Below are 115,171 nucleotides of genomic sequence, written 5' to 3'. Positions count from 1 at the left end.
AACAGGTTTTACATGGGAGTGGCTATCCTGTGTACATTTCCATTATTGTAGTGAAGTTGAACTAGAGCAATTGCTAAAGTAACCACACTGCCCTAATTAAGTAAATAAGATCAGGTACTACTCAAGCTAATTGATTTTATAGAATACACAGGAAAAGTAAAGTTTAATTTTCCTGGTGTCAGAGATGCATCCAGCTATACAACTTTTGAATTGTGCTTTTTAAAGTTTTGAATAAAGAAAATAAGATGATCTACAGGGTGTTCCTAAGGTCTGTAGTGCTCAAGGATGATTTCAATGAGGAAAATGTCTCAGAGAAAAGGTAAATTTATTTTAAGTAATAGATTAAATCTGAGTTTTGCTGAATGTTTTTATGGAACATTATGTGTTTTCAAAAGCAAGTTTTCTCACCCTTCTTCTAAAAACATGGACAAAAGTTTGAGCCAAAAGGTCAGAATATTTCTGCATGGTCTGTGGTTATAACATTTGTCAGTATGTTTCAGGAGTCTTTTTCTCTCTATCCATCTCTCCTTATATTTTCAGATACTCTTAACCAAATCAGTATTATTGAAGTTCAGTGAGTATTCATTGCTTGAGGGTGAGAACCTCTCTGTCAGCCTTCCTAAAACAGGAGAGATTTCTGGAAATTACAGATAACATGGTTCCCTAAACTCTTTTTATGTGTCTTCCATAGATGGAATTCATATCCAGCTGTCTGCACATTTATATGGAATCTGGTTTATCCAAATAAGAAAAAGAAACCTTTGATTTGATGGGATTTCCAGTCCCATCAAATCAAAGGTTTCTTTTTCTTATCATGCCCAAATATCTTACCTTGATCTTTTAGTTACAAAATCCAGATGTGTTTATTTAAGGATGCGGATCTGGCCGGCACGGTAGCTCACGCCTGTAATCCCAGCACTTTGGAAGGCCAAGGCAGGCGAATCACAAGGTCAGGAATTCGAGAGCAGCCTGGCCAGCGTGGTGAAACCCCGTCTCTATTAAAAATACAAAAATTAGCCCGGTGTGGTGGTGTGCTCCTATAGTCCCAGCTACTCGGGAGGCTGAGGCAGGAGAATCGCTAGATCCCGGGAGGCAGAGGTTGCAGTGAGTCAAGATTGTGCCATTGCACTCCAGCCTAGGTGACAGCAAGACTCTGTCTCAAAAAAAAGAGGCCAGGCACGGTGGCTCGTGCCTGTAATTCCAGTACTTTGGGAGGCCAAGGCGGGTGGATCACAAGGTTAGGAGTTCCAGACCAGCCTGACCAATATAGTGAAACCCTGTCTCTACTAAAAATACAAAAAATTAGCCAGGCACGGTGGCACATGCCTGTAATCTTAACTACTATGGAAGCTGAGGCAGCAGAATCACTTGAACCTGGGAGGCAGAGGTTGCAGTGAGCCAAGATCACGCCACTGCACTCCAGCCCAAACAACAGTGAGAGACTGTCTCAAAAAAAAAAAAAAGGATGTAGCTCTAACATGCTTTTAAAAATCTTTCTTTAGCCAGGCATGGAGGGTGAAGCAGGAGGATATCTTGAGCCAGAGAGTTGTTCAAGGTTGCAGTGAGCTATGATCATGCCACTGCACTCTAGCCTGGGCAACAGAGCAAGACCCTGTCTCTAAAAAATAAATAAATAAACTTTCTTTGTTTTCTGTCTCTGACCACCTCCATCTTTTTTTGTTCATATATATTTTTTCCTCCCTGTTTATGAATGTTATATTATTCAATTTTTTTCGGATTCTCACACAAATTTTCTTGTCAGTACTAAGTTCACTTGCATCTTTCAAAAATATTTTTTATTTAAAAAAATATATGCCACAGGCATGATTGCATAACTCTGAATATACTAAAAACCACTGAATCTGTAAATACACAAAAGTCCTCTCTAAATTGGTGAATTGTATGACGTGAGTTATGTCCCAATAAAATTGTTAAAAATTAAAATGCATGCTCAATATATCAAAATTCAAATAATATCAAAGATACTAAATTAAAAAATAAAAAGCCCTCACCTGCCCCAGTCTTCTCACTCCTCAGAGATATTTCCACAATTCAGTTTTGAAATACTCTTCCAGATACTGTAATATGCACAAGCACAAATATGCATTTACATTTTTTTAAAATTTTATGCCAACGCTGGGCATGGTGGCTCATGCCTATAATCCCAACACTTTGGGAGGCCGAGGTGGGCAGATCACTTGAGGTCAAGAGTTCAAGACCAGCCTGGCCAACATGATGAAACCCCATTTCTACTAAAAATACAAACCTTAGCCACAAGTGGTGGTGTGTGCCTGTACCCAGCTACTTTACTTGGGAGGCTGAGGTAGGAGAATCTTTTGGACCCAGGAGGTGTAGGTTGCAGTGAGCTGAGATTGCGCCACTGCACTCCAGCCTGAGCAACAGCAAGACTGTGTCTCAAAAAAAAAAAAAGTGTTATATTCACTGTTCTACAACTTGCTTTTTGAATTAAACCGTAAATTGTAATCATAGGTATAGAGTTATCTTAATAGTTGCAAGTATTCTACTATATGGATATAGCACAATTAATAAGTTCCTTATTGAATGTCCTTCTACATATGTCTTCCCACCCTTATGCAAGCATATCTCTAAGAAAAATACTAGAATTGTTGGGTTCAGAAGTATGTGCTTTAAAATTTTAATAGATATTGCCAAATTGCCCTCCAAAAAGTTGGTGCCAGTTTGTATGCCCATGAGCTGGATATGACCATGTCTAGCTTTCTGTCTCCTTGCCAATACTAGGAATACTAGCTTTATAACAGCCTTGCCAATATGATGGGTTTAAAGAATCATTTTGATTTATATTTTTAAAATTATGAGTGTGGTTGAGTTTTTTATGGCCCAGTTTTAATTTCTTATGTAACATTTTTCTGTAATTGAAAAAGAAACCCATACAATTATTATAGAAATTTGAATGATACAGCAGATAATTAAGATCACCCAGAGATTATTACAATTTATAATTTTCCTTTAGGCTTCTTTCTATGAAATTCATCTTGTGATTATTTTTAACAAATAATAAAGATTGGTAAAGGAGTTTTTTTTTAATATGCAATTTATAAAATAAAGTTATAATTTAGCTACTTAGAGTATTACTTTGAGCTCTTTTAATCAAGGTGCTATATAAATATTCAGTGGATTGAGCTCCACTCTGCCAAGCTTTTGGGATCAGCTAGTGGAAAAATCATTAACATTCTTTCCTTGACACTGTCCTGTCACTACCAAGTCTCAAACTGGTTGAGATTTCCTTGGAGCCAATAGGTCTGTTAGTGGCGGAGGTGCAGCTCTATGATCCCTTAATGGCAGGGAAGATAGAGGAATCTGATACCTTTAAAAAGGAACATACACATTTCCTTAAATATATATTTGTGTGTTTACATACACATGTATGTTTATGGTTCTGTGTATATATATTATAATTACACATATACATAATATGTAAACAAGACGAGGTCAGTAAGCCAGGACAAGAACATACGGAAGGTGTGGTGAACCCTGGGAAACAGTAAATGATTAGCATGTAGAGTCAGCCTTTCAAAGACACACACCCTGGATGCTTCCATACCTGGTTCTCCTTTTGGACTGTAGGAGCATGGAATTCAGGACTGGTTTCCGTTTCTAGTTGTATTCCCTGTGCCTCCTTAGGCAGATAGGCAGGGTTGATGAATAAATATTAGTTACATGAAGAATTAATGATAGGGAAAGAGTATGCCTTGAGCAAATCACTTAATTGCTCTGGACCTCGATTTCTTTCCCTACAACTTCCAAGAATTATTGAAAGGATCAATTCAGGTAATGTATGAAAATGGTACGTGAGACTGGGAACCCTCTTCAAGGAAACTCTCCTCATTTTTTTCACAGAGCTCAATATGGTTCCCATTCAGGCCCCAGTCAAGGAGGTCCTAGTATATAACAACTGCCCAAGCATTCAATTGTTTTGGCTAAACAGATAGAGAATAAACAATATCACTTTATAATTACAAATAACCCTCCCCAGTGTCTCTAGTATACCCTACGTGGAAAGACTTTTGTCCTCTTATACAAAAAGAGGCAGCCAATGATATAGTCACAAAATTTACTAGAGAACAATTTAAGCGATCTGATTCTAATGAGAAAATTTGGTATTTGTAGTATGTCCTGGGGACTTTGACATCTCAGTCACTGCTGCTTTCTCAGTAGTTCTAGGTACATAAATTTAATAATAGAGCACCCACCAGGCTTAGGATAAAGTTCATAGCAAATGGATGCTATTGTGACTATAAGACACTTAGAAATGCATCTGTGTAATTATTGTTTAAAGGCGGAGATGCTAACTCAGGAAATCACATGATGCACGTATGGAATAGTAGCTATTCTGGGAGCTGGCCTTTTGGTGATTGTAATGAACATCTGTCCTTTTTAGCATATCTTGTATCAAATTGTCAAAAACAGAAGCAGTAGTTACATTTTGAAGTTGTGATGAAATTTTCAAAAGCTATGCAACATTTTCTGTATTACTCAAGATAGATTCTATAACCTTTTAAGTTTGTTGAAAGAGGAAGCTAGTGTATTATAAATCAGTTACAATAAGAATGAATTTAGAATATAAAATAGCATCAGCTCATAGACCTTAGAGAAGATATAAGTTTTTATTAAAACTTTATATAAATAGAAACATTTATCAGTCTTTTTAAATGTAATACCATAAATATAATAGACTAGCACATAAACTTTCCCTTTTCTGTTTGTAACCAAAAGAATTGCATAATCAGGCAGGAACCAAAAGTGAAAATAATTAAAATTAAACCAAGTGGTCAGTTTTCACTGCTCTAGGAAGAGTAAAAAAACAAAGGTAAACACAGCCAGCAAGTTTCTTTATCAAATTTGAAATTCTTTCCATGTCAGTTATATCTTAATAGAATTATAAAAATGAATTTTTTTTTTTTTGAGACAGAGTCTCCTCTGTCTCCAGGCGCCAGGCTGCAGTGGTGCGATTTCGGCTCACTGCAACCTCCGCCTCCCAGGTTCAAGCAATTCTTCTGCCTCAGCCTCCTGAGTAGCTGGGACTACAGGCACGCACCACCACACCCAGCTAATTTTTGTATTTTAGTGGAGACGGGGTTTCACTATGTTGGCCAGGATAGTCTCGATCTCTTGACCTCGTGATCCACCCACCTCGGCCTCCCAAAGTGCTGGGATTACATGCGTGAGCCACCGCGACAGGCAAAAATGAATTTTTATTAAGGTTTTTTACTCAACACCATGCTTTTAAAAAAAAAAAAAAAAAAAAAAAAACTTTATGGTTTAAAAAATCCAGAACATGAAATTTACCATTTAACCATTTTTATATGTGATATGCAGTAAACTATGCACATTGTTGTACAGCAGACCTCCAGAACTCTTGTCATCTTGCAAAACTGAAACTCTAAACCCATGAAATAACAACTCCCCATTTTTCCTTCCTTCCAGCCTCTGGCACCTGCCATTCTACTTTCTATCTCTATGAATTTGACTATAGGTATTTCCTATAAGTGGAATTATGTGGTATTTGTCTTTTTGTGACTGGCTTATTTCACTTAGCAGAATGTCCTCAAGAACATTGCTATCCATGTCATCTGTGTGTAGGAAGTGTCAGAATTTCCTTTCTACTTCATTCCTTTTTACGATTGAATAACATTCCATTGTAGAGATATACTGCATTTCGTTTATTCATTCATCTGTAGACATTTGGGTGGTTTCTACTTTTTGGCTCTTATGGATGATGCTGCTGTGAACATTCAGGTACAAGTTTTTGTGTGGACATGTTTTCAGTTCTTGGAGTAATTCCACATGTAGGAGTGGAATTAATGGGTCATATGGTATCTCCATATAGTAACTTTTTAAGGAACTGCAAAAACTTTTTCAAAGCAATTATATCATTTTCTATTCCCAACAGCAAAGTATGAAGTTTCCAGTTTCTCCACATCCATCACCAACACTTGTTATTGTCTGTCTATCCGTCAGTCTATTTATTTATTTGTTTGTTTTTGGTTTTCTTGTTTGTTTTTGTTTGAGATGGAGTCTTGCTCTGTCACCCAGGCTGGAGTGCAATGGTGCCATCCTGTCTCACTGCAACCTCCGCCTCCTGGGTTTGTTTTCTCGTTTCGTTTTTTTAGTTGTTGTTTATTTTTGGTTTTTTTTTTTTGAGACAGAGTTTCGCACTTCTTGCTCAGGCTGGTATGTAATGGTGCTATCTCAACTCATTGCAACCTCCGCCTCCTGGGTTCAAGTGATTCTCCTGCCTTAGCCTCCCGAGTAGCTGGGATTACAGGCATATGCCACCATGCCCAGCTAATTTTGTATTTTTAGTAGAGACAGGGTTTCTCCATGTTGGTCAGGCTGGTCTCAAATTCCCGAGCTCAGGTGATACGCCTCCCAAAGTGGTGGAATTACCGGCATGAGCTACTGCGCCCAGCCAGCCTCCTGGGTTTAAACGATTCTACTGCCTTAGCCTCCTGATTTTCGGAAATTTTTGTTTTTCGTTTTTTGTTTTGAGATGGAGTCTCGCTCTGTCACCCAGGCTGGAGTGCAGTGGCGCAATATCAGCTCACTGCCACCTCTACCTCCCAGGTTCAAGGAATTCTCCTGTCTCAGCCTCTCAAGTAGCTGGGACCACAGGCGCACGCCACCACGCCCAACTAATTTTTGTATTTTTAGTAGAGATGGGATTTCACCATATTAGCCAGGCTGGTCTCAAACTCCTGACCTCAAGTGATCCACCCACCTCAGCTTCCCAAAGTGTTGGGATTACAGGAATGAGCCACTGTGCCGGACTGTTTGTTTCTGAGACAAAGTCTTGCTCTGTCACCCAGGCTGGAGCGTAGTGACACAAACAGGGCTCATGGCAGCCTCGACCTCCTGGGCTCAAGCAATCCTCCTCCCTTAGTGTTCCATGTAGGTGAGACCACAGGCACGTGCCACCACGCTTATCTAATTTTTTTTATCTTTTGTAGAAACAGAGTTTGCAATGTTGCCCAGGCTGGTCTTGAACTCCTGGGCTCAAGCAGTCCTTCTGCATCAGCCTCCCAAAGTGCTGGGATTACAGGCATGAGCCATCACACCCAGCCTCCATTTTTTCTATTACAGCCAACCTAACAGATGTGAAGTAGTATTTCACTGTGGTTTTGATTTGCATTTCCCTAATGGCTGATTTTCATGTGTTTATTGGCCATTTACATATCTTCTTTGGCAAAATGTCTATTCAAGTCCTTTGCCTACTTTTGTGGTTTTTTTTGTTTTTTTTGAGACAGAGTCTTGCTCCGAAGCCCAGGCTGGAGGGCAGTGGTGCACTCTTGGCTCACTGCAACCTCTGCCTCCTGGGTTCAAGCAATTCTTGTGCTTCAGCCACACACAGCTAATTTTGTGTATTTTTAGTAGAGATGGAGTTTCACCATGTTTGCCAGGCTGGTCTCGAACTTGTGGCCTCACATGATCCCACCCGCCTTGGCCTCCCAAAGTGCTGGAATTACAGGTGTGAGCCACTATGCCCGGCCTACTTTGCCTACTTTTTTTTTTTTTTGAGACATAGTCTCACTCTGTCTCCAGGCTGGAGTGCTATGGTGCAATCTCGGCTCACTGCAACCTCCGCCTCCCGAGTTTAAGCAATTCTCCTGCCTCAGCCTCCCAAGTAGCTGGGACTACAGGTGCACGCCATCACGCCCAGCTAATTTTTGTATTTCTAGTAGAGACGGAGTTTCACCATGTTGGCCAGGATGGTCTCGATCTCTTAACCTCATGATCCGCCCGCCTCGGCCTCCCAAAGTGCTGGGATTACAGGCTTGAGCCACCGCGCCCGGCCGAAAATATTTTCTATAGTAATACTATTTCTATGTGCAAGATTATGCCATCTACAGATAGAGATAGTTTTACTTTTTCCTTTCCAATCTAGATGACTTTGGTTTCTTTTTTGCCTAATTGCCGTGGCTAGAACTTCCAATGCAATGTTGAATAGAAGTAATGAGAGTGGACATCCTTGTCTTGTTCCTGATCTTCAGGAGGCAGTAATTGGTCTTTCACTATTAAGTATTATTTTAGCTGTGGGTTTTAAGTAGATGCCTTTTTCAGATTGAGGAAGTTCCCTTCTAACCTTAGTTTGTTGAGTGTCTTTATCATAAAAGGATGTCAGGTTTTGTTCAGTGTTTTTTCTGCATCTATTGAGAAGATCATAGATGGGTCTTGTCCTTTATTCTATTATTATGTTGTCTATATTAATTGGTTTTCAATGTTAAAGCAAGCTTTCATTCCTGGGATAAATCCCACTTGGTTATGGTGTATTATCACTTTTATATGTGCTGGATTCAGTTTGCTACTTTTGATTTTTTGTTGTTGTTGTTTGTTTGTTTGTTTTTTGAGACAGAGTCTCACTCTGTCACCCAGGCTTGAGTGCAGTGGTACAATCTCGGCCCACCACAACCTCCGCCTCCCGGATTCAGGCGATACTCCTGCCTCAGCCTCCCAAGTATCTGGGATTACAGGTGCACACCACTACGTCCAGCTAATTGTTGTATTTTTTAGTAGAGAAAGGGTTTCGCCATGTTGGCCAGGCTGGTCTCAAACTCCTGACCTCAAGTGATCCTCCCACCTTGGCCTTCCTAAGTGCTGAAGCTACACCATGCCCAGCCTCAGTTTGCTAGTATTTTCTTGAGGATTTTTTTGCTTTAATTTATAAAATATATTGGTCTGTAGTTTTCTTATGTCTTTGTCTAATTTCCTACCTTACTTTTGATCTTTGCTTTGTTCCTTTTGATCATTTATTACATAGAATGATTATTTTTTTTACTTATTCATCCAACTTTTTTTATGGAACACCTGTTCTATACCAGACACTATTTTAGGCACTGGGGATCCCTTATAGAAAAGACAAAGTCCTCCTCTTATGCAGTTTATATTCTATAGGATAAGACACAAAAACTTAAATGAGCCTGAAAATATCACAAAATAGTAGATTAACATCTTGTCCACTTTAGATGAGATGCACAGGGTGAGTTTCTCTGAAGATGTGTCATTTTAGCTGAGATATGATAAGAAGGAGCCATCCATGGACAGATATGTGAGAGGAGCATTCCAGACAGAATTACTAACTCATGGCTGGGGGCGGTGGCTCACACTTGTAATCCCAGCACTTTGGGAGCCGAGGCAGGCGGATCACCTGAGGTCAGGAGTTCAAGACCAACCTGGTCAACATGGAGAAACCCCTTCTCTACTGAAAATAAAAAAATTAGCCAGGCATGGTAGCATGCACCTGTAATCCCAGCTACCCAGGAGGCTGAAGCAGGAGAATCACTAGAACCCGGAGGCAGAGGCTGCAGTGAGCCAAGATTGCACCACTGCATTCCAGCCTGGGCAACAGAGCAAGACTCTGTCTCAAAAAAAAAAGAATTAGTAGCTCATACAGAGGCCACAAAGTAGGAAGAAGTTCTTTGTGTTTGAGAACCAGCAAGATGGCCAATGTGGCCATGGCAGAGTCAGGGAAGAATGATATAAAGTGAGGTAGGAAGCCGGGCTCAGTGACTCACGCCTGTAATCCTAACACTTTGGGAGGCCAGGGAGGATGGATCACCTGAGAGGTCAGGAGTTCAAGACTATCCTAGACAACACGGTGAAACCCCATCTCTACTAAAAATACAAAAAATTAGCTGGGTGGGGTGGCAGGTACCTATAATCCCAGCTACTCAGGAGGCTGAGGCAGGAGAATCACTTGAACCTGGGAGGTAGAGTTTGCAGTGAGCTGAGATCACGCTACCGCACTCCAGCTTGGGTGACAGAGTGAGACTCCATCTCAAAAAAAAAAAAGTTTTGTACTATCTAGGATGGTGGTTACACAACAGTGTGAATGTAATTAATGCCACTGGACTTACATTTTAAATGGTAATTATGTATTATGCTTTTTTTTTTTTTTTTTGAGACAGAGTCTCACTCTTGTTGCCCAGGCTGGAGTGCAATGGCGCGATCTTGGCTCACCACAACCTCTGCCTCCCGGGTTCAATCGATTCTCCTGCCTTAGCCTCCTAAGTAGCTGGGATTACAGGCATGCGCCACCACGCATGGCTAATTTCATATTTTTAGGAGAGATGGGGTTTCTCCATGTTGGTCAGGCTGGTCTTGAACTCCCTACCTCAGGTGATTTGCCCTCCCTGGCCTCCCAAAGTGCTGGGATTACAGGTGTGAGCCACCATACCCGGCCTCATATTTTTGCAATAAAAAAAAAATTTCAAGATCCGGGAACTGGATCCTAGGACTTAGAATATTTCTGTGGCCCAAACTACCTCTTTTTCTGCTATCAAGGGATCCAGGATGCCCAGATGCTAATCAGGAGCTCTTATGGGAGCCTGGAAAGCAGCTGCAGAAGAGTATCTTGACTTCTACCTGTGTAACTACAGTTCTATGTGGCCAGCTAACTGGCCAGGAGACCGTGTCTCTGTTCTTGTCTGTGTAATGCTACGTAAGTACTGCCAAATTCTTGGGCAGGGGGGGTCTCCTCGTGTAAGTATCTTGCAGACCATTTCCCCATTGTTAGAGAACAGTTGAGTGTGCTGTTTTCTTGGATTGCCTGTGGTGGGGGAGGTGCGCTGGCTGTGGTGATGCAGGAGTTACCATGTAGAACGGGCTGAAGGTCCCCAGTGATTGAAAGTTCACAGTTGCCTCAGCTACACACTTTTCTTTTTTGAGACGGGGTCTCACACTGTCACCCAGGCTGGAGTGCAGTGGTGCGATCATGGCTCTCTGCAGCCTCCAACTCCTGGGCTTGAGTGATCCTTCCACCACAGCCTCCTGAGTAGCTGGGACGACAGATGCACGCCACCATGCCTAACTCATTTTTAATATTTTTTATAGAGATGGGGCCCCACTATGTTGCCCAGGCTTGTTACACTTTTAAAATTCTTAAGACCTGACAATATCATTTGAAACCACATCACTCCATTTCCCTCTCTTTATACCTTAAGGAAAACAGAGGCATCCTTTCATAGTCTTTGAGAGACAAAATTTGGGTGTCAATAAATGAGGGTTGGCTGGACGTGGTAGCTCACATCTCTAATCCCAGCACTTTGGGAGGCCGAGGAGGGTGGATAACTTGAGGTCAGTAGTTAAAGACCAGCCTGGCCAACATGGTGAAACCTCATCTGACCAGGCGCAGTGATTCACACCTATAATCCCAGCACTTTGGGAGGCCGAGGCAGGTGGATTGCCTGAGGTTAGGAGTTCGAAACCAGCCTGGCCAACATGGCAAAACTCCATCTCTACTAAAAATACAAAAATTAGCCAGGTGTGGTTGTACACACCTGTAATCCCAGCTACTTGAGAGGCTGAGGCAGGAGAATCACTTGAATCTGGGAGGCAAAGTTTGCAGTGAGCCAAGATCATGCCACTGCACTGCAACCTGGGCGACAGAGTGAGACTCCATCTCAAAAAAAAAAAAAAAAAGAAACCCCATCTCTACTAAAAATACAAAAATTAGCCAGGCATGGTGGCACATGCCTATAGTCCCAGCTACTACTTGGGAGGCTGAGATACAAGAATCACTAGAACCTGAGAGGCAGAGGTTGCAATGAGCCACAATCACACCTCTGCACTCTGGCCTGGGCAAGAGAGCAAAACCCTGTCTCAAGAAAAAAAAGAAAAATAAAAAAGAAAGAAATGAGGGTGGCTCTGCAGAAGCCCCTCTGCGTGAAAGGGCAGTGGAGATGGCCGCCAGCATGCAGAGCTGCTGGGCCCTGATAGAGCTGGTCCTGGAGGCTCAGCAGCTGTTCGGCATAAGCCACTCCAATCCCCTGGCAGTGAGTTTGGAGAATCTTTTAGCTTTGCTCCTAAAGGTAGATTCCAGGCGCTCTCAGAAGAATGTTAAGGGGAGGGAGAAACAGGGCAGACGAATGAGAAAAGCTAGAAAAAGATTTGTACTGATGCTAGAAAAAAGCGAAGGCTTTTCGTGGGTTTATTTATGCAAAGTAGAGTGCAAATACCTTGACTTGGCGGTTGTTTAGCACCTTCCCTCCTCCCCTGATTCCTTCCAAACTGACACACACACACACACCCCAAAGCAATTCAGAGCTCTGGTCTGGAAAACCTTCCCACTGGGACGTCAGTAGCTTGCCCTGTGATGACAGGTTTAATGGCTTTCTATCTCTGCATTCCCCTGGGGCCACCTACCCAGAGACCGCGCCCTATGACCAGGTTAGCCAGAGCCTGAGAGTAAGCGTGAGCAGACAGAGGGTAGCGCCAGCACGGGAGCTGGGAGAGCTGCGTTTTGCTTCGAGTGAATCACCCTGGTTGGCTGTGTGACCATGCCCATGTTGCCTGCCCTCTCTGTAATTCAGGGTCCCAAATTATAAAATGAGACTGATGGTTCTCGTCTCCTAGAAATGTCATGAGGACAAAGTAAATTATTGGTCTTCAACTTTTTTTTTTTTTTTGAGGTAGGATTTCCTAGGCTTTGTTATATCAGAGAAGAAAATGTCCTTAGAAGACATTTAATCAGAGAATAGACACCTGCTCACAACCTGCCTTGAAGTCTCTCTTACACGTCTCCTTCCAGAGAAGTCCAAGAGAATTTTCAGTAATTTCTGGCCAGCAACCTTCAGTAGGGGATGGAGGTGATGTATATGTCTTTCTTCAAGTCCCCTTTTCAGTCCGATCTCTCTTTGAGTGACACTGGTTGGGGTGGACCATGGGTCATGGATGAAAACAATCTCCCCACTGCTCAGGTCTGCCTAACTGGGTGATTCACCCATCAGCTTGTCCTCTCTGTGGGCAAAACCCTAGCCTTTGTATTGATGTGTTTGATTGTTTAAAGGCAGCCCCGCTGGCTCAGTGCCCCCTACTGGCCTCCATTTGCAGCAAAGAGCACACAACCAGAGGGCAGCAGTCACTCAGGGCCAGGGCCAGGGCTGCACCGGGCTTCCCGGTCACCTGCCTGGGAACTCACTGTCGACTTCTTGTCCTTATGAAAGTTCCTTGGGTTCTCCTTTTCATGACTGTATTTATCTCCTGTTGTAACAAATCACCACAAATCCGGTGGCTTAAAACAACATGAATGCATGATCTTCCATTTCTGGAGCCCAGAAGTGCAAAGTGGGTCTCACAAGGCTAACAAGGTGCCAGCTCGGCCGTGTTCCTTCTGGAGGCTCTAGAGGAGGAGCCATTTCCTTTCCTTTCTCAGCTTCTAGGGGCTGCCCACATTCCTTGGCTTGTGGCCCCTTCCTCGTCGTCAAAGCCTGTCGCTCCAGCCTATTTCCATCCTCTCGTGTCCTCCCCAAATCTAACCCTCCTGCCTTCTTCCTGTAAGAACCTTATGATTAAGTTGGGCCCCAGCCCTGTCTGTTCTTAGGTTTCTAAGGATTTCTCAGAAACAGGAGTGCCATTCATTGTCAGCTGGGAGCCAGTGGGATAAGTGCATTGATTAGGAAGGTTTCTGAGGACAGGAGGCACCCGAGCTTACAGGCCTTTGACACCCCCCCAAAAGCGGTTGGTGACCAGTGAGAGGACTGAGAGTCAAGAAATAAAAAGAAGCAGGACCCCATATGTCTGTATTATAAGAAACGTGATTCATAAGGGTGAGAGCAGGCAAACAGGGACTGATGTCACATGTGAGCAACCTGATCGACAACCTTCTCCCTTGCCCCAATTCTGGAATCACTTCACCATAGCGCCACCATGCTTTCCATCTCTTAATGCCTTTATTTTTAGTTTGGGGTATTTTCTATTGTTTGAAGGTTGCCTTGCAACCCATACGCCTGGAGGGTTTAAACAATATAGAGTTTCTTTGCCGAGCAGCAACAGTAGCCAAGAGAGACTGAATATAAACTTTTAAGTCTATTTTCTCAGGGTTCGTCCATCAGGAATGGCTTTAAACAGAAGAGCACACGCCCCCGGGCTGCCTCTCCCTGGGGGAGGGGAAAAGGGTGGCTGATGGAGAACATTTTGTGTTCTCTTATCTTTCATCCTAGTGGAAGGGGATAAGCACCAGAATAGGAAAACAAAATATCTGGCTATTAATATACCCTAAGTCCTCCAGCACATGGATTGGGTTTGTTTATTTGCGAAAGAGAAGGATGCTTTTCTCTGACCTTCGTAAGCGCTCCTGCCAGCTGGGGAGGGACCTGGCGGAGGTGGTGCCCTCCATAATAAGGTGAAGGGGCTGGGGCAGAGGATTGGGGGGCCAGGGGCTAGCTTCCTAGGGAAAGAGAAAACCTTCAGACTTTTCTCAAGAAAAGTTGCTTTTCAGGCTCAACCTGCTTCAAGCCCCAGCAGTGTCAACCAGGAAAAGAAAGAAAGGAGAAAAAAAATTAAAAAGCAGGAGGATTTCCCATGGAAGAGCCAGAGTGTCCCCACCTCCCCACCAGACGTGTCTCTTTCACCCTGTTTGTACCTAACCTAGGGAACCAGAGAACTGGGCAGCCTTGCCAGAAGAAAGAACACACAGGTTCCTCAAGACACCCACTTATATGGCAGTGAGCAAGGCTAAAAAAGGAGTGCTCCCCTGCCCCAGAGGACAAAGGCTGGCAAGAGGAAGGCACGCAAGCCGCCCGGCTCAGGCTCCGCACCGTTCTGTGTTTCCCTCGGACCCTGTAGTGGTTTGAACGAAGGAGTGCCCCGGGGTAGGTCATCATTTTCTGGGCGGCTAGTTAATGATAAGCTTTCTGCTGGGAAGGAGCCAGAAGGAAAGGACTTCCTCGGGGGCAGGAACACACAGGCCTCCAAGCCCCACACCTGCTGTGTCATGTCAGAGGTGCCAGAGCACCCTCTGACTGCCTGAAGAGGTCTCAACTTGCCACCCACCAGGTCAGGTTGCCTCAGGTCCCCCGGGAGGTCTGACTAGCCAAGAGCCCCAGGCAGAGGCACCGAGAGAGGAGGGCAGCATTGGCAGGGCCTGCCCTCTCCCAGAGCAAACAGGGACAAAGGTTGGTGTACTCACGACCGCCTCTCCCATCCTGCCTGTGCCTGCCCGCCGCGCCAGATACTCCAGGTTGTCCCGGTGTTGCTACATTAGGCAGGAATCTGTCATCTCTGCCTGCTGGGTCACTTATTACCCTAGATCCAATTCCCAGGCAGGGAAGGTTGGGGCATCAGAGCAGCGGAGAAGGCTTTGGCATTTGGGAGCTTTGAAACAGAAAAGCTGTCGTGTCTGTACCTGTTCGGTGGGGAGCCAAACGTGTTTATTGCGCGTGTTATGATGCTGTCATGAAAGTATGCATGAGAGGAAATAAGTTTTAAGCTCTCTCCTCGGACTGTCTGGAAAAGTGGGCCCTCTGTGTAAACCCCAGCTCTGCAGGCATTCTGAGAGCTTAAACATTCCTTGTGACTATTTCTCATACTACATTTCACTGCCACCCCAGTGTTTGAATTTGTCTCTGTGCCAGCAGGTCTGAGTACCCATTGGGATTCTCTGTGAGAATTCAAACAAGTTGGAGGCCGCTGAGGTTGCCAAGTGCGACCAGGTCTGGCACAGACTTGGCATGAGAGAGAGCAGGAGCAAGAAGGCTTGGACATCATGAATCACTGAAGCCCTGGCCCATAGCCTTCTTGTTTGGAATCCCAACACATCTATATTAATCATATAGATGTGTTGTTTTTCCTTCTTTATACCTGAGAATGACCTTCAGCTGCTGAAATGATATTTATTGAGGTAGTACTATACTAATTACTCCGAATGAATTATCTCATTTACCTCCCACTTCGAACCCATGAGATAGATACAACTTTATACCCATTTACAGATGAAGACTGATGCTCAGAGAAGTTCAGTAACAGCTTAAGGGGACCTGCTACATTCATCTGCAGTTATTTTGTTTGTTTGTTTGTTCATTTGAGATGAAGTCTCACTCTGTTGCCCAGGCTGGAGTGCAGTGGCGCAATCTCAGCTCACTGCAAACTCCGCCTCCCGGGTTCAAGCAATTCTCCTGCCTCAGCCTCCTGAGGAGCTGGGATTACAGGCACCCACCACGCCTGGCTAGTTTTTGTATTTTTAGTGGAGACGGGGTTTCACCATGTTGACCATGCTAGTCTCGAACTCCTGGCCTCAAGTGATCCACCCCCCTCTGCCTCCCAAAGTGCTGGGACTACAAACATGAGCCACCTTGCCCGGTCTCATCTGCAGATGTGACTCACTAGCACCCTGTTCTGAAAGGAGAGGAAAAAAGAAGATGAGGATAAGTATTTCTGAGGGCTGTAGTTGTGTACCGGTTTCTTGGAAGCTAGGGCGCTCCTGATTTATATTCCATGGGGCCATCTGAAGAAGTTGTTTAGCTTCTGAGGTGATAGATGAGGGCTGGGTCACTTCTGTTTGCAGAGCGTGGGCTGAAGGGTAAGTCAGGACATTTCTCCTCTGGTCCCCATCAGGGACTCTCAGGCTGACTCCTGTGGCTGTGTTTATATCATCATTTTTAAGGCATCAGTACCAGCATAGCAGCTCTAAGCTCCCTCTTCCTTTCGCCGTCCTCCACGTGGAAAGAAGCCAAAGAGGAGAACTTCCCCAACCATTTCCCCTCAGTGCAGCTGGTACCAGCTTGAAACTGAAGACACGTAGCACTGCAGCCCATCCGAAGCGTGGCTAATCCGTGTTTCTTTAGACACAGCAGGAAGCCGCTCTGTGGCCTGGTGTCAGGAACCATCTCAGGGCCCACGGGTTTTCTGCTTCCTTGGTTTGACCCCGAGGGGTCAGCAGGCAGATGAAGCCCTTCAACACTGACTCTGTAGATGGGGACTGTCATCAGCAGCTTACTGAATAGAGGGAAGAGGATGCCTGGGATTTGAGTCTTTTACTCAGGGCCTTTTCTGGAAAAGCAGCCTCTTTGGAAAAGGAGGATGGTAGAGGAGTTTCTACAGAGTGGAAACAGCTCCCTCCATGTGTGGCCGTGAGAGGGGAGTGGCAGTCCAGTGCCATGCCCCACCCGACAGGCGGCCTCCAGCTGCCATCAGCGCCCTTTGCCATGCCTTCATCCTGGGGGTGGCCTACAGTGTTGGTAGGGGACCCTGCCTCTCCTGGCCATCCCCATAGGTCACAGGCCCCCCCCCAGTCTGCTGCTCCGGCATAGTGCCCAGAGCCTGGTTTCACCCTGCCAGGCACCTCTGTCCGGCACAGCAGCTGCACACATCAGCTCTGCCCCACTCTGTGTTTCTGAATTATTCCCACTGGCAACCAGTGTCAGCTCTGCCCTCCCAGTGTCCTGATACCCTCTGGTTAATAAGCAGCTCACATAAAGACACCAAAAGCTGTTGCAAGTGGTAGAGAAAAGCTGCAGCTCTCTGAATACAGTCCAGGAAGCCCTGGACTTGGCCCAGGAACTTGGTGGCTGTTTCTGTTTTCTGCCCCTTGGTAACCTTCCTCATGGGGTATAGAAGGGAGAGAAGCTTGAATCCTCACCCTGAGGTGTAGGAGACCACAAGGCAGTGAGGGGTTTATTAGTCAACAAAAGAGAAGAACTCTTGCTGAAGCCGGAAGACCCTTCCTGGAAGAGTCCTCTTTTCTTAAAGAAAGAAAATCCCTGCCCTTTATTCTTTCAAATCTATTTCTAGAAAAGTCTTAGGGTTCCTGCTAATTCAAACACCAATCTCCCACCTTCCCTCTCTCCTGTCTCTATGAGCTGCCTGGGTGGCACACTTCCTCCCACCCACCCCCCATCTCCTATACTATTTTATCCCCTGGGGTTTGGAGATGTCCCTGTGGAAGGGGACAGTGGGGAGTGTGTGCCAGATCACCCTGCCCATTGTCACCTTGGTCTGAATCCAACCCCACAAGGGGAGCTGGAGCTGTCTCCCTGCGTCTCCCTGGGCCTGCCCATTGTCAAGGTCCTGGTCACCTTTGAAGCCTCCAGCAGGGATCCCCAGTGCCAACGGAGCCTTTTCTGAAGCCCAGTAGCATGATGTTTTAGACTTGGAAATCCCTAGACAAATAAATCTCACTTAATCCTCACCAAGTTGGCCCCCAGTGGAGACAATTGCGTAGCCAAATTTATCAGGTACCACTAGTTCTTGCAGCAAACATTCCTTCTGTTCCAGGCATTGTGTTCGGGCTGGGAATACAGGATAAACAAGACAAGTCTCTGTCCTTGCGGAGCAACCAGACCCTCAGAAGAGACACACATAAAGCAGGGGGGCCTGCTCATTTTGCATGCCTCATATCCAGCACTTCTCCACTCTCCCAGGCTCTCCCAGTCCCTATCACTTGCCATTTCCCAGCTCTGTAATGTGAATTGCTTACTCTATGCCTCAGGCTCCTCATCTGTAAAATGGGGTTATTAATAGTGTCTACCTCATAGAGGCGCTGTGAGGATTTAATGAGATACGTATTTTAGGGCACATAGCAGTGCCTGGCAAGTAGGGCTAAGTCAGCATTGGCTGTTATTTTCTCCTGAGGATAATATTTGCCAGGGAGAGCACTGGACTCAGGCAGAACGGGACTGTAACCCTGGTTTCCCCACACATTAACAACTGTATTCTTTTGGGCGAAACAATCTCTCAGTGTCAGCTTCATGGGTAAAGACAAATTACTTCATAAGAATAAATTCAGGCCAGCTGGTCACAGTGGCTCACTCCTGTAATCCCAGCACTTTGGGAGGCTGAGGCAATTGGATCACTTGAGGTTAGGAGTTTGAGACCAGCCTGGCCAACATGGTGAAACCCCGTCTCTATAAAAAATACAAAAATTAGCCGGGTATGGTGGCACATGCCTGTAATCCTAGCTACTCGGGAGGCTGAGGCAGGAGGATTGCTTGAACCCAGGAGGCAGAGGTTGTAGTGAGCCGAGAGTGCATCACTGCACTCCAGCCTCAGCAGCGGAGCAAGACTGTGTCTCAAAAAAATGAAATAAAATAAATTCAGGCCAAGTGTGGTGGCCTACACCTATCATCTCAGCACTTTGGGAGCCCAAGGTGGGCTTGAGTCTAGGAGTTCAAGATCAACCTGGGCAACATAAAAAGACCTCATCTCTACTAAAAATAATAATAATAAAATAATACACTGAGTATGATGGCATGTACCTATGGTCCCAGCTACTCAGGAGGCTGAGGTGGGAGGATCACTTGAGTCCAGGAGGTTGAGGCTGCAGCCGTGATTGTGCTACTACAGCCTGGGCAGCAGAGCAAGACCCTGTCTCAAAAAAAAAATGCATTCGCTGATGTATGTGAATATGTGGAAGTACCGAACAGGTAGCAAGAGCTCAACGCCTGCAGCCTCCTGGGACTTCCTGAGACTCTACAGACGCAAGGCGCCAGGAAAGCAGAGGAGACTCAGAAGCCAGGGCCTCCCGTAGGAAGTAGCCCCCAATTCCACCAGTTAGTCCCACAAGCTGGACCCTCCCTGATTCGGTCCTGATTCTCACAGAGAAGCACGTTTCGTGATCGACTGTGTCCCCTCCCTCTGTCCTCTGTGCCTCCGTACTAAGTACCGGGAGGCCCTCGTCCTGTCCACACTCAGCCATCGCTTGGCCGGAGATAGACATGCAGCTCCTCTAATCTCTCCCCGCAGCTCAGCCACCTCACTCCCCTCACCCCTAACTCCATCCCTTGTTCCCCTAGCTCCTTAATCAAATTAAGGGAAAGAAGAGGATTTAGATAGGGTTGCTAAATATATTTCTGTTCAGGGGAGGGAGAAAAAGAGAAGAGTTTGGAGGAGGAGATAGAGTGTGAAATTCCTTAATGGAATGTGCTTTGAGAGCCTACTTTCTCCAGAATAAGGCCTGCAATCACCTATCTGGATAGAGTTTTCTCTTTGGCAAAGTGCTTTCACATACATTATCTCATTAAGATATGAGCCGGGGTGGCAGAGTGCCCACTCCCCGGAAAGGTCTGCCGAGGCCACTGGGCCTCGTGAGCTGGCCTGACCCTGGTCTATATATTTCACAGGACACCCTGGCCCCAAAGGGGTGACTCGGCTTTCTGTGGAGCATGACACCAGCAGCCAGGCCACTCACGTCTGGAGGTCACAGTTTCCCTCTGTGTTCTCCTGGCAGCGGATTCCAGATCTTTTTTACAGTTTTACTTTTGAAAAACCAGAAGAGTACTTATTTTAGAAATCTTTGAAAATTCACTAAAGAATAAAGGAGAATCATTCATAATCGACAATTTAACTACTGGTAAAATTTGGGGCAAAACAATCTCTTTAAGTGTTTTTGAAATGCATCCATATCTTTATGCATGTGTGTACAGGTTGGAAAATGGGGTTACGTGCACACACATTGTATCTGCTTTTCTATTTAACTTATTATTTTTGTGTTCCAGGTCATCAAAAATTCTTCTGAAATGTTATTTTTAAATAGCATGAATTACAAGGGCCAGGCATGGTAGCTCACCCCTGTAATCCCAGCACTTTGAGAGTCCAAGATGGGCAGTTTTGAGCCCAGGAGTTTGAGACCAACTGGCCAACATGGTGAAACCCCATCTCTACTGAAAATACAAAAATTAGTCAGCCAGGCCAGTGACTCATGCCTGTAATCCCAGTACCTTGGGAGGCTGAGGCGGGTGGATCACCTGAGGTCAGGAGTTCAAGACCAGCCTGGACAACATGGCGAAACCCCGTCTCTACTAAAAATACAAAAATTCATCCAGGTGTGATGGCATGTGCCTGTAATCCCAGTCACTCAGGAGGCTGAGGCAGGAGAATTGCTTGAATCCAGGAGGCAGAGGTTGCAGTGAGCCGAGATCATGCCACTGCACTCCAGCCTGGACAACAGAATGAGACTCTGTCTCAAAAAAAAAAAAGAAGAAAGAATAATTAGCTGGGTGTGGTGGCACACACCTTTAATTTCACCTACTTGGGAGACTGAGGCACAAGAATCACTTGAACCAGGGAGGTGGAGGTTGCAGTCAGCTGAAATCATGCCACTGCACTCCAGCCTGGGTGACGGAGTAAGACTCCATCTCAAAAAAAAAGAAGAAAAGAAAAAGCATGGACTGAGATTTTTTTCATGATTAAAAATTATACATGTTCATTATTAAATAATTATTGCTCACATTTATCGTCTTTTTTTTTTGTTTTGAGTCAGGGTCAAGTGTAGCAGTATGATCATAGCTCATTGGAACCTCAACCTCCTGGGTTCAAGTAATCCTCCTGCCTCAGCCTCTCAAGTAGCTGAGACCACAGATACACACCACCACACCCAGATAAGTTTTGTATTTTTTTTGCAGAGACAGGGTTTTGCCATGTTGCCCAGGCTGGTATTGAACTCCTGGCCTCAAGCAATCTGCCCACCTTGGCTTCCCAAAGTGCTAGGATTAGAGGCATGAACTTCCACACCTGGCCTTATCTAGTGGTATAATAAACCAGGAACTCTCGCATGTGATTCTCACAGCAACCCTCCAAGATAGATCTCCTGGCTTCAAGTGACCTCCTGCCTCAGCCTCTCAAGTGCTGAGATTACAGGCATGAGCCAGCACATTTGGCCCAATTACCCTTTTTTTTTTTTTTTTTTTTTTTAAGACAATGTCTTGCTCTGTTGCCCAGGCTAAAGTGCAGTGGTGCAGTCACAGCTCACTGCAGCCTCAAGCTCCTGGACTCAAGCAGTCTTCTCACCCTTAACCTCCTGAGTTGCTGGGACTACAGATGTGTACCACCATGCCCAGAAATTTGATGTTTTGTCGAGTCTCACCATGTTGCCTAGGCTGGTCTTAAAATCCTGGGTTCAAGCAATCCTTCCACCTTGGCCTCCCAAAATGTTAGGATTACAGGCGTGAACCACTGTGCCTGGCCCCAGTGACCATTTTTAATGACTGCATAATATTCTCCAGTATTTACTGTGATGAACAGTTAAGGTTGTTGGACATTAAAGGTTTTATTCTTTTGCTATGATCAGGAAGTAATGAGCATCTTTGCATAAACCATCTTTGTTCACATCTCTTATCTCTTGTCATTTCTTTAGAATCTTTCCTAGAAGTGAAACTACTGAGTCATCCTTTTTAAAGTCTCATCACGTGTCATCAAGTGACTTTCCAGAAAGCCAGCATGAATTCCTAACAGCATGCGGAACAGGTGCTCACCACCATGCCCAGCTAATTTTTTTTGTTATAGAGACGGGGTTTCACCATGTTGGCCTGGCTGGTCTCGAACTTCTGACCTCAGGTGATCCACCCACCTTGGCCTCCCAAAGTGTTGGGATTACAGGCATGAGCCACCACGCCTGGCCTAATTTTTGTATTTTTAGTAGAGACCAGAGTTTCACCACATTGGCCAGGCTGATCTCGAACTCCTGACCTCAGGTGATCTGCCCGCCTTGGCCTCCCAAAGTGCTGGGATTACAGGCACGAGCCACCATTCCCAGCCTTGAGTTTCAGTCTGGATGCAGTTACTTTAGGGGTGCGTCATGGAGGGGAAGAATGTTTTCAGATTCAACATCTCCCACAGAACCTCAGTCTTCATGAGGACTGTGTCCCTGTGTCCCTGTTTTGGCCCCTCCTTCCTCCCTCTCAACCTCACTGTGTGGCCCCTGTAGAACTGCCCCACCTCAGAGGAAAGGTCAGAGATCGAGATTTCCCTTAAACGGAAGTTCCAGTGTGCACTGTCAGGCTGTCCTGGAGATAGTACAGTTTTATTCAGGAAGTACCAAGCCAAGCCAGCCGGCCCATGCCCTCTGCTTTCTCTTCTCAGGACACTTACATTCCTTTTTTTCTCATGGGAGGTGAGAGTGGGACCAGGGCCAGAAGAAGAAACTCGCTTTCCCATGAGCCCGTGGTGATGGCAGCGTGGCCTTCCCTGCTGAACTTCCGACTGGGTTCCCCTGACTCGGAGGAGCCCTAAGGTCCTTGGAGACAGTGAGAAATGCACTTTCATCTCCAGGAGGTTACACAATCGCCTTCATGTGCCTAGAGCATCAGGAGGGCAGAATGCACAGCCCCGCGCTGAGGAGAAGCAGGTGCTGGCTGGTTAGTCACTGCGCACTCACTGCTGGCCCGGCTGCCAACCAGATGGATGGTGCGCACTCCTTTGGGGTGGGGCTCCTGCCCCACTGCAGTTACCTGTCCTGCCAGCTGTTCCAGGAACACCTAACAGCTCCTTCCCAGGCTTTCCATCATCTGGCACCTCTCCTTGTCACTGGAGAACTTGGGACTCTCCCTTCTAGGGACACTCTCTGAGGCCACACTCGCCCCCGTTTCCCTGCTTCCTCCACTTAGGATCTTTCTTTCTCTTGGATCTTTGGCCCACATCTGGACATTCAGTTCTGTCACCCAGGCTGGTGTGCAGGGGTGTGATCTCAGCTCACTGCAGCCTCCGCCTCTTGGGTTCAAGCTATTCTTGAGCCTCAGCCTCCCAAGCAGCTGGTATTACAGGTGTGCCCCACCACATCCGGCTAATTTTTGTATTTTTAATAGAGACAGGGTTTCACATTGTTGGCCAGGCTGGTCTTGAACTCCTGGCCGCAGGTGATCCACCCACCTCCACCTCCTGCAGCACTGGGATTACAGGCATGAGCCACTTCGCCCGGCCTGGACACTTGGTTCTATCAGCATCAGGTCTTCCCTGAATAGAGGTAAAGGGGACTTCAAATCCCTGCAGGCTGGGAAAATGGAGAAGGTGGAAACCCAGCCTCAGGAATGGACGGGAGAGCCTTTCCTCAGCCCTTGGATGTGACTCCTGAGTGTCTTACAGCAGGATCATGTCTTCAACTCTGTCTTCTACTGAGTCCTCATTCAGAATGCTCCCTTCTTTTCTTGTGGAGTGTCCCAGCCCAGGATGGGGCGGGTGTTCCATTCCATGAGCAGGTTGGCCTTGCGAAGGGACAGGAATGATGTGGGGCCACAGGAAGCTAAAAGTGGCCCTCCACTTCTGCTAACAGTGCTTCGGGGGCATCATCGACAAGTGTCCAAGGACATTTGCCAGGTAGAGAAGCAGCTAGGGTTAGAGACACAGAGATGTAGAAGCCCTTTTAGGGTCAGAGTGAGATAAAGGTGGGCTGCAGGCCATGTGAGTGAGCACCCACAGTGCTGTTGAATTCAGAGGCGGGGCTCCAACAGATCCGAGGCCCCCAGGAAGGCTTCACAGAGACAACTACTCAAGGTGGGCCTTGAAGGCAAGATGTAAGACATGAACAGTGTTCTCGCAGAAGCGGACCTTCCCTCGGGGTGAGAAGCAGGCAATGCCACAGAGGTGGGAAGGCAGCTGGTGCATTTAGGAATTGCCAGATCATTCTTGCTGCTATGGAACACGTGTGTAGGGTATGCACCAGGCAGGGTTCCACCAGAGAAACAGAACCAGTAGGAGACAGAGCTATGTGGCAAGAGATTTACTGCAAAGAGTTGACTTAATGTGATTGTGGGGGCTGGCTAGGAAAATTTGAAATCCTTGGGGCAGGCTGTGAGGAAGGGCAGACTTGAAACTCAACCAGGACCTGAAGCTGCCATCCATAGGTGGGATTTCTTCTCTGGAAAAGCCTCAGCTCTGCTCTTAAAGTCACTCAACTGATCGGATCAGACCACCCCCCAACCCAGGACATCTCAAATAAACTCATTAACTTAAAGTCAACTTTTTATTATTATTTTTGTTGATAAGGTCTTGCTCTGTCACCTAGGCTAGAGTGCAGTGGCACAATCATGTCTCACTGCAGCTTCAATCTCCTGACCTCAAATGATCCTCCCACCTCAGCCTCCTAAGTAGCTAGGATTACAGATGCACAGCACCACACCTGGCTAACTTGTATTTTTTGTAGAAATGGGGTTTCACCAGGTTGCTCAGGTTGGTCTCCAACTCCTGGACTCAAGCGATCTTCCTGCCTCGGCCTCCCAAAGAGCTGGGATTACAGGTGTGAGCCACTGTGCCCAGCCTACAGTCAACTGATTATGAATGTTAATCACATCTACAAAATACCTACACAGCAACAACCAAATTAGCATTTGATTGAATAACTGGAGACTATAGCCTAGCCAAGCTGACACACAAAACTCACCATCACAGGTAGCATCACAATACCAATCAGAAATGTAAGTGGAAAGAGAAAATGGGATCAGCAGTGTTTTCCAAAATGTGAAATCATGTGAAAAGATGGCACAGTGAGTGACTGTTGGAGATACGGGAGCTCAGTGTTTAGATAAAACTGAGTTGAGAAAGGAAAGGACAACTTCTGTTTAAACTCCTCTCAACCTTCTGATTAACTAAGAGAAAGTCCCAGTTTGGTGCTGGGTTGATTTTTTAACATCTGTAATCTTGTTGATAAACCCCTTTTTTGGCAAAATGAGCAGAAGCTGCTAGTCACCAGTATTGGACAGTATTTATTAATAATATTTCATCATATTTATGCATTTATTTATTTACTTTCACAATTATTTTCTACACATGGCAGGTAATCCTGGTGTTCTTTTTTTCATAATTAAATATTTCCTTTTAAAATGTATTTATGGCTGAGCATGGTGGCTCACACCTATAATCCCAGTGCTTTGGGAGGCTGAGGCTGGTGGATCACCTGAAGTCATATGAGTTCAAGACCAACCTCATCAACATGGCAAAACCCCATCTCCACTAAAAATACAAAAATTAGCTAGACGTGGTGGTGGTCACCTGTAATTCCAGCTACTCGGGAGGCTGAGGCAGGAGAATTGCTTGAACCTGGGAGGTGGAGGCTGCAGTGAGCCGAGATTGCACCATTGCCCTCCAGCCTGGGGACAGAGAGAGACTCTGTCTCAAAAATATATATATAAATAAAATAAAAGATATTTACTTAGGTCAGGGCAGGGTGGCTCATGCCTGTGATCCCAGCACTTTGGGAGGCCAAGGCAGGAGAATCACTTGAGGCCAGGAGTTCAAGACCAGCCTAGGCAACATGGCAAGACCCTGTCTCTATGAAAAATTAGCAAAAATTAGCCAGATGTGGTGATGTGCATCTGTAGTCCCAGCTACTTGGGAGGCTGAGGTGGGAGGATGGCTTGAGCTCTGGAGGTGGAGGCTACAGTGAGCCGTGATCACACTGCTGCACTCCAGCCTGAGCAACAGAGCAAGATCTGGTCTCTCTCTCTCTCTCTCTCTCTCTCTCTATATATATATATATATATGTGTGTGTGTGTGTGTGTGTGTGTGTGTGTGTGTGTAAGATACATGTGTGTATATATGTATGTATATATTTATATATATTTACTTAAACTTAAAATAGGTACTAATGGACAGAAAAATCCTATATAAATAACAGAAAAATAACACTTGGATATAGCCAAAATCATATGGCAAGGACACACAGAGAAACTGAAGCTTAGAAAGCCCAGTTACAGCCATGAAGAATGGCATGGGGTGACTGCAGAAATGCTCATATTAACTGCTGAAGCCAGGTAATGGTAAATAAGGGTTTATTATACTATTTTTCTCCACTTTTGTTATGTTTGAGGATTTCTATAATAAAGCTATTTTAAAAAATTAAGTTGGCAGGATAGGTACAGGATAAACCAAAATGGGGAGAAACGAAGGGCAAAAACCACCCGATGAATTTGTCGTGACCTTCCCGTGGAGTCAGATGCTATTACTTGTTCCTATTCCCAAATTATCCAACTGGGTTCTTTGTGGTAGAGCCTTAGGCTCCAGAGAGGGAAATTAGGTTCATCATGAGCCCCCTTTAGGGATGACACTTCATTTTTCCAAGGCTAATTCAAGATAGGTCAGTTAATTGGTACAATTGATAGAGGTTCCAGCCCGCCCGTGTTTATTTTTTTCTTTTTGTGAGGCAGGCTCTCATTCTGTTGCCCAGGCTAGAGTGCAGTGGTTCAGTGATGACTCACTGCAACCTCGACCTCCTGGGCTCAAGCCATCCTCTCATCTCACCCTCCCAAGTAACTGGGACCACAGGCATGCACCACCACACTGACTAGGTGCTTGTATTTTTTGTATACTTGGGAGGCTGAGGTGGAGGATCTCTTGAGCCTGGGAGGCAGAGGTTGCAATAAGCTAGATCATACCACGAAACTCCAGTCTGAGTGACAGAGCAAGGCCTTGTCTCGAAAAAGAAGAAAAAAGAAAAAGACTGAAACTTTCTGGTCTTAGGGGGCATAGAGAGGAAATCTAAGCAAGCATTCATCCTTCTGTGACTTGGGAATTGAATTCTGCGTGACTCGGGGCCTTTCCCTTTTAAAGCTCAGTGAGATCAAACCCTTAGAGCAGGTAACCCTGAGGAGCAACAGCACTGAGAAGCTTCCACCAAAGGTTTAGATTCCATGCATTTGGGCCTCTGAGAGCCAGTTTTATCCCCTTCAGTGGCCTCAAGAACAGAATGACAGAATGAGGTTGATAGACTCCTTCTGACAGTTACATCTCCCTCCTGAGAAGAAACAGTAGGAAAATAACAAACGAGTAGCAATGCCTCCCAATTTTAGGAAGAGAAGACTAAAGGCCTGGCGCTGGTGGCTCACATCTGTGATCCCAGCATCTTGGGAAATTGAGGAAGGAGGATCGCTTGAGCCCAGGAATTCAAGACCTGCCTGGGTAACATAGTTTGACCCTGTCTCTACACAAAATTTTTTAAAATTAGCTGGGCATGGTGGCACATGCCTTTAGTCCCAGCTACTTGGGAGGCTGAGGTAGGAAGATCGCTTGAGCCCAGGAGGTCAAGGCTGCGGTGAGCTATAATTGCACCACTGCACTCCAGCCTGGGTGACAGAGCAAGAGCCTGTCTGAAAAAAAAGAAAAGAAAGTGAAAAATAGCTGGGTATGCAGTCTGAGATGCTTCCGCCCTGGGAACTTAGGTCCTGCGCCTGAGCCCTACTTCATCTGGAGTCACCCTGCGAGGCCTGGCCAAGGGAGATGAACAGGGTGGAGCTGCCAGAGCCCGGAGCACCTAGTGTAGCTGGAGTTAAATTGCAGAATAGACAGCAACAGTGAAAGGTGGGCTTGCCAAACTGGCAGAGGGGCAGGGAGATCAAACTGATGGCCAAGGCAGGACAGTGCAGCAAAAGCAGTAGGTACTACTGTTGGTGGAAATGTAAAACAGTGCAGTCGCTGTGGGAAACGGTATGGAGCTTCCTCAACAGATGAAAACTAGAATTATCATATGACCTCCAAGCCCACTACTGGGTATATATCTAAAGGAAATGAAATCAGTATGTTGAAGAGATGTCTGTACTCTCATGTTCATTGCAGAACTATTCAAGAGGTGCCGGGCGCTGTGGCTCACACTATAATCCCAATATTTTGGGAGACTGAAGTGGGAGGACCACTTGAGCCCAGGAGTTTGAGACCAGCCTGGGCAATACGGTGAAATCCTGTCTCTACTAAATATGTTTTTTAAAAATGGCCAGGCACAGAGGCTCACACCTGTAATCCCAGCATTTTGGGAGGCCGAGGCGGGCAGATCACCTGAGGTCAGGAGTTCCAGACCAGCCTGGCCAACATGGCGAAACCCCATCTCTACTAAAAATACAAAAATTAGCTGGGCGTGGTGGCACATGTCTGTAGTCCCAGCTACTCAGGAGGCTGAGACAGGAGAATCGCTTTAACCTGGGAGGCAGAGGTTGCGGTGAGCTGAGATCAAGCCACTGCACTCAAGCCTGGACGACAGAGTAAGACTCCATCTCAAAAAAAAAAAAAAATATTTTTCAGCCTTAAAGAAAGAAATCCTGTCATCTGCAAAAACATGGATAAACCTTAAGGACATTTGGCTAAGTGAAGTAAGATAATCACAAAGGACAAATACAGATACTGCATGATTTCACTTAGGCAAGGCATGTAAAGTAGTCAGACTCTTAGAAACAAAGTAGAATGGTGGTTGCCAGGGACCCAAGGGAGGGGGCAAAGGGGAGTGGTTCAGTGGAGATACAGTTTCAATTTTGCAAGATGGGGAAGTTCCGGAGATCAGTTGCACAACGTGCATATGGTTAACACTACTGTACTACTGTATACTTAAACATGGTTAAGATAGTACATTCTATGCTGTGTTTTTGACTACAAAAAAAAAAGGAGGTGAATCCAATTACACATGTGCCAAGGGCTGGCTCAGTAATGAATCTTTGGGGTGGAAGCCTGTTTGTCGTGCAGGTGTACCCCGCATGCGTGGCTTGGCAGGCTCCCCTGCCAAACCTCACCAGGCCACCTGGTCCGCCTGGAACACATTCTCTGGAAATCCCAAAGCACCATCTTCACACATATTGGCCATTTTCCATGATACCCCAAACTGAGTTTGTTCTTTAATACTTTTGCAAATCATAAGTTATGCACTTCAACTCTCCAATAATAATGACAAAATTAATAACTAGTATTTACTGAAAACTTACTTCAAAGGAATTATATATGATGAGTAAGGCGAAAATTAACTATAGTCAAAACAACCCTTGAAAGTACCTTAAATTGCCAACAAAATACAATATACATGATTTAGTGCAAACAGCAGCCCCATACAGTAATTCCCAAGCAGCCTGGCCAACATGGCGAAAGCCATGTCTCTACTAAAAATGCAAAAATTAGCCCTGTGTGGTGGTGCACACCTATAATCTCAGCTACTCAGGAGGCTGAGGCAGGAGAATCACTTGAACCGGGGAGATGGAGATTGCATTGAGCAGAGATCTTGCTACTGCACTCCAGCCTGGGTGACAGAGTAAGACTCTGTCTCAAAAAAAAAAAAAAAAAAAAAAAAATTTGACTGTTGAGGCTAGGCATGGTGACTCACACCTATAATTCCAGTACTTTGAGAGGTCAAGGTGGGAGGATCACTTGAGCCCAAGAGTTCAAGACTAGCCTGGGCAACATAGAGAGACACCCCGCCCCACTCTACAAAAAAATTTTAAAATTTAGCTGGGCATGGTGGTGTGCACCTGTGATCCCAGCTACTCAGGAGGCTGAGGTAAGACAATCGTTTGAGCCCCCGAGGTCGAGCCTGCAGTGAGCCATGATCACACCACTGCAGTCCAGACTGGGCGGCAGAGCGAGACCCTGTTTCAAAACAAAACAAAACAAAAAACTGACAATTGAGAAATGGTCATCAGCCAGTATCCCCGCGGTGCCAGACTCCATGGCAGTGCCAGCCTTCACCATTTCCTACATTTTCACAGTAGGAAAGAGGGCCTGGGACCTGATTATCATTCAAAAATAAATTCTCCACAGTGCAGAGCAGACAGGCAATTTACAGGTACTTGTAGGGTAAAATTTAGCAGCCGTAAAAGAAGCCTTATCCATTTTGGAAGCAGGGGAACAAAACAGAGCTGAGTCTTTTGGAGAAGAAAGAAAAAGTGAAATTTCACCTTTGATTTTATCTGGGAAACATTGTAAAATAGTTATAAGAGAATGCAGAGAGAAAGAATGAGAATTTCAGCTTTTTCTCTATCCTTTTACTTGTTTATTTTAAATATATATGTAACTAGGCCGGGTGCAGTGGCTCACGCCTGTAATCCCAGCACTTTGGGAGGCCGAGGTGGGCAGATCACGAGGTCAAGAGATGGAGACCATCATGGCCAACATGATGAAATCCTGTCTCTACTAAAAATACAAAAATTAGCTGGGCATGGTGGCACACACCTGTAGTCCCAACTACTGAGGGGGCTGAGGCAGGAGAATCCCTGAACCCAGGAGGCGGAGGTTGCAGTGAGCCAAGATGGCACCACTGTACTCCAGCCTGGCAACAGAGCGAGACTCCATATCAAAAAATATATATATAGGCTGGGCGCAGTGGCTCACATCTGTAATCACAGCACTTTGGGAGGCTGAGGCTGGTGAATCGCCTGAGGTCAGGAGTTCGAGACTAGCCTGACCAACAATGAAACCCTGTCTCCACTAAAAATACAAATAATTAGCCGGCCATGGTGGCAGGCACCTGTAATCCCAACTACTCGGGAGGCTGAGGCAGGAGAATCACTTGAACCCGGGAGGCAGAGATTGCAGTGAGCCAAGATCACACCATTGCACTCCAGCCTGGGCAACAAGAGCAAAACTCCATCTAAATAATAATAATTTATGTTACTATAAAGCAACAAAAAAGAAGTCACTAGAATTACATGTATCTACACTTGTATTTTTAGCTTTTATGAATAAACCCAAAAAAAAAAACACCCCAGGTCCGGCATGGTGTCTCCTGCTTGTAATCCCAGTAGTTTGGGAGGTCAAGGCAGGTAGATAACTTGAGCCCAGGGGTTCAAGACCAGCCTGAGCAACATGGAGAAACCCCATCTCTACAAAAAATACAAAAACTAGCCAGGCGTGGTGGCGCATGCCTGTAATCCCAGGTATTCAGGAGGCTGAGGCAATTGCTTGAGCCTAAGGGGCAGAGGTTGCAGTGAGCAGAGATTGCGCATGGGTGATAGAGCAAGACTCTGTCTCAAAATAAATAAATGAATAAATAAAAAATAAAATTATAAAAACGTGAGTAAAACAAAACAAGATACAGGATATGTATAATATTGGTGAGATTTGTGTAAACTATGAAAAATACCAAACAATACAGTTTGCAATTTTTTCTTTGTTTTGAGCCAGACTCTCGCCCCGTTGCCCAGGCTGGAGTGCAGTGGCACTATCTCGGCTCGCTGCAAGCTCCACCTCCCAGGTTCAAGAGATTCTCCTGCATCAGCCTCCTGCGTAGCTGGGACTACAAGCACCTGCCACCACACCCAGCAGATTTTTGGTAGAGATGGGGGTCTCACCATGTTGGCCAGGCTGGTCTCGAACTCCTGACCTCAGGTGATCCACCCACCTCAGCCTTCCAAAGTGCTAGGATTACAGGCATGAGCCACCATGCCCAGCTCATAATTGTTCATGGATCTATATATCTATAGTAAAAATACAAGAATATGCATTAGAATGATAAACCCCAATCCCAGGATAGAGGTTAACACTGGGAAAGAAGGGTCGAGAATGAGTTCAAGGAACATACAAGGAATTCCAGTTTTATCAATAATGTATTTCTAAGTGGTGCATAGCTGAGTGTTTATTTTATTATTGTACTTTCTTCTGTGCCTGAAATGGTATGTCTTAGTTTAAAAAAAAAAAAAGGCAGGGGGGCGGAATTTGAAGCCTCTGTATCTTCAATAATGTCTCTATATCTTCCATAATGTTAATGGATATGTTTGTTGCAGGATTAAACCAAAGGGTTTACGCTTTAGGAGGGCTGGGCCTTAAGATCAGCCTAAGATAAAGGTCTATGCAATGTCTCTCTACTAGTGCTACCAGGCATGTGCGAGGCACATCACGTGCATAGTCTCTCATGTAACTCACATGAAAACTACATGAGGTAGATTCTATTATCCACTCTTTATAAATGAGGGACACAGATTAAATAACTTGCCTAAGAGCATACAGTACTACCTGGTCCCTGCAATTCTCTGAATTTGTCTCTCCACATTTTCCAAAAGGTGATGTTTTGAAGACTGTGATAATATTGAATCATGTGGCTTGAAAAACAGGGCAAATCACAAGTTAAAATACACCCCCTGTTTAACATGCACAAAGTCCTCTCTGAGGAGTCTCATTAGCCTGGAGCCTGGTTCTAATGCACTAAGCCCTTTCCCTTCCCTCCCCATTGGACTCCCTTTTTAATTGACATTTAATTGCCTGTGGTCAGATTTCCTCCAATCCCTGTGCCTCTGGGCCCCTGATCTTAGGGGGCTGGGGAGCTAGACCTATATTTTCTTGGATTTCCACTGACTTCCCATTAAATTATTATCCCTGGGTACAGTGGACTCCGTGTGCATGCGTTGCTTTGTTTCACTTTAAAGCGTACAGCTTTAATTGGGCAATCATAATGCCTTTCTCCCATTATCGTCAGCGGGTAAGTAAGTAATCAAACTCCCCATCTTAAAACTTCGGTAAAATGAGGTCAGCAAGATGTGTGGTATTGACATGGCACCCAGCAAAGGAAAATGACTCTTGGTGGCTCACATTGTTGTGGGGCTTGTTTGCGTTGCCGTGCAGTTGTAATGGAAAATGAATAAAAATAAAAATCCCGGGGCCCTTTTTGGCCAGCACTTGGGAAGTTAATCCCACTATCCTGGCAGAATTCCAGCTCAGGTCACTGCATTCTGCTGGCGGAAGCCTCCTTGTGCAGCTTTCAGTGGAAGGGGAACTCTGCTCTGCCTCTTTTCTCAGCTCCATGTGCTACAAATTAAGCAGCTGTCCCTTCCCCACCCTGGCCAGGGCTGCATTTCAGTGACTCAGAATGACTCTCTCTCCCCTTGCCACTGCGGGGAGTAGGGACAGATCTGGGATCAGGAAATTAAACTGCTCCAAGGACCAGCTAAGGAGATATTTGCTATAATCAAAATCTTCGTGTGTCTCTGAGTGCTTCTGCACAGTCAGAGATCACAGATTTCTAGCATTAAAAGGTTTTTCAGAAGTCATCTAGTTTCATTCCAAAACCCCATGCATATATTCCCTCCATTTGTTTAATAACATTTTATTATGCAAATATAAAATGTTTCTATACCTGAAGTACTTAGAAATTTTATCTCCCCTCCACCTCATCTACTTTTTTTTTTTTTTTTGAGATGGAGTCTTGCCCCGTCACCCAGGCTGGAGTGCAGTGTTTCGAGCTCAGCTCCAATCTACATACTTTTGTTGCTTCTTTTCATTGTTTTACAGATTTTTTTTAACGTTTAACACTCTTTCCAATAGGAAATTTATTGCATTTCATGGTGTAAGAAATAGATCCAAGCTAATTCTTCTCCATACAAATAATCTTTTATTCCCAAAGATGTTTATCGAATAGCGATTTCTCTATTTTTTTTTTTGAGACGAAGTCTCACTCTGTCACCCAGGCTGGAGTGCAGTGATGCCATCTCAGCTCACTGCAACCTCCACCTCCTGGGTTCAAGCGAGTCTCCTGCCTCAGCCTCCTGAGTAGCTGGGATTACAGGCGCGCGCCATGATGCCAGGCCTTCAACACCTGACCTCGTGATCCACCTGCCTCGGCCTCCCAAAGTGCTGGAATGACAGGCGTGAGCCACTGCGCCTGGCCTTGAATAGTGATTTCTAATTTGTGTGACTTAACCTCTCTGAGAATCAGCTTTCAGTACCTGGAAAAATAGGAATGATAATGATACCTACCACACGGGCTTGTCCTAAAGGTGCACTAAGACAACATGTGAAAAGGTCCCAGCACGTTGCCTGCATGGCATATACATGTCTATTCATTTTCATTTTCATTTTTTATTTTTTGAGACTGAGACTCGCTTTGTCACCCAGGCTGGAGTGCAGCGGAGCGATCTCAGCTCACCGCAACTTATGCCTTTCAGGTTCAAGCGATTCTCCTACCTCAGCCACCGAGAGTAGCTGGGACTACAGGCGTGTGCCACCACACCCAGCTAATTTTTATATTTTTAGTAGAGATGGAGTTTCACCATGTTGGCCACTCTGGTCTCAAACTCCTGACCTCAAGTAATCCGCCCGCCTCAGCCTCCCAAAGTACTGGGATTATAGGTGTGAGCCACCACACCCAGCATCCTTCCTTCCTTTTTTTTTTTTTTTTTTTGAGGCAGAGTCTCTGTCATCCAGAGTTCAAGTGATTCTCCTGCCTCAGCCTCCCGAGTAGCTGGGATTACAGGCCCGCACCACCACACTCGGCTAATTTTTATATTTTTAGTAGAGACAGGGTTCACCATGTTGACCAAGCTGGTCTCGAACTCCTGACCTCAGGTGATCTGCCCGCCTCAGCTTCCCAAAGTCCTGGGATTACAGGAGTGAGCCACCCCACCCTGCCTCCTTCCTTGCTTTTTATCTGCATCAGCCTATTTTTTTTTTTCTAGAACCCTTTTATGTACCAATGAAATCAAGCCTTGCTGAAATGGTCCAATGGTTGTCTAGCCTTGGTTTTATATTGGGAGGCTACTAAGAAGAAAGGTTGTGGGAGGAGAGGAGGGTGAAGGTGCTTTCTGGAAGAGACCCATCCTAATGACACAAGCGCTGTGACTGCAGCCCTCTCTCCCCATCAGGTCAGAGAACCCTCTTAGAGGCTGTTCTGTGGTCTCAAAATGCTCCCCGCCCCCAAGTTGCCATGTCAGATGTTTGGGGGAAATCTGATTTCTGAGGACAAAGCTCTAGGTGTGGGTTGTTTTATTTTGGGGATGGGGTGGGGGTAGGAGTTGGCCATGGGTTTGCTGCATTCCAGGAAGAGGGAGGACTGCTCTCCTCTGATGAGTCATGGAAGAGAAACGTCTAATGTTTGCAAACCGCTCCAGCCAAGCCTCTGCTTTCTTGGACTCCACCCATCCCCCATCCATGCAGACTGGACCCCCATGAGAAGATGTAAATGTTAAGGTTGAAGGCCAAAGAGGCCATGGCTCTACTGACTGAGATGGGAAGCAGTACCTATAGACTCCAGCTTGTGAGACACAGAGCCTTACAATGGGTGTATCTGTCTCCCAAATCAGGACATGCTCTGGGTGGTGCAGGAGGATCAGGTGAAAGAACTAGATTTTCACAGGGGCCCTGCCATCTGCAGAGGGCTTCCAATCAACACGGCATCTGCAGAGGGCTGAGAGATCAGAGAAGCCACAGTTGGAGAAGGAGCAGAGGGGATTGCAGAAAAGAAGGCCAGGGCTAGGGAGTCAGAGGAGGTCTTGCAAAAGACAGAAGCTGTGATCTGTTTCTTTCATGGGAAGATGAAGGATGATCAGGCTTGAGAGGGATGGAGCCAGTGGGGGTGTGCTGGGAGCCCACGGCTGCCTCAGTCTCAGCCTTAGCCAGACTGCTTGAGCCAGATGGGGCTCATGATGCATCCTCCCAGATGGAACAGATCAGGCATGTCAGACAAGCTTCTCTTAGGATACATGGTGTCCCCCTCCCTCCCTCTATTTGAAATCAGGAGCGAATCACAAGGTGACTTGGGAGGGCAGCCAACCTCCTGGGATCTTTTGTGAACTATCAGGTAACTACAGCAGGATCACAATAGGAGACCTAAACATGCCTCCACCACCAGCGCCCCCCCTTTCTTTTCTATTGTGGGACATCAAGGGAGCAAGCTGGTCAGCTTGGGAACAAAGATCCTATTCTAGGAATTTGTCCACAGCAACCCTATCCGCTGCATGCACTGTCCTTGGATTTCTGCCAGACTGAAACTCAACCTGCTTGGGGCTGCTACCACTACTGCGAGAGCAACACCCTGGCACCCAGTAGGGAAGGGAGAATCAGAACTCATGCTTCAGAATTAAAATTGCATTTAATCACTCTTCATTTTTCTACCAGGCTCAGGAGGCCATGCCATCTCTGCATTTTAAGTATTTCCCTGTTTAAAGTCTAAGCACCTTGGGGGGTGAGGAAGGAGGGCAATGGAGGAGGACTTTTGAAATCTTTCCACAAAAATCAAAGAACAACCCGACTGGAGGGAAAAATAGCTGCTATATTTAAACTACATTATCCCATCAGGGAGCTATGGTTTGAGAACCATTCCACAGTACTTTGTTTGGCACTGCTATATGGGTTTCTTTTCTTCCTTTTTTATTTTTTCTAAGATGGCAACATTTTTTTTTCTTTTTTTCAGAGCCGTGATTGCAAAGGAAGTAAAGGGCTTCACTAATTAATTTGGTAGATACTCACTGAGCATCTGCTATGTGCCTGGCACTACACTAGGCGCTGGGGGTACAAAATAAATAAGGAAGGACTCAAGGTCCTCATTGCAGATAATTATCAGGCATTTATTCAGGAAGTTTTGATTGCATGCCTTCTAAGAGGATATGATTCTGCTACAGGAAAGAAGTCCAGATCCAGACCCCAAGAGAGGGTTCGTGGATCTTTCGCAAGAAAGAATTCAGGGCGAGTCCATAGAGTAAAGTGAAAGCAAGTTTATCAGGAAAGTAAAGGAATAAGGAGTGTGTGCTCCATAGACAGAGCAGTCCCAAGGGTTATGGTTATTTCTTGATGAGATGCTAAATAAACAAGGGGTGGATTATTCGTGCCTTCCCTTTTTAGACCATATAGAGTAACTTCCCGACATTGTCATGCCATTTGTGAACGGTCATGGCACTGGTGGGAGTGTAGCAGTGAGGATGACCAGAGGTCACTCTCATCGCCATCCTGGATTTGGTGGGTTTGGGTCACTTCTTTACTGCAGACTGTTTTATTAGCAAGTCTTTATGACCCATACCTTGTGCAGATCTCCTATGTCATCCCGCGACCTAGAATGTCTTAATCATCTGGAAATGCAGCCCAGTAGGTCTCAGCCTCATTTTATCCACCTCCTATTCAAGACGGAGTTGCTCTGGTTCACACGCCTCTGACAATTTCTATTCTCCTAGAGTTTACAATCTAGTGGAAGAGGAGAGACAATAAACAAGCGATTTAGGGTGATTAAGTGCCAAGAAGGAAAGAGTTTTATTCATATGTGCATTTGCTCATTTGCTATTCATTCTGCCCAAAATGCTGCTCTTCTTGGATCTAAATTTTCAAAGGGCTCTGTATTATTCCTGGCTCACTTCTCAGAGGGAGGTGACCACCCTACTGGCCCTCCTATCACTCTCACATGTGAGTCCATGACCCAGTCAAGTGGAGATGTCAAGTAAGCAGCTGAGTATATGCGTCTGGACATACAAAGGTGTACTCAATAATATGTAAGTGGGCTGGGCACAGGGCTCATGCCTGTAATCCCAACACTTTGGAAGGCCAAAGCAGATAGATCATTTGAAGTCAGGCATTCAAGACCAGCCTGGCCAACACAGTGAAACCCCGTCTCTACCAAAAAATACAAAAATTAGCCAGGCGTGGTGGTGCATGCCTGTAATCCCAGCTACTCGGGAGACTGAGGCAGGAGAATTGCTTGAACCCGGGAGGCAGAGGTTGCAGTAAGCCAAGATTGTGCCCATCACTCCAACCTGGGTGACAGAATGAGACCCTGTCTCAAACAAACAAACAAACAAACCCATTATGTAGGTGGAGTTTAAAGCAGTGGGATTGAGGGCAGGGAGCGGTGGCTCATGCCTGGAATCCCAACACTTTGGAAGGCTGAGGTGGGTGGATCACGAGGTCAAGAGATCAAGACCATCCTGGCCAATATGGTGAAACCCTGTCTCTACTAAAAATACAAAAATTAGCTGGTTGTGGTGGCTTGCCCCTGTAGTCCCAGCTACTCGGGAGGCTGAGGCAGGAGAATCATTTGATCTCAGGAGGCAGAGGTTGCAGTGAGCCAAGATTGTGCCACTGCACTCCAGCCTGGTGACAGAGTGAGACTCTGCCTCAAAAAATAAATAAATGAATAATAAAGCAGTGGGACTAAGGAAAGATTATAGATAGGAAGACTGCCCCATCCTAAGCCCTGGGACACTCCAGGTTTAAAGTTAAGTAGAAAAGTCTGGACACAGTGGCTCACATCTGTAATCCCAGCACTTTGGGAAGCCGAGGTGGGAAGACTGCTTAAGCCCAGGAGTTCAAGACCAGTCCGGGCAACATGACAAGATCCCCCATCTCTACAAAAAACAAAAAAATTACCTGGGTATGGCGGCACATACCTGTAGTCCCAGCTACTTGGGAGGCTGAAGTGGGAGGATGGCTTGAGCCTGGGAGGTTGAGGTTGCAGTGAGCCATGTAGCCTGGGCAACAGAGTGAGACCCTGTCGCGACAAAGAATAAAGTTAAGTAAAAAAAGAAGGAAGCACATGAAAAGAAGGTCGAAAATGACCAACCAGAGAAGGGAAAGGAAAACCCAGGTTACTATATTTGAGTTGAGTGATATAAAGTGCTGTTTGAGTCCGAGCATGGGTGGCTCACGCCTGTAATCCCAGCACTTTGGGAGGCTGAAGTGGGCAAATCACTTGAGGTCAGAAGTTTGAGACCAGCTGGCCAACATGGTGAAACCCTGTCTCTACTAAAACTACAAAAATTAGCCAGTTGTGGTGGCGCACGCCTATAATCCCAGCTACTCATGAGGCTGAGATGGGAGAATTACTTGAACCCAAGAGGTAGAGGTTGCAGTGAGCCAAGATCGTGCCACTGCCCTCCAGCCTGGGTGACAGAGGAAGACCTTGTCTAAAACAAACAAACAAACAAAAGGGCTGTTTGAGACTTCTAGAGTGTTGATGATGTAAGTGTTAGAGAAGGCCGCTATCATGGAAGCAGCCTTGGCTATCCACCAAGTTGAGGTGGAATTTGAGCCTTCATCTTGAAGATTGATAGAGGTTTACTAGGCAGATCCAAGCAGAAGGAACAGCCTGAGCACAGGTCCCAAGGAAGGGATAATGAGTCACTGTGTCAGGAGCTTGGAATTGGAGGAGAGGTTGTGGTGGATATATAGCAGAAGAAATTGCAAACTGCAATGAAAGAATGTAGGGCATCTCCAAACAGGGTTTTTAGTGTTCTGTGCTAGTTATCTCTTTTTTCTTTTTCTTTTTTTTTTAAGCAGATTCTCACTCTCTGGCCCAGGCTGGAGTGCAGTGGCACGATCTTGGCTCACTGCAACCTCTGCCACCCGGGTTCAAGCAATTCTCCTGCCTCAGCCTCCCAAGCAGCTGGAATTACATGTGCCTGCCACCACACCCAGCTAATTTTTGTAGTTTTAGTAGAGACAGGGTTTCACCATGTTGGCCAGGCTCCTGACCTCATGATCCACCCACCTTGGCCTCCCATTACAGGCGTGAGCCTCCGAGCTGGGCTGAGATCTTTGACTTTCCTCATGAAGTAACATTTGTTGTTAGGCACATCTAACATTTGCAGCCCTTTCTTCTGATAACAGCACCAGGATTTTCCTTTGGGGCTTTGCTTTCTAGCATATGTGCCCTGAACTATTGGCATCAACATCACCCAGGAACTCAGAAATGCAAATTCTTGGGTCCACCCCAGACCTACTGAATGAGAATTCTGGAGGTAGGCCCCAACAAAAGGTGTTTTCAGAAGCCCTCCAGGTGAAGCTGAGGCATGTGTGCGAAAACCACTGCTGGAGGGAACTACTTCTTCCCCAATCTCAGTCCGTGCAATTCAGATGGCACTGACCGTAGTCTTTGCTTCCAGGGGTGTGCACAAATCCTGGAGAAAATCTTAGGTCTTTCTCTCCAGCTTAGTGCTCCAAAAGTACTAAACTGGAGAAACAGAAACTGGAGATGCTTGAACCATGTCTGCCACCACCTTGAGAGAGGCTTCCTGAGAGTAAAAAAGTAAAGGAAAAGCTGGGCGCGGTGGTTCACACCTAAAATCCCAGCACTTTGGGAGGCCAAGGCAGATGGATCACCTGAGGTCAGGAGTTCAAGACCAGCCTGGCCAACATGGTGAAAGCCTGTCTCTACTAAAAATACAAAAATTAGCTGGGCATGGTGGTACATGCCTATAATCCCAGCTGCTCAGGAGGCTGAGGCAGGAGAATTGCTTGAACCCGGGAGGTGGAGGTTGCAGTGAGCCAAGATAGTAGTACCACTGCACTCCAGCCTGGGCAACAGAGCAAGACTCTGTCTCAAAAAAAAAATAAAAAAAACAAAGGAAAGAGGCAAAGCTAAGAAGTGGAGAGAGATTCTCAGTGATTTTGAGCACCTGGATCAAGCTGTTCTAAATTTGGAGTCTATTCCCTATAAGTCCCTTTTTTATAAGCATAAGATAGTGAGTTGGATTTTTGACACTCAGCCATCTAAAGAATGCTTATAATCATGCAGTGTAGAAGGAAGGCAGATTCTGGAAAAGACAGTCTGTTAAGTTTGACAAATTCTCAGATATTAAAGTTATAGTTCTTGGGTATATGGAAAAAGTGGTGGTCACTAGGTGCTGGGGTGTGTTCAGTAACACAAGCCATGCCAAAGTGGATGCATTTCTGTGAAAAGAGCACTAGAGTGTGGATTTGGAGCCTATTATGGACAATGTCTCTGCATCTTCCTCTCATTTTTTTTCTTTTTTTTGAGACAGCTCTGTCGCCCAGGATAGAGTATAGTAGCACAATCTTGGCTCAGTGCAACCTCCGCCTCCTGGGTTCAAGCAATTCTCCCTGTCTCAGCCTCTTGAGTATCTGGGATTACAGGCACCCATCACGACGCCTGGCTAATTTTTATATTTTTAGTAGAGATGGGGTTTCACCATATTGGCCAGGCTGGTCGTAAATGCCTGACTTCAGGTGATCCTCCCTCCTTGGCCTCCCAAAGTGCTGGGATTACAGGCATGAACCACCATGCCCAGCCAGTCCTCTAATTAAATTCTTATACACAAAGTAGAGAAAAGCGATGGTAGACTAATGTCTGCATAATCATCTTAAGTGACTTTATATGACAAATAATTTAAATAGTGCAGGCAGTTCTGCCATCATTCTACTCAACAAGCATGTGTCCCAGAATAAGAGATGACAGATGTGACTTGGTTGAATGGCTTTAGTTCTTATCGGTGTCTCAACGTAAGCATCTGACTGTACCAGTTCAGATTTTGGTACATAAATGGGTGTTTTCATATAACATGACCCTTAGATCAAGCTGACTACATCAGGCACTCAACCAAAAAAAGAATGATCTGTTCCAGCACCGTATAATAAAGTATAGAAGAAAAGAGGCAGGGAGTGCCTTATAAGATTTTCACTTTACTCATTTTGGACACTGTAGTCAAGTTTATTTATTTATTTTTATTTTTTTGAGATGGAGTCTCGCTCTGTCACCCAGGCTGGAATACAGTGGCGTGATCTCAGCTCACTGCAACCTCTGCTTCCCGGGTTCAAGCAACTTGCCTCAGCCTCCCAAGTAGCTGCTATTACAGGTGCATGCCACCATGCCCGGCTAATTTCTGTATTTTTAGCAGAGACGGGGCTTCACCATGTTGGCCAGGCTAGTCTCGAACTCCTGACCTCAAGTGATCCACCTGCCTTGGTCTCCCAAAGTGTTGGGATTACAGGCATGAGCTACCACACCCAGCCTCATCCCCTGACTTTTATATTCAGTACTGGGTGCCTCTAGAACTGGATGACAAAGTTGCTGAGGGATTACAGACTCACGATCTAGGAAGAAGCTGGGAAGAGACTTTTGACACAATAGATAGCTTGAAATACTCAAAGGGGTCTCACACCAAAGAGGGATTAAACTCGTTCGGAATGGTTCTAGAGAGCTAAACAAGATCCAATGAATAGATGAAATTAGCCATTAGGAAGTGGATTCAACCCAGAATGAGACTGCTTTAATGATCAGAGTTGTCCAAATACAGAATGGACTACCTTTTGCAATCTCCATCACTTTACACAGGGCTGTAGAGCTTTGGGAAGTTGTCTGGGGTCTCTTTTACAAGTCACTCTTTTCCACTGGCCATTTCTGTCTAACTTGCTTTTTAAACCAGCCTGCCTTTTAGCAGCTAATGTCCTCTTTTCTTTTTTTTTTTTTTTTGAGATGGAGTTTCACTCTTGTTACCCAGGCTGGAGTGCAATGGCGCGACCTCGGCTCACCGCAACCTCCACCTCCTGGGTTCAAGCAATTCTCCTGCCTCAGCCTCCCGAGTAGCTGGGACTACAGGCGCGCACCACCATCCCCAGCTAATTTTTGTATTTTTAGTAGAGACGGGGTTTCACCTTGTTGACCAGGATGGGCTCGATCTCTTGACCTCGTGATCCACCCGCCTCGGCCTCCCAAAGTGCTGGGATTATAGGCGTGAGCCATCGCGCCCAGCCTGTCCTCCTTTCTTAATGCCTTTGAAGTTCTTTGATCAAATCATCCATCTTTCTGAATCACAGTTTCTGTTTTCTCTCCCTGTCCTCAATTGATTGAATGAGCCTGCAATCCTTGCTGAAAAATAGGGTATTTCTAAAACCTATTCTTACTTTTTAAAACCGTTAACAAGAAGCAAGTATAACACGATGCATAAAATAAATTAAGCACAAGTTTATTTCTACATCAGAGAAACTAGATATTTCTGCCTTTGGGAAGCTGCGTTTCTGATAAATTTTGGCAACCCATCAACAACAGCTTTCAGAGACACCAGCAGGTTGAGGAACCAAGAGCATAATTGTTATGATGATGTCTAAGGGGGCCAGTTCTGGGCTTAAAATCACACTGTTTCAGCTTAAGGGAGTATTCCAGCCTCCAGTAAATAGAAAGCTTGCAGAGAACAGTGTAGGAGGGCAATGGCAATGTGGTAACAGTGCCAATGTGAACTTGAACCTTCCTCCTTTCTGAGAAACCTATAATGCTGTCTAGCTTTATTTTTGTCTGTTTTAAACTGACTACACTTCACAGCCATTCTCATGAGGTAAGTAGTTCAGAGAGGCCTTCTAGTTTATTTCACAAATTGGAAATCAATAAACTTGAGTTCACTGAAAATTTGCTGAGGCCCTCCTATGGGGGACGCCCTTTGCAAGTCGCTTATGGGCTAGGGATGTTGGGACTCATTCATTCATTCAAACAGCAGGCATTTAATAAATGAGGAGCATAGACGAGGGATTGTTCTTTGTACTGAGGATGGACAAGATGGACAAGGCTCTGTTCTTAGAGAGCTTCTGTCTTAGAGCTCCATGAGACCCTAGGAGACAGGCAGTTAACAGCTAAACCAGAATACAATGCCACAAATAAGCACTGTGAAGAAAATAAAATTGGCTGGGCATGGTGGCTCATGCCTGTAATTCCAGCACTTTGGGAGGCTGAGGTGGGTGGATCACTTGAGGTCAGGAGTTTGAGACCAGCCTGACCAACATGGTGAAATCCTGTCTCTACTAAAAATACAAAAATTACCCGGGCATCGCGGTGCACATCCGTAATCCCAACTACTCGGGAGGCTGAGGCATAAGAACTGCTTGAATCCAGGAGTCCAAGGTTGCAGTGAGCCGGGATTGCACTGCTGTTCTCCAGCACGGGTGACAGAGCGAGACTCTGTCTCAAAGAAAAAAAAAAAGAAGAAAACTGAAAAAATGTGATGAAAAGTGAACTGTGGAGAGTAGCCACTTTATTTTTTTAATTTCTTTTTTTCGAGACAGGGTCTCACTCTGTTGCCCAGGCTGGAGTGCAGTGGCGTGATCACAGCTCACTGCAGCCTTGACCTCCCATGTCCAAGCAATCCTCCCTCCTTAGCCTCCTGAGTAGCTGAGACTAAAGGTGCAGGCTGCCATGCACACCTAATTTTTTTTTTAATTTTAGTAGAGATGGAGTCTCGATATATTGGCCAGGCCAGCCTCAAACTCCTGGGCTCAAGGAATCCTCCCGCCTCAGCCTCCCAAAGTGCTGTGATTACAGACATGAGCCACTGTGCCTGGGTAGAGTCAGCAAAGACATCTCTGAGGAGCGGACACGGAAGCTGCGATATGAATGGAAAGAGAACAACACAGGTGAAGGTCTGTGAGAAGAGCATTCCATACAAAGGCTGAGGTCAGGAACTCCTCCAGAAGCTCATAATTGCACCGGAGGCGCTTACAACCCCAAGCAGTGACAGTGGCACAGAATATTCAACATCAAATGCCTAAGATAATTTCCAGGCTGAGAAAGGCAAACCACCCTTCTGCCTGCCTGCAGTGCTTCCATCGGTCCTGAAAGAGAGAGATGAGGTAAGGGAGAAGAATTGGTAGGAAATGGTGCAGAGCTGGTCTCAGAGGCAAGAACAACAGCCAGCCCTCCATGACCACACCCCCACCGTGCAGTCACGTGTCCCTCCTGAAGAGGCTCTGATCCTGTGACCTAACCAGTTTCCTTCCACCTTGCTTCTCTCAGTGCGTTGCCATACAGTAGAATTTTTTTTGTTTGTGTAGGGTTTTGTTGGTTCTTTTCCAAGTATCAATCAAAACTATATGCCAACCTCCACTCCTTGGAAATAATTAAATGACATGACCTGCCTGATTTTTTTCAGCTGGGTGATGCACTGTGATTTGCATCTGTTGAAGGAATTTATCTTAAGTCCTGAAGCCCAGCCACTTGAGACAACTGAGATGATTTTTCTGCTCTGCTTTTGCTCATCTGGTTGGTGCATTATTGCTAAATACAAGAGTGGACCAAATGCTTCATTCTGCAACCTACTCCCTGAAGAAAGCTGCTCTTCTTTGTGAAGCGAATATGTTCATGTTTTGTTCATGAATTCCATGCAATTTCCCATCCCCTTGTTAAGTAATGTCGCTCTTTGTTGGCAAAATTATCTTTATCTTGCTGTGACCTGCGCTTTGTGCAACCCACCCGAGCAGAGCAAATCATCTGTGGCTTAAGAGCAGACTTTGGATTCAAGTCCCCTTTTCTCCTCTCGGGGAAGTGAGTCTACGAAATGGCCTTCATCTGAAAGCCACAGCGAAGCACCTCCTAGCCCAAGTCTAGCTGCTGTGTGGCAGCTCCAGCGGCGTGACCTGTGACTTCCATGCAGACACCTATCAAGCGCTGCATGAGCTATTAATAATAAAATCAACTCTCCTCCCTCCCCTGCGAGGGGGGTTTCCTCGTCAGGGCCCAGAATCCGCTGGGGAAGAATCGGGGTTGGCGTGCGAAGGAGCCGGCGGCGTGGGTGTGGGATGCGGTGTTCCCGAGGCGACAGATGAAGGATTTGGGCTGTGTAGGAAGGGAACTGCGGAATTACTCCCCTTGGTTCCTGAGGGGAGCTCTGAAGGAGCCAGATTAGGATGCAGAGCGCAACCCGGGCGACCGAGGGTGAGGAGGCGAGCCAAGGACACCAGCCAGAGCGCGCTTCGAGGACGCCCCCCCTGGACCGCGCTCCCAGCTCCTCCGAGTCGCCTTCCATCCTCCCACTGGCCACGGGGCAGCGAGTGCAGGGAGCCCACTGTGAGCGTCCCACCCTGCGTCTGCAGGTGGACGAGCCCGAGAACCGCACACGCCGAGGAGGGTCCTCCGTTTCCGCTCCGCCAGCCCCGGGGCCGCGGCGGGCGCGGCCTCGATCCGGGTTCCTAGAGGCGGCGCGCAGGAGGGGGCGGGGCCTGCGCGGCGGCGTGGGCGCTAGGCGCGCGGGAGGAGGGAGCCGGGGGAAGGGGGCGGGGCCGCGCCGCCCGCGCCGCGCTGGGCTCTCTCGGCCAATGAGCGGCGTCCACATGCCGCGGCGGCGGCGAGAGGGGAGGCAGCGGCCGATAAATGCTATTAGAGCAGCCGCCACGGAGCCGTCCCCGACGCCACCTCCTTCTTCTCCGCCGCAGTTTCCTCCGCCGCTGTCGGGTGTGCGGGGCTGAGAGACCCGGGCGATCTTGCCGCGCACCGCCCGCCTGCTCGCCTCCTTCGCCGCGTTCTGCCCTCAAGGGTCGGCCGGGCGCCCACTCCTCCGGCCCGGGCGGGGCCTCTGAACGCCTTTAGAGAGCGGGGAGGGGGCTCGAGGCCGCGGCCTGCGGTCCGGGCAGGCGGCTGAAGGCGAGGGAGGCCCTCCCTTCTGGCGAGAGGAGGGAGGGTCAGGAGCCCCCCACCCGCGGCGGAGCCCCGGGTCGCGCGAGGGGCGGTTCTGGGGGAGGGGGCGCGAGGTGATTCAGCGCCCGGCGAGGCGGAAGCGGCCGCAGGAGGAGGAGGGGAGCGCCCGTCCGCGCCTGGGCTCCCGGGGTGACACGAGCCCGCGGCCCGAGTGCGAGGCGGAGGCGAGGAGGCCGCGGGGACGGGAGGCGAGGCCGGCCGGGCCCCCGAAGCCATGGAGAACGCTCACACAAAGACAGTGGAGGAGGTGCTGGGCCACTTCGGTGTCAACGAGAGCACGGGGCTGAGCCTGGAGCAAGTCAAGAAGCTCAAGGAGAGATGGGGCTCCAACGGTAGGTGTCCGGTGCCCGGCGCTCGGCTGCAGGGGCCCGGCGCGGGCTGGAGAGCCAGGGAAGATGGCTGACCGGGCTCCACCTCGTGGGCTTCGGCTCCGCGCCCGCCGACGGCTGCGGACGGAGGGTCGGGCCCGCGCGCCTGCCCCGCGGCGGGGAGAGGGGCTGCGGGCCTCGCCTCGCCTCCCCTCCCCTCGACCTCCTCGCGTCTCGGGCCCTTGACCTTCTCGGCGCGTTTGGCTCGGCGGCTTCTCTCCAGCAGCATCCTGGCCGGGTGGAGGGAGGAACGAGGCTCTTGCAGCTGGGTTGAGCCCGGCGAGACGTTTTCTCGTCCCCTGCCGATTTATGAGGCGTCGAGGTCGTTGGGAAAGCCTCTGACCGTTCTTGTCTTACTCAAAGTTACACATCTGGCAGAAGTGATGACATCGCTGAAACCACTCCGGTTCAGGAGCCCTAAGTGATTTCACGTTTCGGGGTAGACCTCAGGCCATTGATTACAAGGAATGCCTGCTTCCTTGAGATACTTTTATTGTATGCTTTCTGCAAAAAAAAAAAAAAAAAAAAAAAAAAAAAGTCGGTTATTCCTATAGCTAGGTCTATATTTTTTAAAATATTGATGCTTAGAATTACAGCAGTTCTTTTTAGAAAGACTGAGTACTAAAATGTCTCTCTCTTTTTTTAACCTCCCTCTTGACACATTGCCTGGCGAATTTCTACATTCTGCAGAGTTACCGGCTGAAGAAGGTAATCTTAACATTTTTTTTTCTCTGTTGGTGTGCTGATGGTAAGATGACAATTACAACACATGTGTTTTTTCTAACAGGAAAAACCTTGCTGGAACTTGTGATTGAGCAGTTTGAAGACTTGCTAGTTAGGATTTTATTACTGGCAGCATGTATATCTTTTGTAAGTATAAAAAATGTATATTTTATTTCCCCCAAAAAGCTGAAAGTATTCCATAGATAAATCAGAAAACAAATGATGTTCATTGAGTGAAAACATATTAGGAGATACAATCTGTGTCTCCATGTTTAAAAACAATCTGGGTATTTTAAAATTACAATACTTGAAGCCATTGGTATTCAGATAATAAATACTTGACATTTACAGTGCAGTTAGGAATTGCCCCAGAGTGTGGCATGGTCTTATAAATTCTTGTGGTTTATCAGCTTTTAGTATCAAGAAGTTCTTCATTGGGAAGCCTTTTCCGTTTGGGGTTCTTCCATTGTTATCGTGTTGTAAGATCATACTAAGATGATGTTGGACTCTTTGTAGTCTGTAAATAGAACTTACAGAAGGAATATTCCAGTTGCTTTCCCTTCCTGGTAATGGCAAGGTGACAGTTGTTCCTGACGATGACGGCTGTGATGGCACCATTGTTGACCAAATTTGGTCACTGACCTTTAGGGTGGTATATTTATCTAAATTGGACCCCTGTCTTAAGTGATTCTTAGGTTGAGAGAACAAGGTTTAGTATAGTTGGTTCTAGATCTTAAAGGAAAAAAAACCAGCATGGTGTTTTTTCTTGTGTGTGCTTACCCACTTGAGTTCTATATAGTTGCTAAGAAACTAGTGAAATGCGAAGAACTACAGCAGGAAAAAGGTGTTGGGTTGTCAAGTATATTTCTAGGTTATTAACTTTTTTTTAATGTTCGGTATTAATTTTTTGTTGCATTTTTTTTTCTTGGGCTGTAGACTGGTAGTTTTCCTAAAAATGATCATGAATAGGACACAGATGTTCCTAATCCTAACAGCATGAGATGCCTTTTATTATTAAATTACAGTAATCTTACAAACACCATGATGAGAAGTGAAATTCGCCCAGTGCAATACTTCTTTCTAGTTAAGACAAAATGGACAAAACTTCACGGTTTCATTTTTGTACATATATATATGCATGTCCCAGGGGTCAGCCTCAGTCTTTATAACAACCATACCATAGGGAGCTATTTTGAGAATGAAATAAAGCAGTGGGCGTTTATTTAGTTCCAATGAGGGAAAGATAAATTTTATACCCAGTCTTTTAAGTAGATAGTGGTGGCAGGAAATAAATTTTTGAAATAATTTTTACATAAATCCTGCCATGAAACTTTATTATGCCATGTTAGCCAAGTGGTGTGTAGCCATTAAGAATTCAGTCCCCAAGAACCTTTTTTGTGGTTTTCATTGATTAAAATGGGCACTTACATAGCAACCATTCAGCATTGAGTCGATCACTGACGATGTATCTCTGACATAATCTGTTTTTCCTTGATGGATTAAAAAATTTTTCCCCAGAAAATGGATGCAGTTTTACCGATTAAGGGAAATGAGTAGAGCTGTCTGATTAACTATAGTTTGTCAATACATTGTCATGGGGCAAAATAAATGACATATTTTGAAGTAGTGTAAGATTTGTATTTAACTGGGTACATAATTCTGAAATAGTCTTAGCGTTGGCAGTTAAATACTGGGGTCTGATAAGGTCATTGGGAACTTCTTAGAAGTTAATTAGCTGATGTATATAAGCCAGAAGTAAAATACATTTTTACTGAATTCTGTGCGTTACAAGTTGAAGCATTGTGGGAAACCATGGCACTGGTGTTAACTACTGGGGTTGTATAGGGTCTCTTTTTTGAGTAGCCAGTTTGAGTGACTTTATATTAGCATTTTAAATTAATAATGTGTGTGAGTTTTGTTTTTGTTAACTTTGAAGTAATTCGAGGCTTATAGCTTGTAGGCATTTCAAACAGGTTTTTAAATAAATGCTTTAATTTTTTTTATACGGTAGGACCTTGGCTTTTGGGAGCATTATAGAGCTATATTTTGGAGTTGAAATTTGAGTTCCTTTTTGGTAACTACGTGGAGTTATTACTGAGGAAATGAACTATGTTACATTTTTATTTTATGAGTTGGTAAATAGTAAGAGAAAAGTGTTTAGGGAGTACTTCTAAAGAATTAATTTGCTTTGGTTTGTTTGATCAAGGAATTGCAGTTGTAAGACCTGTTGTGTTGATTTTCTTCATGTGGTGTTGGTACTGTCACTCCATGTCATTCCTCCTGTCTTTATCTTTTAAAAGAAAGAGCGCTGATTCTTTTTTGTGTGTTAGTCAGTTTATTCCTGTTGACTTAACAGAAAAAACATGGTAGAATATTCTGCTTTTTTTGGAGAAGTGACTAGGCAATTCTTTTATACATCATGCATCATTAAGTCATGCTCAAATTAAAAAGAATATTAGTGATTTATTTCAAATATGTAAGTAGTAAACTTAATTATAGTTAATATTTTGCTGTGGATAGAATAAGAAGCTGCATTAATGTTTTACGCTTGTGACCTGTAGGGATCGAGTTTAATTTGTAGTATCGGCCAAAGTGTTTTTTTTTTGAAAAGATCACTTGGATTGAAAGAAGCAAGCTTCATCTTGCAGTGCACATGAACATTAGAAATTGTTTAATTTGACATTCAAGACCCCCCTCTATCAATCACTTTATCTTTCTATTCTCTTCTGGGTTACCAACTTTGCTGTAAGTGTGACAGACACATCATATGGTTGCATAACTGGAATGCCTGCCCTTCCTCTCTTTCACTGCTTCGTTAAGATATTTATTGAGTACCTGTCACAGATACTGGGGATACAGTAGTGAACAAAACAGACAAAGACCCCTACCTGGAGAATAATACTGTTGAGAAAAATAAAGCAAGGGGACTCAGATAAAAGAGTATGTGAAAGGGGGTATAGTTTTCAAATTGGGTGATCAGGAAAGTCCTCGAGGAAGGTGACCTTTGAGAAAAAGACCTGAAGGAGGTGGGCATTAGGGCCATGTTGGTCTCATTCCCATCTGTTTAAATCATAAAGTCATAATTAGTATGGAAATAATTTGCATAGGTTTCTCTGCCTTCCTTCCACCCTTGTTTCCCATGTCAGCCACTTAGATTGACCTTAAAATGCTAGTAAAACTTTCCAGACTATGGCAGTTCTCAACCTTTTGGTTACATTTGACCATTTGCATGTGTCTCTCTTCTTACTAGACCCCCTTGAAAAACATTCCTTATTCCTTAGAGTTAGTGTGCCTTTTTTTTTTTTCCCTCTGTAGATGGAGTCTCGCTCTGGTCGCCCAGGCTGGAGTGCAGTGCTACAATCTCGGCCCACTGCAACCTCCACCTCCTGGGTTCAAGTGATTCTCCTGCCTTAGCCTCCTGAGTAGCTGGGATTACAGGTGCCTGCCATCATGCCCAGCTAATTTTTGTACTTTTAGTAGAGACAGGGTTTTGTCATGTTGGCCAGGCTGGTCTCAAACTTCTAACCTCAGGTGATCTGCCGCCTTGGCCTTCAGAAGTGCTGAGATTACAGGCATGAGCCACCATGCCCGGCCTGAGTTAGTGCTTTTGATGTCACAAATATTTGGGTGAGTTTGTTTCAGTAGAATTTTCTGAAAATATATGAGATCTTTTTACTGTGATCTCTCAGAAGAGAAACAAAGTATTTGATATTGCATTTGTCATTTTAATTTTCTTCTGTAACTATTTTAATTTTTGATTTAAAAAATGCAATAAAGGCAAATTGCTGATTGGTTCAGAGCTTTTCTTAAAATAGTGGTACGAAAGGTAAATTTAATAGAGTACTTTTTTTTTTTTTGAGACAGAGTCTCTCTTCATCACCAGGCGCCAGGCTGGAGTGCAGTGGTGCCATCTTGGCTCACTGCAGCCTCCACCTCTCGGGTTCAAGGAATTCGCCTGCCTCAGCCTCTTGAGTAGCTGGGACTACAGGCGCATGCCACCACACCCAGTTAATTTTTTTTTTATATTTTTAGTGGAGACAGAGTTTCACCTGTCTCCAGGTGAAACCATTGACCAGGATGGTCTCAATCTCTTGACCTGATGATCCACCCGCCTCGGCCTCCCAAAGTGCTGGGATTACAGGCATGAGCCACCGGGCCTGGCGTAGAGTACTTTTTAAAAAGAAGATTGTTTTCTCACACCTGAAAAAATTGAATGTTTTTACATAGATTTATATCTGGATCAGAAGAGAATGAGTTCTAATTCATGCTCTTTTTTTTCCATTTTACTAATCGTTGAAAGAATTGTTTCCTCCCCCAAAATTATTGTAACATTTATTGGTAATGCTTTGTATCATTCTGGAAAAGTGTTTAATTTCCATTTCCTCTTTAAAAAAAAAATCTAGGTGTAAGTTTCTTCATTTATTGAGCAATTGTTTGAGGGCCCAAAGACACAGTGTGAGTTTCTGATAGTACAAGGAGCAAAATGTGCTTGTGATCTTTTTAAGTACTTTGTTTTTCTTTTATTGAGTCTCAACATCATGACTGTCTCCCAGTTTACAGCAGGACTTGCTTTTTACCTTGGATTAAAATTTGCTTTATTTGGCCAGACACAGTGGTTCACACATGTAATCCCAGCCCTTTGGGAGGCCGAGGTGGGTGGATCATTTGAGGCCAAGAGTTCAAGACCAGCCTGGCCAACATGGTAAACCCTGCCTCTACTAAAAATACAAAAATTAGCCGGGCGTGGTGGTGGGTGCCTGTAGTCCCAGCTACTTGGGAGGCTGAGGCAGGAGAATCACTTGAACCTGGGAGGTGGAGGTTGCAGTAAACCGAGATTGTGCCACTCACTGCACTCCAGCCTGAGTGACAAAGTGAGACTCTGTCTCAAAAACAACAACAACAACAGATTTGCTTGCTTTATTATACTTATCAGAAGTGTAATGCAGTACAGTGTTGTATAGCATTTCAGTGCTGTACAGAGATTAATCTTGTGGATAAAAATTGGAAGATACCCTATTCTGCTCTATTTTAAGCAGTTTAATGTAGGTGAGTGTTCATTAGCAAGTGGTTACCTTCAATAATATTGGCATATTTGAAGCATTGAACTTGTTTGATAATGTAAGTCCCAGAAGACAGGTATTACTGTGTACATAGGGCAAAGCAAAGGGAAGAAGAAACACTGTTTATGTCTAGAACTATGGGGCAGTGGTCTTTTCTTCCACTTTTCTTCCCTGCTGTTCATTAAGTTCGTTACCTTCTTGCTCTTTTTTTGTTTTGAAACTGACTCCTGCTCTGTCGCCCAAGTGCAGTGATGTGATCTCAGCTCACTACAACCTTTGCCTCCCAGCTTCAAGTGATTCTTGTGCCTCAGCCTCCTGAGTAGCTGGGATTGCTGGTGTGTGTCTCCACGCTTGGCTAATCTTTGTATTTTTAGTAAAGATGGGGTTTTGCCATGTTCACCAGGCTGGTCTGCGACTCCTGGCCTTAGGTGATCTGCCTGCCTTGGCGGCTTCTTTTTTTTTCTTTTTATTTTTTTCTTTTCTGCCTTGACTTCTTAAAGTGCTGGGATTACAGGCATGAGCCACCGTACCCAACCCAGATAATCCTTTTTACACATTGTTTAAAATTTTATATTTTCCTGAAGATAGGGTCTGCTATCTCCCAGGGGGGAATGCAGTGGTGTGATCATAGCTCACTGCAGCCTCAGACACCTGGGCTAAAGCCTGATTCTCCCACCTGAGCCTCCCAAATAGCTGTATAGGTGTGAGCCACCACACTTGGCCTTTTTTTTTTTCTTCTAGACAGAGTCTCAGTCTGTCACCTAGGCTGGCATGTAGTAGTGGCATGATCATAGCTCACTATAACCTCAACCTCCTGGTTTCAAGCAATCTTCCCGAGTAGTCAGACTATACAGGTATGCCCTGCCGTGCCCAACTAATTAAAAGAAATTTTTTTTATATACAGATAGGGTCTCGCTATGTTACTCAGGCTGGTCTCTAATTCCTGGCCTCAAGAGATTTTCCCAAAGTGTTGGGATTATAGGCTTGAGCCACCTCACCCAGCTGAAACAGATAATTCTTATTCTTTTTTTTTTTTCTTTTCTTTTTTTTTTTTTTTGAGACGGAGTTTCGCTCTTGATACCCAGGCTGGAGTGCAAGTGGCACGATCTTGGCTCACTATACCCTCTGCCTCCCGGGTTCAAGCGATTCTCCTGCCTCAGCTTCCCAGGTGGCTGGGATTATAGGTGTCCGCCACCATACCCAGCTAATTTTTTTGTATTGTAGTACAGACAGAGTTTCGCCATGTTGGTCAGACTGGTCTTGAACTCTGACCTCAGGTGATCTGCCTACTTCAGTCTCCCAAAGTGCTGAGATTACAGGAGTGAACCACCACGTCCGGCCTGAAACAGATCATTCTTTATATTCGACCTATTGTCAAGATTGTTAGAAACGTTTTCCCAGTTTCTTGTATAAATATACTTTGTATAACTTCTGATAAACCATTAATTATGAACTCACATTACTACAGTAATATAATTGCAGTAAGTCATCTTGCATTTCATCAGTGTCACTCATCCAGTTTTCCTCCCCTTTCTCTTACCCCATCTGCCTCCCCATCTCCTGGATTCTTTTGTCAGCAGTCTTCTTTCTCCTTATACAAGGCAGGAGGTTTTCTTATCAATAGAACAGAACTGTGAAGGACTGCCCGACATGATCTGATATTGTTGTTCTTCATTTTGGGCTGTAGTATTTTAAAGTAGAGGTTTGCTCTGATAGTCCCACAGCTGCTTGCCATTGTCTTTCCCTTTGCTCTAGCTGTCAAGGGATGTTGCTTTAAGTTTGTTCCCCAGGCATTACTGCCAAGAGGAAAATTCTTACCCACTTTAACAAGGTGTGAAGCTTATCTTACAGTTGCTAATGCCTCACTGACCTTTTGGAAAGGTCATAGTTTCTCTTCAAGTTGAGCAATTTTTCTCCCCCAAGAGCTAATTAAAGTTTCTTATTTCTGATATGCTCTCCTTGGCCAATATTTGAAAGTCTAGTATCAGAGCAGCTGTGATCCAGCATTTATCACAATTTACAACTTCCTGGAGAAGTTTTCATTCTGGCATTACTCCTGGCCTTGACACTAGAATGCCCTGTTGAAAGCTTACAGTAACATTTGTCATATTCATTCTGGTTTTCTGTTTGCCCTAGCTCACCGCTAGGTGATTGGCATCTGGTGGTGATTGGCATCTGTCAGGACCTGGTGGTCCTGGTGCCTCCTGTTTTTGTTTTCTTTGTACTGCTCAAACTGATATTTCTTATTCATGGTTACCTTCTTGCAGTATTCGTATTGGTCATTGCCTCAGTCTTCGTGGTTGTTTGCTATTTGTGTGATTTGTGTAAAAGCTCACTGTATAATATTCCACTAAATACAGATGTAGTCGTTTGGATTCATTATTGCCGTAAATCATTTGGAAGAGTGCTTTCATGGTTTACCAAGTAGATCTTTTTTTTTTTTTTTTTTTTTTTTGAGACGGAGTCTCGTTCTTTCGCCCGGGCTGGAGTGCAGTGGCATGATCTTGGCTCACTGCAACCTCCACCTCCCAGTTCAGGTGATTCTTCTGCCTCAGCTTCCTGAGTAGCTGGGACTGTAGGCATGTGCCACCATGCCCAGCTTATTTTTGTATTTTTAGTAGAGATGGGGTTTCACCATGTTGGCCAGGCTGGTCTCAGTCTCCTGACCTCATGATTCACCTGCCTTGGCCTCCCGAAGTGCTGGGATTACAGATGTGAGACACCGTGCTTAGCCACTAAGTAGATCTTTTAAAGAAGATTTTATTGTGAAATATGCAAACATTTTAATTTTAAGCAGGTTCGCCCCCACCCCCATGAAATCTTGCTCCGTTGCCAGGCTGGAGTGCAGTGGCGCAATCTCAGCTCACTGCACCCTTGACCTCCCAGGTTCAAGCGATTCTCCTGCCTCAGCCTCCCAAGTAGGTGGGATTATACGTGTGCGCCACTACACCCAGCTAATTTTTGTATTTCTAAGTAGAGACAGGGTTTCACCACGTTGGTCAGGCTGGTCTCGAACTCCTGACCTCATGATCCAACCGCCTCAGCCTAGGCTGAAAAAATTCAGCCTCCAAGACTGAATCATTAGATCTGGTTAACACTGTTTCTGGATTGGTAAGTTTCCACAAAAATAGGTTTTTAAATTTTTAACCATATAGATCACTGTTTGCCATATTTATTAGTATATATTCATTGTGGTGGGTTCTGTTTTTTTACCATGTTTATAATTGTTAGATTGAGAAGTGCAATGTGACTCTTAATTTGTAGTTTTTTGTTTTTGTTTTTTTTTTGGAAATCAGTAGTTTTTAATCTTAACAAAGTTATAGTTGTATGAGCTAAAAGTTTTAATCCTGTGCTCCTTTTTTGGGGAACAGTGTTCTGTATCCAGTTATATTTTTGGACTCATGTTATCTCTGAAGTGCTGTGTTGCTGTATAGACACTATATGGAAGATAACCTTCAAAATACACTTTGGATTTCCCAACAGCTTTAGGGTTCTGAAACAGCCTTCAGTAGTACCATTGAAAAGAAATGGGAAATTAACTGGTTTTTTTGTTCCTTTTATAGAGATAAGGGTCTCACTGTGTTGCCCAGACTGGTCTCAAGCTCCTGGCATGAAGCGTTACTCCTGCCTTGGCCTCCCAAAGTGCAGGGATTACAGGCCTGAGCCACCATTCCCAGCCTAGAATTAATAATTTATATATACTCTAAAATTTGAGTCAATGATCAAGTTGTTTATACTGTGAATTTATGTCACATGGATATTATTTGATATGCATATTAACCAAATGAACATGGCTGTTAGATGATCACCTTTTACTTTAATGAAATTATTCCGAGCCAGGCGCGGTGGCTCACAGCTGTAATCCCAACACTTTGGGAGGCTGAGGCGGGTGGATCACCTGAGGTCAGGAGTTCAAGACCAGCCTGGCAAACATGGTGAAACCCCGTCTCTACTAAAAATACAAAAAAATGTGCTAGATGTAGTGGCGGGCACCTATAATCCCAGCTACTAGGGAGGCTAAGGCAGGAGAATCACTTAAACCCTGGAGGTGGAGGTTGCGGTGAGCCGAGATCACGCCATTGCACTCCAGCCTGGGCAACAGAGCAAAACTCCCATCTCAAAAAATAAATAAAATAAAATAAAATAAAATAATTCTAAGAATTGAAGATTTATTTTTTTCTAAATAGACACATATAAAATGAATGGAATTTATTCTCCCTCCCCAGATTTTATTTGGATTCTAAAATGGAATTATTACATCAAAAGGTAAGGTGTAAGAAGTATAGTTTTTTTTGTTTTTTTTTGTTTTTTTTGTTTTTTTTGTTTTTTTGAGACTGAGTCTTGCTCTGTCGCCCAGGCTGGAGTGTAGTAGTGCAATCTCAGCTCACTGCAGCCTTAGCATTCCAGGATCAAGCAATTCTCCTGCCTCAGCCTCCCAAGTAGCTGGGACTGCACCTGGCTAATTTTTTGTGTTTCTAGTAGAGATGGTTTTACCATGTTGGCCAGGCTGGTCTCAAACTCCTGACCTCTAAGTGCTAGGCTTACAGGCGTGATCCACCATGCCCAGCTTTTCTTTTCTTTCTTTCTTTTTTTTTTTTTTTTTTGAGACCGAGTCCCACTCTGTCACCCAGGCTGGAGTGTGGTGGCATGATCTTGGCTCATTGCAACCTCTGCCTCCTATGTTCAAGTGATTCTCTTGCCTCAGCCTCCCAAGTAGCTGGGATTACAGGCATGTCACCATGCCTGGCTAATTTTTTTGTATTTTTAGTAGAGATGGGGTTTTCCCATGTTGCCGGGGCTGGTCTGGAACTCCTGACTTCAGGTAATCTGCCCACCTCAGTCTCCCAAAGTGCTGGGATTACAGGTGTGAGCCACCTTGCCCAGCTGAAGTACAGTTTTGACTTCTAATAATTCTTACAAATGAGACATAGCTGGTGGTTTATATAATTGTATTTTGCCACTATTTGTTTCTGGAGAAAGAAAATAGATTTTGTCTATCATAATTCTTTTAGTGCCAGCCACTTTTTTTGTTTTTTTGAGTTAGAGTTTTGCTTTTGTTGCCCAGGCTGGAATGCAATGGCGTGACCTCAGCTGACTGCAACCTCGGCCTCCTTAGGTTTAAGTGATTCTTCTGCCTCAGCTTCCCAAATAGCTGGGATTACAGGCACCTGTAATCCCAGGCCTGTAATCACACCCAACTTATTTTTTGTATTTTTAGTAGAGATAGGGTTTCACCATGTTGGGCACGCTGGTCTGGAACTCCTGACCTCAAGTCATCTGCCTGCTTCAGCCTCTCAAGTGCTGGGATTACAGGCAGGAGCCACCTCGCCCAGCCAGTGCTAGCCACTTTTTTAAAAAGCGACATAAAACCTAAAACAATATACATTCTAACATGTGCCATTTCTTTTCTAGGTTTTGGCTTGGTTTGAAGAAGGTGAAGAAACAATTACAGCCTTTGTAGAACCTTTTGTAATTTTACTCATATTAGTAGCCAATGCAATTGTGGGTGTGTGGCAGGTAAGCAAAAATTCCTGTAGTGCAAAATTTCAGTAAGTTATTTAATTGACTAGGGCTGTATTAATCTTTCTGTTATCTGTTTTTCCTGATGAGTTGAGTAAAAATATGTCTGTGGGAAGTTTATATATATTTTCCCTTTATTCCATTGTTTTTTTTTTTTTTTTTTTTTGAGACGGAGTTTCGCTCGTTACCCATGCTGGAGTGCAATGGCGCGATCTCGGCTCACTGCAACCTCCGCCTCCTGGGTTCAGGCAATTCTCCTGCCTCAGCCTCCTGAGTAGCTGGGATTACAGGCACGCGCCACCATGCCCAGCTAGTTTTTTGTATTAGTAGAGACGGGGTTTCACCATGTTGACCAGGATGGTCTCGATCTCTTGACCTCGTGATCCACCCGCCTCGGCCTCCCAAAGTGCTGGGATTACAGGCTTGAGCCACCGCGCCCGGCCTCCATTGTTTTTTTTGACATGGTCTCACTCTGTTGCCCAGGCTGGAGTGCAGTGGCACGATCTCGGCTCACTGCAACCTCTGCCTCCCAGGTTCAGGTGGTTCTCGTGCCTCAGCCTCCCAAGTAGCTGGGACTACAGGTATGCACCACCACACCCAGCTCATTTTTGTATTTTTTTGGTAGAGAAAGTGTTTCACCATGTTGGCCAGGCTGGTCTTAAGCTCCTGACCTCAAGTGATCCGTCCTCCTCACCTCCCAAAGTGCTGGGATTACAGGCGTGAGCCACAATGTGTGGCCCATTAATTTAATTAATTGCAGTTTTTTGAGCTTATACATATAAACTTTGCAGTTAAGATTGCTAATTCTTCACCAAGCGTGGTGGCACGGGTCTGTAGTCTCAGCTACTCAGGAGGCTTTGGCGCGAGGGTTGCTTGAGCCCAGGACATCAAGGCTGCAGTGAGCCATGATCATACCACTGCACTCCAATCCGGGCAACAGAGCAACACCCTGTCTCAAAAAAAAAAAAGTATTCATCCTTTATTATAGGAAGAAGTTAAAATGGATGAGAGAAGCTGCTTAAGGAAATGAGAATGTGAGAGCAGCTGCTTAAGGACAGCTGCTTAAAGACAGACAGCATCTGTCTTTATGTCTCTTAGTTGCTTCCTGTGACATACTTTATAAAAGCTTCATGTCATTTTTGTTCTCCTTAGACTTTTTGGTAGGTTTAGCTATAAAATTTGTTTCCCCTTCAGTGCATATTATAGACTCTGAGACTTAAAATTCATGTTAAGTATTGATCTTTGAGGCATTTAGACTGAAGTAGACACATCTTTTTAAAATTTTGTTTTTTTGTTTTTTCATCTCTGTTAACCAGGCTGGTATGCAGTGGCACAATCTCGGCTCATTGCAACCTCTGCCACCTGGGTTCAAGTGATTCTCCTGCCTCAGCCTCCCAAGTAGCTGGGATTATAGGCACCTGCTTCTATGCCTGGATAATTTTTGTATTTTTAGTAAAGATGGGGTCTCACCATCTTGGTCAGGCTGGTCTTGAGTTCCTGACCTCATGATCCACCCGCCTCAGCATCCCAGAGTGCTAGGGGTACAGGCATGGGCCACTGCACCCAGCCTTTTTTTTAGGAGACAGAGTTTTGCTCTTGTTGGCCAGATTGAAGTGCAATGGTGCAACCTTGGCTCACCGCAACCCCCTCCTTCTGAGTTCAAGCGATTCTCCTGTCTCAGCCTCCCGAGTAGCTGGGATTACTGGTGAGCACCACCATGCTCAGCTAACTTTTTGTATTTTTAGTAGAGACAGAGTTTCACCATGTTGGTCAGGCTGGTCTCAAACCCCAACCTCAGGTAATTCATCCACCTCGGCCTCCCACAGTGCTAGGATTACAGGTGTGAGCCACTGCATCTGGCCTGACACATCTTATAAACATACTTAGTCCTGCTGAAATTGTAAACTTCTAATCTTTATCAGTAAATGTTATGAGAAAAATGGCCTACTTAGAAATTTGTAATTGTGCTATATTCTTCTTCTCGTGTTTTTCTAAAAACGGTTGTATTTAGGCTGAGTGCCATGGTTCATGCCTGTGATCCCAGCACTTTGGGAGGCCGAGGCAGGGTGGATCACTTCAGGTCAGGAGTTTGAGACCAGCATGGCCAACATGGTGAAACCCTGTCTCTACTAAAAATACAGAAAATTAGCCAGGTGTGGTAACATGCACTCCCAGCCACTTGGGAGACTGAGGCAGGCGAATAACTTGAACCCAGGAGGCCGAGGTTGCACTGAGCCAAGATCATGCCACTGCACTCCAGCTTGGGCAACAGAGCTAGACTTTGTCTCAGAAAAAAAAGAAATGATTTGTCTGAATTTTAAAAAAAAGAACATTCTTTTTTTTTCCCCCCCAAGACGGAGTTTCGCTCTTGTTACCCAGGCTGGAGTGCAATGGCGCGATCTCGGCTCACCGCAACCTCTGCCTCCTGGGTTCAGGCAATTCTCCTGCCTCAGCCTCCTGAGTAGCTGGGATTACAGGCACGCGCCACCATACCCAGCTAATTTTTTGTATTTTTAGTAGAGATGAGGTTTCACCATGTTGACCAGGATGGTCTCGATCTCTTGACCTTGTGATCCACCTGCCTCGGCCTCCCAAAGTGCTGGGATTACAGGCATGAGCCACCGCACCCGGCCCCAAAAAGAACATTGTTAAGTCTTTAGTATACTAAATGATATGAGCATCAATAGAGGGTTCTGGCCTTCTGAAAGTAAGGAAAATTATAATGACATTATAAGGTAGTATCGGGGGCATATTATTTCTGACCAGCGTCATCCAGGATGGCTTGTTTTTTGTTTTTAATTTAAGACAGAGTCTTGCTCTGTCACACAGGCTGGAGTGCAGTGGCGCAATCTTGGCTCACTGCAACCTCTGCCTCGTGGGTTCAAGCAATTCTGCCTCTTCCTCCCGAGTAGCTGGGATTACAGGCGCACACCACCATGCCCAGCTAATTTTTGTATTTTTAGTAGAGACGGGATTTCACTTGGCTGGTCTCCAACTCCTGACCTAATGATCCACCTGCCTCAGCCTCCCAAAGTGTTGGTAGTACAGGTGTGAGCCACCGTGTCCAGGTTTTGTTTTGTTTTGTTTTGTTTTGTTTTTTGAGTCTTGCTCTGTCATCTAGGCTGGAGTGCAGTGCGCGATCTCTGCTCACTGCAACCTCCACCTCTGAACTCAAGCGATTCTCCCGCCTCAGTCTCCCAAGTAGCTGGGATTATAGGTGTGCACCACCACACCCCAGTTAATTTTTTGTATTTTTAGTAGAGACAGGGTTTCACTGTGTTGGCCAGGCTGGTCTCTCAAACTCCCAACCTCAAGAGATCCGCCCACCTCAGCCTCCCAAAGTGCTGGGATTAGAGGCGGTGACAAGCAATTGGTAACTCTTCAGAAACGGAGTTTTGTGAGTGAAGGAGGCTGTGGGAGATTTTTCCAGAGAGGAAGTGGCAGGAGCCAAAAGGTACCAAATGTGTTTGAGGAACGATAAGCCACTTTGCATTTGAGTAGGAGATGTAACTGGAAGGGTATGGAGGTTGTAAACTTTTAGAAATAGAGGAAACCTTAGAAGTTTTGTAATTTATATTTTTGTTCCAGTAAGTTAGGTATATTTGTATTTTCTTGTTGACATTTTTTGGTGTATACTATGTAAATTTATGAGTATTCAGTTCCTTTCCCCACTCCCTACATTAAATATTACATTTGGTAGTATGAATATAGGGGGGACAGGGGAATATATTTTCAGTCATTTTATTATTTGATAATTTTTTTTATTGAGACAGAGTCTCAATCTGTAGCCCAGGCTGGAGTGCAGTGGGATGATCTTGGCTCACTGCACCCTCCGCCTCCCAGGTCCCAGTTAAGCAATTCTCCTGCCTCAGCCTCCCGAGTAGCTGGGATTACAGGCGCACACCACCATGCCCAGCTAATTTTTGTATTTTTAGTAGAGACGGGATTTCACCATGTTGGCCAGGTTGGTCTTGAACTCCTGACTTCATGATCCGCCTACCTCCACCTCCCAAAGTTCTGGGACTACAGGCATGAGCAACTGCACCTGGCCTTTTGAGTGCTTTTAATTGTCATCTTTGTCCTCAGGGTCAGAGATAATTTATCTTTTCTTTTCCCCACCAAGACGGCTTCACTCTGTTGCCCTGGCTGGAGTACAGTGTCACAATCAGAAGTCACTGCAACATCTGCCTCTCGGGCTTAGTCATCCTCCCACCTCAGCCTCCTGAGCAGCTGGGACTATAGGTGCCGTGCACCTATAGTGGTCTGGAAGTCTTGGACTCAAGCGATCCTCTTACCTTGGCCTTTCAAAAGTGCTGGGACTACAGGCATGAGCTACTGTGCTCAGCTGATAATTTAAGTGAATGCAAAATACAGTGCTCATGGTATATTTGTTTAACCTTGAGCATTACAGTTAAGTTCCACCCAACATGATCTTGAAAAGTAAGAATATCTGATACGAGTTTGAAAATAACTTTATCATGTATTTCTCAAATTTAAGGTTTTTTATACTTTTTCAGGGGTATATACATCAAAAGTGAGGCACACATGTTACCAGCTTTCAGCTTTGTGTCATTTAATTCTCTTTAGACTGGTTTGGTTGTACATCTTCCATTTTGAAATCTGGAAGAAAATTGCTGTGACTAATGGTTGACAGTTCATATATGATGTCATGAGAAATACATAGCTTGCGACTGGCAGTGCTATGATGAAAATCCAGCCATTCATTGGTCTTTACCACTGGAGGGATAATTCTTAGGAGTTGTGAGACATATTAATCACTCATAGCATTTACTCTGTGCCCAAAAACAATCTAAGCATGTTACATATGACTTCTTATCCTCACAAGCCTTGAGGTAGGAACTGTTAGTGTTGTCATTTTAGAGACGGTAAACTTGTATGTTATGTAACCTTTTTACAGTCACATAGCTGTTAAGAGCCTATATTGAACCTGGGCAGCTTAGCCCAGACTATTAAACTGTACTGCCTCTCATGAGACAGAACTGATTTTAAATGGTAGGGGGATTTGGCCAGAGGTGAAGGCTGTATTTTGCAGTCTTAGGGTCTGCAGAGTCTATAATTGCTTTTCCTCATTGTTTTATCACCTTACCTTAATTGAGGGTGCTTACTTTTCATTTTTAATATAAAATCACAAGTACCCTTATAAGGTAAGGTGTCTATTGCCTTAAGATATGAAGTGTTTAATACAAATGTTACTAGTGGACTTCTCTCTGTTTTTGTTTGTTTGTTTTTGAGATGGAGTCTCGGTCTGTCGCCCAGGCTAGAGTGCAATGGTGCAATCTCAGCTCACTACAACCTCCGCCTCCCAAGCTGTTCTCCTGCCTCAGCCTCCCAGGTAGCTGGGATTATAGGTGCTTGCTACTGCACCGGGCTAATTTTTGCATTTTTAGTAGAGATGCAGTTTCACCATTTTGGTCAGGCTGGTGTCAAATTCCTGACCTCGTGAGCCACTGTGCCTGGCCTTTTTTGTTTTTTTTTTTTAAGATTTTAACTCGAACTTTTTTTTTTTTTTAACTCGAACATTTTATTCCTTGGGTTAGAAATAATTGCAGTGGCAGAAAGGTCTTTACTACTCTTCTGTTTTCTTTTATATAGGAACGAAATGCTGAAAATGCCATTGAAGCCCTTAAGGAATATGAGCCTGAAATGGGCAAAGTGTATCGACAGGACAGGAAGAGTGTACAGCGGATTAAAGCTAAAGACATAGTTCCTGGTGATATCGTAGAAATTGCTGGTGAGTTGAGTTTGTCATTTTTCTTTCATTCTAGATTGTATTTCTGAATGTAGTCCTTTTCTCAAGGCTCATAATTATATTTAAAATAATTGTTTTCATGTAGCAGTTAACACATTTTAGTACCATTCATACAAATCCTGCATTTTCTAGAATTATTTTGAAGTGTTTTGGCAGTTCTCTTCCTGTCGTTGATAAGGTTAAACAAGGTATTTTGAATTCTGCTTGTTTAAATACATTATAGAACACTAGTGCTAGAGAGGTAAAACTTAGTATTGATTTGACAATTAATTGTAGTGAGCAGTTTGTTAGAATACTGGCTAGTGATGGCACAGTTTTTTCTATTTTGGTTCTTGGCACAAATGTTAAGTCATACCTACAACTATCTAATTGAATCTATGGTCAAGGGAAATTTTATGACTCTAAAAGCTATGCTTAAAAATACTTCTGTGTGGCCGGGCGCAGAGGCTCGCTCCTATAATCCCAGCACTTTGGGAGGCTGAGGCGGGCAGATCAGGAGGCCAAGAAATCGAGACCATCCTGACCAACATGGTGAAACCCCATCTCTACTAAAAATATAAAAAAAATAGCTGGGCGTGATGGTGTGCACCTGTAGTCCCAGCTACTCGGGAGGCTGAGACAGGAGAATTGCTTGAAACTGGAAAATGTAAGTTGCAGTGAGCCAGGATTTCGCCACTGCACTCCAGCCTGGCAATAGAGTGAGACTCTGTCTCAAAAAAAAAAAAAATACTTCTGTGTTACACTGAGCCAGGGGTTTCTGCCTGAATTCCAGAGATCAGCTTCAAAGAGTCGGTGAATCCACTGTGAGTCCAGAACTCTCCACAGACCTCCAAAGGGTCAGTCAGTATCCTCCCTGCTCTAGATTAGTGCTGTATGTATTTTCTTTTTCTTTCTTTCTTTCTTTTTTTTTTTTTGATATGGGAATCTCACTCTCTTGCCCAGGCTGGAGTGCAGTGTCATGATCTCAGCTCACTGCAACCTCCACCTCCCAAGCTCAAATGATCCTCCTACTCTAGCCCTCTAAATAGCTGGGATCACAGGTACATGCCACCACACTCAGCTAATTTTTATATTTTTTTGTGGAGGTGGGGTTTTGCTATGTTGCTCAGGCTAGTCTCAAACTCCTGAGACCAAGTGATTCTGCCTTGTCCTCCCAAAGTGCTGGGATTACAGGCGTGAGCCACCATGCCAAGCAGCCATATTTCTGACAGTCCAAAATCACAACACCCCTGGGACCAACCAGGATAGTCTAGGTGGATTGTTTGTTTTGGCTGTTTGACTTAGAGAGTCATTACATATTGTTATTTAGATTATCTGGATTTTCATACCCTTCTGAATTAAGTATACTGTTTACTTTGTTGTTATTTGTGAATTATCTCATAGTAATGCTTTTATACTGACTTAGAAAGGGTGTGCTTTGTCTTTATTGTCTTACTCATTTTAATGAAAAGAATTCAAAGAGCTGCATCCCTTAACCCATGCTCTACAACTTTGACCTGTGAAAGGAAATTGCCTTGTCATATTCTGTAAGCCAGAAATTTTTGTCGTTCATCCAGAAAAGAAAGGATAGAATTATATATATGCCAGTAAGTTGATTATTTAGATCTGTAAAGTATTTATGTGTAAATGGTGTGTGTAAATGATTTAACAGCTTACATATATTGTTAAGAAAAGTACAATTCAGAATGAAATGTTTTGACTATTGGATTTTTAAAAACTTTGTTTTGATGCAAATGTTAACATTTTATCACAGGTGTATTATTCTGTCAGTCTATATGTACACATTTTTGTGTGAACTGTTGGAGCGTATATTGCAGACATGATGCCCCTTTACTCCTAAATAATGTTTGTTTTATAAAATCAAGGATGTTCTGTTATATAACCCCATTATGATTATCAGCATTTGGAAATTGATACATTAGTATATAAGATCTTATTCAGAATTTATCAATTACCACTTTTTTTGGTGAGGGGAGGACAAGGTCACGCTCTGTCACCCAGGCTGGAGTGCAATGGCTCACTGTAGCATCGACCTCCTGGGCTCAAGTGATTTTCCCACTTCAGCCTCCTGAGTAACTGGGATCACAGGCACAAGCCACTGCGCACCTGGCTCATTTTTGTATTTTTTGTAGAAATGGGTCTTGCCATGTTGCCCAGGTTGGTCTTTCAAACCCCTGGGCTCAGGCAGTCCTCCTGCCTCAGCCTCCCAAAGTGCTGAGATTACAGGTGTGAGCCCACTGCGCCTGGCCCACATTTTTTTTTAATAGCAAAAGATATTTGAGTTAGGGAATTCTGATGGTGATGAAGAAAATAGGTCAGAATGGGGAAGGCTGTAGATACAGGGAAGCTATTTTAGTAGTCTAGGCAAGAGAAAATGAGGACAGTAACATTAAGAATAATGAAGGAAAGATTTTTGAGTTTATGAATAGTGGCACTTAAGCAGGTGTTCACATCAGAATCATCTGGGGGCACTTTTTAAAAAAAAGTTTTTGTCAGATCTCAACTTAGAATATTAACTCTGAATCTCCATTGGGTACAGAATTCTGGTCATGAGTAGTTTAAAAAGTGAGCCTCTGACTTAGATACAAAGCAGTAGATTTTTTTTTTTTTGAGATGGAGTTTCGCTCTTGTTGCCCAGGCTGGAGTGCAGTGGTGCTATCTTGGCTCACCTTGCAACGTCTGCCTCCTGGGTTCAAGCAATTCTCCTGCCTCAGCCTCCTGAGTAGGTGGGATTACAGGCATACACAACCATGCCCAGCTAATTTTGTAATTTTAGTAAAGACGGGATTTCTCCATGTTGGTCAGGCTGGTCTCAAACTCCCGACCTCAGATAATCTGCCTGCCTTGGCCTCTGAAAGTGCTGGGATTACAGGTGTGAGCCACCGTGCCCAGCCTAAAGCAGCAGATTTCTTTCTTTTTTTTTTTTTTCTTTTCTCTCTCCCTCCCTCTCTTCTTTCTCTGTTTTTTTTTTTTTTTTTTTTTTTTTTTAAACTTAGAGACAAGGTCTTGCTCTCTTGTTCAGGCTAAAGTGGAGTTGTGTGATCATGGCTCACTGCAACCTCGAACTCCTTGGCTTAAGGGATCCTCCTGCCTCAGCCTCCTGAGTAGCTGGTGATACAGGCATGTAACACCCTGCCTTGCTTTTTTTTTTTTTTTTTTTTTTTAAGTAAAGATGGCATTTTGCTTTGTTGCCCAGGCTGGTGTTGAACTCTGGGCTCAAGCAATCCTTCTGCCTTGGCCTTCTAAAATGTTGGAATTACAGGTGTCAGCCACTGTGCCTGGCCCAAAGCAATAGATAGGAGAGTGTGTATGGGTAGGATATAGAATCAAAGATACTGGCAAGATTTCTAGTTTACATTACTGGGTGTAATGGTTCTGTACTACCTGTAGAAGGAAACACTGGAGGGAGATTGTTTTTCCACAAATAAATGTGGTAGGTGCAGTTGTAGATGACATCACCTAAATATGTGTACGAGATTCTGTTTGATTTTATTTAAGTTTTTAAAAAATAGAGACAGGGTCTTGCTATGTTGCCTAGGCTAGTCTCAAAATCCTGGCCTCAAATGATCCTCCTGCCTTGGCCTCCCAAAGTTCTGGGATTTACAGGTGTGAGCCACTGTACTCAGCCTTATTGGGCTAGTTTAGTGTGTTGAGTCTACTTGAAGACTTAGAGAAATTACCCCCAAAGCATTTATCCTTAGTTTGCATCAGTAGATGGCAATGGTAGACTGTTTCAGAGGAAACCATAATCCTAATACCGCAAAGCACCATCCTTTTTGAATAAATAAACAAAAGCCAACGTCTCTTCAACGTTGGTGATTTTGGTTTCTCTTTTTCTCTGAATCCTGGTTTTTGCCAGTCCTTCCCGTCTCCCTAAGGCACTCTAACCTAGTTCACTGTGAGAAACTTGGAATTCATCTTGATTTGTTTCCCTCTCTTATTCTTTGATTTGTCTCTAAGACCATTGATTCTGTCTCCAGAACACACCCAAGTTCGTGAACTCTGTTTCCTCAGTCAGCACACTAGTCCAGCCATCATCTCACACCGCAGCTGTCATCGTCTCCTAGCTAGGCTCTGGCTTCCTTTGTTGTCTTCCTCCAGTCCATTCTCCACACGAGTTTCTTAAAGATTATGTTATTTATTAATCGGCTACAAACCCTTAAGGGACTTCCCCATTGCACTTACAAGACAAAATTCTCTGATCTGATAAACTTGTATGTAGCTTGCTCCTGCTTTCTTCCATGATTTCATCTTTGCTGCTCCCTCATGCTGCAGACATCCAGGCCTCTTTTTCAGCTTTCAGTACCACCAAAGTCACCTTTTTATGGAAGGTTAGGCAAATTTTATAGAGTTTATTAATTTACTCATTGCACAGATCTCATAGTGGTGAAGCTTTGGTTATTACCGTGACCTGTCTGGCTTTCTCACACTGAAATTTCATTCTCCATATTGTAGCATAGTTTCGTTGTTGCATTTGATAGTTTAGAAAGGACAAATAGGCCGGGCGCGGTGGCTCACGCCTATAATCCCAGCACTTTGGGAGGCCGAGGCGGGTGGATCATGAGGTCAAGAGATCGAGACCATCCTGGTCAACGTGGTAAAACCCTGTCTCTACTAAAAATACAAAAATTAGCTGGGCATGATGGCGCACGCCTGTAGTCCCAGCTACTCGGGAGGCTGAGGCAGGAGAATTACTTGAACCCAGGAGACTGAGGCTGCGGTGAGCCGAGATCACGCCATTGCACTCCAGCCTGGGTAACAGGAGCGAAACTCCGTCTCAAAAAAAAAAAAAAAAGAAAGAAGGACAAATAATGTTTGATCTATAGTGTATGTAACTAAAGATTTTCAGTCTAATGGAATTTTCCTTATTTATGTTGTAGTAAAATGTACATATTATAAAATTAGCCATTTTAACCATTTTTAAGTGTGCAGTTTGTGGCATTTAGTACATTCACATTGTTTTGGGACTGTCACTATCCAGAACTTTATCTTCCCCAACTGAAATGTACCCCTTAAACACTTAACTTCTTGTTCCCCTCTTCCCTGGCTCCTGGCAACCATTCCCTTTATTTGAATATTCAAAAGGCAATGAATTTAATATTCAAAACACCCTGAGTTTAAATCCCTTAGGTGAATATACCACTACTACCAAGCGGTGTACACATTTAAATCCGTTTTCCTTTCACCTGTTTCTGAATCCTTCATGGATAGTGCCGATTCTGGTAGCTATTTACCACTTTTTTGTCCCACCTCTTCCCCCAAGGTATGGTAATTGCTAAAAGGCATATACATTAGCTGAACTTAACTTCTGATTTCAAATTTCATTCATAGAACACTTATGATAATGTTACAACAGTCAATATGACAGTTCTGTCCTTAAGATGCTCACTGGCTAGTAGTATGACAACAGTTGTTAGTTGTTGTTGTTGTTGTTGTTTTTGACATGGAGTTTTGCTTTTGTTGCCCAGGCTGAGGTACAGTGGCATGATCTTGACTCACTGCAATCTCTGCCTCCCGGGTTCAAGTGATTCCTGCCTAAGTCTCCTGAGTAGCTGGGATTATAGGCACACGCCCCCATGCCCAGCTAATTTTTGTATTTTTGGTAGAGACAGGGTTCTACCATGTTGGCCAGGATGGTCTCAATCTCCTGACGACGTGAGCCACTCTGCCTGGCCACGCCTGGCTAATTTTTTTGCATTTTTAGTAGAGACGAGGTTTTGCCATGTTGGACAGGCTAGTCTTGAACTCCTGGCCTCAAGGGAGCCACCTGCCTCAGCCTCCCAATACAATTATTGAATGCCAAACTTCAATACAATTATTGAATGCCAAACTATTAGTATATTCAAGGTCTGTGTGATCCTCATTATCTAATTCCAGAATATTTTCATCACCCTCAAAAAAACCTATACCCATTAGCAGTTGTTGCCTATGTTTTCCTCCCACCAGTTCCTGACAACCACAGTTTATTATCTGTTTTTCTGGATATAGCATATAAATGAAATCAATCTATGGCCCTTTGTGACTGGTTCTCTTAGCATAGCATGTTATATTTCGTTCATGAATATAGCAGGTATTTCATTCCTTATTATTGCTGAATAATGTTTATCCATTAGTTGATGGACATTTGGGTTGTTTCTAGTTTTGTTCTATTATGAGTAATGAATAATGTCTCACAGAACCTATTTCCTTCTCTGAAGAATTAGAAAAAAAAAAGGATAATGCTATAATTTGTACATACATGCTTGTACCAATTTTTGTGTGAACATACATAGATTTTCTCTCTGTTAGGTGTATACCTAAGCATGGAATAAATGCTATAGTGATTCTGTACATTAACATTCTGAGCAGCTACCGAACTGTTTTTCAAAATGGTGATGTTGTTTTACATTCCCACCAACAATGTATACAGGTTCCAGTTTTTCCATATCCTTGTCATTACATGTCATTGTCTGTTTAAAATTTTACCCATGAGGTAAGTATCTCATTGTGGTTTTGATGTGCATTTCCCTAATTTCCTAATGATGTTGGGTTTGTTTCCATGTGGCTGTTGTCCATCAGTATGTTTTCTTTGGAGAAATGTCTATTTAAATCCTTTGCCCGTTTTAATTTGTCTTTAATATTGAGGTGTAAGAATTCTTTACATATCCTGCCTTATGAGGTATGATGAGTAAAATTTTTTCTCCCATTTTGTAGGTTTTTTTTCTTCACTTTCTTGACAGCATATTTTGTAACACAGAAGTTTTTAATTTGATAAAGTCCACTTACACATTGTTGTTGCTTGTGCTTCTGGTATGATATCTAAGAAACTGTTGCCTAATTGAAGGTCACAAAGATATTATATATGGGCCGGGCATGGTGGCTCCTACCTGTATGATTCCAGCACTTCGAGAGGCTGAGGCAGAAAAATCACTTTTTTTTTTTTTTTTTGAGACAGACTTTTGCTCTGTTGCCTAGGCAGGAGTCTGGAGTACGGTGACACAATCTCGGCTCCATGAAACCTCCGCCTCCTGGGTGCAGATTCTCCTGCCTCAGCCTCCCAAGTAACTGGGATTACAGGCGCTTGCCACCACACTCGGCTAATACTTATATTTTTAGTAGAGACGGGGTTTTACCATATTGGCCAGGCTGGTCTTGAACTCCTGACTTCAAGTGATCCGCCTGCCTTGGCCTCCCAAAGTTCTGGGATTGTAGGCATGAGCCACCATGCCCAGCCTGGGAAAAGGACACTTTTAAATTAGCCAGGCAAGGTGATACAGACCTGTAGTCCCAGCTACTCAGGAGGCAGAGGCCTGAAGGTTACTTGAGCCCAAGAGTTGGAAGCTGCAGTGAGCTACTATGATCCTGCCACTGAAAACCCTAGGCAACTAAGCAAGACCTTGTCTCAAAATAGCAGCAGCAACACAAACTGTGGTGTGAGGTTGGAAGTCCAGCTTCTTTCTTTTTGCATGTGGATATCCAGTTGTCTCAGCACCATTTGTTAAAAAGACTTCTTCATTGATTTGTCCTGCAACCCTTGTGAAAAAAAAATTTACAAATGCAAGGATGTATTTCTAGACTCTTATTTATTTTTAACTCCACTGATCTCTCTCCTTAGGTTGGTACCAAACTGTCTTGAGAGCTAGCTGTAGTTTTGTATGAAGTTTAGAAATTGGGAACTTGGGAGTGTAACTTTGTTCTTTCAAGATAATTTTAGGTATTCTGGGTTCCTTACATTTACGTGTAAATTTTTAAGATTTGCTTGTCAATTTCTGCAAAAAAGCATGCTGATATTTTCAGTAAGAATTGTGTTATATCTATAGATGAGTTTGGGGAATCATATTAACTCTTTTGATCCATGAGCATAGGTTGTCTTTTCTTTTTAAGGTCTGTCATTTCTTTCAACACTAGTTGTCAGTGTACAGGTCTTGTGCTTCTTAAGTATTACATTGGTTTTTGGGGGGGGGAAATATTTGTAATTTTTTTTTTTTTTGAGACGGAGTTACCGTGCCCAGCTGGTATTTGTAATTGAAATAATTTGTAATTTGAAATTGGTCTATTGGTGGTATTTATTTTTAATTAAAATTTTTAGATTTGGCCAAGGGTGGTGGCTCACTCATGCCAGTAATCCCAGTGCCTTGGGAGGCCGAGGCGGGCAGATCACGAGATCAGGAGTTCGAGACCAGCCTGACCAACATGGTGAAACCCTGTCTCTACTAAAAATAAAAAATTAGCTGGGCATGGTGGCATGCGCCTATAGTCCCAGCTACTCAGGAGGCTGAGGCAGGAGAATTGCTTGATCCCAGGAGGCGGAGGTTGCAGTGAGCTGAGATTGCACCACTGCACTCCAGCCTGGGCGACAGAACGAGACTCCATCTTCAAAAAAAAAAAAAAAAAATCAGATTCAAGGTACCTGTGGTACAGGTTTGTTAGATGGTGATGCTGAAGTTTGGGCTTCTACTGATCCTGTCATCCAGATAATGAATATAGTACTCGACAGTTTTTCATTGCTTGCCCCTCTTTCTCTCCCACTTTTTGGAGTGCCCAGTGTTTACTGTTCCCATCTTTATCGCTGTGTAGTGTTTAGCTCCCACTTGTAAATGAGAACATATGGTATTTGGTCTTCTGTTTCTATGTTAATTCACTTAGGTTAATGGCCTCTGGCTGCATCCATTTCACTAGAAAGGACATGATTTCATTCTTTTGCATGGCTGTGTAGTATTCCATGGTGTATTATATACCACATTTATTTTGGGGTCTCACTCCATCGCCCAGGCTGGAGTGCAACGGTGCGATCTCGGCTTACTGCAACCTCCGCCTCCCAAGCTTAAGTCATCCTCCCACCTCAGCCTCCTTGTAGCTAGAACTGCAGGCACCCACCACACCCAACTAATTTTTGTATTTTTTGTAGAGACAAGGTCTCACCATGTTGCCCAGGCTGGTCTCGAATTCCTGGGCTCAAGTGATCCACCCTCCTTGGCCTTGGCCTCCCAAAGTGCTGAGATACAGGTGTGAGACACCATACCCAGCCACAATTTATTTTTCTTTGGATATATACCCAGTAATGGGATTGCTGGGTTGAATGGTCATTCTGTTTTCAGTTTCTTGAGAAATCTCCGAACTGCTTTCCACAGGGGCTCAACTAGTTTACATTCTCACCAGCAGTGTATAAGTGTTCCCCTTTTTTGATGCAGGGTCTCAGTCTGTTCCCCAGGCTGGAATGCAGCGGCATGATTATGGCTCATTACAGCCGTGGCTTTCCAGGCTCTAGTGACCCTCCCACCTGAGCCTTCCAAGTAGCTGGGACTGTAGGCACACACCAGTATAACAGGCTAATCTTTTAATTTTTTCATAGAGACGAGGTCTCACTATGTTGTCCGAGCTAGTCTTGAATTCCTGGGTTCAAGTGATCCTCCCACCTCAGCTTCCCAAAGTGCTGAGATTACAACGTGAGCCACCATGCCCAACACTAATAGTCACTCTGACTGGGGTGAGATAGTATCTCATTGTGGTTTTGATTTGCATCTCTCTGACTAGTGATACTGAGTGTTTTTTCAGATGTTTGTTGACCACTTGATTGTTGTCTTTTGAGAAGTGTCTCTTCATACCCTTTTCCCATTTTTCAACAGTGATATTTGGTGTTTTCTTGTGTGTGGATTTAAGTTCCTTATAGATTCTGGATATTAGTCCCTTGTTGAGTGCATAGTTTGCAAATATTTTCTCCCATTCTGTAGGCTGTCAGTTTACTCTGTTGGTACGTTTCTTCTGCTATGCAGAAACTCTTTCGTTTAACTAGGGCCCAACTGTCAAGTTTTTTGTTGCATTTGCTTTTGAGGATTAGTCATAAATTCTTTGCCTAGGGCAGTATTAAGATGAGTATTTCCTAGGTTTCTTCCAGGATATATTTACAGTTTGAGGTCTTACATTTAAGTCTTTAATCTGCCTTGAGTTAGGAATTCTTTTTTCAATTTCATTTTCAGATTGTTCTTTGCTAGCATGTAGAAATAACAATTGGTTTTTGTGTACTGATCTTGCACTTTGCAATCTTGTGAACTCATTAGTTTTAATAGTTTCTTAGGAGTTCCTTAAGATTTTCTGTATACAAGATCATGCATTTGCAAATGAAAATGTTTTTACTTCTTTCCAGTCTGGATGCCCTTTATTTCTTGCCTAATTGCGCTGGTTAGAATCTCCAATACAATGTTGAAGTACCAAGAACAGACATCCTTGTCTTACTGATCTTAGGGGGAAAGCGTCCAGTCCTTGAATGTGAAATATGACATAGGTGTGGGTCTCACAGGTGGGTGCCCTTTATCATGTTGAGGAAGCCTAGTTATAATTTTAATATTAGGTTGTCAGTATGCTCAGTATGCTCTGTTGACCTTTCATGGTAAACTTACATCCTAATTTGAAATGATAGCTAGCTGGGTTACTAGGACCAGCAGGTTATTGAATTGGGTAAGATGTAATTCTAAGGCATTTACAATTACTATATAGAACATTTTGGAAAAGCATACCATGACTATGTAATCTGTGCCAGGATAGTCTTATTTTATTAAGACTATATATGTTGAGGCTTAGGGTTAGTAATCAAATTGACTGTGCAATTTAGCATTTAGCCCAATAATTCAGTTCTGAAAATTACAGTGTGAACTTCAGTTTTGTATTTTTTCTTGTCATTTGAAGTTTTAACATAGCCTGAAAGGATAAAGGGCATGAATTGTGCTTTTTAGACACAGTGACTTTTATGCTTTCATTTACATTATGAAGTTGGATGTGAAGGGGTCTTTCATATGTATTGGAAAACTGAAGAATGTTATAAACTATTTTGAAGCTGAAAATAAAAACAGGTACTGACTTAACTATTTTGATATTTGCAGAAAGGAACAGACCTTTCTGTAGTCACTGTTTGGAATGTAAGAGTCATCTCCTGACTATAAAATTCTTTGTCAGCTTTTGGATGATATCTGGTAGGATGGTTCTGGGTGAACTTTCTGAAGACTAAACTGGAATACATGGTTTTTTGAGGGAAATATGGAGAGAGAGTTAGGGAAACTAATTTTTTTCTTTCTTTTCTTTTTTTTTTTTTTTGTTTTGAGATGGAGTTTTGCTCTCGCCCAGGCTGGAGTACAGTAGCGTGATCTCGACTCACTGAAACCTCTCTCTCCTGGGTTCAAATGATTCTCCTGCCTCAGCCTTCCGAGTAGTGGGATTATAGGCACACACCGCCACGCCTAGCTAATTTTTGTATTTTTAGTAGAGACGGACTTTCACCATGTTGGCCAGGCTGGTCTCAAACTCCTGACCTCATGATCCGCCTGCCTCGACCTCCCAGAGTGCTGGGATTACAGGCGTGAGCCACCACGCCCAGCCAGGAAACTAAATTTTAGATGTTGCTATACCAGCTAATCATTCCAAAGAGAAATTGGGCAAGCATACTTAGCAAATGCTTATGTTAATCTTAAGTATCTAGAACACAAGAGCCAAATGAAATTGATATGGCAAATAAAAACATGGAGAAAATAACCCACACTTAGGCTGGGCTCGGTGACTCACACCTGTAATCCCAGCACTTTGGAGGAGGCTAAGGCATGCAGATTGCTTGAGTCCAGGAGTTCAAAACCAGCCTGGGTAACATGGTAAAACCCCATCCCGACAAAAAATACAAAAATTAGTGGGTGTGGTGGCGTGCACCTGTGTAGTCCCAACTACTCGGAAAGCTGAGGTGGGAGGATCACTTGAGCCCGGGAGGTTGAGGCTACAGTGAGCCGAAATTATGCACCACTCTATCATGGGCAACAGAGGGAGAACCTGTCTCAAAAGGAAAATGACCCATATGTTCACAGGTTATGAAGGCACGGTAATTTTACATTATCTTAACGCCAGGAAAATATTTGGATGGATGGAAACCAAAAGTAGTAAAGTTATACACAGTCTTATAAGAAATGAACATCATTGTTTTTAAGCTTTCTGTATTATCTGCTGACATTATGAAAGTGATTTAGGCTATAATAGCCGTAAGTCATTTGTTTTGTTTTGTTTTGTTTTTTGTTTTTTTAAGTAGAGACAAGATTTTACCATGTTGGCCAGGCTGGTCCCAAACTCCTGACCTCAAGTGATCTGCCTGCCTTGGCCTCCCAAAGTTCTGGGATTACAGGCATGAGCCAGTCTGCTCAGCCATGGATTTTTGGTTTTGGTTTTGGTTTTTGGGTTTGTTTTTGGTTTTGGTTTTTGTTTGGTGGTGGTGGTGGTTGTGGTGGTGGTGGTTGTTTTTAAGACAAGGTCTCCCTATGTTACTCAGGCTAGTCTCAAACTCCTGGCTCAAGGGATTCTCTTGCCTCAGCCTCCCAAAGTGTTTGGGATTACAGGCATGAGCCACCATTCTGGGCCAGAAGTCTTAATTTCTTAGAATTTTGGGGGTTCTCATGTATGCCCCAGGGGTTATTTATTGACTTCTCAAGAGCACTGTTTTCAGGGTTGTTTTAAACAAACTTCATGTATCTTGGTAACCTACCATTGATGAATAGCACTAAGAAATAAATATCCTCACATGACTTCCGTCCTGTAGTGTACTCTGGAGCGGTTCATCTATTAAGATTATATAAGTAATGGAAGTAACATGATCTTAACATAAAATTGCATGTGCTTTAGCACTTGTACAGAAATTGATAATTTTATTTCCTAAAATGAAGACTGAATAGCCAGCAGTGGTGCCAGCAATTTCAAGATTTACTCAGGAATAAAAACAATAATTCTTAAACTTGACAGCAATTTAAAGGAAGGAAACTTTCACTTCAGACAGTCAACATGCAGTACTGAGATTTAGTAACCAGTATAAACTGCTTTCTTTCCAAGTAGTTGAGTAAAAGGCAGAGTTGTGAAATAGATGACTGGATTTATGTAAGAACCTGGATTATGATCCTAGTTCTGCATGACACTGGACAATGTACATTAACCTCTGCAGAATTAGGTAATTGGAGTACTGTTTTAAGGAGCTTTCTGGCTCTAAAAAAGTGTGATTTAGATAGAATGGCCATGAGTCCATGTGGACTTTTTTTTGGTCTTAGAAAGCTGTTGGAATTGAAACCGACTGGCTTTAAACATTTAGCAAACATTAAATGCTCTTTAACAGAAAACAGAGTAGTCAGTTCTGTGCTGTAGAGCCAAGGAGTTGGCATACTTTTTTTGTGGATTGGTTGGTTTGTTCATTTGCAGAAACGAGGTCTCACTGTGTCACTCAGGCTTGTCTTGAACTTCTGGCCTCAGGTGATCCTCCTGCCTTAGCCTCTCAAAAATGCTGGGATTGGCTGGGCACAGTGGCTCATGCCTGTAATCCCAACACTTTGGAAGACCAAGGTGGGTGGATCACAAGGTCAGGAGTTCAAGACCAGCCTGGCCAAGGTGGTGAAGCCCTGTCTCTACTAAAAATAATCCCAGCTACTCGGGAACCTGAGGCAGGAGAATTGCTTGAATCTGGGGTGGGGGTGGAGGTTGCAGTGAGTTGAGATCACGCCACTGCACTCCATCCTGGATGACAGAGTGAGACTCCATTAAAAAAAAAAAAAGCTGGGATTACAGGTGTGAGTTACAGGGTCAAGCTGGTATTTTGGGCTTTGTGGGCCACAACAATTCTGTAGCAAAGTCTTTTGTAAAATATAATTTTTTTTTTTTTTAAGTGGCTTATCCCTGTAATCCTAGCACTTCGGGAGGCCGCAGCAGGAGGATCACTTGAGCCCAGGAGTTTGAGTCCAGCCTGGGCAACATAGGAAGACCTTGTCTCTACAAAAAAGTTTTTTAAACTACCACAGTGATGCCAGGTGCTGTGGCTCATGCCAGTACTTTGAGAGGCTGAAGCAGGAGGTTCACTTGAACGCAGGAGTTTGAGATCAGCCTGGGCAACATGATGAAATCTCATCTTCACTAAAAATACAAAAATTAGCCAGGTGTGGTGGCAGGTGCCTGTAATCGGAGCTACTCGGGTGGCTGAAGCACGAGAATCACTTGAACCCAGGAGTTGGAGCCTGCAGTGAGCCAAGATTGCACAACTGCACTCCAGCCTGAGTGACGGAGTGAGACTCTTTCAAAATAAAAAATTATTGTCACTCTGTAAATCCTGGAAGGTATATCTCTGTTTTCAAAGCCAAGATACAGATTATTAGTCTAGAAAATGGATAAGCAGAAGAGCAAAATAGTCTAAAACAAAAATCAGCATTGATGGATTAGAAGCAGAGAGTTTTTGAGACCTAGAGCCCCTGAGCACTGTCAGAATAGCTAAGACATTAAGAACTGTGAGAAATGAGAGATTCCCCCCAACCTTCAGACCATGACAGGCCAGTTAATCTTGAAGCCTGACCTGATTTTCATGGGGCTGGCATTTCCTAATTTCCTGTAATCACCTCCTCTCCACTCCCCATGATTCAGTGGTAGTCATAGTACCAGGAAGTGCCAGCCTTTTCATTCTTGCTACTGAGGTGAAGATTTTCAGAAAAGGTGAAGAAACCATGTGGTTTGGGAACCACCTTTCCTAAGCGTTAACACAAAACCACCTAGATGGGCAGATTTAACTATGACCAACTTTTATATTGAAGATAATGGAACTTTTGAAAAACAAAGGGCTTGGCATTATCAGTCCCAGAAAAATGCAAAATTGAGAGTATGGGGAAATACCAGGGACATAAATTTGGTGGGAGTATATATTTGTATACAAAGGTAAAAGATATAGACAAGGCTGGGCACGGTGGCTCATGCCTATAATCCCAGCACTTTGGGAGGCTAGGGTGGGTGGATCACCTGAGGTCAGGAGTTCGAGACCTGCCTAGCCAACATGGTGAAACCCTGTCTCTACTAAAAATACAAAAATTAGCCAGGCATGGTTGCAGGAACCTGTAATGCCAGCTACTTGGGTGACTGAGGTGGAAGAATCGCTTGAATCCAGGAGGTGGAGGTTGCAGTGAGCTGAGATTGTGCCAAATCTCCAGAGATCCAGCCTGGGCAACAAGAGCGAGACTTTGTCTCAAACAAACAAACAAAAGATATAGACAAAGATGTTAACCCTGTAACATTGTTAAAGGAAATGTTAGAAAGAACTAGATAGCCATAAAACTGGAGGCTGATTCATTTAGTTGATGATATGGTTGTGAAATACTATGTCCTTGAACGAGTACCTTATAGTGCCTCATTTTCCTCATCTATAAACAGGGAGGGAGTGAAAATAGAGCCTTCCCTAGGGTTGTGAAGACTGAATTAGTAACCTGTAAAGCCCTTCCAGCAGTACCTGCTGTAGAAATAATACTCTCAAAATGTTACTGGTTATTGTTACTATGCAGCCACTTTTAAAAATGAGATAGGTGTGTGTATATACTACTATAAAAGGTCAGATTTTGTTTTAGTGAAGTTTTAGTAAATGTTACACATAAAGAGATTTCCAGAAGATATATTGTTAACAACTTGATGTATGTTTGTGTAAAGAGGGGAAGAGGAATGGGGTTTGACATTTTAAATGCACATTTTTCTTTCATGATAAATGTCTCTATTGGTAGGTATGCCGGATATTGTGTACTTAACTCTAACCTTGCTTAGTGTGTGGTTGCCTCTGCAACATCTCATGAGTTGGTTACCTTTCTGCCCCCTATAACTCTTGTAACTGGAAACTTGCCTGCTTAACGACCACCTATGCCATTTTTTTAGTTCATTATAAAATATTCCTTATGAGCTAAAATATATTTTGTCTGTTCTATATGTTAGCTTTTTAATTTGGGGCCACATTGAAATCTGATTTATCACCTGTTTAGATCTGGAGAGGGAGCTTATGAAGCCTTATTTTAGGATCAGGAGACTAAAACTCAGAGTTTGTAACTTACCCAGGAGCATGTGGCAGTTTGTGGCAGTACTAGGACTGTCAAATGTTAGCAGTATAGCATATCCTAAAATTTTTATTTTCGATTAGACGCAGTGGCTCACATCTGTAATCCCAACACTTTGGGAGGCCTGAGGCGGGCAGATCACTTGAGGTTGGGAGTTCGAAACCAGCCTGGCCAACATGGTGAAACCTTGTCTCTACTAAAAATAGAAAAATTAGCTGGGCGCAGTGGCACATGCCTGTAGTCCCAGCTACTCAGGAGGCTGAGGCAGGAGAATCTCTTGAACCTGGGAGGCAGGGGTTGCAGTGAGCCGAGATCGTGCCACTGCACTGTAACCTGGGCAACAGAGCAAGACTCCGTCTCAAAAAAAAAAAAAAAATAGCCGGGCATGGTGGTGGGTGCCTGTAATCCTAGCTACTTGGGAGGCTGAGGTAGGAAAATCGGTCAAACCTGCGAGGTGGAGGTTACAGTGAGCTGAGATCGTGCTACTGCACTCCAGCTTGGGCAACAAAGCTAGTCTCTGTCTCAAAAAGTAAAGTAAAATAAAGTAAAATTAAATTTATTTCCAAGTTAGTCTCAGCTCTTTCAGGTGTTTCAAACCCTTACCATCTTGGTAGTTCTCTTTGGTACTAAGATTGAATGCATTTATGTAAATGGAGTCTGGTTGTCATTCGAGGCGGTTTAAGGAAACTTCTTTGGCAGCCTTAATTACTCTACCAGCTAAAACCACAGTCTTTCTCATGTGTTTGTCCCATCCCCTCATTCCTAAATTTCTAGACCTTTACTAGCATAGATTATTTCGGTTTTAGTCTGAATGTAGAATTTAAGGAACTATCATTATTGAACCTCATTTAGCTCCAAGGCAGAGATCTCTTTGGACCCTGTTTTTTTATTGTTTCTAGCTTTGTGATGTTCTTCAGCTTGGTAATCAGAAGTCTTTTGATACATGTATACCACTGGAAATATGTGTGCCAAGTACTTTACTCATTGACAAATATTTTGACACCCACTGTGTGCCAGGTGTTGTGGTAGGGCTAGAAAATCAGTGATGTCTGAGTGACTGTGCCTTTATGGAGCTTTTGGTTTTAGTGGGGAAGATTCATCAAAACAATGCAAGTGTAAAGAAAGGACAGGATGCTCTGTGGGCACATAGTGAGGGATGCCAGCCTAATCTGGGAGTTACAGGAAAGCCTTACTATTTATGGGAGAACAAAGGGTATGTGAAGGCCCACAAAGAAGTTGGAGGAACTGGAGGGCATAGTATGTGACGCTTAGAGGGAGGTGAGAGGGTGAGAGGCAAAAACAGCACTTGGGTTGTGGAGGCTGTTATAAGCCCAGGTTGGGATGCCAAAGAAGCTATTGAGGAGATCACATTTGTCATTTTAAATTCAGTGCTGTCTAAGAAACAGATTGGGAGCAAACCATAGTAATATACTATGGCATTGTGTAATGTTCCTTCCCTGTTCACCATGAAGCCTGGAAGTAGAGCTTCTCAAATGAAGAATTTCATTCATTCTGTTAAAAACTACAAAATTTATGACTCAAATTGGAAACACAGTGAAAATGTTTGAGTCACAGTTAAATGTTTAAGTAGTTTAGGGTACTTCTGTTAAGGCTTGCTTTTCCTAGGAGCCATTTAGATTCAAAATAATAGTGGTATTTAGAAGGTGATTTCTAGTTTTACATAATGTTTTTCTTACAAAACTTTTAATAATTTGGAATTTGCTACAATAAATTAGGTTTTCTAAATGCATACATAACAATTGATTAATAAAAAGTTGTGGTTTATGTGTGTGTGGTTTTTGTTTTTGTTTTTGTTTTTTTGAGATGGAGTCTCACTCTGTCACCAGGCTGGAGTGAAGTGGCACAATCTCGGCTCACTGCAACCTCCATCTCCTAGGTAGCTGGGATTCCAGGCACTCGCCACTATGCCCAGCTAATTTTTTCGTATTTGAGATGGAGTCTCGCTCTGTCACCAGGCTAGAGTGCAGTGGCATGATCTCGGCTCACTGCAACCTCCACTTCCTGCATTCAAACAAATTCTCCTGTCTCAGCCTCCCGAGTAGCTGAGACTACAGGCACACGCCACTGAACTCCAAACTCAAGGCATGGCACCACACTCAGCTAATTTTTGTATTTTTAGTAGAGACAGGGTTTCTCTATGTTGGCCAGGATGATCTTGATCTCTTGACCTTGTGATCCACCCACCTCAGCCTCCCAAAATGCTGGGATTACAGGTATGAGCCACTGCGTACGGCCTAATTTACTTATTTATTTATTTTTTATGCTCCCACCTATCCGCCTAATTTTTATATTTTTAGTAGAGACAGAGGTTCATCCTGTTGGCCAGGCTGGTCTCGAACTCCTGACCTCAAGTGCTTTGCCCGCCTCAGCCTCCCTAAGTGCTGGGATTACAGGCATGAGCCACCATGCCCGACCTGAATAATGCTAGTTTTAACCATCAGTATTTATAAGTAACATAAGTAGTGTAAATAATGTTTAAGTATCATGGCTTATAAACACTTCCTGTAAGGTAAAGAACGCTTACATTGAGTTCTAAAATGTGGCACACTAATAATTTAATGAACTCTTACTTGCACTCTTGGTAACCTAACTTCAAGTGTACTCTGAGGATTTTGTTCAGATTGGAAGTCTTTATTGTAATAGCAAATTAAAGAGCTGTGGATTTTCAAGAGCTGAATTTGAAAGGTGTTAGATGTAAAACAAATGGAAGGTAGTTTAGAGTTTATTATTTTATTATACCTGCCTCCACCCAAAGAGTCAGAGAAAAACATTTGGAAGACAAAAATTGCACAGCATCCCCTTGGCAAGAGTAAGAATTTTCCACTACCACTTGCCCTAAGGGCATTGACATGCCTCACCGGGGAAATGTTACTGGATGTGATCATCGGAACAGTCTTGCCTGCTCTTCATGCACAAAATCCTGTGTCTGAAATTCACAGAAGCCTCTCCAGACAAAGGGAAATTGTTTTGTCTTCACTTGAAAAGTATTCGGTGGACCTTTACTTTCATGAATGTTTTTTGTTTTTTTTTTTTGTTTTTTTTTTTTGAGACGGAGTCTCGCTCTTGTTACCCAGGCTGGAGTGCAATGGCGCGATCTCGGCTCACCGCAACCTCCGCCTCCTGGGTTCAGGCAATTCTCCTGCCTCAGCCTCCTGAGTAGCTGGGATTACAGGCACGCACCACCGTGCCCAGCTAATTTTTTTGTATTAATAGAGACGGGGTTTCACCATGTTGACCAGGATGGTCTCGATCTCTCGACCTCGTGATCCACCCGTCTCGGCCTCCCAACGTGCTGGGATTACAGGCTTGAGCCACCGCGCCCGGCCTCATGAATGTTTTAACTCTTAAGAGAACCTGTTTTCCTAATAGAGTCAACCCTAAATTGACTCTAATTTAGGGTTGACTAATTAACCCTAATACCAACAAAAGAAATGTAACAGTCACACAGCAAGTTAAATAAAGGTTTTCATTAATTGAACTTCCTTAGAGAAGGCTCTTTTTACTTCCTAGCCTGAGTTCCTATGCATAAAATGAAGAGGACATTGGTTGGTCAAGATGATTTGATGGTCCTTCTAGCTAAGAGAATACTAGAATATGGCAGGTTTTTTGTTTGTTGTTTGTTTTTGAGACGGAGTCTCACTCTGTTACCCTGGCTGGAATGCAGTGGTGCACCTTCGGCTCACTCCAACCTCTGCTTCCCGGGTTCAAGTGATTCTCCTGCTTCAGCCTCCCAAGTAGCTGGGATTAACAGGCGCCCACCACCACGCCCAGCTAATTTTTATTAGAAACAGGATTTCACCACGTTGGCCAGGCTGGTCTCAAACTTCTAACCTCAGGTGATCTGCCTGCCTCGGCCTTCCAAAGTGCTGGGATTACAGGCATAAGCCACCACGCCCAACCTGTGGCAGATTTTTAAAACCAATTTGGATTTATATATCTTCAGTATCTTTCTACAAAGATCAGTTTCTAATGGAAGCCAGTTAAACGTAGAAACTCTAAAAATGCCATCTGCAAGTGGAGAATTTGCTTATTTGTTCTAATTTGTAGCTGCCCTTGCATAAGACTTACAAAACCACCTTAATTATCTTTCAGAAAGTCACAGACAGCTGTTTTGTTGTTGTTGTTGTTGTTGTTGTTTTGTTTTGAGACACAGCACTCTGTCTCTAAGGCTGGAGTGCAGTGGCATAAACTCAGCTCACTGCAACTGTCTGAGTAGCTGAGGCTACAGTCACACACCACCATGCCCAGCTAATTTTTTGTATTTTTAGTAGAGATGGGTTTTTGCCATTTTGACCAGGTTGGTCTCGAACTCCTGGCATCAAGTGATCCTCCCGCCTCACCCAGTGTTGTGATTAATGGACAGCTGTTTTAATGTCCAGCTGCTTCGTGTGATTGTGCACGCATTTGGCAATATTTTAATACCAGCAGGGGGCTGGGCAGTATTCTCAAGGTGCATGACTTTATCTGTTACTAAGGTTATGTTGTGGCATTTTTTTTAATACACATCAAGGAAAGGGGCTGAGATTTGGGCCCTTTAAGAGCTATTAAAGGAACTCGTTGGCCTAGGAAAGAAGACTCAGTTGACTTAAAGATCTTCAGGTTATGCAAGAGTTTTATTCATTTAATTGATATTTCAAAAGGTATCAAGGGTATGTGCCCCAGCTGCCCAGTGTTACTAATATGCTACACCTTCCCAGAGGTGTTTCTTTATGCCATTGGTAGCCCCATGCACATGATGTTTCACATCTTGTTTGTCCCCCACTTAATATACAGTATATTTTAGAGGAAGTTGTCATTTTATATAGTATGAATTTATTATATGTTGTACGAACATATCTGTAGAATAAATTCTTCAGTGGTGTAAAAAGATTATGCTGCGGCAAGGCTCAGTGGCTCACGTCTGTAATCCCAGCTACTTGGGAGGCTGAGGCAGGAGTATCTCTTGAACCCGGGAGGCAGAGGTTGCAGTGTGCCAAGATCACGCCATTGCTCTCCAGCCTGGGTGACAGAGCGAGACTCAGTCTCAAAGAAAAAGAAGAAAAAAAAAAAGATTATGCTGCGCAATTTTGGTATGTATTAAAATTTGTCCCCCAGAGTTTGCAGCTGTTGTTAACATAGTATGTATGCCTAGTTACATCATATACATTCAGTGTTTGTCCCTTGTCAGCAGTGCACTGACAGAATTTTCGTTAATCTTCAGTGCATGCACTGGATGAGTTGCCTCCAGTGATTTATACCTCTGATTTTTTTTAACTGATTAAAACTGCAAGACTTCCAGAACTATGGTCATGCTATCGAAGAATCCCTCTTTCTATACATCCTTGATGACCAAGTGTATTTTCTCAACTCTTGTTGTCAAATTGACAGTTTTTTTTTTCCTTTTTTTTCTTTTAGGTTCAATTCAGGTATAAAATTGACAGTTTTTAAAAATGGCATTTCTGGCTGGGTGTGGTGACTCATGCCTGTAATCCCAACACTTTGGGAGGCCAAGGTGAGGGGATCGCTTGAGCCCCTGTCTCTACCCCTCCTCCCATTCCCTTCCCCGCCCCGCAAAAAAAAATCAGCTAGGTGTGGTGGTATGTAAATATAGTCCTCACTACTTGGGAAGCTGAAGTGGGAGGTCAAGGGTGCAGTGAGCTGTGATCACCCCACTGTTCTCTACAGCCTAGGTGACAGAGCAAGACCCTCTCAAAAAAAAAAAAAAAGTGGTGTTACTGTGTAGTTTTATTTTACATTTGCCATGTGTGTTGTTAATTGAATATCTTTTTAAAGGGAGCCATTTGCTTCCTGTTCACAATAATTTAGCCTTTTTGATGGAATGAATCATGGCATATATAACTTGAATCTCTTTGCTGTGCCTTGTATGTAAGTAGTAAGTCTTAGAAAATATGTTACTTAATATTGCTAACTGGGACAGTATTCTTTAAAGTGAAAACTTGAAAGCCTGTCTGAAGATACAGAGCCAAACTTTTTAGAATAATGTATAGTTAGGTTTCCTTAAGCTTCATTCTCTTCCTTCCTAATTCAAATCTTGAATCTATCCAGTTTTTATGACCCTGAGATATGTTGGTCACTTTGCTTGCTTTAACGGAGTTTTATATATTTGTGTTATATGCAGATCATTTATTTTCTTTAAAGATTGAGTTTGATTTGGAGATATTTATTTTAAGGTAACATGGTTGTAAAAATTACTCATTTTAGCTGCCTTTTTTTTCCCCCAATTAGTTGGTGACAAAGTTCCTGCCGATATAAGATTAACTTCCATCAAATCTACCACACTAAGAGTTGACCAGTCGATTCTCACAGGTAAATATGATATATGAGAAGGTCATTGAACTTCTGAAGACCGACCCTTTCATATCTCCAATGCCAGTAGAGTTGGCTCTTGCTTCACTGTCCCTTTATGGTATCCCATCTTACTCCTCTCTAAGGTATTTATTTTGTAGTGCTTTATCAATTATGCTCTTTGCCAATATGGTGTGTTCTTTTTTCTTTTTTTTTTAATTTCTTTTTTGAGACAGAGTCTTGCTTCATCGCCCAGGCTGGAGTGCAGTGGTGCGATCTCGGATCACTGCAACCTCCACCTCCCGGTTTTAAACAGTTCTCCTGGGTCAGTCTCCCGAGTAGCTGGGACTACAGGTGCCTGCCACCACACCTGGCTAATTTTGTATTTTTAGTAGAGACAGGGTTTTACCTTATTAGTCAGGCTGGTCTTGAACTGCTGACCTCAGGTGATCCACCCGCCTTGGCCTCCCAAACTGCTGGGATTATAGACGTGAACCACTACACCCGGCTGCCTATATGGTTTTAAAGACATGATTTAAAAACAAAAAATGGCTGGGCACAGTGGCTCATGCCTGTAATTCCAGCCCTTTGGGAAACTGAGGTGGGCAGATGGCTTGAGCCCAGGAGTGAAAGACCAGCCCGGGCAAATAGCAAAACCCTGTCTCTACAAAAAATACAAAGATTAGCCAGGTGTGGTGATGCATACCTGTAATCCCAGCTACTTCAGGAGGCTGTGGTGAAAGAATCACTTGTGCCCAGGTCAAGGTTACAGTGAGCCGTGCTTGTGCCTCTGCACTCCAGCCTGGGCAACAGAGCAAGACTCTGTCCCCCCCAAAAAAAAAAAAAATTAATCATTACCATAGGTCATAATCTTAAGGTTGAATTGTCTGTTTTGTGAAAAGCAAATTACTTATTCAGTATTCTTTTTGCAGGCAAGGAAAATAGACTTTAGTGCTGTAATTTTTTTCATTGGAGGAATGCTAATCTTTCATCAATCTTTACAATATCCAAATACACAATTAACAAAAGATACCCTATAAGAGGTGAAAGTTGTACTACCTGGAGTTTGTACAATTGTTTGAAACATTTTCCCATTTTTGTGTTATAAAGGCACAATCTAGGGTAGAAGGTTCATACTAACTGGAAGTAAGTCTGTCAGAAGAATTAACTTTAAATACAATGCTAACCTGGATTAAATAGGAAATGTAAGGTCTAAAGGCTATCAAGATTTATCTGATTATCAGTTTTGAAAAGCAACTAAGTCATGGAGACAGTGATGTCACCTGGGCTCTCTTTTTTTTGGTATTGTTTCTTTATAAATAGCTTACTTATTAAAACTCCCATTAGCTACAACAAGCTGAAGGCCAATTAAGCCATAAAATCTTGGGGAAATGGTTGGGTTATATATGTGAACTCAGTAGTGTGTCCTAAAGAGATAGTTGCCATTTAAAAACTTCCTTTTCCATTTTCACACTACTAAGAAAAAAAAAAACAAAAAAAAACACTTCTTTTAGGCTGGGCATAGTGGCTCACACCTATAATCTCAACACTTAGGGAGGCTGAGGCAGTAGGATCACTTGTGGCCAAGAGTTTGAGAACAGCAAATAGTGAGACCCAGACTATAATGAAAAACTTTTGTTTTTGTTTTTGTTTTTTTTTGGAGACAGAGTCTTACTCTGTCGCCCAGGCTGGAATGCAGTGACGTGATCCTGGCTTGGTGCCACCTCTGCTTCTGGGGTTCAAGTGATTCTCATGCCTCAGCCTCCTGAGTAGCTGGAATTACAGGCACGTATCACCACGCCTAGCTAATTGTATTTTTTTAGTAGAGATGGGGTTTCTCCATGTTGGTCAGGCTGGTCTTGACCACCTGACCTGAAGTGATCTGCCCACCTCAGCCTCCCAAAGTGCTGGGATTACAGACATAAGGCACTGCGCCTTACCTATAATAAAAAACTAAAAAATTCTTTAAATTTTTTTAAACTTCATAGAGGTTCTCAAATGTTATCTTTCATTAAGTAATCACAATGTAGTTTTAGGCTAAATTGTGGAACCAATTTTTTTGGTCAAATATTGAGAGTGAAGTTTGCTACCTGTGACTTAAAGTACCATTTGGAGGCATATTTTATTCATATTGATGCTGATTATATATCTGTGACATGATTTTTAAATTGAAATCAGCCAGGCACAGTGGCTCATGTCTATAATTCAGGCACTTTGGGAGGCTGAGGTGGGTGGATCACCTGAGGTCAGGAGTTTGAGACCAGCCTGGCCAACATAGCAAAACCTGTCTCTACTAAAAATACAAAAATTAGCCCTGCATGGTGGCATGTGCCTGTAATCCCAGCTACTCAGGAGGCTGAGGCAGGAGAATTGCTGTAACCTAGGAGGCAGAGGTTGCAGTGAGCCAAGATCATGCCACTGCACTCCAGCCTGGGCAACAGAGCATAACTCTGTCTCCCCACCCCAAAAAAAGAAAGAAAGAAATAGTTCTTTATTTATCATGTGATCTTTCCAGTACACTTGCTAATTGCTACTTCAGAGTATAGCCAGATGTGGTGGCACACACCTGTAATTCAAGCACTTTGGGGAGGCCAAGATGGGCAAATTGTTTGAGCCCATGAGTTGGAGACCAGCCTGGGCAACATGCTGAAACCCCATCTCAACCAAAAATAGAAGAAAAATTAACCCGGCATGGTACTGGGTGTCTGTAATTCCAGCTGTTCAGGAAGTCAAGTTGGGAAGATTGCGTGAGTCCAGGAAGTTGAGGCTGTAGTGAGTCATGATGTTGCCATTTGCACTCCAGCCCGGATGACAGAGCAAGATCCCTGTTTCAAAAAAAAAAAAAAAAAAAAAAAAAAAGGATCAGTATATATGTTAAAGTATTTGTTAAAGTACTTTACAACAAATATATGTAAATATATAGTCACAGTATCAGAGTATAAAATGATTACTAAAAAATAAATTAACTCGAATAGTTACTCCAGAAAATAAAGGAGGTAATCAGTGGGGATTGTACTTGAAAATTCACTTGTTTCACAATTGTGTTCATTTTCATCCTGACACCCTTTGCTCTGGTATGAATTTCCATTGCTAAATATTTCCAGCTTACCTCCTTTGGATGAATTGGGCCGTTAGCCCTTTTCTCACACTGACAGTATCCCAAGAGTGGTAATGGGTGGGCATGAATCAGAGGTTCCAGTTTCTTGGTGTGGATTGCAGAGATCTGTTTTTTCTGTCTTACAACCTGCTTAGGTGAATCTGTCTCTGTCATCAAGCACACTGATCCCGTCCCTGACCCACGAGCTGTCAACCAAGATAAAAAGAACATGCTGTTTTCTGTAAGTACTTCATGAAATGTTTTTATTTTATTTAGAGACATTTCCAAAGCCAAATGGTCCACAAATGTTATGTTTTTCATTGGCTGTCACTCTAAAGGATAAGCACACTTTTCATAATCAGTCTTAGCTGTCAGAATATGGCAGTAACATAGTATTGTAGAACGAGTGACTTCGATGTCTTTTAATCGGCAGGTTTGGGGGGACCAAAAAAAAAAAAAAAAACCAGCTCAAACATCTTCAGACTCTTAGCTGCAAACATAGTTGAAGAGTAGATTTGTTTGGAAAAGCCTTAGCCTATAAAGGGTGTTTTCAAAATGATGTAAATGACAGTTGCTATTTGTATGTGGTTCACAATAAAAAGGTGTGTGTTAACAGAGAGAAAGCAAATGTGGCAAGCTGTTAATAATGGTGAGTTTAGGTGCAAAGTATATGAATTTCATGTTCATTTTACTATTTCACTTTTTCCGTTGATGTGAAAAATTTTTTTGAATAGTGAGGAAATGCAAGGATTTTTGGTTTGGAATCTGTAATGATTGTCAAGTTGGGGACATTTGTGGGTTTGTATCAGAGCCTAACTACTACCCATAGTAAGTAAATAGAGGTACTGAAATTAATGAAGCCGTGTACTTCTGTTATAACACTAGGAGTTAAAGTGGCATGGGAGAGAATGCTCACACTTGATTTCATTGGTTTTTGGACCCTGGCCCTTGAGTAGGGGTTCTCAAGATAGCCGGTGGGGCTGGTTGCCTTTCCTATTACAATGAGAAAAGTAGGGGTTGAGTTGTTGGAGCCAGAGGTGGAGAATGCTTAGAGTTGAACTATACAAGTTTGAAAAATGGAGAACACAGAGGGGTTAGAGCACTGCTTGAAGATCCTCTGCAAGCCAGGCTCAAATAGAAATTGAGGTGGGCTAGTACAGAGCTGCTTAGTGTAAGTAAGTACTATGTGAAGCATTGCTGGTTGTCACAGTTGTATGGCTGGTTGCTTGAACAATAGCCAGCAGAAGGGCTAGTAGAATGTGGTGAGAATCTGGGTGCCCTAGTCAAAATCCAGCGTCAGTATTTGATTTGGGATGTGGTATTCATCTTGTGACCAGTTCTCTACTTCTATCCTAGGGTACAAACATTGCTGCTGGGAAAGCTATGGGCGTGGTGGTAGCAACTGGAGTTAACACTGAAATTGGCAAGATCCGGGATGAAATGGTGGCAACAGAACAGGAGAGAACACCCCTTCAGCAAAAACTAGATGAATTTGGGGAACAGCTTTCCAAAGTCATCTCCCTTATTTGCATTGCAGTCTGGATCATAAATATTGGGCACTTCAATGACCCAGTTCATGGAGGCTCCTGGATCAGAGGTGCTATTTACTACTTTAAAATTGCAGTGGCCCTGGCTGTAGCAGCCATTCCTGAAGGTCTGCCTGCAGTCATCACCACCTGCCTGGCTCTTGGAACTCGCAGAATGGCAAAGAAAAATGCCATTGTTCGAAGCCTCCCGTCTGTGGAAACCCTTGGTTGTACTTCTGTTATCTGCTCGGACAAGACTGGTACACTTACAACAAACCAGATGTCAGTCTGCAGGGTAAGAGGAATAATTTAGAATCTTTCCGGTGGTGGTTCTCTGTTCATCCTACCAATATGCCTTCATGCCATCAAAACTTTTGATTTGTAATTTCATACCTTTCTGTGGGCTGTGTGTGTAGCCTGAGCTTAATTTCTAATATTTGAGAGGATCTAATCATTTCATTCCTAAAACTGTTTCACAAAATATAAGATAACTGCGTGACTGATACACTTGTATTAGATGTAAGTGAACTAGAGAAATTCTATTTTCCTTTAATTTAAAAAAAAAAAAAAAAAAAAAGGCCAGGTGCAGTGGCTCACACCTGTAATCCCAGCACTTTGGGAGGCCAAGGTGGGTGGATCATCTGAGGTCAGGAGTTCGAGACCAGCCTGACCAATGTGGTGAAACCCTATCTCTACTAAAAATACAAAAATTAGCCATGCGTGATGGCATGCCCCTGTAGTCTCAGCTACTCAGGAGGCTGAGACAGGAGAAGTGCTTGAACTCGGGCAACGGAGGTTGTAATGAGCCAAGATTGTGCCTCTGCACTCCAGCCCAGGCAACAGAGCAAGACTCAGTCTCCCAAAAAAAAAAAAAAAAAAAGACAGGGTCTTACTCTGTTGCCCAAGCTGGAGTGCAGTGGCACAATATGTAGCTCACTGTAGCCTCACTTCCCAGGCTCAAGTGGTCCTCCCACCCCAGCTTCTCAAGTAGCTGAAACCACAAGTGCATACCACCATGCCCCACTAATTTTTTATTTTTTTGTAGAGACAAGTTCTTAGTATGTCTCCAGGATCTTGAATTCCTGGGCTCAAGTGATCCTCCTGCCTTGGCCTCCCAAAGAGCTGGGATTACAAGCATGAGCCACCGAACTCATCCTCCTTTCTTCTTTGCCTGATCCTCTGTTTCTAGGTGTATGTTAACAGATAAGTTCTAGAGAAAGCTGCTAGTTAATCTCCCTACCTGAAGTCCTAATTGGTTTTTCTATAACATGTTGAATGTAGCATGCTTGTTCCTACAGTCATCTCTCAGTATCCATTGGAGACTGGTTCCAGGACCTCCCTCAGATACCAAACTCTGCAAATTCTCAAGTCTCTGATGTGAAATGCTGCAGTACTTGCATATAACCTTGTTCATCCTCCTGTATACTTGAAATCATCTCCGGATTACTTAGTATAAATGATATGTAAATAGTGAAGTCTAGGGACAGGAAGATGGTTGGTGACCTGACTGGGGCCCAGGCCTATGCCTCCACTGCCAAGTGCTTGAACATCTGGGCCCTGATTTTTGGGCATCATCATGACCATTCTGCTGATCATCATCCCAATATCGATATTGCAAGTCTGTTGATAGATCAGGAGGCATCATCCAGGCCAGGAACTCTGCCCATTACCTGTTTCCCACGTACTCCACCTTCCATTCCTCTCCCTGTCCCTGAGCTGAGTCCTATATCAGCCCTTTATCCTCACACTCTTTTCTACAATGGCATTCAATAAAGTATACCTGTTCCTGGGGAAAAAAAAGAAAAGTAACAACTGAATAAATAATGCAATAATTATACAGCTGAATTATTTTTCTATGATTCACTTTCCTTAGGTTTTGCTTAAACAACTTGGTACAAGTCTATTCCAGAAGGTACACATGACTCATACAGAGTAGACATGTGTCAAAGATTTTATTCAGCTCATTGATTAGCCAGGGAATCTATTTGAGGAAGTGTTCAATATTAGAATATTAGAATAAGATTGCTAGGTTAGATTACAAAACCAGTGTCTTATAGGGAAACCTCATATATTTGAACTTTTATTTAATAGCACAGTGTAACATTTTCCTAGAATGGGCTTGTTAAATAATGCTTCTGTATGATATTGAAAGGATATAGTTACCTTGGCCTTATCGTCAGGTTTTAGATAATTATTTTTAACATCGGAAATTGTTTTATAATCAGTTAAGTACTGTGTGAATTTTTGTCTTGCCAATTTTAATTTCATGATGATTTTTTAGATACAGGTTCTCCCTCCCCCGCAAGCTCCTTATGAAGTCCAAACCCACATTTAGAATTGACAGAACTGGGGTGTTCCAGCTTTCAAAGTGGAAAGCTTCTAGGTTTGTCTTAGGTTTCTCCAGGATATTAAGGTGTTTGAGCTACTTAAGTTCTTACTCCTTGGAACCAGAAGTTTGGGTGAATTGGCTAAAAGTTAGTTTTGTCATACTGGTTGTTTCAGGAAGAGAAAGGGAATTGTCTTTACTATTCTGTTTCTCCCAGTTAACTGTTTTAACTTAGCCTGAAAGCTTTAATTCCTCAGCATAGTTTTTATGTCCATGAAAATAAGCCATATGTAAAATTGTAATTTTTAAAATTTCAGTTTCCCAGTTCATTATAAAAATTTTTTTGTTCTTCTATTCTCCCTTGAATGGCTTGACTTAAAATGTTTTCTTATAATAAAGAAAAAGCCTGCCTGTTCTGAGTGAAGCTCTGCCTCACAACAGGAAGCTGGTGCTAATTGGTATTCTGCAGGAGGCTTCTTGCAGTGGTATTGCATAACCGCCCTTGACTTAGGAGGATTTTCATCCGGCATATCCTGAATGGTTGACTTGCTTACAATCAAAAATATCTAAGTACATTTCAGTTTAATGTAGATTAATTTCAGTCTAATGTAGATTCAAATTCCGAATGTCTTTTAAAATATTTTGGGCTCTGGTATAGATTCAAAATTTCATGCATGGTGGTTCATGCCAGTAATTCCAGCACTTTGGGAGGCCGAGGCAGGTGGATCACCTGAGGCCAACATGGTGAAATGTCATCACCACTAAAATTTAAAAAATTAGCCGGGCATGGTGGCAGGCATCTATAATCCCAGCTACTCTGGAGGCTGAGGCAGGAGAATCACTTGAACCTGGGAGGCAAAGGTTGCAGGGAGCCTGAGGTCATGGTACTGCACTCCATCCAGCCTGGGTGACAGAGCAAAACTCCACCTCAAAAAAAAAAAGTTATTTTAAAATAAATATTAGCTAATTTCCTTATCGTATGTGAGATGAATTGCTCTGAAACAATATGTTTTTAAAACACAACATGGCCTTTTAAACTTGTTTTTACATTTTAAAAATTCCCCTTAGAGAATGATTTGATCAAATTATTAATTCCTCATATTGCAAGAGAGCATGAGAAAATAGCTTAGACATCACTTTCTATATTTCTTTTTCTTTTTAGAGAAGGTTTTACAAGTTTTCATTTGCAATGAAAACACAAGTCTAAATCTTACTTTTCCAAACTGGGCTTCTGAATTATAATTTGTGAATGCAAATCAAGCAGGGGGAAAGAATTATCTTTAAGAAAATAACTTATATCGCTTTAAAAAATAAAAATCCTTTCCTAAGCATGCTTCCATCTGTATTGTCTAGGGAACATCAATTCATTCAGCTCTGCGGGCTCCTTACTGTATACATATAGTTATGCAGCTTCATAGAACATGAGCTATTGCCACAATAAAAATAAGTGGGAAGGAGCAGAGAAGCAGTTTGTCTTATTTTACTCGGGAAATGTTTATGAAGCTCTGAAATGTGAGTTTATTCTTCCCAAGCTTTTGTGCTTAGCTCTAAGGCAGGACTACCTAATAGCCCCCTCACAGCCAGCCATTTGAAATTTGGAATTCTGAGCAATCTAAAGAGTAACTTGTCTCTAAAACTGACCTTTTGCGGACCGGGAGTCCTCATAACTTGGATTTTGTGTGGGTTGTGTCTTTGGTGCCACTGCTGCTCACTGATTCAGCACCTCAGTGATGCTGTTTTTCAAACTGTTCGATTGGTCGGGAGTGTGATGGGCAAGGCAGTCCAATGTAATAGCTAGAGTAAGGGACAGTACTGATGCTGAGTGAACCTCAGTGAGTTTTATTAAAATTGTGTTCATAAATGAAAAAGGTGGTTTGCCTTTGTCTTGAGCTAACTAAGGTAGTATATTTGTATTTTTTAAAATCCCCTTTAAATACTGTGATGCCCTTTCCCCCTACAGATGTTCATTCTGGATAGAGTGGAAGGTGATACTTGTTCCCTTAATGAGTTTACCATAACTGGATCAACATATGCACCTATTGGAGAAGTGTGAGTAACCCTCCTCCTCATTTAAAGGCTCTGGTGTGGCAGTCTAGTATTTGTATCGATTTGCAGCATGTGTACAAAGTTAAGACAGCTTTCTGAATGTGGCTCTCAAATCAACGCTTACTACTAAAGTAGTAAATTTTTTTTTAAAACAAAAACTTTGAAAGATGAAACACAGGTTATAATCCAGTCATCTTTTTGCATCTTCTGGGGTCCAAACTTTCAAGTGGGATTTGTGTTTGTTACTCACTGATACCAGTAGTGGAAGAATTAAATTGACTAAGAATTTCTGGTCTTGTTACTGATTGATTTCTGACATCAGAGATGCATTCTCTCTTTTGTATTTGTCTAATACTGGCTCTGGCATCAGATTTTGCGGAATGATCACTCAGATTCTTTGGAATTTTTTCCAGTCTATTGTCTCCAAAATTGTCTTTTCGTTATTAAACAATTGGGGAAAAATCAATAGAGCTGACCACACCCTGCTCTTAAGAGTGTTTTCTCTTTCTCAGCAAACTGACACAAGAATCAAACACCTCATGTTCTCTCACTCATAGGTAGGTGTTGAACAGTGAGAACACATGGACACAGGGAGGGGAGCATCACACACTGGGGTTTGTGGTGGGGAAGTAGGGGAGGGACAGCAGGGGGTGGGGAGTGATAACATGGGGAGAAATGCCAGATACAGGTGATGGGGAGGAAGGCAGCAAACCACATTGCCATGTATGTATCTATGCAACAGTCTTGCATGCTCTTCACGTGTACCCCACAACCTAAAATGCAATAAAATATGTATTTTTTATAAAAAAGAGTATGTTCTCTTTTGGCAGGCATAAAGATGATAAACCAGTGAAATGCCACCAGTATGATGGTCTGGTAGAATTAGCAACAATTTGTGCCCTTTGTAATGACTCTGCTTTGGATTACAATGAGGTAAGTCTCTTCATAAATTAGAAGAAATGACTGTTCCTAGTTCAAGGGTGGGGTAGGTGGAATGAAAGTCCAGCCTTCCTTCCTCCCTTTTGAAAATCAAGGGTTCCTGATTTTATTTCCCCTTCCATTCAGGAGCCTATGGTGGGGCCAGCAAGACCACACCAAAGAAAACTGAGAGCCTTTCACTTATTGTCTGTGACTGAGCATTGCAGTTAGTTAACTAAGAGATGTGGTGTATGTGATGTTCTTATCTGTTGATAACATACTTACTAGAAATTAATAAAACCCAGGGTAGAAAATCCTTTCCTGAAAGCAAAGGGTAGAGTTTCTGTCTCAAAGGCAAGCCAATCCCTGTCAGAGACAGAATGTTAACTTTTCTGAATGGTAAGCAATGACATGGAATTACATTATTATGTGAAGTCTCTCTTTGACTCAATAGTGTGATCAGTGGCTTCTTATGTTTCCGTGAAATAATGAATACTGTGATTGGTGTCTTATATTTAAGGGAAATGAAAAACCTACTTATTAGAATAAGATCACATGCGTACCTGTACTTTGAGTATTTTTTTAATTCTCTGGGTCACCTGTTCCAGAGGAGGATTAAAAATGGCCATAGAATAATGATGTAATAGAGGACAGATGGTCCTTATATGGAAAAAAATATTAAAGAGAAATTTATCTGTGTATTTCTCCCTTTTTTCTACTTTCTGTGCCTTTAACCAATACAGGCAAAGGGTGTGTATGAAAAAGTTGGAGAAGCTACAGAGACTGCTCTCACTTGCCTAGTAGAGAAGATGAATGTATTTGATACCGAATTGAAGGGTCTTTCTAAAATAGAACGTGCAAATGCCTGCAACTCGGTTAGTATTTGAACCTGGTTTATTGTTCATGCTGCTTATCATGCACTAAGTGTATGTACACTTAGTGTCCTCACTGTCCTCTCTTAGAAAACTAATTATACCTTGTATCCTCAAACTTAACAGTATTTCCTTCCCCATATTCACTCTCAGGTAAGATGCTCTTTCTGTGTATTTGACCATGAAAATAATAGCAATTAATAAATAATTTCCCTTAGCGACCATCTGTGCCCACAGGGGCTGCCTTCTCCTATAGTACTGTGAACAGTCTTCTTGCTCCTAGCAGAAGCCATCTCCTCCCAACATCTCTGCTGTACTACTGATTTCCATCTCTACTAGATGTTCATCAGCATAGAGGAAATAATAGTGTGTGACTGTTTTAAAACTTTCCTTTGACCTTATTTCCCCTGTTAACTACCACACTTTCTTTTCCTGTACAGTTAAACTTCTTGAAAGAGCTATTTGTATGTATTATCCCATGTTCACTCCTCTCACTTTCTTGAAATCCACTCCAGTCAAGCTCTTGCCTCTACTAGTCTGTAAGAACCCGTTGTCAGAGTCACCTATGATCTGGTGCTAAATCCAATGGCCAGATCATTTGTGAGTGTGCCAAATGGTACATTTACAAAGAGGCTGGGTGCAGTGGCTCATGCCTGTAATTCCAGCACTTTAGGAAGCCCAGGCAGGCAGGGCAGATCATTTGAGGCCAGAAGTGGAGACCAGCGTGGCCGACATGGCAGAACCCTATCTCTACTAAAAGTGCAAAAGTTAGCCGGGCATAATATCACGTGCCTTTAGCCCCAGGCTGAGGCACAAGATTTGCTTGAAAACCCAGGAGGCGGAGATTGAAGTGAATAGACATTGTGTCACTACACTCTGGCCTGGGCGACAAAATGAGACTCTGTCTAAAAAAAAAACACACGCACACAAAGCAAAAATTGACAGAAATAAAAGGAAAAGTAAACAGATTCACAGTCACAGATTTTTTTTAAAGCTCATCAGGCAGTGTTAATGTACCTTATGTGTGGCCTGAGACAATTCTCTTTCCGTTGTGGCTCAGGGAAGCCAAAAGATTGGACACTCATACAGTAAGTAGTCCAAGATGAAGAATCAGTAACCATACGAAAGATTTGAACACAGTAAATGTACTCAGCCTAACTTACATTTCTATTACGCTAATTTGTATGCTTTTCAAATGCATAAGGAGCATTCACCAAACTTTTTTTTTTTTTTTTTTTTGAGACGGAGTTTCGCTCTTGTTACCCAGGCTGGAGTGCAATGGCACGATCTCGGCTCACCGCAACCTCTGCCTCCTGGGTTCAGGCAATTCTCCTGCCTCAGCCTCTCGAGTAGCTGGGATTACAGGCACACGCCACCACACCCAGCTAATTTTTTGTATTTTAGTAGAAATGGGGTTTCATCATGTTGGGCTGGTCTCGAACTCCTGACCTCAACTGATCTGCCCTCCTTTAATCTCCTGAAATGCTGGGATTAGAGGCATGAGCCACCACACCCGGCCACCAAATATTTCTTAACTCATTTGATGATACCAGCATAACCAAATACTAAAGGTCAGTGTGGTAGTGACGGTGGCAGTGGCAGTAGGCACGGGCATTGTCCATGTATCCACTGAACAAATGAGTGGGCTCTGAGTCTTTTTCTGCCTGTCAGAGCCTTTGAGCCAGGGCTTATTCGGCCACCATCACTATGACAAGGGCCAGTAGCAAGGATTGGAGTCTCCACAGTGAGTTTGACCTGGACGAGGTTCCTATCCAGGAGCTGCTACTCCCTCCTGCCAAGACCACCATACTGGACCTGTCCTGCAGTACTACCCTTAGATTTCTGTGGCTTCACAAACCCCGGGAGCTTAGACCTGAGTAGGAACACTCTGCAATGGCTTTTTGTGGACACTGGCCACCTGTTCAGCCTCTAGCACCTGGGTCTCCTCAAAAGACTGGTCCCCCTGCCTGTCACTTGGCTCAACTTAAGAACTTGAAAGGGACTGGGAACAGTGGCTCACACCTGTCATCCCAGCACTTTGGGAAGCTGAGGCAGGAAGATCACTTGAGGCCAGGAGTTTAGGTTGCAGTGTCATCGCACTTCAGCCTGGACAACAGACTCAGACCCCATCTCAAAAAAAATGAAGGCCTGAAGTGGCTAAACCTGAAGGATAACTCCCTTTATCCTATTCTGGCTAAAGTGAGAAGTGATTTGCAGACTACATGTTACAATACACAAAGGCTGTGTGGGTCAGTCAGTAATGTGGGTGCCAAGGACAGATGGGAGAGAAGCAAGCTACAGAGGCAGCTCAGGAATGGGAACTGCGGAAGCTGGATGTATTGGCAGAAGGAGTGTGATGCCCCCAGAGGAGCCAGGGAGGAGCAGCTTGGGGATGCAAGTCAGGCCCCCAAAGTCTATGTCTGGTTCCTGCCCCCTCAAACCACCACCTGGGAAACATCATTCCTGGGCTGTGCGGTAGCAAGCAGCAGCTGCTCCTTTTATATGACAGGCTGATTGCATGTGATTGCTTGTTGGGCAAGAGCCCTCCTACACTATCTTAGAGTGAATACCCTCTATCTGCAGTCCAGGGTTCTGCACAGCCACATGGTCCTCTAATAGGTCCACCTGACCAATTGCCTACAAAGAGCCTCGTCGTCAGTGTCCACTGCCTCCTAGCTGTGGAGCTTGGATTCCCATGTAATTGGGCTCTGCCAAACATACCTCTTTTTAATGTCAGACCTGTCTGTCATCACCATGTGGCTGCTGGTCAGTACATGCGGCCTCTTTATAGGACATTGTGTAACTCAGGGTTCCTTGGTAGAATAAGGAGCGATGGGACAGGGAGAGGTCCTGCATGCCTGAAGGAACAGGACTAGGGGAAGAGAAAGGTAAAACCCAGCCTTTTCTAGTTGTCATATAAAGCTGTATAAAGGCAAGGCTTATTTAGCAAAATGGTCAATTGTCACTACTAATGCTTTTTGTATGTCATAAACCTTTTCATCCCTTTCTGCGTTAAGAGGGCAGATGAGGAAGCATTGTATCATTGAGTGGTAGTACAGCCTGGGTTGGGGGTGGGAAGAGTGTAGACACTATTTTCTTAATAACCTCAAATATCAAGCATTTTAGTGACCACACAGAATCTCAGGGTGAAGTGTTCTAGACCATCCTGTCCACCCTGCAAGTAGGGACACCGAGCCCGTCCATAACCTATGTGGCATGGTCTTCCGATTAATATGAGGCAGAACTGATCTTAAGGACACTCCAGTGCCCTTGCTTTCCTTCACAGGATTTTGTCTTCTTTATAATGTACTGAGAAAACAAAACTCACACTGGAATTGAGAATGTCTCAGCTGAAGTATAGATTCCTTTTCAGTAAACCAATGCACAATTCACAGATAGCAATCTTAGAGCCATGAAGGCTTTGGACCACTCCTTTGGCTTCCTCCCTCTACCCATGTGGCTTCCATGAACCCGAAGCAGTCCAGGCTCCTTGTCTCCATTTTAGACCATTCACTCTGCCAATAAGTAAGGAGGTGGATCCTGGTAGAGCGTCACTGTGATCTATTAGTTGGTGTAACTAAAAATCTGAGGTGGCCTGAAAACTCAGCTTCACAAATTGAGGGTTTGAGTCATTTCATTCTAGACCTCTGACTACTCCTGCCCAGTGATGGGAAACAAGGCATGACATGGGGCTGAACAGTGGCTCACTAGCCAATGACCACACAAGTACTGGCAACGCTGTCATCCTCGTGTCTCCCTGCTCCAGAGCTCCCTTGCCTCATCTTTTTCACATCCCTTGGCCAAGGGATTGGAAACAGCTGTCATGCTGTTCGTTCACTAAGGAGTTCCAAACACAAGCTCTGCCTCTCTCTCCACTTGAGACAGCAGGAACCCATTTGTAGTTTGGAGGCAGAGAGAGCAGGCCCAGCGTTTTGGCCCCATGGCTTGTTTGGCTAGGTTCGTGGTTCTTGGCTAGCCCGAACTGGATGAAAGGGATTTCCCTCCCCCACTCCCAAGCCCTAAGACCTCTTACCAGGGTAGGTCCATGGCTTCCTCAGAATCACTGCACATTCCTTTAGTCTTCCCAGTACCATTGGTGTAAATTATTAATTGAAACTAAACACGTGTGATTGAGATGATACAGAATCCAGGATTGCACTCATACCCATTCCTTTGCTGCCTGAGTGGCTGGCAGGGCCCTGAGCCCCATCTAGTCAGCTGAGCAGGCTTTGGGGCTCCTGTAGCTTCCTAGGTTAGATGCTAATGTTCTTGGGGATTTCTATGAGGATTTTTAAATGTGTGTCAGTGGGGGCAAATTGATGTAATTAACTTACCACATTAACCAAATTAAGCTGGGAAATGATAAAATCACCTCAGTAGATGCATATGATGAAACTTCTGTCACACTGAACTAAGACTAGAAAAGCATGTCTTTAACACTGACGGTGTGTTTACACAGAAACCATGCTAACATTCTACTTCAGGGCAACAGAATTCTCACCATTTCTACTCAGTATTATACTGGCATTCCTGATCTGTGTAATAGGCAAGAAGAATACCAAAACTGGCAGAGAGTGGAGTATCTTTAGCTGTAGGTAATGGTGTAAAGCCAAAGATTAATTCTCAGTCTCCATCTTACCAATTGGTTGGTGCTGTCACTCGCTCCCTCTTTAAAGTACCTCTTCACTTGGCTTTCACAATCCCACACTTGTTTTCCCTCCCTAGCCTCTCCTTCGAGGTCTTCTCAGCTAGATCTTTCACATAGCACCGGGAGGTGAAAGCTCCATGCATAGTCCTCAGCCATTTTTGTCTATAGTTACTCCTGTGTTCTCTTCTGGTCTCATGACTAAACTCTAATCAGTAGCCACTAGCTATCTAAAGCTACTTAGAATACTTAAAAACAGTTCGTTAGGTGCCCTAGCCATATTCACTTCAAGAGCTTATCTGCCACATGTGACAGCCACATGAACAGTGGCCACAGAGCATTGCCATTTTCACACAGAGTTAAGGTGGACAGCTCTGCTCCAGGCCATGTCTCCACCTCTAGCACTCCATAGCTCAAGTCAGTGTCATTATACTCAGTGGTGTTCCTTGTCTCCGTTCAGCCAATTTTTTTTTTTTTGAGACGGTTTGCTCTTTCACCCAGGCTGCAGTGAAGTAGCACGATCTCATCTCACTGCAACCTCTGCCCCTTGGCTTTAAGCAGTTCTCCTGCCTCAGTCTCCTGAGTAGCTGGGAGTATAAGCGCCCGACACCACGCCTGACTAATTCTGGTAGTTTTAGTAGAGACAGGGTTTCACGATGTTGGTCAGGCTAGTCTCAAACTGCTGGCCTCAAGTGATCCACCATGCCCAGACACCTTAACAACTAGAGCTTGAGACCCTCCATCGTCTTCCCTTTTTACTCGTTATAAAACGCAAATGCCCCATAATTATCTTTGAGGTCCTATGACCTGCTTCTGCCACCCTCTGCCATTACCTGTCTCACCTTTTTCTTATGTAAACTCTGTTCCAGCCACACTGGCACTCCCTCACCATTCCAGAAGCCGCCAGGCTGCACGTCTGTTGTCTGCCCAGTGGGTCTTCACCACCACCCACCTGGCTCACACACCTTTTCAGGGTTTTACTCAAGTGTCGCCACCTTCTGACCACTTTATGTAACAGTACAATCTGTACATACTCAAGTGTTTTATCCCCCTTCCCTTTTTCTCCGATAGCATTTGTGTTACTTTTGCATCTTAGTCTGTCTCCCAAAATAGGGGACAAGTTTCATGAGGGCAAAAACTCGTCTGTTTTGTTTATTGCTATATCCCCAGCGTCTGTCATGTAATACGTGCTTAATGAATATTTGTTAAACAAGTAAAAATGTTCAGAAATTGTCATCCAGTAGTATTCGCTATTTGTTCCCTTCGTAGGTCATTAAACAGCTGATGAAAAAGGAATTTACTCTAGAGTTTTCACGTGATAGAAAATCAATGTCAGTTTATTGTACACCAAATAAACCAAGCAGGACATCAATGAGCAAGATGTTTGTGAAGGCAAGTATGGCAGACTACAATTGAGATGTTCTTACCAGGGTGAAGATCCCAGTGAGCCAATAAAACAAAATTGTTGATCTAAATCTGTAACATTTCCAGGGTGCTCCTGAAGGTGTCATTGACAGGTGCACCCACATTCGAGTTGGAAGTACTAAGGTTCCAATGACCCCTGGAGTCAAACAGAAGATCATGTCTGTCATTCGAGAGTGGGGTAGTGGCAGCGACACACTGCGATGCCTGGCCCTGGCCACTCATGACAACCCACTGAGAAGAGAAGAAATGCACCTTGAAGACTCTGCCAACTTTATTAGATATGAGGTTAGCTAATGAAAAGTTTCTTTGTCCACACCCTGCACAATTGATTGTGTTAAACAGTACTCCTTCAAGCGAAAGGTCAAACAGTTCTCACTTTTGCCAAGAAAGAGGTGTGGTTATTTGTTTTTCTACTCACCAACTGCGTCACCCTTAAAATTTAGATTGTTGCTTCAAACATAGCTAATAATTTTGTAAAAGTTTGTTTTCAAAGAGGAATAATCAAGATGAATTTAAATAAGCTTATAAACCCCATTTTGCAGCTCATCTAAATCATGATTTTTTTTTTTAAATGGGGCTATTTCTAGAATATTCATTAGTTACTAAAGGTCAAAAGATCCAAGTTAGAGATTCCTTCCACTTTTCTACTCGAGTATAATTCTTTCATATCAAGGATGTGACATCCTACAGGTATGAACAAAAGGAACAAACTTTGGTAGTGTGTGCTCAGAATAGCACAAGAGTTAAAGAATGGTTTGATAACGGGTATAGTGGTATTTTTTTCTCATAATAAAATGCAGAAACTGGCCAGGTGTGGTGGTTCATGCCTGTAATCCCAGCACTTTGGGAGGCCGAGTTGGGTGGATCACCTGAGGTTGGGAGTTTGAGACCAGCCCAACCAACATGGAGAAACTCCATCTCTACTAAAAATATAAAGTTGGCCAGGTGTGGTGGTACATGCCTCTAATCCCAGCTACTCTGGAGGCTGAGGCCAGAGAATCGCTTGAACCCAGGAGGCAGAAGTTGCAGTGAGCCAAGATCGCGCCATTGCACTCCAGCCTGGGCAACAAAAGCTAAACTCCGTCTCAAAAAGAAAGAAAATGTGGAAACCTGTCTCAGTGTTTAACTGGGCATTTTTAAAACTAGAGGACAAAACCAAGAATTTGCCACTTTTATTTAAAGTGATGCTCTTACTTTAGACCAATCTGACCTTCGTTGGCTGCGTGGGCATGCTGGATCCTCCGAGAATCGAGGTGGCCTCCTCTGTGAAGCTGTGCCGACAAGCAGGCATCCGGGTCATCATGATCACTGGAGACAACAAGGGCACTGCTGTGGCCATCTGTCGCCGCATCGGCATCTTCGGGCAGGATGAGGATGTGTCGTCAAAAGCTTTCACAGGCCGGGAGTTTGATGAACTCAACCCCTCGGCCCAGCGAGATGCCTGCCTGAACGCCCGCTGTTTTGCTAGAGTTGAACCCTCTCACAAGTCTAAAATCGTAGAATTCCTTCAGTCTTTTGATGAGATTACAGCTATGGTGAGCATGTTTGAACATGTACAGGTGACTCGGGCTACACGAGCGTATAGTACATCCTAATTTTGACCACTGAATTTTTTGTCATAGCTTTCTAATTTGAAATTTCTGTCATGATTTGGGTCTTTTCTCTAAAATTCTAATCATCAATACTTGGCATGGTGTATGCTCTTTGCAGGGAAGATCCCAGAGTAGCTTAAGACCCAGAAAGGCCTTTTAAATCAGTCCCAGAGGAGCAATCTTGTGATCTAGTCTCTTTGTTAAAGGAGACTTGTTTTTAATCCTAAGTTTTCTGAAAATTGAGGGTGTATTCACAGTCAGTGGTCTGTCACCCTGTGTGTGGATCACCCTGCTTTAAGTTGGGTGCTCTTTAAGAGCTGGCTGTTGATGAAGCATTTCCAGTATTATTCCCCTCACCTGATTTTCACCCAGATATATTATGTTAAATTTACTTTCTTGTCTTTAAAAAAAAAATTTTACAGCTGGGCTCAGCACTTCACACCTGTAATCCCAGCACTTTGGGAGGCAGAGGTGGCTAGATCATGAGGTCAGGAGATCAAACCATCCTAACGTGGTGAAACTCCATCTCTACTAAAAATACAAAAAAAAAATTAGCCGGGTGCAGTGGCATGCACCTGTAGTCCCAGCTACTCGGGAGGCTGAGGTAGGAGAATCGCTTGAACCCAGAGGGTGGAGGTTGCAATGAGCCGAGACTGCACTCCAGCCTGGGTGACAGACTCCATCTCAAAAAATAAAATGTACATATTTTTGGAATCTGCACTTTTCTACTTGAAATTTATCCATGTAGATACAAGCACTTCCTCTTGACTGCCACATAGGTTGTGTTTTTGTTTTTAGCAAGATACACAGAAAATTTTGAAGTCCCCTTTGTCCACTTTGGTAAGCTCATTTGGTAATTTTACATTTCCTAGGTATAATGTGTTTTGTGACACCAACTTAGGAAACAGTTTTATGACTCTTTGCCAAGAGACCGAGAGCTCTGTTCGTTTTCCTCCTGCTTTCCATTCAGTGAGCCTTTGCTCAGGGTTGTGAACGTGGCATGCCAGCTGGCTGACCCAACCATTGCTTTCCTTTTCAGACTGGTGACGGTGTGAATGATGCTCCTGCTCTGAAGAAAGCTGAGATTGGCATTGCCATGGGCTCTGGCACTGCAGTGGCTAAAACTGCCTCTGAGATGGTCCTGGCGGATGACAACTTCTCCACCATCGTGGCTGCTGTCGAGGAGGGGCGGGCAATCTACAACAACATGAAGCAGTTCATCCGCTACCTCATCTCGTCCAACGTGGGGGAAGTTGTCTGGTAGGTCTCTGTGACAGCATCACTTGCTGTATGCTTTTATGTAATGGGTCATGGAGCTCAGTTCTCCTACTTTGTGCTCCAGATTGCAGCAGCTTTGGTCTTTGTGCCTGAGTTGGAAGCGGGGAGTGGGCAAGACAGAAATGCCTTGTGGAAGCCGTGCTGCTTCGTCCCTCGGGAGGGCTGTCTGCAGCTGCCCCAGCGTGCACAAAGAATCCTCTTTAACGTGAAACTGAGCCTAAATTAACCAAGGAGTTACGTGAAATTCTTGCCCTCCAAAAGTTGGCTTTATCTCAGTCAGCTTAATTATTTGTTTTTATTATTATTATTTTTTGAGACAGTCTCGCTGTCACCCAGGCTGCAGGCAGTGGCACAATCTCAGCTCACTGCAACTTCCACCTCCTGGGTTCAAGCCTCCCAAGTAGCTGGGATTATAGGCATGCGCCATCATCCTGGCTACTTTTTTGTGTTTTAGTAGAAATGAGGTTTTGCCGTGTTGTCCTGGCTGGTCTTGAACTCCTGAGCTCAGGCAGTCCACCCACCTTGGCCTCCCAAGGTGCTGAGATTATAGGCATGAGCCACTGTACCCAGCCTCAGTCAGCTGAATTTAAGTAATAAACTAGGAAAAAGCAACCTTAATTCAAAATTGGGTATAAATGTTTTTACTCATTGCCCAAAGTTAATGATTACTGTCGTTTATTTTTATGGAGGAGGAAGGGGTGATGATGCTCTTTAAATAGTAGCTAGAAATCATTTGGGCTCTCTGTGTCTTCTTTCCTTGATTGGAAACAGTATTTTCCTGACAGCAGCCCTTGGATTTCCTGAGGCTTTGATTCCTGTCCAGCTGCTCTGGGTCAATCTGGTGACAGATGGCCTGCCTGCCACTGCACTGGGGTTCAACCCTCCTGACCTGGACATCATGAATAAACCTCCCCGGAACCCAAAGGAACCATTGATCAGCGGGTGGCTCTTTTTCCGTTACTTGGCTATTGGCTGTGAGTACAGTTTTTTTGTGTTGCTGATTTTTAAACAAAATGTTTGTGAGCTGAAATTTTGTAAACTCATCTCTTAAAAGCATGTTTTTTCTTCTGTCCCCATATAGGGTAGCAAAAGACGGAGGATGCCCTCTTACAGTTTGATGAACTATACACCCAATTTACTAAAGTCCTTTCACAGTTAGTTCCAGTTTTAGCATCCTGCCCTTACTTGGGCTTTTGTGAATGAGCAATTAAACATCAGGGTTTTCAGATTTAGCCCTGTGTGCAAAGGGATAAGGATGACTCAGGCTGGGTTCTGCCTTCTAAGAGTTCATAGACGGGATTTGAATAGATAATTGTCACCAAGACGTAAAACTTAGTCCCTGTTTCCATAAGCAAAAGAAAGGTTGTGCAGTGGCTAGGCCCTGTTGTACATAAATCATCTCTGTAGCCATCATCTTCCTCCCCTATGTGCCAGTTCCCATCCAATCAAATTCAAGATTGGGAAAGTGAGGCAAAATTACTTCCCTGGGATCCCATAGGAAGGTGTTGTGTTTTCATAATGTATTCACACAACTTAAAATTCAAAAAGCACACGATGGCATAAAGTGGAAAGGTTTTGGGCCAGTCACTTCCCTATGGCGTCGAGGAGCTCATGTACCCTGTGTCCTTCTGGAGAGATTCTGGCATGCTGTGCACACTGCATGACCTTGTCTCAACCTCTTCCTGCTTGTCAGATCCTTCCATATCCGGACAGGCGTAGTGCCTCATCCTTGCAGCCAGGGGTCTTCGTGCTCCATTGTAATTATTGGGTTAGTGGGTATATGCACTTGTCATTTTTGATGCTACCACATGGGGATACACACCTCATCTGAATTCTGTGTATTCTCTGCTGCACCTAGCTGCTTCTTTGCAGTAAACTTCCTGAACTGAAAGCTAATGTTGGGGGGAATCCCAGGAGCTGCTGAGGCCAGGACCATGCTGCTCAGTGTTCCACCCTAGCTCCTGACGGCATTCCCCTAGAAAGCTGCTGCTGGGCCTTTAATGGAGCAAATAAATCCATGTACAACTAGGCAGCATTAGTTTGCCCATAAGTCATGGCATAATCTAGCCTTACATTGGAGGATACACACTTGCAGCCTTGAAGTACTGCTCCCTCAGGGGAGAAGGCACAGCCAGGGTAAAGTTTGGCACAAGATTCAGCGGTTGCTTTTTCTCACACATTCTAGAGGAAAAATTACTCAGTTCTTCTATACCAGAAGTATCCCTGTCCTTCAGAAACCAAGCTCTAGTTGCCCTGGCTCCCAGGCATGAGCAGTTTGCTGGTAGCACCACAGACTCTGGTTATTGTTATTACCATCCCATGACTTTGATCTTCGTCCTTGTGTGGATTGGCCTGCATGGTCTCGGTGGCAGTGAGCCCTGCAGTGGCAGAGGCAAGTGCCTCAGCATCATGTTTGTTCCCAGGTTACGTCGGCGCTGCTACCGTGGGTGCTGCTGCATGGTGGTTCATTGCTGCTGATGGCGGCCCAAGAGTGTCCTTCTACCAGCTGGTACTCAGCCACCTTTCTTTTTGTTCCTTACATGAGAAGTGTTGTGAGGCCTTGACCTTTCTGTGGTTTGGGTGTCTGTCAAATCATCTTAAGGCTCAAATGATAAGCAGTTACATCTAAGATGATTCTGAGGGACCAGGGCTTCTCTGGGAAATTGGGGTCAACCAACCCAAATTGGCTGGCTCTTCTCTTGGGCAGGTCTGTGCTAGTCTTGGTATGGAGTTGGTGCCTGGACTTGAAAAATATACTGGGCTGATAGGCGTTTGATTGGATTTTTGTTGCAGAGTCATTTCCTACAGTGTAAAGAGGATAACCCGGATTTTGAAGGCGTGGATTGTGCAATCTTTGAATCGCCATACCCGATGACAATGGCGCTGTCTGTTCTAGTAACCATAGAAATGTGTAACGCCCTCAACAGGTTAGTGCACCTTCACAGCAGGCTGGGGCGAGTGTGCCGACGGCCAGGGCACCAGGAAATTGTGTGTAGTCACGGTCGATTGAGGATCACAGGACAGTTCTTCCCTTCCAGAAAGAAAGAACAGGCAACACCAGTATTAAAAGCATAAGCTGTCGTCACCTCCAGGAAGTAGTGGGAGTGCTTAGCCCTGTGTTTCTTAGGAGCTCTTCCTTTTTAAAAGAAACCATGGGGTCCAAAAATAGGAACTTTGGTAGCCCTGTGTGCCAGCACCCACAGGGAAGGAACCTCACCCCTTCACACAGACAAATGGTACTATCCAATTAAGCCTGTGACAAAAATGGAAATTTGTAAGTAGCCCAAGTGTTCAGGGCAATTGGGAGCAGCTTTGAACGTACTGAGATGGGGTCTGCTGTGCCAAAACGTAGATGTCAAACTCAGTTTGTCCTACATTGGGACATTCTCTTCTTCAACTTTGCCACCATAGAAAGTTGGTGGAGTGAGTTAGGTCAGCAGACGGTGCCAGGTTAACACCTGCTTTACTGAAGTGTAGTCCAACAGTGTCTTACTGCCACTGTGACACATGCTTGCCTTGGGGGTGCATTCCCCCACCTCTCCTTGCTCTGCAGCTTGTCCGAAAACCAGTCCTTGCTGAGGATGCCCCCCTGGGAGAACATCTGGCTCGTGGGCTCCATCTGCCTGTCCATGTCACTTCACTTCCTGATCCTTTATGTCGAACCCTTGCCAGTAAGTGATTGGGGGCTTGGGCTGGGGACCGGCCACCTCCTTCCTGGGGAGGCTGGAGGCATGACATGCCTTCTCTGTGCGTCAGCTCATCTTCCAGATCACACCGCTGAACGTGACCCAGTGGCTAATGGTGCTGAAAATCTCCTTGCCTGTGATTCTTATGGATGAGACGCTCAAGTTTGTGGCCCGCAACTACCTGGAACCTGGTAAAGAGTGTGTGCAGCCTGCCACCAAATCCTGCTCGTTCTCGGCATGCACCGATGGGATTTCCTGGCCGTTTGTGCTGCTCATAATGCCCCTGGTGATCTGGGTCTATAGCACAGACACTAACTTTAGTGATATGTTCTGGTCTTGACTGACAGTTTTCCATAAAGAAGATGTTTAACTTAATCAATTAATTTTTTATTGTTTAAAGCAACTGTCTATTTCTGCTGAATTTTCACATGAACATACTGGCTGGTGATGGAGGTTTCATACTCTAGATTTTTGTTTTGCTTTTTCTGACTCCAGTGGGGCAAGATTTTCCTTTTTTATACACATAATTAAAGTGTCCATTGACATGTACAGAGAACTAACACTATTTTATGCAGATATTTTTTTGTAGATGAAAAAGCATGTACAGTGTTCTGTTTAATACTCATCCTTGTATAAAAAAAAAATAGTTGAGCCAGCAGACATTGTCAGCAAATTAATTGGCAGCAGATTTTAGGGAATGAAATGAATGTGTGTGGTTTTTTCTAAAACTAAATAGCATGTATTGTGTCTTTTGCATGATGATCTGGATTTAATTTGATATCACAGGCTAATTTTTATTCATAAGCCAATTTTTCTGCACTGAGCAGAGTCCTGCTACCTCAGTCAGTATTGCTTTGGTTTGCTACTTCCCCTCACCCACTTCGGCCTCCATTCACCACCCCCCACCTCAACCCTGCCCCGCTTGGCTTCTTCTGTAGGATTGCGATGGTTCGTTCTGTTTACATCAGTTTTAACGAGAGGTATGCCTGTACTCGCTTGTGCAGAAAACATCATTCCAGAATCAATCGACCGGGTTTATGTCCCTTCACATAGTTTTTAAGGTTATTTATTTAAATGTCTAATGTATTTTATTGTAACAGACATTGTTTTGCCAACATTGCCTATTTCAGTGGCACGTCACGATCTAGTTTAAAAAGAAAAATAAAACATTTTAAATGGACAGAGAAAAATAACTGTCTTGTTTTTAACTCTTAAGTGGCCTACCTGGGACTAACAGACATGTCCAACTTTCTCTCCAGTTCTTAGCTCAGAACTTTAGTTGTACTCTGCTTGAGGGGAAGAAGGCTCCTGCTCTGCTGCGTAGGTAGTCATAGGAATTGTATTCTTAATGTAATGTACAGGCACTAATTGTTATCTGTGATGTACATTTTATGCAAGTTTCTGCTGGCCTGGTGTAGAGAACATAAGGGCAAGTGTGCGTGTGTATGTGTGTGTTTTGTAAAATCTGTAAATAGCACATGACCAAATGAACATATTGTATAGAACTATTTTTATTTGAATGTGGCACTAACCACCACCACCGTTACTACGATCAATGTTTGCGCATGTTCAAGATGAGTCTCACCAACAGTGTGTAAGTCATTAACAGTCCTAACTGTGGTGTTTTCCTCCAATGCCTTCCAACATCCATCAACTAATGTGAGTATTTTCTTCCCTGGGATTTGGATCCTTTAGCCTAAAAGTGACTGACTGCCACCAAGTGAGATAACTATATGTCACTAATGAATAAACTGCCCCCATGTCAGACGCTGCTGTGCTCCCTGATGCCCTGTGAGCAGCAGGGTTGCCTGTGGCGCCTGCTTTGTGACTCAAGCACTGCATAAGCTGGCTGGTGTTGTGGCTTCCATAGACTGCCTAGACAGTGGCTCCACAAGATGACCGGGAGGGCCCAAGCCAGACAAAAGCCAGAGTGGGGAGAGGCGTTTTTCAGCCAGACCAACAGGCTGAAGGAGCTGTGCAGCCTCTAGTGCTAAAATGAGGGTTCACAGCTGCCAGGAATCATCCCACAACACTGCTACTTGTTCATTAAAAAGCTAAAACCAGTGAACTCGGAGTATCAATAGGTTCATCTTAAATAGGCCACCACCCCCTCTCCCCCTTGCTAGGGCTTGTCCTTTGTGGCTAAGACTTACCTCTGCAGGGGATGTTAAAGCACAGTTAGTAGGACATGGCTCTGGACAGCCCAAAAACCAGCTTACTCCTTAGCCAGTGTGTGAGGCCTCAACTATACTCAAAAATGTACTTAGGCTCTAGTTACTGGGATGGCCAGTAGATGTAATGCAGATGATGAGAGTTTGGGCAGGGTTAGGAGACATGAAGCAGGACGAGGTGCTGCCGAGTGCAGAGGTCCAAGGCACGGAGATGGGACCTGGAGACCAAGTAAAAGCACCGTCCGTGGCTGTGCAGGTGGCTCAGGCCTCAGGCCTGTAGTCCCAGCCCTTTGAAGGCCAAAGCAGAAGGATTGCTTGAGCCCAGGTATTGGAGGCCAGCCTGGGTGACAGAGTAAGGCCCTGTCTCAAAAAAAGTCAGGCTCACTGTGAGGCCTCCAGGGCTGCTGGCAGGCAGCTGTGGCTCTTGGGAAGGGAGGCTGCTTTGCCCAGCAGGGAACATTTGGAGCAGGGGATAGAGTTTGCCAGTTTGAGCATCATGAGGTATAACCAGAAATGGGTTGAATGGACCAAATGCAAGGAATGCATCTCTGGGCTGCAAACTGACTGCTGCACTATTACTGTTGAGTGCAAACAAAACTCACAGTCAGCTTTCCATGACGCAGTTCCTTGACCTAGCGGCTTTTACCAAAAATGTAGTGTGGCCTGCTGTGGGAGGCACAGGCATGGCCCCTGGCCAGCCTCATGGTTTCTCAGCTTCCAACCCCTCCAGCCCACAGAGGAGGCCATAGAGGGACCCACCTTCCCTTGTCCCAGACAGCTGGAAGCGGGTTAGGCCGACTGCTGCTTTGAGCAGGGCCACTTGGTCCATTCCACTGAAAGCTTTGCCAGGTGAAAACATCTCAGCATCTCCTCCTCCTAAGTCAACCTGTAAGGACCAGGTCCAGCACCATGGTCTTGGTACATCCCTGGCCTCAGGCCCCTACCCAGCACTGAGGCGGTAGCTGCCCAGCACCTCCCCCACCTGCAATGTGCCTGCTGTCAGGCAGCTCTTGTCTGAAACTCAACTCCACATTCTTTCTTGATGGGCAGGTGACTGAAGGCCCAGCCATCAGTATCACTTGTTGCCGCCCTATGCCTCCCTTGGCATCTTTGAGCTTTGTCCAGAAGACCAACAACCTCACACATACCCTAACTAGGACACCACTGTAGTAGCTCACTCTGCAAAATGCAGATGATCCATTCTGGAGGAAGCCATCCCTTGAGCTCGGTGAGCTCCCAGGCAAGCAGGGCATCTCGGCGACCTCCCTCACAACAGCTGCTCCCTCATCCCCTCGGGCTAGAGCCTCAGTCCTGAGTGAGGCAGGCAGACCTCAGAAGACCCGAGACCGGCCGGGCATGGTGGCTCACGCCTGTAATCCAAGCACCTTGGAGGCCAAGGCGGGCGGATCACCTGAGGTCAGGAGTTCAAGACCAGTCTGACCAACATGGTGAAACCCCGTCTTAAATATAAAATTTTAAAAAATTTAAAAAAAAAAAAAAAAGACCCGAGACCACAAGCATTAGCTTAGTGTCTATCAAGCACCTAGCCACTGCCCAGGGCCAGAGCAAACCACGTCTGCAATACCTGTGAGCAAGGAGGCAGCAGTTGCTCTGTGACTGTAACCACCGAATTGTCCAAACACCCCCTGCAGTTAGTGAGACAGTAGGCTTCAGCCTCCTTTACTGAGGACAGTGAAAGGAAGGAACTGCCTCAGGACCACAGTTGCCCCTCCAGGGCAGGGCAGGGCAGGGCAGTCTAGCGGCTGGAGGCCAAGGTGCCCCCAGACGGGGCAGGAGCGGGAAAGCTGTGCTGCTGCAAGGCTGCTCACTTCATCAGCCTCACCCTCTCACCACTGATCCAGACCTTGTCCTCTTGCCTGTCTCGCTGCTTTCACACCTGCAGTGATTGTGTCTGCCTTGTGGGGTTTTCATCCAGAACCTTTATTCTGTAGCCAGACAACACAAGGAGTCTGTGTCACTGAGCCAGTGCTTCTAGATGCTACCCTGTGTGGGCGGCGCCTCAGGGACAGTAAATCAGAAATGCTGGTCTTGAAACTGAAAAGATCAAGCTGAATGTTCCTTTTCATCTGTCGCTGTTGATCTTCATCTATTTAAATAGCTATTCTAACATTTCCTCTCTGTATTTCATGAAGCTGATTTCCTCTCTCTTTCCTTTTCAGCAATACTGGAGTAACCGCTTCCTAAACCATTTTGCAGAAATGTAAGGGTGTTCGGTTGCGTGCATGTGCGTTTTTAGCAACACATCTACCAACCCTCTGCATGATTGATGTTGGGGAAAAAGAAAAGTAAAAAAAAGTTCCCAACTCACTGTGTGTTATGTGGAGGAAACGTGTATTACCAATGGGGTTGTTGTTAGCTTTTAAATCAAAATAATAATTACAAATGTACAATTTAGCTTAATCAGAAAGGCTCTCCAGAGAAGTTTGGTTTCTTTGCTGCAAGAAGAATGAGGCTCTGAAACTTTATCCAAGAACTTAGAAGCCGTCAGCCAAGTCGCCACATTTCTCTGCAAAATGTCATAGCTTATATAAATGTACAGTATTCAATTGTAATGCATGCCTTCAGTTTTAAGTAGCCAGATTCCTCTCCAGTGACATTGCAACATGCTACTTTTTAATTGGCCCTGTACAGTTTGCTTATTTATAAATTCATTAAAAACACTACAGGTGTTGGTTAAAATGTAGGCCTCCAGTTCATTTTCAGTTATTTTCTGAGTGTGCAGACAGCTCTTTTGCACTGTATTAAATGTGACTTATTTAATGAAATCAGAAGCAGTAGACAGATGTTGGTGCAATACAAATATTGTGATGCATTTATCTTAATAAAATGCTAAATGTCAGTTTATCACAACGCATGTTTGACTTTAGACTGTAAATAGAGATCAGTTTGTTTCTTTCTGTGCTGGTAACAATGAGCGTCGCACAGACATGGTTTCAGGTAAATAAATCTATTCTATGATAAATTCTCAGTGTCGTGGTGACTGTTCTCCTGTGGGAGGGGGAGTGATGGGCACTGAGGGCATCTACCCCGCACCCAGGCCTGCTCCTCTACAGGGAGGCAGGGGAGGCTCAGGCTGGTGAGGGTGGCCGTGTGACTAGACGGGACAGGAACCTCATGGACTTGACTTCACAGTAGACAAGCTGACGGGTAGAAGGTCCACTCATGTGAAGCCCACCCTGGCTCCCTGCCCCTTAAGGATGGGGAAGCTGAGTGTGTGTCACCAGTGGGGTTAAGAAACACACACTTGACTTCACAGTAGACAAGCTGACGGATAGACGGTCCACTCGTGAAGCCCACCCTGGCTCCCTGCCCCTTAAGGATGGGGAAGCTGAGTGTGTGTCACCAGTGGGGTTAAGAAACACACACTTGACTTCACAGTAGACAAGCTGACGGGTAGAAGGTCCACTCATGTGAAGCCCACCCTGGCTCCCTGCCCCTTAAGGATGGAGCAACTGAGTGTGTGTCACCAGTGGGGTTAAGAAACACACACAAGGCCTCACTTATTGGCGTGGTGAAGAAAACCAAGGCTCCGCTCTCTCCATTGTTAGCAGCCTGGAAAGATTTGGAGAATAGCAATGGAGAGATGCTGTTTACGCTCTTCAGATTCAAAATATGAATTTCTACATCGCTTTTGTTGATAGATACAGAACAGAGAGGTGAACTGGAACTGAAGCTGTTGGAATTCATCTGTTGGTTAGTGCTTATTTGGCAGTGATGGGTTTGGGGTTGGGCTTTTTGGTTTTGTGAACTCCCTAAGATGATTCTTTTATCACTTTTTAAAATACCAGGATACAAGGATAGCTAGATGATTCTATAAGTCTAATTTTAAAATCTA

At 44.0% G+C, this 115,171-nt stretch overlaps 1 protein-coding gene across 4 annotated transcripts; it reads left to right on the top strand.

Annotated features, from left to right (window-relative positions):
- The first annotated feature begins 45,827 nt into the window (after positions 1-45,827).
- ATP2A2 (ATPase sarcoplasmic/endoplasmic reticulum Ca2+ transporting 2) lies at positions 45,828-114,298 on the top strand. Of its 4 annotated transcripts, XR_001110078.2 has the most exons (22): positions 45,828-46,479; positions 47,206-47,223; positions 47,303-47,385; positions 57,711-57,815; positions 63,432-63,570; positions 85,674-85,754; positions 88,986-89,071; positions 90,187-90,651; positions 94,643-94,731; positions 95,559-95,661; positions 96,390-96,521; positions 102,433-102,555; positions 102,655-102,873; positions 103,788-104,123; positions 105,220-105,440; positions 106,230-106,432; positions 107,882-107,967; positions 108,252-108,385; positions 109,012-109,129; positions 109,215-109,335; positions 110,404-110,803; positions 113,496-114,298. XR_001110078.2 is itself a non-coding variant. In XM_012469084.2 (21 exons), exons 1-21 carry the CDS (start codon positions 46,362-46,364, stop codon positions 113,507-113,509), a joined length of 2,994 nt encoding a protein of 997 aa, XP_012324507.1. In that variant the 5' UTR covers positions 45,828-46,361; the 3' UTR covers positions 113,510-114,298. The 4 variants fall into 4 exon arrangements, 3 of the variants coding, with proteins under 3 accessions (XP_012324507.1, XP_064235928.1, XP_064235927.1); XM_012469084.2 differs by lacking the exon at positions 110,404-110,803; XM_064379858.1 differs by lacking the exon at positions 113,496-114,298 and having other exon boundaries at positions 110,404-112,822.
- Positions 114,299-115,171: the final 873 nt, after the last annotated feature.

Source organism: Aotus nancymaae, unplaced genomic scaffold (assembly GCF_030222135.1).
Source record: "Aotus nancymaae isolate 86718 unplaced genomic scaffold, 86718_ANA_hifiasm-v0.15.2.pri h1tg000021l, whole genome shotgun sequence".
Lineage (NCBI taxonomy): Eukaryota > Metazoa > Chordata > Mammalia > Primates > Aotidae > Aotus > Aotus nancymaae.
This window is presented reverse-complemented; position numbering and strand designations above follow the sequence as displayed.

Excerpts from the sequence above, each read along its gene's own strand:
- ATP2A2 (XM_064379857.1), top strand. The coding sequence starts at position 46,362 with ATGGAGAACGCTCACACAAAGACAGTGGAGGAGGTGCTGGGCCACTTC. Across the intron at positions 47,386-57,710 it reads TGGCAGCATGTATATCTTTT|GTTTTGGCTTGGTTTGAAGA; the intron begins GTAAGTATAAAA and ends TTTCTTTTCTAG. Across the intron at positions 96,522-102,432 it reads GTGCAAATGCCTGCAACTCG|GTCATTAAACAGCTGATGAA; the intron begins GTTAGTATTTGA and ends TTCCCTTCGTAG.